General features: G+C 32.8%; 2 protein-coding genes across 4 annotated transcripts; both read left to right on the top strand.

Moving 5' to 3' along the window:
* The first annotated feature begins 17,041 nt into the window (after window positions 1-17,041).
* Window positions 17,042-25,775, top strand: LOC132741787 (uncharacterized). Its single transcript, XM_060730057.1, has 2 exons — window positions 17,042-17,170; window positions 23,071-25,775. The coding sequence occupies exon 2, from the start codon at window positions 23,074-23,076 to the stop codon at window positions 24,922-24,924; it is 1,851 nt and encodes a 616-aa protein (XP_060586040.1). The 5' UTR covers window positions 17,042-17,170; window positions 23,071-23,073; the 3' UTR covers window positions 24,925-25,775.
* A 152-nt stretch (window positions 25,776-25,927) lies between these two features.
* LOC132741786 (protein stoned-B-like) lies at window positions 25,928-92,126 on the top strand. Of its 3 annotated transcripts, XM_060730055.1 has the most exons (6): window positions 25,928-26,457; window positions 30,058-30,231; window positions 47,404-47,709; window positions 76,604-80,528; window positions 87,944-88,081; window positions 89,521-92,126. In XM_060730055.1, exons 4-6 carry the CDS (start codon window positions 76,625-76,627, stop codon window positions 89,889-89,891), a joined length of 4,413 nt encoding a protein of 1,470 aa, XP_060586038.1. In that variant the 5' UTR covers window positions 25,928-26,457; window positions 30,058-30,231; window positions 47,404-47,709; window positions 76,604-76,624; the 3' UTR covers window positions 89,892-92,126. The 3 variants fall into 3 exon arrangements, with proteins under 3 accessions (XP_060586038.1, XP_060586037.1, XP_060586039.1); XM_060730054.1 differs by lacking the exon at window positions 30,058-30,231; XM_060730056.1 differs by lacking the exons at window positions 25,928-26,457; window positions 30,058-30,231; window positions 47,404-47,709 and adding an exon at window positions 64,176-64,323.
* The last annotated feature ends 15,424 nt before the right edge of the window (window positions 92,127-107,550 follow it).

Below are 107,550 nucleotides of genomic sequence, written 5' to 3'. Positions count from 1 at the left end.
CAACTATTTTTTTAAATTCTATGTATTTTAAGAACTCAAGTTAAAAAGAATATTTTAAGACTATGCTCCTTACAAATACCAACCCTTTACACAATATGATTTAACTCTCTGCTATATTTGCGAAGAAAAAAATGAAATTCTATGTGTATATAAAGCATGCACTTGAAATGAACCGTATAAGTCTATACTAAAATATTGTCTTCGCATAAGACAGCAACGAACAAATTTTGTGAAGGTTTGCTTTGGTTTGATCTACTACCCCATACCCCCTATTCACCAGCTTAAGCTTCGTTTAATTTTGCCTTCTTTCGCGAAAGGATAGCTTGAAGGGGTCAACGTTCTCACAGTTGAAAGAACTTGGGGTGCTCAAGGGGGCAGAAAGTGTTATTTGCCAAACGAGAAAAACCCTGGTTGGAGGGTGTCACATTTTGGGAAAAGCTGAATTGATTCAAGTATGCAGGCGCTTACTTTGAAAAAAAATAAGAAAATTAGCAATATCCGGCTATGTTCTTGTTTTTTTTTTTTTTTTTTTTTTTTGGGGGGGGGGGGGTTTACGTCACATCGACACAGTAATGGTCATATCGCGAGGGTTCAGCTTTACTGGTGAAGGACGACCTCAGGTGCCCGTCCGTGCATTATTTCAGGCACGAACGGGCGACCCTGAGTAGAAACACCGACTTGCCGTAAGCTAGTGGATAGCTTCCTCACATGAAAGAAATCCAAAAGTCCTCTGTCGGGGTGAAGGGCAAGTCGAACCCACAGCCCCTGCGGTGAGGGGAATATGGTGATATTGTAAACAAGTGAAAAAACGACAACCCTTTATAATAAATGAAGTCAAACGACCTTAACCTTGCACTCGGCCATAAATAGTCTTTACTGCGTCAGTAACGCAGTAGAATAGAGTTGTAAATACGGAAAATCAGTCAAAAATCGCTCATAATATGTAAAATATTACTTGAATCTTGAACCTTTTTACTTTTCCTTACATCTTAGTACATTTTTCTTAATAAAATAGTTGAAATCATCTGGAGGGATGTCAAACTATGAGACATGCCTTAAAAATGCTTCCCGCGTACATGTGGGAAAAAAAAATGAAAAACAAAATAATTAACCATTATAAGCATTATTTACCGGTAAGTTGTGATGTCTGAATTGCTCAAAATATACAGACTTAAACACATTGCGGTAAATGCAAGAAAGCTGGAAGTAGCTTTCAGTTTCATACATTTCTTCAAGCTAGATCAACAATATATTGCTAGCACCAACAAGTTCCCAAAGTTCATGTTTAAACAAATTTATGAAACAAGTCAAATGGGAAGAACAAAAATTGTATGTGTCCACATGCTTTTGACATTGAGTTGTCACATTGATTAAATGTAACACAAGTTTCAATATGGATTTTTTCATATTTCAGGGCGGAGAGTTGTGATTGCATCTCAAACATATAACCCCAAACAATGTTATTTTCATGATTTTAACTTTTTTAATTTTATAATCAACCTTCAACTGTAAATCTTAAATTACTGGGGGTATTTAAAGGGCATATCGTTTTGTGCTTCGCATGCCCTTTGCATTTTGAAATTTTATTGGTGATGCAACGGTGTTTTGATTAATGTATCATGATTTTTATCATGTATCTACCTATTTGCAACAATTTTATTAGGGGAAGTTTTATAGAACACAGTTCAGAAAAATAACAAGCAGTCCCGACACTTTTCAGTCTCCTGAGTTTCTTATGAAAAAAAACTCAAACGAGAAAGAAACTAAAAAAAATTACTAAACTGCAATAGGGTAGGCAAAAGGGCTAGCATGTTTCCACCGTGAAACGAATGACTAATATAATCTGGAAAAATAATATTCCGCCAGAGTTAAAGGAATAAGAAGGATCGATTGAGTCTGCCCCTAAAAAAAATATTCATTTTTAAAAAGAGAACCATGACAGTTTCCCTATTGACATAAACCCTATAAGAGAAAATTCGGTTTAAAGACACATTTTTTACTTGAGAAATAAGTTCATGGGCGCTGCCTTTTTGGGCGTTTGTCCATTCCGCGAGACAGACGAGACCGAAAATTGTGACGTGAAAACCCCGATTTCCCGGGTATATTGTACACGCTGGAAAACGAAATATATCTTGATGAAGAATTTTATTAAATTTAATTCGTACATTATATATTTTTTTATAAAAAACACATAGGAACTAAAATTGCTTTAATTAAATTAACGAAACGGCCGCACATTAATTATCATTTGCCCAACTCAAGTTTGCTGATGACCCCCCCACATGCTTTAAGCATGCTGCTTAATTTTCAAAAGAAAAACCACAATTTACTTTGGGAAACCATGAGAAAATTTTTTCAATTGACGTATATCCTTTTTTTTTGTACTTAATTTTGCTAAAGACAAGCTGTCCAAATAGGGTACATCGCCGGTCATATATCTTTTTTCAAGTAAAATATCAACAAAAATCCAAAGCTGGGGACGCGATTTTCCGCCATTGACGCAAAAAATGAGAAAGGGCGGGAAAATGGGCGCCAGACTTTTTGTATGAAAACAAAACTGTCCGTAAAGTTATTGGGCACCCAGTCAAACTGGTCCCAACAGCAACAGGTTGCCCTTTTCCCCTATAATTACGCATATTCTCGGTTTACCCCAGTTCCCCAAAAGCTTTTTCCACTTATCTACTTACCAAAATCCCTTTTCCCCGAAGATACGCATTTCTTCTACGTAATTTAATCCAATAAAACAAAAAATCATAAACTACTTAATTTTTAAAAATGATTATTGGGGAAACTAAAAAAAAAATGTGTTGCATTTATGACGTGCTGTAATTTACTACAGAAATTTTGGGACGGGTTGGAACCGAATTCCCCCCTAAAGGTCATTCAGTTCACTGATGAAGCGTAAAAAAAAATGTCTATTTTCATTAGAATTTTTGACAAGGGTGATTAAACCAATTAGGGCAACATTGTGCATGATAAAAGGTCTGTGGGACAGAGGCATCAAGGAGCAAAAAAATCGTCAGTACACAGTGTGACGGGGAGCTTTTGGGGAAATTAGGAAAAAATTAAAAATGGAAAATGCCAGTATTAGACATAAGTAGAAAGAACCAGCAATTGTGTGAATAAATTATGAAATTAATTTTGAGCAGCCAAAAAAAAATATTTGCCTGCATTAAATTATGCTACGATACGAGCGACATCATACGTTGACAGCATTTAACAATTTATTTTTAAAAAACATTTTGCTGATTTTTTTTAAAAAATGTTACATCAATTATCATATTTAAACCCCTTTTAAAATTTAAAAAGTCAAACAAACGAAAAAATTAATTATATGTATATTAAGAAAAACGTTTTAGTAGGGTTTTTATAAGGGAATGGCTAGCGTAGGGCCCGTAGGGCTAGCCAAAATTTTTTTAGGCCGTACGTGAGTCATACGACAGCAAGGACACCTGTATTGGCTGCCGTACGGCACTTTTCAAAATTTAAGGGAAGTCGAAAAATGCATATGTTATTTTATACTTTAAGCGGGATTTTAACCAAGAAACAGCATTAATTGTTTTTGGATTTTCTTTTTAGGATTAATCCCCTTTAAAAGCTAATATAATCACTTTGTCATCGCAAGATGTCGAGAAAAAATACCTTTTGTTTGCATTTACACCAATTAAAATAGTTTAAAAAATTTTTGATAAATAACCTTTTTTTTTCATTAATTTTAAATTTTTCAAACACTTTTATATGGAAAAAAAAAAAACAACAACAAACACTGAAAATGATTGTTGTTAGGCTCTTGATAAGCGACAATTACCGACGGATGTATCAAAGGAAAGTTTTCATGTTCCGTAAAGGGATTCTAAAATTCTATTTCAGTCCCTGGATAGGTTTAAATTAAGGCTAATTAAATTTATTGACTGTCTTTTATGTTCGATATTTATCTACTGTTTTGAAATATATAATTATTTTTTTGCATTTCACCGTTTTTTCCCTTCAAATGTTCTTTTTATTTTTTTATTTCCCCTCCGATCATTTTTTTTTGATCCATGTGTTAAAATTAACAAAAATGATTTAATAAAATTTTACAAATTAAACAACAATGATAAGATGAAAATCAACAATTTTTTTAACGTTTGACTTTTATATAATTTTGAAAAAATTTCCGTACGGCTAGACAATACATGCGTCCTGGGAGTCGTTCGTGACCACTACGGTAGAACTTTTGGGTAGCCGTACTTCTTTATTTTTTATTATTTTTTTTTGATATTGTTTTGTTTTTGAAACCCTAAAAAATCTCCTCTACACCCCCTTGAAATTAAAAATTTTCTGATAATACTTTTTATATTAATATTTTCCTTACGATCCAACTAGATTTATCATGAAACTAAAAAAGTGGGAAATGACATCACGCACCTGTTTTTAACGGCAAACACAAACAGCGGTTAAGAGTAAAATCGGTGATTTAGCGATTTTTAAATTTTATCATGTTTTAAAATTATTTTTTGGGGGCGAAAATTTGCAGACTATTTTTTTATAAGTATTCTTTTTTTGAAACAAGTTTTTTATTTTTAACCCTTGTCTTTCCTTTAGTTATTTCTCTTTATCTTCGGAAAATTCTATGATAATTGTCACACATTTTTCACAAAAAAAAACCAATATTTTTTTAATGTATGTTATACATATATTTCTGATTTTTCAACCGTGAACACCATTTTAGTGATTTTTTTGCGGGAATGATAATTATTTTTATTTCTTTGCGGAATATAAATTGGTAAACATTTTGGGGCTTTTTCTTAACAGCAAAATAAGGCACAAAGTTTTAGCCCAAGGGAAAATCGCCTTAGATTTTGCGAGTCATGGGTTTTGTTGTTTTTGTTTTATTTGGCCGACGATTTGTTCTTTCCCTATTGTAAAAAAAAATTGTTCGCAGAAAACATATTTTCGGTGCCAACCGTGGAAACACCCTTTGAGTGATTTCGTTTCTGATTGGAAATTTTATCAGTTTGGGGTTCTTCTTTACAGAAAACAAGACAAAAAACTCTAGCCCAAAAGGATATGGCCCCGAGATTTTAGCGTTTTTATGGTCGATTTTTTTTACCGGCGATTTTTTTCTTTTTCCCCATAATTTTGGAAACGCGCACGCGTATACGTAACTTCTTTGCATACGCTAAAAAGGTTTTGGGAAAAAACGTTTTTTTCCATTTCTAAATTTTTTTTGTGTTGACAATTGGACATCACGAGGCGGGTTCTATAAAAACACAAACACTAGCTTGAAGGTAAATGGTCGCTTGACGAAAAGATTGATCTCAAGTAACTTAAATAAATTAGCGGGCGTTTGTCGCGTTGAGCAAAAAGTCGCTTTACAGATAAAGATGTATGGGGGAAAATTTCAGTGGGCGCTAAAAAAAGTCGCTTAATACACGTGGCGTTGGTACCTTTTTTAAATAGAACTATTAACATCAGAACAAGATATTCATGTAGTCTTTATATCGCCCCTACGTCATTGAATGAAGAGATGCAAATTTTTAAAGACGAATGTGATTGACTGTTTCCTTGTTTTATAATATCCCTTCAGTTCATCAAAACCACTTAGCGGGTACTTTTTAAAAGAATTTTTTTCTTTAAAAAGATCGCGGCGCAGAGTAATTCAAAACTGCTATTGAACGCTTTTTGGGATCTGAAATAACATATTAATAAGAGAGCTGTTTATGTTTAAATCAAGTCAAAAAAATTTTCACTTATTTTAATGGGGATAATGAACATGACAAGGTATTTTCATTTTTTATGTTAAATACTAGTATTTAGTGACATAAATGTTGGGGTGGCTTTTAACTTGTTTTACAATTAGATGGAAAAAATCAATTTTTTTATATTATGATTTTTCAAAAATATCTCGCTTTTTATCCCAATTTAGGGCCCAAAAATATTAAGCAGTGTTGTGTTGCTCCGTAAACTTTATTAACTTCAATAAATTTTCGCGGGACAAACCAGAATATCTGGCTCGATTGTTACTCTCGTGGATTGTCTCAGGCTGATTTAAAAAAAAAAAAACAAAAGAAATGCATCATTTAAATGTTTTATCAAAAATTTCTTGAAAAAAATGTTTATAAGATTTGTTAGTAATTTATTATGAACATTTTAATTTAATAATAATTCTATTTTTTTTGTGATATTTCATGATATTTAGCCTATTTGTTGCTCAGAACAACTATGTACAACCGGAATGTAAGTAAATAGATAATAGGTTCAAATTTTTGATTAATTGAAAGTATTAAATATATGGAAATTGTTCAAACACTGTATTAATTGTCACAAAGCCATTATGATTAGTCCATTAAGATTTTTATTAGAAAGGCTGATATTTATTACCCAAATCACTTCCCAAAGTTGTGTTAGTATCTAGATAAACCATATTTTACACGCAGTACTGTTAGAGAGGGAAAGCATAGAAAGTAGTTTGATATATGTGTGATTGAATTGTCTCCCGTAGGCAAGCAGTGAATAAAAAAAGGTCAATTTAAGCTCGCCGAGATCTTATATCTTAAAAAAAAATATAAATTAAAAACTTACATAGCTCAATTGATGTCGCTTGTACTCAATTAACGCCTTTCATTTTGTTGCCTTATAGATATAGGATATTTGCGACTAGTGTTGCATTGACGAGTCAGCTTCCTAGATCTTAATTGAGTGTTGCTTGTTAGACAATCTTATTTTATTACTTGGAGCCATCCCTGACGCGTTGAATAGACGCAAGCAGTGTTGACTTAGACACTGCTTCCCTTGGCATTTTAGTTTAATACACATTTTTTTAGTTTGATTTGTGTTGGAAGCTATAAGCTTATTGAAGCACTCAGTCTACAGTATTGTAAAGTTTCTTGCTGGAAGGAAACAACGGCTTGCACTATGGCAGGCCTTGAAACGCAGAGCGGTCAGCACATCTAAGGATTACTAGTCCGCACGCGTTAACCACACTAGACGCCTTGCATTTTCTTTTGTATGGTGGGCACTTTAGATTAGTATTTCTCTTCCAATTGATGATAGTTTGTCAATTCATGAAGTCACTCTGCCTTAATATAAAATATTAGTTTTCTTTTCTTCATCTTTTCTTTAAAATGTATTTCTTTCCAAAATATTATGTTACATGCAAGAACAAGGGTCATTCAACGACTGTCATAACAGACGTAAATATCCGGCTCTCGGACAACTGTTTTGCAAAATCTTTGAAGGTCCTCGTTAGGGCTGTAAACAGTTTTCCTCGGGCCAGGATTTTCTGAACAGCAATCAGTATTAGGTTCCAAGTCAATGAAAAGTGTTGAAAAAAATATAAAGATACATACCAAAAATAACTTTAAAAAAGGACATTTTTGTTCATGTGCTTGCAAAAAATGCATGTCATTTCCGTTGACAAAATGATGTAAATAAATGTGAGATCTGGTAAATTTCTACGAAAGCAACAATTTACGGTTAAAATATTGATATTACCCGATTGATAGATAGTTCATAAAGAGAGCATTTACAAATCAAATTCAGCAGTTTAACTTTTTTCTTGCAGCCCATCACGTAAACTTTTCTGTTACAATTAGGATAAGTCGAATATAGACATTAAATGCGTAGTCTGGCAAAAATCCACTCTAGGTTAATAGTTGCAAATAAGGTGTGAAATACATCTCCCATATTCAGTGCATACAAAACGTTTTTGAAACGTTCTTGTTTTACACCAACAAATTTTTTTTTACGTAGAATAAAAAGTAGAAAAAAATTGTAAACTAAAAATTTTCCAGAAAAATAAATATGATTTTTTTAAATGTCATAGCGAATTTAAAAGGACGAAAACTGGTCCCCCGCTTGGTTTGCGTAACTATTTTTGGATATACACCAATTCAAGACACATTTGTGTTACTTAGCCTCCTAATAAATAACAATAACGGAATGGTTAGATTTTTTGAGATATTAATTAAATATTCATAGGTGACTGACTTCCAATATTACGGAGTGAAGATATTTTTCGCATTACATATTACCGAATAAAACTTATAAACCCTCTCCGGACAATGTTTAGGGTTGTGAAAATACCTTTAAATAATTACATGTGAGGGAAAAAATTTTTTTTATCCCAAATACCCATGCAAAATTTCATAAATTTCTAATTATATTTAAAACAACTACAGCTTGGACAAACATGGCATATTCCAATCAAATATTCTATCGAAGACCATGGAACAATAAAATAAAATGTTTATCAGAAAATTACACATTTTCAAGACAATCCTGGATTTTGTATACTATGGTGACTGATTTGGTACACTTTGCGCGTTGCGATGTCGATAGCGACAACACAACCTATATCGTTAACGCCTTTTTGTCTTGTCTCTAGCGAAGCACGCCAAACGGCACGTTGTCGCTTGCCTTATAAGCCAATCTTTTGATTTGAGCTGAGCAATGTACCAAATTAGCCACCATACCAATGCGACATCGCGACAACACGCCGCATGACAACGCGCCGTTTGGCGTGCATATTTAGCGACCGGACGACAAGACGAAAGTCCGACAACGCGCCGTTTGGCGCTTTGTCGTGCTTTTGCTAGCGACAACACAACGCACAAAGGCGTCCCAAATCAGCCACCATAGTATACCCAATGGGAGTTTCTTTGTTTTTTAAATTGATCGAAAATCATTTGCATATAAAACCTAATAATGATGTTAATTTGCAGGGAAATAATTCAAAGTGTATTCATTTTCTTGATTAATCAGAGCTACTTCCCGTAGAAAAAAAAAGAATAAATAAGAACTATTTATTACTATAAAGACTATAAAACTTCGGAAATTTAGCACATTCAGGGTAATTATTCTGTTTGTTATTATTTTTAGTTTCATGTATATTAGTCAGTAATGCATAACCAATTATTATAACCAAGTATTTTTGCAAATTGTTCATCATTTTATTATTGTGAAAATTGTCTTTATATGAATATATATATCACTTGACACCCACTAAGTAAAAATCAAACATGGCCGACAATGCAGAATCACGTTCAACGAATGGTTAAAGGCACATTTTGCCTTAGAAACAAATACTTTTTTACTTCTCTAGAAAGGGTAAATGTTTAAATAATGGTTTTAGAGAATGTTAAATGCGTGTTACCTGAAGAAAGTCGCGATAAATGTGGAAAAAAATGTCGTAAAAGAAGCAAAATGTAAACAAAGTAGTATTTTGACTTACAACAAATGCACTATAACTATACTTATTGCCAAAAAGCAACCAATGATAAAGATGGTTCAAGTAATTGGCCAATGAGTATCTTTTTGGATACTATAAAAGTCCAAAAAGAATGCTTTTGATAAATAAAAATGAAAGCATTTCTGAGGCATAATGGGCATTTAAAATAAACTCTGTTTATGACATTTATCAAAATTTGACTGTTCGAAATTTTTTAATTTATATAGGCATTATCAATGGACGAATAAGAAGGGGAAAGACTATATATAGCGAGTGAAATGTTAAATTTTCGGGAAACGTACACTCAAAATAATCCAATGCGATATTTTGAATAAACCCATCTATAAATGGCTAATTTATAATGGCCACTTATGTAACTTCTGATTATATGCCTTGATGAGTCAATAAAGCGCAATTTAAATTCGATATCAAAAATTGTTGCGGCATAGGACAGATCGAAAAATGTGTTGCGGTATAGGACATCTGGAAAATGTGTTGTGGCATAGGAGAGCGCGGCATAGGGCAGCTGGAAAAATGTGTTGCGATATAGAGCAGCTAGAAAAAAGTTTCGGTTTAGGACAGCTGAAAAAATGTTTTGCGGCATAGGACAGCTGCATCAAGCTCACTCGTTAGTTTGTAAAACTGTAGTGGAAAATTGTTTAATTTTGAGGGAATTTGCTATTTAATTATCACATACACGTGCCTCATTGGCGACGCCGGTGAGCGGCGTCGTCTATTATGGAACGCTTTTCTAAAGTTTTTGCCTATTGGAATGAAAATGTTTATTATTAAAGCAGTTAATTTCATGTTTTGGGGTAAGATGTTTTATTTTGAATTGAAGAGAAGTGAAAAAGGTATTGTTATTTTGTAATTTTAATAACTTTAAATGTAAAGGGTGCAATTGTGATTTATTTGTCACCGAAATTGCGGGGTTTAAGTTTAAACGCGCTTGAGTCCTATTAGATTTAATGACATATAAACCCGAGGTATTCTATCGTTGTGGTCTGATTGGAGGACCGTTCATTTTATCATTTTCAAAATTTTCTCTGGCAATTGAGTATAAGGATAGGTAATGAGAACTTTTGTAAACGATTATCCTATTGATTATCCTTATTACATTTATCTGTTGCGCAGAATGGTTGTTTTTACAAAGTGTAACCAGTATCCGGATGTTGAAAGCTATCCGATTTTCTGCAATTACTGCTGACACATGGCCATCTAATTTTTTTATGAATACTTTACCATTAATTTGCATGGCTTGATAAAATTGAAACCTGCAACATTTCATAATTTTTGCTGTTTTTCGTGTTCTTTTGGGTTTCAGGTTTTCTTTATTTTAAGGGGAAGTAAACTTATGTTTACTAAATTATTGTTCTTTTCTGTCTATCTTAGGTATTACTTATAATACTATTTTTGTTGTATATAATTCACCAATTGTAAGGTCATCAAAAGCATGTTAATGTTTAATGTTTAGGATTTCATATTTATTTAATATAAACTGGGAATTATTAATGTTATGTGCATGTACATGTATATCTTAGACAGTAGTATATTGATATGTTGAGACTTATAATTTTTTCTGCATTTAAAAGAGATACAGTTATGTCAATTATTATTAAAGGAGGGATGAGACTTTCATTTAAAGTTATAAATGATATAAAACATGTATTGATTGAAAATGTCCTTAAACTTGGATCAAGCAATATAATTAATAAAGTCTCAAAAAAATCATATTCTGAATAGTTATTCTATTTTTTTCTAACATGTGCATAGTTTGAAAAGGACAGCTTCTGTCTTATCTATTTGTAATGAAGAGACACCGGTCTCAACCTCCCGGTCTCCTGAGTCAACGCGACAACAGACGTACATAGAGTAGATTGTTACTTGCCCTTGAATAAATTTGTGCACATAAATTTATAGTGGGTGATTTGTGCCACATGAAAACCAACATAGTACAAAAAGTAACTGGGCGCCAGATGAAAACATGAAAATACAATCTACCACAAAGTGGTTTGTTTGTTTTGCATTTTCATGTTTTTGCCCGGTGCCCTTGATGCAAAATACAAATCAGCCTTCATAAAATTTTTCTTCTTATGTTGGTCACAGGTTAATGAGTTCTGGTCAAGCTCAAAGTTTTTCTCATCCTATGACTGCATATAAGCATGAGTTCAATTTTCCTATGCTCTGTAACATAAGAAATTCACGAACACAAATCGATATAGTGGGGAAATATGTTGTGGTTTAGAAACTGTTTTCATTATTAAAGAGAAAATGTGTAGCAGGACGGATAGCTCAGTTGGTCTTCTGAAAGTCATGGGTTTTGAGTCATGGTCAGGCAGTTTCAGTCAGGGTTTAGAAGTGGTTTTTCAATTGACAACATGTTTGATTCATTTAACAGATTGCATTATTTGAAATGGACAAAGGCAGTATTGCATGATACTTTTAGATCTAACAAAGGGCATTTGATACAGTTGAACACACTATCCTGCACATGAAAGAAGTTGTTTTTCTTCTTCTTCATGAAACTTCAAGCATCTGCCATATATAATGACATTCTTACATGGTTTAAGTCTTATTCTCTGATAGTAGCTGGTTGATGTGGCTGGTACTTATTCTACTACTGCTCTGAGTACCTATGCTGTCCCCCTGATGTTCATTTTAGGTCCTCTTTTTATGTCTAATATATGTCAATTACATGTCTTCAACCCTAAAGCAATAAGCTTTTATTATAATGCACACAGGCACGAGTATCAGACCTTGGATGAAAAATATGGGTCAGATTGATAAAAAAACCTGTGTTCATCTTAAAAAGTGTCAACAACCAAAATAAAAATGTAAATAATGACCCCCTTTAAAAATATACTTCAAGTTGAAAGTATATTTTTAAAGGGGAATCATTATTTACATTTTTTCTGTTTTGGTTTTTATAAACACAGTTTTTTTTTATCAATCTGGTCATCTGGTCATATTTTTTTTCCCAGGTCCGATACTCGTGCCAGTGATTATATGCTGATGACTCAGGAATCCTTGTGTCTCATAAATTAAATCTGAAGAAATTCTTTCTTATAACATGAGTCTTTATAAGATTGCTTAATTGACTATAAATTGCCTTTGCATCTTGGCAAGACAGAGTCTATTCTCTTTTGGTTTTAAGTTTCAACTTAAACCTGGCCCTAGCCTCCAGGTCACATGTAATGGTACTGCTATAAACGTACACATCTTTTTGTTAAGTATTTAGGTGCAAATCTGTTTTGGGTTCCCAAAAAAAATTCCTTTTTGGGGTTTTTTTCTTTTTTATTTTTTTCTTTTGATTTAAAATTGGCTTTTTTTTTCTTTTTTTAAAGAATTTTTGTTAAAGGGAAATTAGGAAAAAGGGCCACAAAAGGCCCCCTTGTTTTTTTATTTTAAAAAATTTTTTAAAATAATTTTTTTTTTCCCAAAAAAACCCCGGGTTTAAAAAATATGTAAAATAAAGATTTTCTTTTAAATTAAAAATTTTTTATAAAGGCCCCCAAAAAAAACTTTTAAAAAAGTTTGGGTTTTTAAGCAAACCTGTTTACACCGGCCTAATTAAAAAGTTTATTTTTTCCCTTTAATTGTTTAAAAATTTTTTTAAAAGCTTAAAAGGTTTGGGGGGCAAGTTTCATCAACTTTTTTGGGTTCAAAATTAATTTTAAACTTAACCAAAACAAGCACAGACACTTGGGGTTTGGAGCTCAAAACGCCTTTAAAATCCAAATAAAATGCATATTTGTCAATCCCAGGACATGTACTGATCATATATATCAAAAAATCTTAATATATGCCGTTTTGAAAAAAAAATCATATTTCAACAACTATAATAATACACAATTATTATAGTTGTTGAAATATGATTTTTTTTTCAAAACGGCATATATTAAGATTTTTTGATATATATGATCAGTACATGTCCTGGGATTGACAAATATGCATTTTATTTGGATTTTAAAGGCGTTTTGAGCTCCAAACCCCAAGTGTCTGTGAAAACAAGTACAAAAATGTAAATGTTTTCCTTTTTACAAAATTTTTTTCTTTTTTTTAAAACAGGCTCAGAAAAAATATTTTTTTAATTTGTTTTTATGGGTTTCAAAGTTTTATACTTTTTAAAACTTAAGGTTTTTTTTAAAATTATTAACCGGGAAACAAAATACAGTATAATATTTTTATAAAGGTTATTATTAAACATGGATTTAAATTTTAAAAATAGGGGAAATTTTACGGTTGGGAAAAAGGCAAAAAGCCCTTCAATTTTGAACGTTTTAAAAACATTTTTCCCCCCTTCCCAAACCGTAAGGGCATGCATTGCATGGCGACCCACTTAGGGAAAAGTTTTTTTTTGGGTTTAAACCCCTTGTGTTTCTGGGGTTTTATGTCCTTGTGGGCTTCGGAAAGTGCTTTTTTTTGGGAAAATTTTTGCAGTGTTATATCTTTTTAGGTGAGAAAATCCCTATTTTTGGAAAAGCCTGCCGGCGGAATTTGATGCCTGTTTTTTTGCACAAGACTTATCATTGCCGTTAAAATAAGCCTTGTAACACCGCAAAAACGTCCGTACCGCAAAACGTACGCGTGTGAACGTTTTGCGTCGCATATCGTACACATGTGGACGTTTTGCGGTGCATATCGTACTTGGTACGTTTTTGCGGCGGGAGTGTGAATTTGCGTCGCATATCGTCCATATTTTTTCTGTATTAAAATATATTCATTATAAACGTTACTTTTATTGGTTCTGTCACTTTCATATTGTTTCAGGTAAAGATATTACGAAATAAACATTAAAGTACAATATTTTTTGTGATCCTATATAATTCTGACTTTTTTTTTTTAAAAAAAGAGAAATATGCTTAAGCTGAGGATGTTTTTCGAATAGATTTTTTTATGGAATGGAACCAAGCAGAAGCAGCAGAAGCAGCAGAGATATAAAAACGATGATATTGAAATAAATGAAATCTTATAGACATACAGAAAAGGACAGCTATACGGACGGACGAACCGGGGATTGGACTGAGTGAATGACAAAAAATTTAAAAATTAAGCTTTGCTTTTGACAATTGCTTTTCATATATTTGCATCAAGAAGTGGGGATGATTTTTTGTGTTCTTGTTGACTATGGAGGTTTGGTTCTACCGTTCATTTTTACGGGGGATAGATGGGGACTTTTGACAGCGTAGTCATATTTGAGCGAGAGAGCTATATTATCATGGAGAGGGCCTTTAAGTCGCCTAGTCATTATTGAGCAAGAGAGCTTTTGTCGCGGGGAGCGGGGATGGGAATCCTCTTAGCTCATAAATGAACTTGATCGAGACTTTATTGTTATACATATTCCGTATAAAAAAATTAAGAATGGAGAAGAAACGAAAGCACTTACAAGGTGAAATATAGCGCGTTTTTGTTTTTGTTTATTTTTGTTAGATTTAACCTATAATCTAACTTTGTTTAGATTTTATGGTCATAGATATTCTCTTGAAAATCGTCAAGATTGAAGAAGAAATGAAAGCGTTGGAGTGGTAACAATGTGAAATATAACAGATATTGTAATTCAAGGGCAAATAACTGGCCATATTGCTTAGGGTATGTGGATGCTAGAGTGGTAACAAGCTAAATTTGGACGGACAGACAGGCGCATACTCAGGTAAACTTAACACACAATAACACCTGATAATAACTGGTCAAAATTTACAAAAATTATATAAACTTTAAAATATGGACGTTATGCGGCAGGACCATGCCTTTTTGCCGCAAAATGTACGTCAGAAAAATGTGGACGATATGCGCCGCAAAACGTCCGTATACGTACGTTTTGCGGTACGGACGTTTTGCGGTGTTACAAAGCCTCTATTGCACTGGCTGCTGTGATGGAATCGGAACATTTCTCTCCCATAAAAGTATACATTTATATTTGTAGTTTGAGAAGATCATCGTATACATTGTATCATTATTTTAAATATTCCAATGTTTTAGATTCCCTCCTTCTTTGCTCCGCGACACAATTTCTCTTTCTCCAAGGGCGCCACCAATATCTATCTAGAAGTAAAAAAAAGCAAATTCAACATTTTAGAAAAGACAACATTTAATTCAAAAATTCAAACCTCGGACAAAGACCGATCGGAACATCTAGAGGAATATTCATAAGATTGGTGGTAAAGGACAAACTCACCGTTTACATTCTTTCTCAGGTAGCATGTAGGATGAATATTGCCGAAGTTATGCATTACAGTGCAACTCAGTTTAGCGAATAGTCGGCACCATGGCTTTCTGTAAGCTATATAACCGAGGTTTCTTTTAACCAATAAGAGGAATAAGTATCTTTAATACAAATAAACTTTTTTTTATAACGAACACAACTGTATAGGTGCACGAATGGTGAATGGAGAAGATAGAATTGTGAAATACATGTATGTGTATTACTTACCTAGTAAGTATTACGTATTTCTAAAAAAAATCGCTTTCAAATGAAAAAAATGAAAGTGGAAATTCTTTCGGTAACTTCGACCGAATTACTCTTATAATTCAAATATGTGACCACTCTTGTTATTTATCTTCAAAGAACGATTCTAGGACATTAGCCCCCGGACAGTTGCCCTCCCCCGGGCTTTGCCTCCCGTTTTGCAGGTGGGAACATTTTCCCCTCGTATGTTTTGAAAGGGTGGATATTTGCTCCTTTCCATCCACTAGCCCCTATCTCACCCAACAATAAAAAAACTGCTTTTATATAGTTTTAAATAAATTCTTAAGGATTTAGTTTAAACACGCATAGATGGCATTAACACCCTTTTTTACAAATCTCTGTTTTCTACCCCTTTTTATATCCCACAAAAAACGTTCATCCATTGTACATTTTCTGTGTAAATATATGGTTCTGCAAACTCAAAATTGAAAAAAAAAAGAAAGAAAAAAACCCAAACAAATAGGGTTTGATTTAATTATTTAACTGTTAACTTTTAATAACAGATAAGACACATGACTTTGAAGCGGCTATATCAAAACAGAATTTATTGTTTTACAAATTTTGATAAATGTTGTCATGTTGTATGTAAATTGGAAGCGATTTTTTAGTATCTGTTTAGAAGGACAATCATAAGCTAACGGATTGTAGAATTTGTTATATAAAAAACTTCTTCTCTTCACGGTGTCACAGGTATATTTAAAATAGCGCCATGACAGTGTAGACAATGCTGGTTTTATTCCATCGCATACAATGTATGTCAGATAAGAAATTTATATTGACATTTGCTAATTTTTTTCAAATGCTGTGAACAAAGTTCTCCACCCCATTATTGAGAGAATATGGAATAGCATAGTTTGTTTTTATATTTTAATGCAAATTTAACGAGCCTCTTTAAAATCATTAAGTTTATACAGTCAACGATAGCTTGAATAATTCGAACTAAATCCAGAGCTCTATCTAAAAATGTTCAAGAAATTTTCAGAACGCTGCTTGCACACGATGATCAACTGGAAAGTTTTCAACAAATGTTTAGTAACCTTATATCCGGTTTGCGATGGCAAATAATTATTTCATAAACTAACACAACTTATATCTTGGCGTGCACTGCATTGTAAGGTAGGCTGGGATGCTCCGGACCCCGACCTTTTATACATAGTTATGTCGGGGAATTTATATTAATTTACAGATCCGTGATAAAAGTAATGTGTAATTATATGTTTTAAAAATTCATTATTCTAAATTAAAAACATTTCAAATCAGTACACAACCACAAAACTACTGCATTCATAGAGCTATTTTATGTGTGCTGCATAAAACTTTCCCGCGTAAATGTCAAGTGAAACCGAGGCTTTGGGAATTCCGTTACGTCATTTCCGTAAACACAAAATGGTGGCAAGGAAGCTGAGTTGAGGTCATTTTGGATCAATAATTCTACCGTTATTGTACTATGTTTAGTAACAATAATGTAAAGCATAGTGCATTACACTCAACAGGTCAGTATTTATTGAATGCTTTTGATGTTTAACACGAGAGAGGATTGTTTTTCATAATAAGATAGATTGTTTTTGACAGGAGACGTCTTTTTCACAACTCGAGTTGTTAAAATCCCAGTTTGACACTTGTTGATTAGTTTCTGTAACGGAATTTTCATTGATTCAAATATGGATAGAATAGGAGGTATGCATTTCTTAATGTTTCTTTTGTTTATATCAATGGAAAGGAAGGCTTGTCAAGTTTCACTTTCTATTTTCATGTAATGTTTACTTCAACAGTTCAACTAAACTTGGTGACTAGTCGACGTTAAATTATCTGCAGACGCTATTTTTAGCATTCTGTTATCCCACCCAAATTGTAATATATGAGTTTAATATTTATCTGGAGTTTAATCTTTAGAGCTGCGTGTCACTGTATAGATTCTACATAAACTGTTAATTCTATTTGCCAGTTGTTAGTATTTGAAAATGCATTACATTATCTATGTTTTTCATTCCATAAACAGAATATAAACCTCTAAAAAAGTTTAGAAATGAGATTTTTTATATTCCATTACAGTCAAACCCTACACGAGGACACAGACAATTTTATCCAGTACTTATTGCAAGTTAAGAAATCCATTTCAACAAGGAAAATTTATTTGCAGAATATCAGTAATTGTATAGAAAAGATAATATTAGTAAATAAACTTGAATTGTAATATATGTGTGTTGCTAAAGAAACTGATATTTATAAACCAAAGTTTTATATATTTAGGGCCTGGGGTATTTAATATTTTGTTAAGAAAATTTTTACTGTATAAATATGAAAGTACATGTAGGCAAAGTCCTATGAACAAGAAAGTCAAATTAAATTGAACTTGAAAGTGAAGTGCTGGGTAAACAGCTTTATTACATTCATAATTAATTTTTAACCTTCATTTATTAAGTATCTTTTGGTATTTCCATGCACTGTTTCCATTTTATGATTCAATCATTCTTTGAAACATCCCACAGCGTGTCAATATGTTGTACTGGAAGGACAAGAAATTGCCATTCATTATACATATATAAATTATATTTGATGTGTGTACAGGTACTTTTACTAAATTTATGAAATGAGTGAAATAAAATTATATTATACGAGCATCTGGTATGCATGATATTGTTTATTCAACATGTTCAATTCATTTTAATTTAACATTTTATCTACACAAATATAATATTCTATTTATCACATGCATTGTATCTAATTTTTAAAAATAAGAATATTTTACAGCTAAAAGAGTAATTTTTCATTTACACTCCTATTGTGTAACGCAAATATGTACATAAGACAGCACACTTCGATGCTATGTTTCTATATGTTTGCAAATAACGCTATGTCAAAGAGTTACTATAGTGTAATAATGGGTTTGTTACACTCCTGCACTTTAAGGCTTATGTGTTAAATCTTATTGACATAACAATTGTTTCATTAACAAAACATATGGAGGATATTTTTACATTTGGGTGACTGTATTTTTCTAAAAATAAGATACCATGCACAAATTAAGGAAATAGTTACAGAAAAGAATTAAGAAAATGGTTACAGAAAATTGTTTGACTTTGTGTCTTAAATTTTTATTAAAAAATGGTGGCACTCATAAGCAACAAATAACACTCATAATTTTATTGATTGGTAATCTGTATATATTTTATTATTTTTCATTTGAATGTTGTTTCTCTTAAATACTTGTATACAAATATAGTCTATAGCTGGGCAGGCGAAAGCCCTTTGACTTTAGCATATTGACTGGCATGCCCTTTAAGTAAATTTCAGTGTCCATAGAATTTGAGTTTTCGGGCCCAATTCATATACATAACTACAAAACATGTATGTGTAAAACAAATGCCTTTGGTTATATGCATAATCATTTAACTAAATCATGAACGTGAATAAAAACATAAAACAACAAATAAGTTTGCAGTACATTATCGATTTGCTGTTCATCATTCAGATGGGATGGTATATAACATTTAAAGATCTTAACTTACTTAGTGATTGTTATAGTGTTGTAAGTGAAGTAAGTATTTTAGGAAATAATATTTACCTCCGGATAATAATGTGGTGAACTAGTGATCATGATTTTAATTTTCTGAAGAAATATTTGCTATTTATATCCATGTAATTTATCATTAGGCCACACCAAGTAAAACTTTATTTTTAGATTTTTGCAATCCATTTTGATCATAAATGCTCACTAAGTCACTGCTGAGATTTAATAAAAAAATCTGTAAAATGTTAATGAATTAGAAACTGATGCAATAGCTGAGAGGTTAACAAATTGAATTAGTAATCTAAGGATTGCTGGCTGCGTGGGTTCAAACCTTGTCAGGGGCAAACTGTTGTTTCCTTGAGCAAGACATTTTGCACTTATTGATTTATAATATTTGTTAGTTCCGGGAATGTACCTAAGAGTGTTTCAACAAGCTTTCAATACAATCAAACTAAAATAAATTCTGTATAAACTACTCAAAAAATGATTCTTTTCCCATTTCTTTGCTCACTTGTATTTCAACGAAAAAAGCAACAACATACATTTGAATATTTGTTCTGATGACACCAAACAACCTCCCACCCCAAGCGTTTGGTGTGAAATCCCTTAAACTTTGAATGGACTGTTCCAAATTCAAAGTAGGGCAAATATATTTCACAAATTCAGCAGTTTTGTGTGGCCTAAGGCCATTAAGTCATTATCCTGGGATTGATAATATCATTAATTAATACAATCATGTACATTTGTATGTTCCCCATGATTTTGATGTCCATCTGTATCAAACACTTTATAGTACTAAGTACTATTTTTGATACATTATATAGTGAATATTTGTATATTTTGGGTGATTTTATGTTACATGTACAATCATGTATTATTACATTGAAAAGTGAGAAATTTACAAATATTTTCATGAGCGCCTTAGCCCTAGTGAAGATATGGATAATTTCTCACATTGATGTGTGAGATATATATGTAGCATACATGTATATAATTCTGAAAAGCAAACAAATTCTTTTTCTCTTTTATAAATGCCTGAAATTGCTAAAGAAAAACAATAAATTTTCACTGTTTTCATCGAAGCGCAGGAAATAGCGTATGTAAATAAGATGATGGATTGTACAAACAATTAAGTATAAATTCAAGTATTTCATTTCTCAGTAACTTTTTTCTATTTTAGTGAAGTAATGATATTTGAATACAGGGCCAAAAAACTCTTCTTTGTAGAGGCCGAATATAGGCTGCTTCCCCAACCAAACTAGCCTCTTTTTCCCCCAGTTTGTCCTCAAAATTCCCCAGTCTTTTGAAATTTCCCATAGAATTTAGAACAAAATTAAATGATGGTGTTGAATTAAGGTCTTTTACTGCCTTATTAGCTCACCTGTCACAAAGTGACAGGGTGAGCTTTTGTGATCGCTTTTCGTCCGGCGTGCGTCCATCCGTCCGTCGTCCGTCCGTCCGTAAACTTTTACTTAAAAAGACATCTCCTCATAAACCATTAGGCCAATTTCATCCAAACTTCACAGGAATGTTCCTTTGGTGGTCTCATGGCAACCGAAAGAAAAAACTTAAAATATCTTCTTTTAAAAAACCCAAAGAGGTAGAGCTTAGATATTTGGCATGAAACATCTTCTAGTCAGTGTCTACCAAGTTTGTTCAAATAAAAGCCCTGGGGTCAAAATTGGCCCCGCCCCAGGGGGTCATTGATTTTCCCTATATGCATATAGTAAAACCTTAAAAAATCTTCTTTTAAAGAACCCAAAGAGCTAGAGCTAAGATATTTAGCATGAAACATCCTCTAGTGGGTGTCTACCAAGTTTGTTCAAATAAAAGCCCTGGGGTCAAAATTGGCCCCGCCCCAGGGGGTCATTGATTTACCCTATATGCATATTGTAAAACCTTAAAAAATCTTCTTTAAAAAACCCAAAGAGGTAGAGCTTAGATATTTGGCATGAAACATCTTCTAGTCAGTGTCTACCAAGTTTGTTCAAATAAAAGCCCTGGGGTCAAAATTGGCCCCACCCCAGGGGGTCATTGATTTTCCCTATATGCATATAGTAAAACCTTAAAAAATCTTCTTTTAAAGAACCCAAAGAGCTAGAGCTAAGATATTTAGCATGAAACATCCTCTAATGGGTGTCTACCAAGTTTGTTCAAATAAAAGCCCTGGGGTCAAAATTGGCCCCGCCCCAGGGGGTCATTGATTTACCCTATATGCATTTATTAAAAACTTGAAAAATCTTCTTTTAAAAAACCCAAAGAGCTAGAGCTTAGCTATTAAGCATGAAACCTCTTCTAGTGGATGTCTAACAAGTTTGTTCAAATAAAAGCCCTGGGGTCAAAATTGGCCCCGCCCCAGGGGGTCATTGTTTTTCCTTTTATGTATATAGTTAAAACATAAAAAATCTTCTTTTAAAAAATCTTAAGAGCTAGAGCTAAGATATTTAGCATGAAACATCTTCTAATGGGTGTCTACCATTTTTGTTAAATTAAGGGCCCTGGGGTTAAAAAATTGGCCCCGCCCCGGGATCATTGATTTTCCTTTTATGTATATAGTAAAAACTTAAAAAATGTTCTGTTAAAAAGCCCAAAGAGCTAGAGTTTAGATATTAAGCATGAATTATCTTCTAGTGAGTGTTTACCAAGTTTGTTCAAATAAAAGCCCTGGGGACAAAATTGGCCCGCACAGAGGGGGGGGGGGTCATTGTTTTTCACTATATGTGTATAGTAAAAACTTAAAAATTTTCTTAGAGCTAGAGCTTAGATATTTATCATGAAACATCTTCAAATGGGGATCTACCAAGTTTGTTCAAATAAAAGCCCCTGGGTTAAAATTAGCCCCGCCCCGGGGGCCTATATACAGGTGAGCGATTTCAGGGCCATCATGGCCCTCTTGTTAGTATTTCCCAGTGCTTTTTGCTTTTCTATTTTGAAGAACTTGTTAAAAGTTTGTGTTAAATTTGATACCCCTTTTCCCAAAGTATGCCAAAATCACGCATATTTTCCCAAGAAAACGGCTGAGGCCCCTTCCCCAAAAATGGTGTTTTGGCCCTGGAATATATAAAAATGCGTTAAAAATTGAAAACGTAACAGCTGATTTTCATTTATGTTAATTTGCAAATTAAGTGATTTTTGTTTTTGTTGGGTTTTACGTCACACCCAACAGTATAGGTCGTATGGCGACTTTCCAGCTTTAATACATTGTAGTTCTTTATATGTGTATATACTTTCATACTGTATTTTCCAGAAAAATTGATGATCTTACTATTATGAATGTTTATGGTCATTTAATTGTACCTTCATGAATATTATATTTGGTTTTCAAGTAAATGAAAGCCACTGGCAGACAAATTTAGTTTCAGTTTTTTGTATATTATTATCCATTTATGGTAGCGATGTACCAGTTTGATGTTTGATGTATACACAAATAATAAATTCATGATTTTCAGCAAAAAAACTGGGACTGCAATTTTGTTACTTATTCACAGATGATTTGCCTGATAAGTTTTTTCCTTCTTTAAACTTGTCCAATCAACCCTAAAAAAAAATTATCAGGGGACGCATGTTATCACTGATTGCTCAAATGTTTAAAGTACCTGAATAATGAGTTTGAAACTCAATGGCAACCATTATACAGGCGACCGACAACGTGAGCCCTGAGTTTCAATAGTGTTACCTAAAATTGATATAATTACAGTCAATGAATTTAAGATTTTGAATTTACTAGCCCGAATTCCAGTTTTGAATTTATTCTACTATATATTTAACTACATTTTTTTAAAATTTTCACTGGCCCGAACTATTTTTCACTGGCCATGGGCCACCGGGCTATTGCTAAATTTGATGACTGTAACTATATATTGTGTCATTCTTAAATTTCAGACTATGATGGCACACCTGTATCTGGCCGATGTTTCAAGTAACACCAAAAGGTCCACTGAAACAATTTATGAAATTAAAGCACCATTAGCAACATTTGATACAATAGATTTAGATGATTGGGAAGATGACTCTGTCAAGAACACTCTCACTAAAGATGAAATAAAGAATAATAACAGTGCAGTATGTGATAAGCCTGAAAAAGGAATAGAGGAGCTGAAAGAACAGAAGAGTATTGAAAGTGGTAAAACATTAAAGGCTGAAAATGCTAGTTCAAATAAAATTGAGGATAACAAGCTTAACATAACAGATAACAAATGTACTGAGGAATTGAAGAACGGTATTGATTCTTCTGTTGATCTGGAACAGAAAACGCCAACACCAACTAAAGACTTTGCACAGTTTGATAATGACTCCCTATCAACATTGAACAGTGAATCAGAAAACTGTGTTCCAAAACCAGAAGCAGCACAAAGTGATTTAATGGACCCCAATAGTAGTGAGAACAATGCTAGTGCAGAGGAAATTCAAACAAAACTTAAACAAAAGGGTAGAAAGCATAAAGAGAAAGCTAGTAATGTAAAGTATGAAAAGATTGATAGCCTTTCAGATATCTCTGATCATGAAAAGTCAGGGAACCAGTCACCTCTTCCAGCTATTAAACTAAGAAGTAAAGCTTTTGACAGTGATAGTGACAGTTCTGATTCTGACAGCGGTTATATAAGAACTGGGTTTGCCTCAGCAAAGGGTGCTAGTGCAAGACATATTAGAGCTTCTATTTCAAATTCAGCAATTGGCTTAGACTTTGTGGACTCTGATTCAACACCATGCAGTTCACCAAAGGTAAAACGGCCGGTTATTCCACCACCACTCAGCAAAGAAGATGCCGCTAAACGTTCTAAGAAAAAAGCTTATGAAAAACGGCTTCAGCGATTGCAAGTTACCAATACTCCCATTGAACGCCCAAGGAGCACAACACCTATAAATATCGTAGCTTTAGAAGAATATGTTAATATTAGTTCACCAGAGAAATCACCAGCTAAAGGTAGTCTTGAAAAATTGAAAATTAAATTACCATTAGAGGAGGCTGGACGAACCAAGAGTCCAAGACGCACTGTCAAATCAACATGCAGTGAATCAGGAGATTATCAGGTATTTAGTTTTAATGAGGATTTGCTTTTTACACATACAAAATCAGCTATTATTCTTGAAGAAGATGGTAACAAGTACCAGTCCCCAAAGCGTATTTTAATTCCTCCAACATTATCACCTAAATTGTCACCAGCACGTTCACCAAGAAGCCCAAGACGATTTTGCCAAGACCCACACAGCCTTCCTAAGTACGTGTTCAGTCCCAATTCGCCAAATCTAAATAGAAAAGAAGATGAGTCTAAGTTGATTGGTAAAGATTCAGTACCTGAGCAAGGGAACTGGGCAAAGTTTGATGAAGTGCCAAAGGAAACAGATGATTTTGATGGGAAAGAATTGAATTGTTATAATTCTCAAACTGTAACTGAAGAAGATAAACAGAGTAAAGAATCAGATTCTAAAGGCAGTTATGGTATTCCTGAAGATAAATCAAAAGTCTTGATGAAGGATGAAAGTGTAAAAGATGATGAATTTGATAATGAAACTGAAAATGAAGAAATACTGACTATAAAAATTGATAAAAGTGGTGAATTTACTAAATGTGATATTGAATGCCATACTTTGGAGAGTTTGAAAATTGAGGAAGATCGGGGTAAGAAAAATGAATTAAATAATTTTGAAAAAAGAAATGAAAGTAGTCCTACTAATAATAGAAATGGAACCTGTATTTTGAGTGATGATACCAATGAAAACAATAAAGATTCATAATTTGAAGAGAAACACTAAAACCATCGTTTTTACCTAAATGGTTATTCCATCCATGTTGTTTGCTGCTGAATAAGAAATAAGCAATTTAAAGATGGTAATACTTTTTATTTATATAAAGAGAGATGGACTAAACATCATGCAGTTGAGTACCAGTGAGTGCCATTAATCTAATAACTGAATAAAAAAGGATTTTATACTTAATTTGTGAAAAGCATCTTGTTTAAGTTATTGAGTTAATTTGAATTTTATATGTCTGTACCATTGTATAGCAATATTTGAGTGGCATTCCATATGACAATGATGGAAAATGGTGCTTGGTAATACCAACAGCATAGCTCTTGTCATGCTCTTAGATCGTAAACTTTATTATCTTCTCTAAATCAACTTGAAGTTATATCCTCGTTAAGGCATGATGAGTTGAATTTTGGATCATAAAGTAAAAACATTTGCATGCTAATGATTATGTGGACATGGTTCATAAAAAAAAGTACATTCCTAAACCTGCTGTTAAAGATATGTAACTTGTAAAAACCATTTTAGAAGATTATAAAAAGTCTTTCATTGTGTACATGTGCAGAAAAATACCCACGGTTAAATGTAAGAAAATGACAAATGTTTCGATTGTTGTTACAGAATGTGTTATATGATGGTTGAAAGTGCAATATCATTTTTATGTTTTTAATGAATATGTGCCATTGTGATTTGTTTTTACCTCAGAATTACCGTTGAAAGATTTTTACGTCTATCGTTAAACTGTGAAAGTGGGGATGAGTTTTAATTTAATTCATATGATAGTGCATTTTGAAATACGATTGTGAATTGTTGAAAAAATAAAAAACACAAAAAAACAACATATTCTTAGCTGTGTGCATATGAAAAAGTGTTTACCCACAAGTTTTGATGTTAAGTGTTATTATTTAGTCACCTGTGTTGATGGAAGCCTCCAGTGCACTCCTATATTCCTGTTGTTTATCTGTTGTGGATGTAACCTTGACCTTTTAGTGAACAAGCAGACACAGTTTACACCTTACAGAGTACAGAAATTTATGATTTATTATTACAGAACTTGCAAACATTTAACATTATATTTGTACTTGAAATCAGATTAAAAAATATAATCCATTTTGCGATTTTCCCGCTAAATATGACAATATATTTTACTTGCCAGTTGAATATTCAAGTTGACTAGTGGCAAGTGACACAAATAGGGTTTTGATGATCTAAAATTTGAAATAAAGGAAGGACTTGAAATTGACGCAAAAGTCTATTTATAGAACAAAAGAAATACATATGTACAAGCTGACTTGTTATTTAAAAAACATATTTCCCGCTCAGAAAAAAGGAAATTTTTTTACATGAAATACCAGTTATTCCTTTGGATAGCTTAAATCAGACAGCATTGAAGGCATAGCTCTGTGCTATTGGTTCCCAAGAAGAGAAAATAAGCTTTGAAGCCAACATACTATTTGTTCCCCAGAGGAAAATATAAAACTGATGACATTGCAGACAGAGATTTCAAATAGCTTTGCTGTGGTAAGTTGTGTTATTTTATCCAAACAATTGTATATATTTGAAGAGATTACATTTATGAATAAAAATTTTACAGATTCTACCTATGTGACCAGTTCAGTCCAAGAATAATAGCGTTAGGTATCACTACTGAAAATGTACATGTATCCTGGTATTGTCGGGACATCTTGGTTGTATCACAATACAGTATCATGATACATTTATACAATATGAATACAGTTATATTCAAGTCTTCTTTGAGTTAATAATTTGATATTCCCAATACCATTATACAGTAAACTTCACATATAGCGAACACGGTTATAGCGAACTTCCGGTTATAAGGAACAATATTTTTTGGCCCGAATTTTGCCCTTCTTTATTTAATGTAAAAAATTACGGTTACAGCGAACACGGTTATAAGGAATTGTCGCTTATAAGGAACTCATTTTTAGTCCCAATGCCATAAAAAGTACAGAAAATTACACTTTTATAACGAACTCCAAAATATCGGCTATCCGTAAACAGATCACGCATTTTCTACTTTCGTTTTCATCGGCACAGATTAAAACTTGGCCGAATGTAGCGGATATATTAGGAACAAATAATGATGATGACAGTCAATCTTCCGAAGACGAGATCTATTTAGATGCTGTGCCAGTTGTGTCAAAAAATTAAGCTATTGATTGTTTGCACAAGATTAGGTCATACTTCGTGTCTAATGCACCTGTTGAAGAAACAGTTTTTAAAAGTTTATTGGAAATTGAATTTAACTTGAATAGTTGTAAACATTCCTAAACTAAAATTAGCGACTTCTTCAAAGCAAAAGCAAAGTGATTATTTCTGTGCATGATACTGTATTGTTAATAGATAACAATATTGCATATATGGTACACATTATATAATTATCTTATAGATATATTCATACATAAAAATTATATTAAAAAGAAACATCATCGCAATTATTCTTTTTTTCTTTATTGAATCGATATAAGGGAGACAACAATTAGTTCGTTATATGTAAAACTGTTCCCTATAAAAACTTCTGATACAAGGAACTTATTCGCTATATGCTTACAAGGAACTCCGGATATAAGGAACAGATTTCGAATGTCCCAATGAGTTCGTTACAAGCGGAGTTTACTGTAGTTATCTTTTCTATTTATGCTGTTCTACCACTACATGTAAATGAAAATGATTAGATCTTGTATAGATATCCATAAGGGGTGTTTGTAAATGAAAATGATTAGATCTTGTATAGATATCCATAAGGGGTGTTTGTAGCAGATAGAATAAGGTTGTTGACTTCAAACCACTTGCCCCTCACCACTGTGGGTTCGAATCCCGACAGGGACTTTGGATTCTTTCATGCTTAAGAAAAATGGGTGGCTCTACTCCTGTACCTGAAATAATAAGGAAGGGCACCTAAGATCTTCATCCACCAATAAAGCTGGAGAGTCGCTATATGATCTATACTGTGTTGGTGCAACATAAAACCCAACAAAAAAAAAAAAAAACTCTTGAAAAAACAAACTGATGGTTTTAGGTTGTTTTTTAAGCCAAGAATTTGAATGCCAAATAATTAATAATAATTAATTAATGCAATCTGAATGAAAGATGCATTACAGAACATGATACCATTGTTTTCGCATTATGAATCTTTGTTATTCAGGTTATTCTAATACATGTATTGTTTTATATGTTTTCCTTATTAAATAAATACTTAAAGCTTTCAAGTGTGGACATGTACAAAATAATGCTTGGTGTTTGTTAAGACAAGGATAATGGCCAACAAATGTTGTGTGGCTTTAGATTATTATGACCATAATAAACCAAATTTATGACAAAAAGAAAATTATGTCTACACTGAATATTGTTCAAGAATTCTCAATAATTCTTGTACAGTATAACATTTTATGGCAATTATGCAATCTTTTCCTATATTTTGATTCCTTGAAATACTTTATAAGGATGCTTAAGGTACATGTAGTTTAAAGAAAAATACTCAGAAATATTGATAATCATATTTTATGCTATTTTTAGTCTGATGTAAGTGAATGTAAGTGAAATTAAAAAAATTATTCTGGAAAATGTGAGCAAATGATTTTAAATTTTGCATACAATTTGTGTGAAATTGTACTGAGTTTCAAAATACATGTTCAATTTTGAATTAAGGTGATGTGATTTTCAGCTGTTTATTTTATCTTATTGTATCGAGGCATAATCTTTTTCTTTTACTTAACAGTACTGTATGTTTTGCTGATGCTAATGTACATGTAATTTCAGTTAGTCAAGTATTTTATGATGTCATTAAATAGTATTTATGAGGTCATGTTTCTTTAAGCTTAAACTTGTACTATATAATTGTATGTTCAATATGTTCTTTCTTTTTATATGCCCAAAAGAATTTCGGGCATATTATGTTATACCCCCTGGCGTCCGTCCGTCCGCATTCACAGGACAGTAATTATGTGGCTAGAGAGACAATAGGTAACTCTTCTTTCTCTTTTATGTCATTCATTTCGTAATGCTTTTATGTGGCTATTTTCTTTTGTGTGGCTTAAAAGAACAATAGAGAGAACAATAGAGTAGCCACATAATTACTGTCCTGTGAGAACTTCCGTCTGTCCGTCCGTTAGCAATTTGGTTTCCGGAGCATAACACAAGTTCCATTTGGCCCACAGTATTCAAACTTCATAGGATGATTGTCCATATTAGTAAGAAGACCCCTATTGATTTTGAGGTCACAAAGTCAAAGGTCAAGGTCACTATTACCTTAAAACTGAAAATGGTTTCCGGAGCATTACTTAAGTTCTGTTTGGCCCACAGTATTCAAACTTCATAGGATGATTTTCCATATTGGGTAGAAGACTCCTATTAATTTTGGTGTCACAAGGTCAAAGGTCAAGGTCACTATTACCTTAAAACTGAAAATGGTTTCCAGAGCATAACTTAAGTTCCATTTGGCCCACAGTATTCAAACTTCATAGGATGATTGTCCATATTGGGTAGAAGATTCCTATAGATTTTGGGGTCACAAGGTCAAAGGTCAAGGTCACTATTACCTTAAAACTGAAAACAGTTTCCGCTCAATAACTTAAGTATTAATCAACCTACAGCTGTAAAATTTTATAGGATGAACAGCCATGTCCAATACATGACCCCTATTGATTATGGGGTCATAAGGTCAAAGGTCAGGGTTACAATGATCTTTACACTGAAAGTTGAGGTTTCTGGAGCATAACTACAACTTGATGGTGGTGCTTTGAAAACAGCAACTGTATATATATGAAGGTTCTTCAGCTATAAAGGAGGGTTGCTTTTTGAAGGAGGTAATACTGTATTTAATTCCCATGTCTTACAAATTATTTCATCCTTACTAACAAAAATAAAACACTTTCGGGCATATAATGCTCCGCCTAGCGGTGCTCTTGTTTCAATTTTGTACTTGTTGAATTCTATATAGTGACATATAATCTATACGTTTGAGTGAGATGGAATCTTTTATATAATGGAAACATAAGTTTCTCAACCTTATATAACTAATAGCTTGCTGGATAATTGTCTATAAATCAAGGTGGATTAAGTAGATGTCAGAATTTCATATTGTATCCTTGCTTTCAGAAGAGATATCATATTCCTGGTTTCAGAAGAGATATATTCCTTTTACAAAGAGTGTCTTGAAGACAAGATTATGATTGGCTATTGATTCAAGCATCAAGATAAAGAGTGGAACTTAGACTGGATACACTTTGTTTCTTGCATTTCTGAGCTAGAAAACCCGATTGATTTTCTACTGTAAGACATTTTGTTTAATACATCTATAACATCTAGGGGAATATGCTAGGAAATTAGCATCAAATTGTTCGCACTATTAGTTCTTTGACTTCCCATGATGATTACGCTATATGTGCCAGAAATGCCCATGTGTATCGATGTGGATCTGCTTATTTTAAAAGAGACGTGCTCGTTTTAACACATTTCATACCACTTAAGAGTTTACAATGAAGAATGATTTTATTTCCTTTCACTTTTCTTTTTTTCCCAGGGTATATTTATACTTGACATATAAGTCAACAGGTGGTGCTTTGTGGTTTACATGTAGATGTATTGGTGTTGAAATGCTTAAGTTTGTTTGTTTGTTTGGTTTTATGGCACAACTACCACAGTTCAGGTCAATTATGGCACCAAAACAGGAAAGATGATTTGGGTTAAACTAAATTGGCTGTTAAAATCTTCAAAGCAACAGCAGGGGTGAAAACTAACTCACCTGCTTGAGCTACTTGAGATGCATACTCTCCAGTTATTTCAACCCATTTAGTGGCGTCTTATGATCATGCCAGGATAAACGGTGGCAACAATTCTGAAACTTTAAAGGCAACCCCTCAGCCACAAGGGGTAAAACTTGTGCTGTTTTGAGGTTTTTGTCAAACACAAAATACCCAATACCATATTAATTTCTTTATTTGATTAAATTTTAGTGAAGTTATTTCTATGCAGTTTAAACAAAATTTAATGTTGATTTCATATACTTTAAATTAGTAAAATAACAATATGACCATGCAAGCTAGGGTTTTATGTTAACGTTTTGTCAATTTTCTAAGGGTCAGTCTGTACTACTTTGCTGACAAAAATGAATTCTAATTGCTGTTACTTGCTTAATTTTATCCTTTCGATACTGAAATCTTTTAAAGGAACAACATTTTGAACAATTCATATAGTAAAACTTGAGGTATGAAAACGACAACAACAACAAAATTTAATAAGGTAATGTTTATAAACTGCTTATAAAACTTTGCATTTTATAGCATGAAAGTTTAGATTGAGGGACTTGTATGGCAGAACATTGCATGACAAGCAACAAGTAACCATTGTGCACTAACATTGTAAAAGAATCCATTGTGTAGCTCAGTATTCATGTGGCTGCAAATTCTTATATACGATTATTACTGTATAAAATGTTCCAGGAAATAATGTCTCTTATATTGCATACGGCTTCCTTAACAATTTCATACAAAAGATTGTCACGAGATGGCTTTTGAATTGTGGACATTATTAATTTTGTGATTATCTCCGATCAGACATTTTCTCATAGAAATAATATGTTTATCCTGTTTCAATTCTCCGAAACAGCATGATCCTGGCTCTTACAAACAAATTGGCAAGATGTTGTACACAAGATATTGTTAGCAACTAGTGATGGTAAAATAAGTAAAACTTACGTTATGTTACATTTTAAATGGTGCTTTTGGACACAATTAGACATTCTTAGTATGTTCTTGTGCAACTCTATTTGTTACTGCAACCATCCCCCCTCCCCCATTTCTGCTGCCCAACTCCCTCTTGCCCCACCCGTCTTAGAGGAAATGAGTGAATCGTCAACGATGGTACTGTTGTCCTAAAAAAAGCAAGGAATTTTCCATTTTAGTGGCAAGACTTGGTAAATGGGCAAGGATAACGTCCAGTCAGGAATATTAAAAGGGAAATAGAGGATATTGAATGAGTGTACTAAGGTTTAATACTAAATTTATTGAACGAGTTGAATAAAATCATATTATGCGAGACTCTGGCGAGCATAATATTGTTTTATTCAATGATTTCAATAAATTTAGTTTTGAATCTACACAAATTTAATATTCTATTGATCACATAATTATATTAAACAAGAATGGTAAACTGTTAACAAGAGTCATTTTTATTTGACGCGCCTATTACTGTATTAGTGTAACGCTTACATTAGCACGGAAAAAAGCTATGTTTACAGCACTAATGACGTCACATCAAAGTGTTATTACACTAGTGTAATATCGTCTAGTGGAATATCATTTTTAACCAGGTTTTCCGAAGGAAAAAACTGGTTATTAGATTGAGGTATGTCGGCGGGCTGGCGTAAACAATTTCTTCTGTGCGCAACTCCTCCTACATTTCTCAACGGATTTTGACCAAACTTTCACAGAAGCTTTGTCACCAAGTGCCCTGATGCATATTGACAGGGTTTTGTGATTGGATAATATTTGACCTAATTATGGCCCTTTGGTTTTTTCCTTATATAGATTATATAGTGAACAATTTCTTCTGTGCGCAACTCCTACATTTCTCAATGGATTTTGACCAAACTTTCACAAACTAGCTTTGTCTTCAAGTGCCCTGATGCATATTGTCTGGGTTTTGTGATTGGATAAGTTTTTACCTAATTATCGCCCTTTGTTTTTTCCATAAAATTTAATTATTAGTGTAATATATCCTTTTAATCACAACAAACTTTATTTAGTTATAAAACTGAAACTATCTAGGTTGTTGCAAGCTGCCAGCTCATCTGGCTGCTTTTGGGTCCTGTAGAGTCAAGGTCAAGGTCATTGTTGCTTAAAATAGGAAATCTGTTTCCAATCAGGTCACTGTTACTAAAAATAGAAAATAGGTTTCAATAACTACTTTTGGAATAAGATATTTTATGAAATTTGGTGTATAACAAGTTTTTATAAAGACCTCACTTGGGATGGCTTTTGGGCTCCCTAGAGTCAAGGTTACAATTATTAAAAATAGAAAATTTATTATTCATGATTTACATGGCACATAGTTACATTGTTTGTTGCTTGTATTTGTATTTCAACTACAACATATATTTATCTACAATGGTGATAATTGAAAACCTGGTTATGTGGCATTGCCATGTTTCTTGTTATTAAATGGCTTTATTACACTCCTGCACAGCGGTTTATGTGATAAATCCTGGTCTCATTAATGTCCCTGCAATACCCTACATGAATATAGGGTTAAGGGGATGGAAACTAGCTAAAAATTCTTTAATTGTGTTTAAGCCAATCAGAATTCAGAGAAATTTATTTGCATTATTATAATACAATACATAATAGCATTTACATCTGAATATGTGCTGTTTTAAAAGACTAAAATTGGTAAAAAAAATTGAAGATTCAAGTTGCTTGAGAAAAATTATTCTCATCCCAACATGCAAGTTTTTATTTCAAGTCAGTTATAAATGCCAGATGAATTGCTTCCCTTATAAAGATTCTTGTTAAACCTAAATCTCTTGAGAGAAAAATATCATCTTAAAGAAATTAGAATGGTAAAATAGTTTGAATGAAGTGTAAATGTTCACTTTAAATTGTTTGAAAACTTCAGTTTCACAGAAACACTTGAATAATGTTTTAGTATTTTTAATGATCAAAGTCAATACATGTATGATGTATTTAACACCTGCTCAAGTGTTTTCTAACCCCTTATATAAAATACAGAAAAAATATATTTGTTTTACTAAATGTGTAATATTTTTGTGCCCCCACTTTAGTGGCGGGCATTTAGATTTACCCTTGTCCGTCCGTCCATCCGTCCGTCCATCCTTCTGTCTGCCCGTCCGTTCTCTTTTGTGTTGCACATAACTCAAAAAGTATTTGACCTAGAGTCATGAAACTTTACAGGAATGTTGATCAGCATGTGTAGTTGGGCACCTGGGTATTTTCTTCTGGATATTTTTAGTATTTTCAGAGTTATTGCCCTTGACTTAGTAAAATTTTGCAATGTTTAACTTGTGTCGCATGTAACTTAAAAAGTATTTGACCTAGAGTCATGAAACTTTACAGGAATGTTGATCAGCATGTGTAGTTGTGCACCTGGGTATTTTCATCTGGATATTTTTAGTATTTTTAGAGTTATTGCCCTTGACTTAGTGAAATTTTGCAATTTTTTAACTTGTGTCGCATGTTACTCAAAAAGTATTTGACCTAGAGTCATGAAACTTGACAGGAATGTTTATCAGCATGTGTAGTTGTGCACCTGGGTATTTTCATCTGGATATTTTTAGTATTTTTAGAGTTATTGCCCTTGACTTAGTAAAATTTTGCAATTTTCAACTTGTGTCGCATGTAACTCAAAAAGTATTTGACCTAGAGTCATGAAACTTTACAGGAATGTTGATCAGCATGTGTAGTTGTGCACTTGGGTATTTTCGTGTGGATTAATTTAGTATTTTTAGAGTTATTGCCCTTGACTTAGTAAAATTTTGCAATTTTCAACTTATGTCCTTGTAATTCAATAAGGATTTGACCTAGAGTCATTAAACCTTACAGGAAGGTTGCTCAGCATATTTAGTTTTGCACCTGGGGTTTTGCTTGTGGATTTATCCAGTATTTGTAGAGTTATTTCCCTTGACTTAGTAAAACCCGTTTCATTATGTTGTTATTTGTTCCTTGTGTGCTTGAGTTAGAATAAACAAACTTTACAGGAATAATGATCAACATCACTAAATTACAGGAATAATGATTCACATCACTGTGAAGCTATGCACCTGGGACTTTGCATGTGGATTTTTTTCAGTTTTGTTAGAGTTATTGCCCTTGACTTACAGTAGTATAAATTTGCAATTTTCAACTTGTTCATGCATAGCTCAAAAAGTATTTGACTTGTAGGCCTGAAAGTTTACAAGAATGTTGGTCAGCATGTGTACCTATGCACTTTGGGGTTTGCTTGTGGATTTATTCAGTATTTGTAAAGTTCTTGCCCAGTTTACTTAGTAAAAGATTTTTAGTTTTCAAAAAATATTTGACCTAGAGTCATAAGATTGACAGAACTGTGGCCCCATGGGGGCACCCGTGTCCTATGGACACATTTCTAGTTTGTATTATATTGTTCAAGCTTATAGAAATACCAACTAGCATAAATCCATTAACATTTTTTTGTTAATATTTACCACTAAATTGAGTTAAATTCTTAATGACCACCATATTTGTGTCATTCCTTTGGACTTGGATTAGGGATTTTATTAGTTTTACCATAATTGTACAAAAAGTTAAAATAGATAGAAATCAATTCATTGGGGAATAAATTTTTTTTTTCATTTACTGTATTTTCATTAAATATTATTTTCCCTAGCTGTCTGAAACATCAACACGTAACCATGGCAACAAATACTCATATAACTTCAATAATAGGCAATAGCTGTTGACCACAGACTTTCCAGAACTTCAAAGAAATATATATAACTAATTGACTGTAAATAAGTAGCCTTTTATTCCTGCTAGTGATGAAAATCTATATAAAATTTTTGGTAGCTTTAAATTGCCATTTGTGAAGCTAAAAAATTCCTGGTTAAAGTTCTGCATGCAACATATTCTTCAAAACTTCTTAAGTTATTCACTTGAACTGTAAGATCATTATTTGAGGTCACTGTCAAAGGCCCATAACTATGGCATGAAATTTGACTTAATTATGGCACATGGTGAACGTAGAAACTTCTTTGATAATAATTTTGCATGCAACATGAATCTTTTAAACTATTGAAGGTGAATTAACACTTTAAAACTTAACACTATGTCTTAGCAATTATAATTTAAGGTCACTTTCTTATAATTATCGATAACTTTGCCAGGTAATGATTGGAGCTCAAATACGGACTTTAATTCAGGGTCACTAATAATGATTCAAGACTCTATAACTAAAATAGAATGTCATGTTTTTTTGTATTCAATCTTTGTTAATTCCTACATTTTCATGTCTGTAGTTTTTACAATAGTTGAGCATGTGCAGCACTTACCTGATTACTGTTTTGATTTGTTATGCATGTTCTAGCAGATATGGCATCACTTGGTCGCTGCTTCTTGGGTTGTCTCGTCAGTCTCCTCTTAAAGATGCTGGTACATGTAATACAATATCATCTGTTTATGTGCATTAAACTAGACATATTATTGTAATCAGATCAGTTTTCTAGCGATCACTTAAGTCACACATCCTTGACGTCACTTGAGTGTAAAATAGCTCATTAATGACTAAATCTTATCTCAAATGTTTGTGATATTCCTCTAATGATCCTAATAGGTGATAACTTGAGGCAATGTTTTCATATTCCCATCCCCACCTTTTGCATTGATCTATCAGGTTTGATTGAAAGAAGTGGAAAGTTATTAACTGGGTATTATTGTTTGCATTTCAACTCGGATTCTGCGCAGTTTCTTTGACTGAGCCTTTAGCAAGGCGTTTCAAAATCCATAAGATTGATAATATATAAATATATTTATATCATCATACATGTGTTGAATTGCGGATCAGAATATTTGTCTGGAGGGTATCCATCCATAGTCTTATGAACCAGGTTCTATGTAATATATATGGACTGTTTGCCTACAAACTTTAAATTTTCATCTTAATATCCTAAAATTGATAATGGTCAGTCTCAAATATGATCCATTTAAGAAGCTCAGCAGGTTGAATAAATTAAACAGTATTTCAATGACATACTTAAAGTCAATATCAGACCAAAATGTAAATTTTCTGCTACAGAAACTACATATTCTGGTGTCTGCAGAAAGCTATGAGAAAATTTCAATACCTTAACTTGACATTTGAACTTTGATTGACTGGAATCGGATGATTCTCCTTTAAAGGAACAGGAATGGATGGATTGATGTCTGTCTAATATAAATATTCATCATTCAAAAAGAGGTAACATGACAGTTTTTCTGTTGACATCAACCCTATAAGTGAGAAATTCGTGTTTTAAGACACTATTTTTTACTTAATAAATAAGTTCATGGGCGCCGCCATTTTGGCGTTCTGTCATTCTCGCGAGACAGACGAGACCGAGATTGTGACGTGTTACACCCACTTCCGGTATAGGTGTACACGCTGGTACAACTGAAATATATCTTGATGAAGAACTTATTAATGTTATTGCGTACATTATATATTATTTATGAAAACATCATATGGAACTGAATTGCTTTAATTAATTAATTGAAGACGCCGCGACATTAATTATCATTTGTCCAATTTTCAAGCTTGCTGATGATCCCACCACATGATTTAAGCAATGACTGCTTAATTTTCAAAGATAAACCATCAATTTAATTTGGGTATTATGAGAAACTTCTTCAAATTGACGATATATCCTTTTATTTTGTACTTAATTTTCGCTAGACAAGCTGTCCGAATAAGGTACATCGCCGGTCATGTATCTTTTTTTTAAGCGTAAAATATCAACTAAATCCAATATGCAGAGATCTGCTGAGGACGCGATTTTCCGCCATTGACGCTAAAAATGAGAATGGCGCAGGAAAATCGGCAGCCAGATTAATATCGTATAAAAACAAAACTGTCCGTTAGGAAACTTAGGTTATTTAGGCACCCAGTCAAAACTGGTACCAACAACAGCAACAGGTTGCCCATTCCCCTGTAATTACGCATATTGTTCCCTATAGCTTTTTTCCACGTTATCTACTTACCCAATCCCTTTCCCACACAGATACTACCGTAAATTTAATCCAATAAAACAAAAAATCATAATTCTACTTAATATTTAAAATCATTATTGGTAACTGAAAAAAAATGTGTTGCTATTTTATGAAATGCTGTAATTTACAGTATAACTTGACAGGTGCGGAACTTAATTTCCCCTAAGGTCATTCAGTTCACTGATGAAGCGTAAAAAAATAGATGTCTATTTCGTCATTAGAATATTTGACAAGGGTGATTAACCAATCAGGGCAACATTGTGCATGATCAAAAGGTCTGTCGGCACAGAGGCATACAAGGAGCAATAAAAATCGTCAGTACACAGTGTGACAGGAACATTTGGTGCAAATTAGGAACAATTAAAATGGATAATGCACAGTATTAGACATAAGTAGTAAGAACCAGCAATTGTGTGAATAAATTATGCAAATTAGATTTTTGAGCAGCCAATAAAAATGTTTTGCCTGCAGTTAATATTAGGCTACGATTACAAAGTAAATAAATACCACGCAGCATCATACGTTGACAGACATGTTAACAATTTACTTTTCAAAATAGTTGCTTATATTTTTGAAATGTGTACATCAATTATAACATATGTTCACACCTTTTAATTTGAAAGTCAGAATCAAACTGCAAAAATTTAATTACATGTACTATTAAGAACACGTTTTAGTAGGATTTTTATAATAATGATAATTATCGCCGTTCAATAATTAACAGCCAATTATTCGTTGGTGCGTTTGTTTATTTAATTGCATTATTTGATTGTGAAACTTTGTTAAATAATAACATGTGTATTTATCAAATATGTGAAATATTGTTTAATTACATTAAGATGAGACTTTAATGAACATAGCATTGTTTGGAGTAACGGGCATCACTGGCCTGAAGTGGTGCGACCGGTAGACGTTGATTTTTTATTTGTTTCTTTATTATTTTATTATTTTTGGGATATTGTTACGTATTTTGAACCATAAAAAAATCTCCTCTGCTCCTCCTGTGAAAATTAAATTGTCTGGTCAATACTTTATTATATTAATATTTCTCTACGATTCAACTAGATTTATCATAAACCTACAGATGTGGGGAAATGACATCACGCGCACCTGTTTTTATACGGCCAATACACAAACATGGACGCGCCTACTGATTTGTAGAAATCGGTGATTTAGCGATTTAAATTTTGTTATCATTCGTTTAATATTATTATTTGGCGGCAGAAAATTTGCAGATTTATTATTTATAGTATTCTTTTTCTGAAATCAAGTTTTTATTCTAACCTTGTCTTTCCCTTTAAGAACTATCATTGTGACTTGTTATCGGAAATACAAATACATGTTACAATTGGGGAGATTGAATATTTATAGGAAAAGCTATTTACTGGAGAATTTGCACAATGTTTTTTTAGTCTATTAATAAATTTGAATTCCACAATAATACTATTTTAGTTAGTGAATACAGAATTTATTTTAGTTTAATTCTGGAGGAAGCTTAAAATAAGCTTATTATAGACACATGCCGGCTCGAATATGTTTCTGGGTCAGCAATGAGTGCATTGAAACAACAGCTTGCCCTTGACCACTAAATTTTCATAAAAGATACTTGTAAATTAATCAAAATATGCAAAAATTGCCATTTATTTCATTACAAAATAAATTTGGTGATTAAATAGTAAATATATAGTCATAACCTTGCATAAATACATGCATGTGATTTAGATGTAAATGTAGTTTTACTACTTATATATATATTTAAATATTGTTTACTGGTCTTTTTATTTTAAAAAAAGCTTGTGTATTTAGTGTGCATGGTAATTTGGAGTTAAATGAAGTACTGTTTGCACGTTCATCATTGACATTCCCCAATGGCATAGTGAGGTGTTAGTATGAATGACGTCCTCATTGAGATGTCTTGATGTGCTTTACTGTTGATGTGTATGAACAGTTCATATTTAGTGAAGTGAAATTTCACGATCTTGATTAGTTAGTTATGACAGATTATAGGTGAGTTATGGTATATTATATTCTGGTGAAATTCAAGATTAAACTAAAGGTGGGAACTTGTAGGTGTATATTAGGTTCATATTTATTCTAGTGAAATTCAAGATTAAACATAAAAGGTGAGAACTTGTTATTCTAGTGAAATTCAAGATGAAATGTTAAAGGTGACAACTTGTAGGTGTCTATTATGTTCATATTTATTCTCGTTTGTCTTTTCTATAGGCATTATCATAAATAGGCTCAAATTTATAATAAATGGCAGTTTTTATTTACAAACTTGATAATATTAAAATGTATTGAGGCAATATGAGACTCAGGGTGTGGAAATTCAATTTGTTGAAATCATATTGAGGGTGAGGACCTTCAGAATTCATCAGAAGGTAGTTCTCAGATTATAGTAACTCATAACAACGGGAAAAAATCCTTGCTAAGGCAGCTAGTAATATATTATAAGTTACCTAGCTCTGTTATTGCCAGACTAGAATAATGAATATCTCTGCCATTAAACTGAATTTAATTATTTGTTCCATTTTAAGGTTTTGATATTGAAATTGAGACCTTTTACAAAAAATAAGAATTTTCATGTTCATGTCTATTAGTGAAATTTGTCAGGTCAAAGAATAATTGACATAATTATCATCATATTAGTGCAGTAACTGGTTAACTTCTATGAAAATTAAATAGGAGTTAACACGTTACTACACTAAGGTGACAATATTCATATGGCTTTGACTAATGTGTGAGGTTTACTTTGTTTTAAGCATTGAAATTTATTTATGTGACTGGAATTACAGTGTTTTAGCAATGTTTTACTTACATGTAAATTCCATCAATGAATGAATTTAAAAACCAGGGTAAAATCTTACTAAAAGATACAAAAAAATAGTTTAGATTTAAGGTTCACTTAAAAACCATAAGACTGAAGAAGGAAGAAGTTATTTCCAAGTTAAAAATACACAATTTGCCATGTGGCATTTTGCAAGTTGACACAAAATGACAAAAGTTTCCTGTCTCCGATTTAAGATAGATAATTGTAACCCTTTTCACTGATGTGAACAAATGGATATTGATATTTAACCTAGAGGGGAGCGAAAATTGATTAATAGCCTGGAACTTTGTTTGCCAATTTTTGGTATAAATTGGTGTGTCTGCCTCGTAAGATTTTCTAGGAATTAGTGCCAGGCCTTAAAGGATAATGAATAACTTATGACCTTGCAGTTAATGTTTATGCGCTCTTAATACATGTCTATAGGCCAAGTCAGAGTATTGAGTGTAGGACAAAAGCCCCCCGGACAAAAGCCCCCCTATCTAAAAAGGACAAGGTGGACAAAAGCCCCCCATGAAATTTTCACATAGGACAAAATTTAAGCCCTCCCCCCCCCACCCCCCATCAAAAATACAGGTAGGACAAAAGCCCCCATGTTTTTTCACACGCACAGGTGCTCAAATTCATCAAATTTCACACAAACTTTTAAATAAAAATGAAGAGAATTTGTTTTAATGTTTATTTATAATGTATATATTGAAGTGATAACAAAGTTTATGATAACAGATTAAATAATGCATTCATGCGATACCCAATTCATAGCTTTTCATATACACAGCAAGGGTCAGAAGAGTAGTAATGTTTATTACATGCTTTTCAGTGGATTATAGAAATATATCAGTGATATAAAACTGGTAATTTCACTGCTTGAAACAGTGAAATTACCACTTTGATAATTTCACTGTTTTGAATTTAAGCCCCTTACGTTGTTTCAGTGAAATACCAGCGTGCACAGAACTGGGTACCAACTTAATGACGTGACGTCGCAAATGACGTCACGTTGTATTATTATTTGGCGCGCTTTTCATTCAGTATTAGGTTTAATGTCTTTTTAAAACGTTTCTTTGCATATAATAAAAAGAAAATTTGTTTAGTTCAGTGTAAGATCGGAACATATTTTACCTTGTGAACACCAAAAGTTCATATTTCACTCGTGGCTTCGCCACTCGTGAAATATACCTTTTGGTGCTCACTCGGTGAAATATATTCCGATCTTACACTGAACTAAACATATATCCTCTATTTAATCACTTTTGTAAAGGGATCAAATTAATATCCTTAGCACTAATTGTCACCTACATGTGATGTCCATACCTATCTTCTAAACACATAAAAAACACAACTTTAATACACTATAAGTAAATTTGATTGACTATGGGGGTGGGGGCTTTTGTCCTAAACCTTTACTTTTTTAGGGGGGGGGGGGGGTTTTGTCCTATGGTGTAAATTTTCATGGGGGGCTTTTGTCCACCTTGTCATTTTTAGATTGGGGGGGCTTTCGTCCGGGGGGGCTTTTGTCCGTATCCCCAGAGTATTTCCCTCAAAGAAACTTAAAAAAAAAAGATAGTGGCGGCAAAAAAAGTAAAGTCATAAATGCTTTCACTTTTAAGGGAAAAAAAACCCTACTAACAGTAAACATAATTGCATTTCATGAATTTTGTTGCCAAAATTCAGCACCATTCCCCTGTAATATTGATTTTGGCCACCAAAGTCCAAAATCCTAAAAACATAAAATTTGAATTTCTTATGTAACCTTTAAACAGAAAGATATATATTCATATATGCAAAAGATAATAAAAAAAGATAATCAGAATCAAATTGAAAATCTTATTTTGTGCTATTCTTAGTTGGATTTGAGTGATTAAGGCATTGCAATGTTTTCAATTTTGGGTCAATAATATCACATAAGAATTCTTATTCTGGAAAAATAAAGTAACAGAAACTGTATGATCTGAAATTTTGCACACAAGTTATTAGTCTAGACCTACATTAAATAAATTATTGGAACGTTAATCTCGAAACATTATTTCCAGTTCTGTCTTGTCCAAAAATGGCAGTCATATAAGAAGGTCACAAGTTTGAGTACAAGGTCAATGTGATGCATGTTTTCAAGGTCATCCATCAGTATACATGTATCTCACTTTAGATCTTGAAAGTCTTCAGTGTTAAACATCTTATGGTTCAGTGAAAAACAATTAAAATTGATGTAATTCCATGAAAATTAATGGAATTGTTCTGTTGTATGTTTGAAATAGGGGGAAGCTGCATTGTAACTGGATAAAAAAACATGCATTCTGATAAAAGGGAAAGGCTGATAAATTTTATCAATGCAGTGTTTTGAATTTTTCTCAGAGCAATATGTTTGTGTATCATTGGGGAAAATGAAAATATGGCTCAATAATATTGACTTCCAGACATTTTATTTAGTCGCCCCATCCCTGTTTTATTAGGATAAATTGTCTTTTGTCTTGATGTTTGAACCATTATAAGATTTGTTTAGTTCTATAAGTAGACAGCCTGTAATGGTGATATTTCAAAGGCAGATTTTGAATAGAAATTTGTCATTTTGATCAAATCGATGACGACAATTTGTAGGAGGAATATCAATAAGATAAATGAAAAGAGCCAAGCGTTTGTTTTTAAATAAACGACTTGGAGAAAAAATTGCAATGCCTGAGTAATATTAAGGCTTAATGGAGTAATGGTATTAGATGTTTCTTTATTCAGTTTTGTTGAATTAGGTATGGATTTTTTAGCAAGCTTATAGTAATTATAATATAGGGATGGAGGAGGTTTATTGACCTCACACTGTACATATCTGACTGCCTTTGGCTTGAACTCAGTCCAGATTCTTATATAGGGGTACCTCAATTATGAAGCCATTTACAGTATACATGTATTGGAGATCCTTGAACCTTTTCAATACAATAGCCATATGATAAAGTTCATTATTCGTTTTATTTAACCCTTTCCCCCATGAGCATATTGTGAAAAATGGCCATTTTCACTGAAAAGCCTCCTCTTACAAGTTCAAACTGCTATGAAACTATGAAAAAATGCTTCAATACTAATCAAACTTGGCACAAATGTTGACTGGACCATTGCCTTTGTAACGACATGCTCAGTCTTAAATTTCCTGTTACCATGGCAACGAGGGGACATCTCAAAATTGCCAAAAATCACTATTTTGCCTCGATTTTTTCCATCAAAATTTATTTCAAAGTGCTGCAACTTCTCAAGGGATTGAGATAGAGTCAAAGGCTTTTCAGCGTTGGTTACACATTACCTTATGACCAACCTGGGGTCATTTTAAGCCTCTCACAAGTCCAAAATTTTCTTGGCGATGAGGGGGACTCCGCCCCCCTTCAAACCCCCCAAACAGAAGGGGGCACATCCCCCTTCTGGCAACCCCCTGATGTATTATTTGGATGGGGGACGGCGCCGAAAAAATGGTCACTTTTTTAACAACATTTCTCAAACGAAATACAGTGTTTGGGGTCTAAATAGGACATTTTTTCACTGTTTTGAGGCCTCAAAAAGGGGGGGGGCAAAAAGCCGTCGAAACACGCTTATATAAGGGAAAAGGTTAAGAAGACATAATTAATAAATTATATACATGTATTGTTTTAAATTTCTTGTTAGTTGAACAAGACTGACAACAAAGATCTTAAGATCATAACTTTTTGACATTGGCACATTTTAACAAAAAATTTTCAGAGAGATTATTAACCTTGTTGTTATATTGCTAGCTTTTCATAGATTTTCCTCCTGTTTGTTGCATGAAATCTACATGTAAGAATCAATTGATGTTTTGATGTAATTTAATCCAAATACCTTGAGATCCAATATTTTGAATCATTTATAATAACAGTTCTAAAAATAAACAGACTGATGCCTTGAGAGAGAAAAATATCTTCCACTAATGGAAGTAATTAAACTGGCTTATGGGATAAAATGTCTTTTACTCAAGTGCCTACTGGTGTTTGAGGATTTCCAATTCCTATTATTGATGTGTTGACATTTTAAACCATGTGACTCAGGCAGAAGCTTTAATCTTGACATTTTCTGCATTTGGCTTTTAAATGAATATTTGGTATTTATTTGTGTTAGGTTCTTGAATGTATAATGTTTTAATTAGATCACAAATGTATTAATCATTATCATTCACCAACACCACTAAAGTTATTGAAAAAAAAAGTCTTACACAGTTATTTCCCTTTGCATGTATTGTTTTTTGTAAATATAAGGGAGACTATTGCAGTCATCTTATTTTTCATGATAAATACAGTTGTCTCCTTTACTATAATGTATTGATATTGTACGCTTTTCTATGCCTTAATTTTTCAATTTTTAACTGAAATAATGTAAAATTTCAAATCATTTGCAATGTGTAAAATAAAACTTTTACATAATTTGAGCATCATTGTTTCTGTTAATTGTCTGTCTTGTACAAAAAAAAAAGAGTTAAGCATTGAAGTGCCAAAAAAAAAGGACAAGATTTGCAATTCAAAACCTGCTAATAGAAATTATGTAAATCAGATTGGTTATCTTGGGGCAGTTTCAAGATGCATAAATATAACACATTTCCTCATTACTTAACATTACTGTTCAATTAACATGAGGGTTCATTTTTTAGAGGAATCTCAGGGATATAGTTAAAAAAAAACCCAGTAGGTTATATTCAAGTTTATGTTTTAGCATATTTTGCCTCAGAAAAAAATAAGTTGTTTATTCTACAGAAAGGGCAAACATGTGTTAAATAATGTATGTAATAATGAATTTCAAACAGTTGCCATATCACTGGTAGAGAGAACTTCTGAATGTAGTAATATATAATTATAATAAAGGTAGCATTTAAATGACTAACAGAATGGTATTTTGACTTCCATGCAAAATCACTATAATATAACAATACTACTTGCCAAAGAACAGCAAAAGCAGAAGGTGGTTCAGCTTATGACTTGAATTTTATAATTTTTTGGAAACCACCGGAGCATTACATATATTATTGGACTTTTGGTTAAAGTTTTCTCACTTAGTAATAAAATAATTGCTCTGAAACTAAAATGGAATACTGGTTTATGACTTCCATAAATTGGCATTTCTTGAAAAAAAGATGATTCTTATGAGATAAAAAGCACCCATTTTATTTTAAAAAGTACTTACTGAGGTGTTTTACTGGAAATATTTTTTTTTAAATTAAATGTTCCATTTGATGTATACATAAGTCTATAAAATGATAACTTGTGATCAAAATTTTAGATCATTCGCTCATACAGTTTTTGCAGAATATTTTACACATACAAAATGCAAAAAAGCGTTGCAGTCAGACTATGAAAAGCGTAAAAAATAAACAAATTTAATATATTTCTGGGGATATTTCTGAATTATCTTTTGCATATCTCTGTTATCAGTGTCCCAGTTGATCATATGTGATAAATTTAAATTTTCTATTTTTAGGCATTTGGACCTCAGACTAAAATTTTGATACTTGGAAGTGCTGGAGGATTTTGACATATTTTTTCAGCGTAAAATTTTCCAAAAACAAATGCAATTACTGTCTTTAGCAGTAGATCATCAAGTCAAAGGTTTCGCAATTTGCATGATCTAAAAAGTGTATTAATTTTGAAAAAAACTCAGGGTTACCCTGCTATGTTACATAATTCAGAAACATAGTCCACTGATGACTAAATCAAATCATTACATAGTAATTAAAGTCATACATTATTAAACATCATGATACGATTTTTATATAACTTTGAAATAGAAATTGATCTTTCAATTTGGGTAACACTGTTCATCATTTTTAGGGAATTGCAAAATAAGTTACTGGATGAATAGTGCAGTGGGTTACAATCAGTTGCCATCAGCAGACTAAGGGTTATTTGTGGCATGCTAAAGGCCACCCATTGGTTACAGGTCATAGTGTATGTGTCTATAGATAGATAGCACATAATTACTCTTAGATATTTTAACATCTGACCTTATAAATATTTCAATAGACCTATAATTATATTATTACCTTTTAAGGTGACATATGGCAGGTAGTGAACTTAAGGGTTGAAGGTCTTGGTAGCCATACTAATTAGTTCTGACCATGTTTTCCTATAAATTATCTGTATTTGTTTTAGTTATAGGAAGTGGAGAAGTGTTCAAATGAGGTCTTGTTGTCTTATAGTCATTATCAGGCTTAAAATATATAAATATGTTAATTTTAAGCCATATATATACAAGTATAGATGGTGTGGTAACTGTAAAAGAGACATGTAGTCAACTTGATTTTGTTACTTTGATTGAGAGCTAAATCATTGTATTTGTTTTGTTTCTGTATTAATTTATTCAACTTTGAATTAAATGTTTTGATGATTAATGATAATGAATATAAATCGTCACCGTGTCCAAAATATTTTTAATCTGATCATCAAAGCTTTCTATTACTGCTGGCATAAATGATAAAAACTCACTTGAAAATGTATATTATATAATTATTATACTATGTAATATTGAAATCTGCATTTTACAAAAGAGGGGAGATAAAAAAATGTATAACAGTTCAGGGAAATATGTTAACATTATGTATAAAATTTTCACTTTCTGAATATGGCATACTATTGTATAGATTATTATCATTTTAGGTGATTTCCATTCAGATCCATATCTATTGATTCAATTACATATTCTCCAATACTGTCAATCAGGTACCATTGCTACTTCCTATAAATAATTGATCTGCTTCGTCTAATGTATAATTGGTCGCTGGTCGTATAGAAGATGAAAATCTATCACCGATTCCGATAGCTCTGTAAGTTTCCAAAAATCTATGATCAAGTTAAACCTGCAATACTTGCTTGTTCAATCAATTAATTGATTTTTTCTCTTTTCTCCTTTTTTTTTATCTAGGAAACTGTTTACCAAAGAGTTTTCTCATGACGTCGGGAGAATCGTGCTTTCAGAGAGAGTTTGTTTTCCCTAGCATTGATCTATTGAAAGCACCAATGATACAAGCATGGAAAATATCCATATATAGATTTTGGCAGCGGCTTTTGTTACCCCTTCTGTGAAAATACGGAGCTAGATGCATTAAGAAAACATTAGCGAGGCTGGATGTTGTTGTTGTTGTTGGTTTTTGTGCCGGTATAAGAAGGAAATCTTTGATACGTTGGAAAAAAGGAGGTCATTGGTTCAGAAGCTATGAAGGTCATAAAGGTTAGTAATGTTTCTTACTACTTTTTTATGTAAAAGGCCACAATTTTGATAAAGATCATGGATTTTTATATATGTTTAATATTCACATAATATGAATTGAAGGATAAAAAGCTTCGCCTTGTAACGTATTGATTTCTTTGTAATATCATACTTTTCCATGGTTTTTTTTTTTCTGTGGCTCTTTTGGAATTATTTGGAAAGAGGTGGGTTTTATTTGATCCTTAATTAAGTTTTATGACTGTACTGTTTGACATGTCATGGTTTTTTCTTGGAAGAAATGGTTTTTATTTGAAGTTGGTAATTTGCTGTAGTTGATTCTCATTGTTTCTGCTGCTGAAAGGAAAAATGTAACTTAGGGAGATGGCAGAAGGAAATAATATATCAAAGTGACATGGTAAATAATGACAAATAAATCATAGGAATATGTATGTATTTGCTTTGAATTGATTGCAATAAGATATTTCATTATTTCTTAACAGGTTGTTTTTTGTGTGGTTTTTTTTTTTGGGGGGGGGGGTGGAGGGGGGGGGGGGCAAATTAACATATTTTAGTTCCTTACCAAGTTACTTGAGATGAAATATGTGGAAAAAAAAACCCAAGCAGGTAGATTATAGATATGATACTATACTGTGAAAGCCTAACGATTAAAGACTAAAGTCTTCAATGTCAACTTCTCTACTTTACTGATAACATATAGGTCTGCCATTATTCAGTGTAGATTGACTTTACTGGTGGTATATAGGTCTGCCATTATTCAGTGTAGATTGACTTTACTGGTGGTATATAGGTCTGCCATTATTCAGTGTAGATTGACTTTACTGGTGGTATATAGGTCTGCCATTATTCAGTGTAGATTGACATTACTGATGGTATATAGGTCTGCCATTATTTAGTGTAGATTGACTTTACTAGTGGTATATAGGTCTGCCATTATTTAGTGTAGATTGACTTTACTGATGGTATATAGGTCTGCCATTATTTAGTGTAGATTGACTTTACTGGTGGTATAAAGGTCTGCCATTATTTAGTGTAGATTGACTTTACTGATGGTATATAGGTCTGCCATTATTTAGTGTAGATTGACTTTACTGGTGGTATATAGGTCTGCCATTATTTAGTGTAGATTGACTTTACTGATGGTATATAGGTCTGCCATTATTTCAGTGTAGATTGACTTTACTGGTGGTATATAGGTCTGCCATTATTTAGTGTAGATTGACTTTACTAGTGGTATATAGGTCTGCCATTATTTTAGTGTAGATTGACTTTACTGATGGTATATAGGTCTGCCATTATTTAGTGTAGATTGACTTTACTGGTGGTATATAGGTCTGCCATTATTTAGTGTAGATTGACTTTACTGGTGGTATATAGGTCTGCCATTATTTAGTGTAGATTGACTTTACTAGTGGTATATAGGTCTGCCATTATTCAGTGTAGATTGACTTTACTGGTGGTATATAGGTCTGCCATTATTTAGTGTAGATTGACTTTACTGGTGGTATATAGGTCTGCCATTATTTAGTGTAGATTGACTTTACTAGTGGTATATAGGTCTGCCATTATTCAGTGTAGATTGACTTTACTGATGGTATATAGGTCTGCCATTATTTAGTGTAGATTGACTTTACTGATGGCATAATTTGGTCTGCCATTATTCAGTGTAGATTGACTTTACTGATGGCATAATTTGGTCTGCCATTATTCAGTGTAGATTGACTTTACTGATGGCATAATTTGGTCTGCCATTATTCAGTGTAGATTGACTTTACTGATGGCATAATTTGGTCTGCCATTATTCAGTGTAGATTGACTTTACTGATGGCATAATTTGGTCTGCCATTATTCAGTGTAGATTGACTTTACTGATGATATCAGATCTGCCATTATTCAGTGAAGTATGGCTTAACTGGTGGCATATAGGTCAGCTATTGTTGAGTGTAGATTGACTTAATTGATGGCATGAAGATCTGCCATTATTCAGTGTAGATTGATTTTACTGATGGCATATAGGTCTGCCATTATTTAGTGCAGATTGACATTACTGATGGCATATAGATCTGCCATTATTCAGTGTAGATTGACTTTACTGATGGCATATAGGTCTGCCATTATTTAGTGTAGATTGACTTTACTGATGATATAGATCTGCTATTATTCAGTGTAGATTGACTTTACTGATGATATAGATCTGCCATTATTCAGTGTAGATTGACTTTACTGATGGCACATAGGTCTGCCATTATTCAGTGTAGATTGATTTTATTGGTGGTATATAGGTCTGCCATTATTTAGTGTAGATTGACTTTAGTGATGGCATAATTTGGTCTGCGTTATTCAGTGTAGATTGACTTTACCGATGATATAGGTCTGCCATTATTCAGTGTAGATTGACTTTACTGGTGGTATATAGGTCTGCCATTATTCAGTGTAGATTGATTTTACTGGTGGTATATAGGTCTGCCATTATTTAGTGTAGATTGACTTTACTGGTGGTATATAGGTCTGCCATTATTTAGTGTAGATTGACTTTACTGATGGCATATAGGTCTGCCATTTTCAGTGCAGATTGACATTACTGATGGCATATAGGTCTGCCATTATTCAGTGTAGATTGACTTTACTGATGGCATAATTTGGTCTGCCATTATTCAGTGTAGATTGACTTTACTGATGGCATATAGGTCTGCCATTTTCAGTGTAGATTGACTTTACTGATGGCATATAGGTCTGCCATTATTTAGTGTAGATTGACATTACTGATGGCATATAGGTCTGCCATTTTCAGTGTAGATTGACTTTACTGATGGCATATAGGTCTGCCATTATTTAGTGTAGATTGACATTACTGATGGCATATAGGTCTGCCATTATTCAGTGTAGATTGATTTTACTGGTGGCATATAGGTCTGCCATTATTCAGTGTAGATTGACTTTACTGATGATATAGGTCTGCCATTATTCAGTGTAGATTGACTTTACTCAGATGGCATAATTTGGTCTGCCATTATTCAGTGTAGATTGACTTTACTGATGGTGTATAGGTCTGCCATTATTCAGTGTAGATTGACTTTACTGATGGCATATAGGTCTGCCATTATTCAGTGTAGATTGACATTACTGATGGCATATAGGTCTGCCATTATTCAGTGTAGATTGACTTTACTGATGGCATATAGGTCTGCCATTATTTAGTGTAGATTGACATTACTGATGGCATATAGGTCTGCCATTATTCAGTGTAGATTGACTTTACTGATGGCATATAGGTCTGCCATTATTCAGTGTAGATTGACTTTACTGATGGTGTTTAGGTCTGTCATTATTCAGTGTAGATTGACTTTATTGTATATGTCGCCATACAGGAACTGTGACAGTTATTACAAAAAATTGTTTGATACTTTATACTTTATTGTCACTTTGCGACAACAGTGTGGTTAATTAGAAACTATATAAAAGTTCTAGGAAAGAAAACTTTTATCAAGAATTGACAGAAATGTTAGCTAATAGAGGCTTATGCATGTCAACAGTTTTCATTACGTCATTGGAATAAAGGACAGAATCCTAATTTTCAGATTGTGTACAGATATAATACTATGTTTAATTTATTCTTAACCTTAATTCTAGGATTCAGCTCTAGATTATCTTATTCCCTGCATAATATACTAAGATGCATCTTAAATTGATTATCCTCAGACTGAAATAAAAGTTGCTGTTGGACAGGTCTGGTGTAACAATATATCCCTAGATAATGATCACCATGTCAAAATGATTTGACATTACTGTCATTTGACTTAGAGAGATCAAAGTATAGATCATGTATAGATGATTTCACTGGATAAAATTCAAGGTTGTTACAGAAGTAAATAGTCCTTAAAAAAATCATTGCTGGCCCTTTAGTAACATTAAATTTATTCTGGCTTTGACAAAGACCTTTAAATGTCTGTAATTCCTGTCTGTGGCTTTAACTTTGATTTTAAAAAAATGTATTAAAACTCATTTTCAGACTGAATAATAATTATTTTGTTACGATATGATAGATTACAGATGCAGTTAAAAGAAGCAGATTCATAATATATGCATCTATCAATGCATCAATAATTGTAGTCAGTGACGTCTTTACTGAACATGTAAATGTAAACAAAAAACAGTGTAGATTCATTTTCAGCACACTGAAAGATGGACAAGTTTCATGAAGATATTTAGCAATGTAATGTTTATAGCCTAAGAGCCAATGCCATAATTTAATCAAATTTTTGTCGAAATCTAAAACTTACACCACTTTGCTGAACTGTACAATTTATTTAGAAGACCAGGCTGCAACTGTGCTTATTTAAAGATACAATCAAAAGATACATTGACTGTCAGCTTCAACTTTCTGTTGTCTTTCCTGGTTTTTCAGTGAAAGTTATTATCTAAAGGCCCCCTTTTTAATACACTTTTACTGTACTCAACAAAAGCTAGAAAAGTTTTGCAATTTGTAATTGAGTTGAAAATCAATAAAAGCAATTTCAAAGAATTGATTTGTTTCTCAGAAGAGTTTTCATTATTACCATTAAAACAAGCATCTAATTCTTTTCCAAAATGAGATTATCACAACAACAAAAAATCCTCCACAAAACCTTAAGCTGAAAACATTTTGTCATAACAGATTCTGTTACCTGTTTTTGCAGAAACGGCAATGTTACCATGACAATTTCCAAACAGTTTGAAACTTGCACATGTGTCTAAAACTAAAGAAACTACAAAGAATAATTTTTGCAAAATTATTTTCATCAATTTAATGAAGAATAATTTGATATTTTAAAGTACTTCAATATGTACATGTTACCAAATAGTGCAATGTTTCTATAAGCATCTTGTGTTACCATCAGTATATCATGTAAGTTTATATTTTTCTTTGGAAGGAAAGAAGCATCAAGATGTCATGAGTAATTTTGCTTAGGAGAAAAATTGAAGAAAGTAGCATCAAGATGTCATGAGTAATTTTGCTTAGGAGAAAAATTGAAGAAAGTAGCATCAAGATGTCATGAGTAATTTTGCTTAGGAGAAAAATTGAAGAAAGTAGCATCAAGATGGGCTTATGAGAAACATGCAAGAAAGTGGCATCAAGGTGTAGAGTTACTTTGTGTGGGAGAAATATGGAAGAAAGTTAGCATTTAGGTGTGAAATATTGAAGAAATGTAGCATGAAGATGTTGTGAGCCACTTTGTTTGGGAGAAATGTGGACGGAAGTGGCTTCAAGATGTGGTGAGCTACTTTGTTTGGGAGAAATGTGGACGGAAGTAGCGTCAAGATGTTGTGAGCTACTTTGTTTGGGAGAAATATGGAAGAAAGTGGCAGCAAGATGTGGTGAGCTACTTTGTTTGGGAGAAATGTGGAAGAAAGTGGCAGCAAGATGTGGTGAGCTACTTTGTTTGGGAGAAATATGGATGTAAGTAGTGTCAAGATGTGGTGAGCTACTTTGTTTGGGAGAAATGTGGAAGAAAGTTGCAGCAAGATGTGGTGAGCTACTTTGTTTGGGAGAAATATGGATGTAAGTAGTGTCAAGATGTGGTGAGCTACATTGTTTGGGAGAAATGTGGAAGATAGAAGTGTCAAGATGTGGTGAGCTACTTTGTTTGGGAGAAATGTTGAAGAAAGTGGCGTCAAGATGTGGTGAGCTAGTTTGTTTGGGAGAAATATTGAAGAAAGTTACATTAAAATGTGGTGACCTTCTTTGTTTGGAAGAAATGTTGAAGAAAGTAGCATTAAGATGTGGTGAGCTACTTTGTTTGGAAGAAATGTGGAAGGAAGTAGTGCCAAGATGTGGTGAGCTACTTCGTTTGGGAGAAATGTGAAAGAAAGTAGCATCAAGATGTGGTGAGCTACTTTGTTTGGAAGAAATATTAAAGAAAGTAGCGTTAAGATGTGGTGAGCTACTTTGTTTGGAAGAAATATTGAAGAAAGTAGCATTAAGATGTAGTGAACTACTTTGTTTAGGAGAAATGTGGAAGAAAGTAGCATCTAGATGTGGTGAGTTACCTTGTTTGGGAGAAAATAAGGAAGAAGGTAGTGTCAAGATGTGGTGAGCTTCTTTGTTTGGGAGAAATAAGGAAGAAAGTAGCATTAAGATGTGGTGAGCTACTTTGTTTGGGAGAAATGTGGAAGAAAGTGGCATCTAGATGTGGTGAGCTACTTTGTTTGGGAGAAATGTTGAAGAAAGTAGCATCAAGATGTGTTGAGCTACTTTGTTTTGGAGAAAATAAGGAAGAAGGTAGTGTCAAGATGTGGTGAGCTACTTTGTTTGGGAGAAATGTGGAAGTAAGTAGCACCAAGAAGAGGTGAGCTACTTTGTTTGGGAGAAATGTGGAAGAAAGTAGCATCAGGATGTGCATGGTGCCTCATTTATTTGGTTTGGGAGAAATATTGAAGAAAGCAGCATCAAGATGACTAAACTTGCTAAACTTAACTAAAAATATTTTTCTTGTTAGAAATATAGACAAAATTTATGGATTGATATGTGGTGAGTTATTTTTCTAGGAAAACAATTGTGAGGAGAAATGTGTCTGAAGGGCGTTTTTTATATTTCAGAACCTATCATTATAGGTCTTCAAGAGGTTTTTACCATCTGTCATTATTCTACTCCATTACTGGTCAGGTTATATTCTCTCTGTTAATCAATTTTGATCATTCTGCCAGAGTTGCTGTAAAACAAGTAAAAAAATACGGCCCTATTTTTTGAGGAAAAGGTTGACATATTAGTGTTAATGCAGTTTAAGAGGATTTCCCTGAACAGCGAAAAAAAATTAATGAAAATTAATAGTCTTGCTTGGTAGCTTGTAGGATAAATTAACTTTTGTGGGGAAGAAAAGTGAAAATCACGAAATTCTCCTACTTCTGTTTTCTGGTATATTGACAGCCATTGCCTTTAATCCTCTAGGGACGTAGTATCAATTAAGGATATATTTGATATATTCTATACCAATATATGTAGACTCATAAAAAAAGTATATAAATGTTACTGATCTGCTGGAACATAATTCTTGGTTTATATTTATTGTAATTGATTTTTTTCCTCCATATTTCTATCAGTTCTCGAGGGTGCCCTCTAATCAGCGTTATTCATCACTCCCTCAACCAATTCACAGTCTGGCTTCAATGAAATCATATTAAGATTATTGAATTCATAACTTATACTTTGCTAAATGAGTCCGATATGATGTTGTAAATTTGGTCATACTTTTTGCTTTTTCAGATGAAACTTCAGAGAAAACCGATATGGTTTATTGTATGACTTGATATGTGAAAGCATTATTTTGAGTAACTGGATTATTGTAATTTCTCCAAGCTTTTTGGTCAAAAGAGAATACTGAAAATTGTTTTGCATGTCTAAAAGGTCGGTTTTGTTATGGTTCGTAATATTATTTTAAATGCTCTTTACATGTACTTGAAATTTGCTAGTAAATATTAATAAGGGAGGTAAACATATTTTAAGTAGCATGATTTGACATTCTTAACATTATTTTAAATATATATATATTTCACAATTTTTTCTCTATACTTGTACAGTCCTCCATATTAAAGAGATTTTCCTGGCTCATAGACTTATATTACTCACTCACAGTCTCCTGAAACGAATGGCATTAAATGTTGTTCTTGCTGAGTTAATGGATACAATATACTTTAAGCTATGTGAATATTCTAATACGTAAAGATTTTGTTGTATTTTTGTATGTGTGTGAAAAAAAAATATAGAAGTAACGTGATACATCAAATGTGAAGGTCTTTTGCGAGAATAAAAAGCCTTCCAAAGAAGTTTGTGATCTTTAAGAAAAAATGAAGTAATTGTTTGTATTGTATTTCTTGAAGAAGGATGGAAAAAACGAGCAATTAAGAGTTTAGTTGCTTGTAGCAAAAATATAAAATAATTACCACAAATCATACGGGCGCCGTCATGACATTTTGTACCTTCGAACAAGTTTTTCAAACACCGGTTAAAAGTCCGCGAAATTGTTCGCAGTTTATGACGGCTTTTCAAGTACCTTGTTGTCGCTAGATCATGATTTTCCGTGTTTTGTAGGCGAATTTAGACACCATGTCTGAGAAGAATGATTTTCAGGTATTTTTGTATCTTTTTATGATTTAAAAAACAAAAAATACAAAGATTTAAAGTGCAAAACTAGATTTTTAATTTTTTTTTAAGATGTTGCGTCTGCTGTCAAATTTGACAGATGATTTGAGCGCTTCAGTTAAAAAATGAGTTTATTTATGGTGAAATCATGTTTTTATTCGTCAACTTGCATCCTGCATGTAATATATAGGACAAAGTATTTAGCAGTTTAAGTTTAAGATGCAAATTTTATCGAATAATCCCGATTTTCAGTGGTTTTACTTCATAGCAACAGTATATACAAAGGAATTGCCTCCCTTCATAACATAGTTACACCAAGAGTAATCGTTCATGTTATCGATCGATTTACTGTACCATTGAATTATAATTATACAATTAATACTAATGTCTCTGTGGCGCAGTCAGGAGAGTGAAGGACTGACGACTTAGAGGACCGAAGTTCGAAACCTCGTACCTCCTTTTTTTTTTCTTTTTTAAATTTTCTTTATGGTATGCATAGAGTAAATAAATTGTACATGTAACAGTGCTTCATAGATATTTTGTAAGAAGGGAAGAAATATTTTTTAAGGAATAGATATATTACCTCATTTACTATCTTACCTGAGTTATTTTAACTGGATAACTGGGACAACATATAATATCATTTTATATTTTATTCTAGATTATATCGATTATAACTATCATCGGTCATACAATTTTATCAAAAGATTATTATTATTATTTTTTACTTTATTTTAACGCAGGAATTAGATGAGTTATATGAGGAATTTGGTATTGTTAATGAGACAGTCGAGGAGGGGCCACATGCACATGTAACAGAGGACAAGTTAAATGATGATTGGGGAGACGATGATGACGACCAACATGCAGAGTCAATCATAGGGCGTGTCCATGAGTTTGTCTACAGTGCTGCAGAGAACATGCCGGAAGGATCAGATGGGGAGAGGGGCGAGGGCGGTTTAGAATCAGAGTTGGACGATAATGATGTCACAAGTGTACAATGTAAGTGTAAAACCAATTGTTTGACGCAGTTTGATGCTGAACACATTAAGGGCATATTTTGTCTCTCAGGGAAATGGAGAAAGACCAAAAGGAGATGTTTGTTATGGGAAGTCTGTTGAAAATAGGTGCACAGGAATTATAGTTTGATACATGTGATACCAAATTTGCTATCAACAACTTAACATTTATTATGATAATATTTTTGTTAACTAGCATTACATGTTTATAGATATTTTATTGTAAGGTTAATAATTATAGAGTTGGAGTGATTTGTTTATATTTTTGTTTATTTACACAAACTATGTAGGATGCACAGAGAGAGCGACAGGTTTATAGAAAGACAATAGAAGAGGCTCGTGAGGAAATGAGGCACACATCAGTCACAGTCAATCGACCTGCCCAGCCATGCACTAGTGATTTATCAAAAGTGCACTATACTTTCGACTATTCTCAAAATGTGACTATACCACACCATAGTCAACAAATGGGCCCTTTGTATTTTGTTACTGGCAGGAAAATACAAATTTTTGGCGTCCGTGTTGATTCTGTGTCACAACAATATAATTACCTTATAGACGAGGATGAATCAATTGGTATGTTAAGAATAAATAAATAAATAAATAAATTAATAAATAAATAAATAATAATAAATATAATTAAATAAATAAGTAAATAAATAGATAGATAAATAAATAAATAAATAAGTAAATAAATTTAGCTTTTTTTCTATCATTGTCTATAATAGAGATATTTTGCTTTTCAGTATTGTAAAATATTAATTTCATATAAACATATAATAAATAAAATGTCATTTTAAATGTGTGTTGTCGAAATATGAAATATACTTAGAATTAATGTAAATTAACAGGTGCTGATGGTACAGGAACTCACGGGCCAAACTCAGTTATAAGTATGCTACATCATTGCCTCGAAAACCAGGGATTTGGAGAGAAAGCTTGCGTCATGCACGCCGACAACTGTGGTTGTGAGTATTTTTCCGTATTTGTGTTTTTAATTAAATAATAGTATAGCATTGAACATTCCGTTTTATATTCAAAATGCTACATTTTACAAAGCATAATTTTTAATTTATAAGTTTTAGTTCAAATGGTGAAATAAAAATATATTTTTATTACAGCGCAGAATAAAAATCGCTTTATGTTAGCGTATCTGGCATGGCGAATTCATATGGGGCTCCATGATGAGATAACACTCCTGATGGGAATTCCTGGTCATACAAAGTAATTTATATTTTTAAGTTTTATTTTATTTTATACTCGTATAATGCGAACTTATGTATTTTAGTTTATGACAGTCCTCTACAATAATTCTGGTCGGCACAAAACGAGCATTTGCTATTTTTTATGTGTTTAAATATGTATGTGCTTGCACACCAGCGGGCATGTTTTAGACAATCTGGCCATTAGATTAAAATTAAACACTGTCGAACAAATCGATTATTCCAGAACAAATCTACTTGCAATCATTATGTTCCTATATAAATAAAAATAAAATCAACATAAACTATAAATAAGCAATTTTTGATATAGTTTTTTATTCGATTTCAGGTGTCTTGTGGATGGAGGATTTGGACATATCAAGAAGCTGTATAGGCGCAACGGACTGCGACAGTATTTCGCAGGTGGCATCTGTCGTGAGAAAGTCTGCTATAAGCAATTTTCCCCGTGCTCTTCCGCAAGGAGGATGGATTGTCAGAATTGGACTTGGTATTCTATTACAAATATTTGAATTTCTAAAATTTACACCCATTTAAATAAGTTTGTACAATAAAACAGCAAAAAAAATTAATAGATAGCTTAATTCGGCCTCGGCATAAATGCTGGCATATTACTTGTACGTGTATTAATACCTGCTTGTCATTGTAAAATATCAAGTAATTTATGACTGACATATTATTAACTACGTAATACATATATTACAGGTATGACTGGAAGACATTTCTGCCGCGTTTTTTTTTTACCATTACGGGTATACAGCGCTATCACGCTTTCCGTATTACGAAGGATGCTATATACGTGAAAGAACGCTCAACTGACGTAGAGCAGCGGGTCACAATCCTGAAGAGAAATGCTTCAGTACCAGCAGATATTCTCCCTGCAGTTTTGCTACCGGGTGGACTTTCCCGCGCAAGGCAGCAATATCTGTACAAGAATGTACGACCTTTTGTACGTCAGGCGTACCGTGATGTGACGTGCCCACCGTTACGGGAAGAATGACAATTTAGATTTGAATGTACAAATGTATACATGCATTATCTTTGACTGTGTGTTTAGTCCTTATATGTGTTATCAATAAACTAGATATTATTTGAAATAAGAATGATGTATATATTGCAAATTTTAAAATTTCGTTAGTAATAAATTAACCAATATACTGGGCACATTAGTGCTGATCCGTTTATGTGATTTCTTCTGTTATCTTTTAATATTTATGAATTTGAAGTTTGTAACTTCATAGGACTGTAAAATAAATTCACGTGGAGTTACTGTCTTTATTGATTCTTACAAAATCCATTCTTAAAACAAAGCAATTCAGCAATAAACAACGACGTTCTTAAAAACGTTCAACGTTTAAACAAACGTCGTCGTCGTCGTCGAAGCAACACATTGGTCTATGTACATAAAAATATATATCTTTGATATTTTTCAAGATTTTTTCGTCAAATAAAAAGTAAAATCATCTGTAATAATTGGTTTCTATGAAAATTATGAAACCAAAAAATCGAAGAAAATTGCCCGAAGGGTCATTTTGTCGTGACGGCGCTCATACCATGTGTCAGTTAATTGCATAATTCCATAACCCAACAACAATAAATGTGGGTGAGGCTTGACTGGAAATCATTTCCCTTTGTTGATTTGGTCAGTTCAGCTGTCATTTGGTTAGTCGGTCTCCAAATTTTTTATCGGCATTATGAGCTCTATATCCTTAGAAGGATTCTCTTCAAATTTCACTCAGATGTCCCTCATAGAACCAATGCAACCCTTAGTGTGCCAGATCAGTTGAAGGTCATATGCCAGACAATTTTGTGTTTGCTGTATGATAAATTTATGGAGAATTTCCTGGGCTCTTATATTCATGCACAGTACCCACGCTAAATTAACAGTAGCTCCACTGTGGATCCAGTAAAAAATATTGTGTCATATAGATAGTCCGGTTATTCGTCGCTCCTGTGACAGCACTAAGGTTTCTCCAAAGATTATTTTCTGAGAGCAGTTAAGTGCAAAACTTGGCATGTCAGGTAAAAAACAATTCTCTGAACAAGAACTTTACTTGATTTTTTTAATAAACTCTTATCAAAAAAAGAAGCCTTTTTCTCGATAAGTGCAATATTAGGTTTACATTGTATGCATACACAATTGTTCTGATTTAAATTAATTGCAATTCACCTATGTTTTATGACTGATTTGTCCATAAGAGTTATCTGAAAGACAAATGAATGCATTCGCACAAATTAAATGCATTTTTTTTCTGAAGACAATAGTTATTTTTTTATTTAAGACTTCAATGGCCATTAAATTTTCTAAGACTACTAGTAATTTTAAATACATACACTGTAATTCAATATATTATATATGTAATAAACAATATTTAAGTGACAATATAATTATATAATAGGCTACAATTAATACATTATAGGCTGCAATACTCAGGCAGCAATACAAAGTTACATCGCAAAGGCTATGCTATGTAGGCTGCAATACATAGGCTTCATTGACTACGATACATAGGCTACAATACAAAGGTTACAATATAAAGGCTACATTATATAATACATTGGCTTCAAGACATAAGCTACAATACATTGCTGCAATACATAGGCTACAATACATATAGACTGCAATACATAGGCTGCAGTACAAAGGGTACAATACAAAGGCTGTAATACAGTTAGGCTGCAATTATGCTGCAATACATAGGCTACAATACATATAGACTGCAATATATAGGCTGCAGTAAAAAGGGTATAATACAAAGGCTGCAATACATAGACTGCAATTATGCTGCAATACATAGGCTACAATACATAAAGACTGCAATATATAGGCTGCAGTACAAAGGATACAATACAAAGGCTGCAATACATAGGCTACAATACATAAAGACAGTACAAAGGATACAATACAAAGGCTGCAATACATAGGCTGCAGTAAAAAGGGTATAATACAAAGGCTGCAACACATAGACTGCAATTATGCTGCAATACATAGGCTACAATACATAAAGACTGCAATATATAGGCTGCAGTACAAAGGGTACAATACAAAGGCTGCAATACATAAGCTGCAATTATGATGCAATACATAGACTACAATACATATAGACTGCAATATATAGGCTGCAGTACAAAGGGTACAATACAAAGGCTGCAATACATAAGCTGCAATTATGATGCAATACATAGGCTACAATACATATAGACTGCAATACATAGGCTGCAGTACAAAGGGTACAATACAAAGGCTGCAATACATAAGCTGCAATTATGCTACAATACATAGGCTACAATACATATAGACTGCAATATATAGGCTGCAGTACAAAGGGTACAATACAAAGGCTGCAATACATAAGCTGCAATTATGATGCAATACATAGACTACAATACATATAGACTGCAATACATAGGCTGCAGTACAAAAGTACTATACAAAGGCTGCAATACATAGGCTGCAATTATGCTACAATACATAGGCTACAATGCATAGGCTACAATACATAGGCTACTTAATTGATAGTAATATTAATGACAAAGAACTGAAAAGGCATTGAACTGATAGAAATAGGTAGCAAAGAAACTATACACTTTACTCATAATTTTCATAGAAAAATTACAAGAAAAATATCACACCTACATTCAAATTGTGTGAAGGTGAATGGCCAGAAGTTGTTCATATGTTCAAATCACATGTTAGCATTAATGTTGTACTTTGAAAGTCTTTGGTTCATTTTGTCATGAAGACAATTTATTAAGAAATAGTGACCTTGTTTTTAGGAGTTTCTTTAAAATATCTGAGTAAGTATTATGTTACAGGTGCATGACCTATGGCACTTTAAGCTCACTTTAAAATATCATGTCATTATGTTTACATGATGTACTGCTTCCAGTCACATTGACTCATATGACTATGACCAAAAAACATACAAACAAACAAACAAACAAACAAACAAAACAGTTGTTCTGACATTGTACTAAAGGATGGTATCTGTGTCAGAGTAGGTCATTTATGTCACATCAATCACATGTCCGTCACTGTGATTGGTAGATTCAGATTGGGCCTAATTTTTATGACTCAGAGCTATTCTGTAATCTAGTCTACAGAAAGCCAGTTGTACTCAAATGCCTGATCAAGCTTGAAGTAATGCTACACAGGCAAATAATTTCCACACCCGTAAAGCTAGAAATTACAAGTCACCAAATGACCTTGACTTAACAGGTATGTAAGTTCCCCCACCAGTAAAGCTAGAAATTACAAGTCACCAAATGACCTTGACTTAACAGGTATGTAAGTTCCCCCGCCAGTAAAGCTAGAAATTACAAGTCACCAAATGACCTTGACTTAACAGGTATGTAAGTTCCCCGCCAGTAAAGCTAGAAATTACAAGTCACCAAATGACCTTGACTTAACAGGTATGTAAGTTCCCCCGCCAGTAAAGCTAGAAATTACAAGTCACCAAATGACCTTGACTTAACAGGTATGTAAGTTCCCCCGCCAGTAAAGCTAGAAATTACAAGTCACCAAATGACCTTGACTTAACAGGTATGTAAGTTCCCCCGCCAGTAAAGCTAGAAATTACAAGTCACCAAATGACCTTGACTTAACAGGTATGTAAGTTCCCCCGCCAGTAAAGCTAGAAATTACAAGTCACCAAATGACCTTGACTTAACAGGTATGTAAGTTCCCCCGCCAGTTAATAAAGCTAGAAATTACAAGTCACCAAATGACCTTGACTTAACAGGTATGTAAGTTCCCCCGCCAGTAAAGCTAGAAATTACTAGTCACAAATGACCTTGACTTAACAGGTATGTAAGTTCCCCCACCAGTAAAGCTAGAAATTACTAGTCACCAAATGACCTTGACTTAACAGGTATGTAAGTTCCCCGCCAGTAAAGCTAGAAATTACAAGTCACCAAATGACCTTGACTTAACAGGTATGTAAGTTCCCCCGCCAGTAAAGCTAGAAATTACAAGTCACCAAATGACCTTGACTTAACAGGTATGTAAGTTCCCCCGCCAGTAAAGCTAGAAATTACAAGTCACCAAATGACCTTGACTTAACAGGTATGTAAGTTCCCCCGCCAGTAAAGCTAGAAATTACTAGTCACCAAATGACCTTGACTTAACAGGTATGTAAGTTCCCCCGCCAGTAAAGCTAGAAATTACAAGTCACCAAATGACCTTGACTTAACAGGTATGTAAGTTCCCCCACCAGTAAAGCTAGAAATTACTAGTCACCAAATGACCTTGACTTAACAGGTATGTAAGTTCCCCCGCCAGTAAAGCTAGAAATTACAAGTCACCAAATGACCTTGACTTAACAGGTATGTAAGTTCCCCGCCAGTAAAGCTAGAAATTACAAGTCACCAAATGACCTTGACTTAACAGGTATGTAAGTTCCCCCGCCAGTAAAGCTAGAAATTACTAGTCACCAAATGACCTTGACTTTACAGGTACGTTATTTCCCCTGCCAGTATAGCTAGAAATTGCATTTAAGTCACCACTTGACCTTGACCGTGTTGGCGTGCCTTAAAACGTTACAAAATAAAAAGCAAAAACATTACAACATTATTAAAACTGTCATTGTTTATGTCAATTCCTTTCATAATAATATGCCAATTGCAGTGATAGAAAAAAGAAAGTGTTTTTTTCATAAATAAGAATTCATCAGTTGTACTTATTTCTTGAAAGGCTACAATCATGATGGTCGAAATTATACAATGTGTTTATGAACTCTTAAAAAACAATACTATATCATGCCTGTGATGAATCACATATCTTCACTGAAAGTTAACATTTAAATTATTCATTACTATTACGACAACTAAACTGCCTTTTTTTCCAGTTTTTCTAGTCAAATTTCCAATAATGGCCACCTTCGTTAAAACCGATGCCTTTTAACAATGTTTACTTTGCTTTTATTCGGTTAAAAAAAGGAAGGAAGCCTCTTAATTGATACATCAATTGAATGGAGGAGCTAGAAAATGAGTATAGAAATTCTATAGATATATTTAGAATTGCTGCAGAGTCCACTGTGAACTGAGATTCATGGGGAAACTATTGATATGGAACTATTGATCCCATTCCCATAGACGGCTTGTATCATTGTGAATCAATACAATATTTAAGCCAGTACGACATTGAAGTAAATTGGTGTATAGTTTTCCTTTCAGTTTATGTTTAATGATCCAGATTTGAATTATATTGATACAGAGGATTTGTTTTTTTGCTGATTATATGGTTGTGGCGGAGATAAAAGAGGTATTTTAAGAAATTATTATGGTTATCATTATTCATCCAGCCTTTTTATGCAGTTTCTCATTTTGGGTTTCATAGTTATGGGCTTGTTTGTAATTGTTTTCTTGTTTATAAAATGTTGTTTTGCTATTTTGGCATTGGTCATGCAAGCTATGGAAGAGTTAAATTGGAAGTGTGCTTGTCAAGCAGTTGTAGGACTGAAGAATTGATAAATTTAGTTCATTAAAATGATTTTTATAAGCAACAAAATATTGTATTTTTGTCATAATGACACTGGTCATGACATCAGGTGACTTTATTTGCAGCTTCATTTAAGGAGCAAAATGTTTCACATGTTTCACAGACTAAAGCTGCGGTCTCACTTAGAAAAGCCCCGGTTGACCCAGGCAGAGCCCCGGTCGATCCAGACAGAGCCCAGGACGATCCAGGCAGAGCCCCGGTAGAACCCAGGTAGATTGAAAACGCCCAAAAATGATATCATTGATACATAATTTTTATTTAATATAATATCTATTGTTCCAGAATAGTAATTCATGATGATTTTCTGAAAAATCCTTATGCCATTCTGGATAGAAGGGAAATGGGAAGGGTTTTTATACAAACAAGTGCAATCATCGCAAATTGTCGTTATTCTTTTGAAATGATCCGTGCTTTGCCGGGGCTTTACCGGATCAACAGTAGCTCTACCTTTATCCTCCGGGGCTCTGCTTGTAGTTACCGGGGCTCTGTCGGCATATACCGGGGCTCTACCGTAGCTCTACCGGCTAATTATCTCATACCCTGGATCATTCCCGTTTTGTGCCGGCAGAGCTACGATGCTTCCCCGTATAACCTTGGTCGTTCCCGACAGAGCTAAGGATGAAGCCAGCAAAGCTATACCTTCCCGGATCATCCCGGACCACCCCAGTGATATTAAATATTTTATTCCATCCGTGGTCGAATGCTGGATGTTCCCGGTTCATCCCGGATGTTGCGGGCAGAGTTACGTATGTACTCCGGTTGTTCCCGTCGTACCCCGGTCGTTCCCGGATCACCTCGGACGTCTACCGGGCTCTGCCGGGATGTAAGTGAGACTGTATCTTTATATTTTGATTAAATTTTTGACTCCAGGGACAAAATTAGTGAAGATTATTTTATATTGGCTTGAATCAATTACTCCTGACACAACAATGAGGTTTGGATTTAGTCAGGGGCTTTCGTTTTTTCTCAAGTGTAGAAAAAATCAAGAAAGTGTAATGTAATGTTGATGGTTCTTCTCAACAGAAATGCAACTGAGCTTACTTGAAAGTCTTCTTATTATGACCTAATTACAATATCATGCATGGTGACTTAAATGAAACTAAAAGCGGGGTCAAAGTTCAATCCTTATCATAATTATGCAGGAATAGACCTGAAGAGTTTAGAAAAATCACAATAAGTACATGGACACTGCTGGCTTGCTCAAGGTGATCATTATTGTTGCCATCTTAAATGAAAATGTGACTTTCCTCTAATTTGCAAAAAAAATGCTGTCATATTTTATGAGAAAGAAGTTTCTTAAATGTGGTTGTTTTGAACAAGGAATGATTATTAAGCTGCCTGGGGACATGGCTGTTTTTCTTTTGACTTGTAAATTAAATCGTGTTTCTTTCATGACTTAAACATAAACCTGGATGCCATTTATAATGATCATTCTCTGACAGAGAAATATTGTAATAAGTACAAATAATTTTACCTGTATGGTTTGTAGCATTATTCTTAAACATTTAGCTGCCAAATTTGTTCAATGGAATTTAAATCAGCCTTGAATTTGAAATTATCAGAGTGCCATTGGAGATTTTGGGAATTTCAATAACATAATAGAAAGATACGTACCAACTGTGAGTTTTGAGTCTCGGGTCAGACTGCCAGAAACTGCAAAGGCTAATCGCTTCCAGTTCCGGCAGGGTAAAGGTTAAAATGTGGTCTGCTGTTTTCATTTTATGAGGGCATGTTCCATATAGCATAATTATTTATAATAACCCGGCCTGTATTATTATGATGTTCAACTTAATGTTTACTCTATGTCTGCATTAAATTTCGTTGATGATCTCATTATTAAAATTCATATTTTGTGGAAAACAAACAAATGTTAAATAAATATTGCATATTTTGTTTAATTAGATCAAAGATTTTTAACTGCACATTACAAATTATTAAGAATACATCAGTAAAAGAGTTGCTTCGAAAATACAGTGTTCCAAATATTTCGTTGTGCCTTTTTTCAGAAGCATTATTTTAATTAATAATTGGAAAATATACATTAGTTATATAATATACACCTCTGCGTTTATTCTGCATTCAATAATTGAAAAGCGAAATATTGTGGAATTAATAAATGTTAATTTGCTGGCAACCAGGTGCTTTGAAAGTTGCCATAATATATTATGTGAAAGTAATATAACAGAGAAATGCTACTGCAAAATATTGACAATATTCTATCATAACTGGCACTTTAAATGTTTAGCGATAGCAATATGACAGTGTGTATTGATCAGTTAAACACCAATAAGGTGCAGAATTTATGGACGCCCAATAATTATGTATTTAATAATCTGCTCAGAATTCATCTCTAAGGAAGGCAAATTATGCCATGCTGATTGTCAGAGTTTATAGCAGAAGAATAATTATCATTCATTTCTTGAAGGAAAGTTTTAATGGTTATATGATGAGGGTATTTAATATGGAATTTGCCACCTGGGTGCTTCTAAATGTGCTGAAAATTCATAATTTGTCAACTCTTCTGAGCTTTTATAATATTTAGTCATTTAACTTTATATATAAATATATCTTTTTTTAGTCATCTTCTACGTAATACTGACTTGTGATATAGATGAGGTCCTCTAAACCACTCATGCTTCGAATAAAAAATGTATACATTGTATGAAGTTGGCATTGTACTTGTTGAGAAAATAGGATCATGAGTACAGTGGCCCTGAGACTGCTCCGAGGAACCTTACTATTGGAATCTATTCGCCCTATTGGAGGCTTGATTGTGGTTACGTTTTAGGGGTTGTGTTCATTGAACGCTGCCTGTTTCCTTGTTGATCTTGTATATCATATTTTGTGATTGTCTTTACCTCTGAGGACACTTAAGCTGGTCTATAAATTAATTGTCAGGCAGAAAAATCTTGCTACATTGTCACACAGTAATATACTTATTTTGAATTTAGAAGAACAATCAGTTGATTTTAGTGCTTAATGTATTTTAAATTCGGGGATCAAAAAATATTTTCACGCCCCCTCATCACCTTGCAGGCTTGACAAATTCTAGAAGCAAGTTTCATTTTTTTACTAGTTCAGCTCCTGAATGTCTCTCAAATTTTATTTGTAAATGTAACCAGCAGAGTCATTAGCGAAATTTTCAATCTCTGCCAATTCCAAGTTGAGTTTTTTCTGCCTGTTTAAAGTAGGAACTGGAAACTTCCTGTCACAAAACTGTCAACTTTGTCAAATTTTTAATGGCTTCTTTACAAGAACAATATTAGACGGACTATACCACTTGGAAATAAAAATCCTACATTTTTATTTTTGTGTGAAGAAGAACATACTGTAGGTGTTGGTGGTGAAATGGTGTTTACCGTCTGTCAAGTTTTTAGTGAAAACTTGTTTATTCTCTCTCTGGATGATTAAAAAGAATTCTCTCAAATTAAAAGAAAATAACACAGAATAAAGAACGAATTAAGTCTTGGAAAATGGAGATAATATGGTAAAAGACAATTGTTTTCTGTAATAGAATGAGCAATCAATTGATTTTGTTATTGATCTGGTATTGTTAATGCTGTGAGGTATAGATTCTTGAAAGTAGAGAACACCCTATCACACTGATGTAAGTTTTTTATTGATCTGATATAGGAAACAATTGCTTGATAATTTGGACTTTAGTTTGACAACAGGAGGTAATTTACATATAAATTTCCGTTGCATAGTTTGAGGGAGCACTAAGATCAGAGTTATTCCAAAAAACAGCTGTCAGACTATTAATGTGATTATATGTCTTGAGTGTGAGAGTTATGCCAAATTTATACTAGTATTTTATTAAAGTGACATTATGTCCTGATAAACAGGTATAAATAGTGAGTGAACTAAGGTTAAAGCTAAAGTTAGTTTACATTTTGCTCTAATTCCTTTCAATGTAACAATTTGTACAATTTACTAAAATTTCACAAGAACAATGAATAATGTACATTGCCCCCAAGGAAACTTCTGTTATTATCCATTGGAATTTATACTTGTAATGTTCATTTAAGCCCAACTTGACAATAAGTAAGTGAACATACTGTCACTTTAAATACTTGGTTTTCTGAGAGTGTGTTTTACGGGAACCCAGCTGTGCTTTACTCATTGAGTGAAAAGTTTTCTGAGAGTGACTATAGAAAATTATATCCTTGACCTTTTATGATGATGACTTTTGCCATAGCAATATTTCTAAGTCTGTTTTTATGAATATCATGTTGCATAATTACAGCAACAACATTCTGTATTAGAATTAAATATCCATGTTGCATAGATAAAGACAGGGGACATAACTCATGAAATAGTTAATAAAGAGTTGCCGGCCTTGCATGTGGCAATTATATGACTACAGGAAGAGGAGAGAGCCATCTAGGGGCTTTGGTTTTAGGTAAAGATCATTAAAAATATTGAAAATTATTAAAGTCTTAAAATAGAATTAATTCACATTTTATTCTTATAATTTAGATTTCATTAGTTTAATTAAGCATATGCCTCATATTCAAAGGATTTTGTCTCTAATCTAAAGTCCGATAATAGGCAAGATTAAAAATTGTTCATTTGTTCTTAAACATTATAGAAGAGAATCTGTGGTGGAATTTTCTTTAAAGATGACTAAATATTCCTTCCAAATATTTGATTCAATGGAATGAAAGGTTTTATGTTCATCAAAGCTTTTTAGCTCACCTGTCACAAAGTGACAGGGTGAGCTTTTGTGATCGCTTTTCGTCCGGCGTCCGTCCGGCGTCCGTCCGTAAACTTTTACTTTAAATGAAATCTCCTCATAAACCACTAAGCCAATTTCATCCAAACTTCACAGGAATGTTCCTTTGGTGGTCACCTTTAAAAATTGTTCAAAGAATTTAATTCGGCAACCGAAAGAAAAAACTTTAAATATCTTCTTTTAAAAAACCATAAGAGCTAGAGCTTAGATATTTGGCATGAAACATCTTCTAGTGAGTGTCTACCAAGTTTGTTCAAATAAAAGCCCTGGGGTCAAAATTGGCCCCGCCCCGGGGGGTCATTGATTTTCCCTATATGCATATAGTAAAAACTTAAAAAATCTTCTTTTAAAGAACCCAAAGAGCTAGAGCTAAGATATTTAGCATGAAACATGTTCTAATGGGTGTCTACCAAGTTTGTTCAAATAAAAGCCCTGGGGTGAAAATTGGCCCCGCCCCGGGGGTCATTGATTTTCCCTATATGCATATAGTAAAAACTTAAAAAATCTTCTTTTAAAGAACTCAAAGAGCTAGAGCTTAGATATTTGGCATGAAACATCTTCTAGTGAGTGTCTACCAAGTTTGTTCAAATAAAAGCCCTGGGGTCAAAATTGGCCCCGCCCCGGGGGGTCATTGATTTTCCCTATATGCATATAGTAAAAACTTAAAAAATCTTCTTTTAAAGAACCCAAAGAGCTAGAGCTAAGATATTTAGCATGAAACATGTTCTAATGGGTGTCTACCAATTTTGTTCAAATAAAAGCCCTTGGGTGAAAATTGGCCCCGCCCCAGGGGGTCATTGATTTTCCCTATATGCATATAGTAAAAACTTAAAAAAATCTTCTTTTAAAGAACTCAAAGAGCTATGGCTAAGATATTGAGCATCAAAACATGTTCTAATAGGTGTCTACCAAGTTTGTTCAAATACAAGCCCAGGGGTCAAAATTGGCCCCGCTCCGGGGTCATTGATTTTCTTTATATGTGTTTAGCAAAAACTTTAAATCTTCTTTGAAAAAACCCAAATAGCTAGAGTTTAGATATTAAGCATGAAACATCTTCTAGTAAGTGTCTACAAAGTTTGTTCAAATAAAAGCCCTGGGGTCAAAACTGGCCCGGCCCCAGGGGTGTCATTGTTTTTAACTATATGTGTATAGTAAAAACTTAAAAAAAATCTTCTTTTAAAAAGCCCAATGAGCTAGAGCTTAAATGTTTAGCATGAAACATCTTCTTATGGGTGTCTACCAAGTTTGTGCAAATAAAAGCCCTTGGGTTAAATTGGCTCTGCAACGTTGGGGGGGGTGGGGGTTGGGGGGGGCCTATATACAGGTGAGCGACCTTAGGGCCATCATGGCCCTCTTGTTTATTTGATCTTAATGTCATATTACAACTTATTATGTCAAAGCAACTTCATATAGCCTTCTTTTCTTTGATATGTTGACCTTAAGTTATGCCAGATTAATTCAGGTTCATTTCTATAAGCTTATTAAGTTTTCCAGAAAGCAATATGTCAAAAGTATCATTGTGATGCATTAGAGAACACCAGGTCCTACTCATATAGTAAACCTTGACACTTAATTCAGTTAATATTGTAAAAAAAATTGTCATGCTCAATTCTATGGGAAATTCAAGTCATGAAGTAAGGTAAGTTGGAAAAAGAAGTCAGCTCGGTAAGATTTGGAAGTTTTATTGTGTTTTTGTGACTTAAATGAAAGACAACTGAATTAGATATGAAATAATGAAATGTGACAGATTAAAACAAAGTACTTGCTTTAATAGTTTCCAGCCACTTTGTAATTGGCAATTGCCTTGTGCCGATTGAGTCTCCAGTCTCCAAAGAGAACAAAGTATAGAGAGATGTGAATGGCATGATGATGCAAACTTTCCAGGTACCAGTTGTTACAACCACAAACATGTCTAGCATATAGTTCATACATTTTTATATTTCCAGACTTAATGCATACAACATTAGAACTTGTCTATGAAAACATGCTTATCGGGAAACATCAGATTCTTGTAATGACAAAATTCTGTTATGTTGCGATGAACAAACAAATCTATTATTAATATATTCTTGATTTCTATACAGATAAAAACCCATACCTCTCTCTAAATATCCAAAATGGACTTCTCCATCTTTCAATCTGGACAAAACCAAGAATCATTTTAGGGGGTAGTAAATCATTTTTAGGAAAAATATCAAAATGAGTAGTAGCTAATTGAATCAAAGCACAGAAGGCGCTGAATTTGTTTGGGTCTCAGAATGTCAGAAAGGTGAAGGTTGTGAGATTATAAAACAATTTGTTTTTGTATAGTGCCACCAATGCTTTCCAGCGTTTTAATTGTAGTAGATTGGCTATAAGACTATTTGCAACACTGATATTCAATCCAATGTTTATTTGACTTAAACAATTTGAAAAAAAAATAAGTTGCCTTAACTGGGATTTGAACTCCAGACCTCTCGCTTCCAAAGCGAGCGCGCAAACCCCTCGGCCACGGTGGATTTACATGTAAACGGCCTGAAAAAGACCATATTATTCTAGTTAGGGTTTGTAACGACGCTAACTGTTGTTTAACACCTGTGTAAATAATCATGGCGCTTTCTATACATCTTTATTGCCTCCGAATGTTTGAAGATATACATATTACATAACACAGTCAATGAAAAGAAACAACATTAAGCAAAGAAAAGCATCATAATTATACAAAAAAGAACAATTTCAAAGATGTAAAATTATATATATTACATAAGACAATATTTGAAGAGAAGTGACGTTAATCATATCAGCACATCATATTAGTGATTAATCCGCCTGTCATTTGACAATCTTTACGCAGTGATCTCCCCTAAATTTTTCGGCCTAAGTGTTACATATAAAGGGAAGTAACCGCTTCAAAAAAGCGGACTACTTTCGGCACTTGCAATTAACAGCATTAGAGTCTGAAATTTCGCTACCATTATTTGTTTGGTCTGACGACCCAAACAAATAAAAATGAACAATGCAGACGGCATAATCAGTCACATCTGATCTTGGTCTTCCCTGGTTGCATGGATATATTCAGTTACCACTCTTGCAGGCCAAGGGTTACCATATATGACATAAAATGCTTGCTGTTGATACCAGAATCTTATAGGTTGTCAGTTAATTATTTTTTTAATCTTTCACAATATCACAAACACACTTTAATCCTGTGACACACAGGGCACTGTTTTAAGTATGAATAATATCTCATCAATGTGTCTGTCTAGCAAAATCCTATTGTCATATTCATCTTCACTATTGAAATGTCAGCTCCTGAAATTACGGTTTTAATTTGTCTGAGTGGCAGTATTGTTTTTTGTATGAGAATTGTCAGGTGTTATAAGGGCTTTCCAGTGGAACTGTGTCTGACGTACATACTCAAAGATATGTCTGTAAATTAACAACATCTTTCGTGACTGTGCGATATTATGGACTTCGATCTTAGGAATTTATTTTGGTTAAATGTTGTGTGTTTGATGGTAATATTATTTGGTAACACATGTTGAATCTGCAGATATTGTGACATTGTTTTTGGATTAAGAGAATCAGAACTGGAACCTTCCCTTTTGTAAATTTAAACTAAATGTGGAATTACTGTCATTGGACCTTAGGCACTTCTTAGATGCAATGTCTGCATTGTGGGACCTAAGTTAGAAAATAACAGTGTTAAGTGCTTGACTGGGACCTGAATATGTACTAGTATCTGATAAGGGAGTTTACAATTCTATAAACACAGATTTTTACATAAAATCAGGACCTAATGGAAGTGTTCTTTTAATATAACCAACTAGAACACAGTTTGCTATAAGTGAGGACCACTGTGCTTCTATATTTAATCTGATAATAATGTAAAAAATCAAGACAACACTTTTCCACTTTTAATTCATCATCTACAGAAATGAAAATCAAAAACCTTTGATTTAAACAAATTATTAAATCTGAGACAATTTACATAATTATGGTACGAAGGCATAGCACAGATGCCCATTATTTGCTGAAAATTTAAAAAGGGTACAAAACCTAACAGAAACTCCGTCTGAAACACAATGAATAGTATTGAAATAAACTTATTGGAACGATTGTTTATTATATTAGGCAAGGGGAAAATAGCCAAATATATAACTGCAACTTATAAATGGTTAAAAGACTCCTGACATGTCTGAAGGATTAATTCCCATTGAGACTTACCAGCTTAGTAGTTAGTGTCAGATACAGGGCTACTGTTCAATACTTCTATATAAATTCATGCCTCTAGGTATGGCTGTTTTGTTGTTTTTGGCTTTTGTAGGTTCACATAAAAGTTTACTAGAATTTGAGAGATGACCTCTATAATTATATATTGTTTTACAATGAAGGTCCACACTCAGTGTTGTTTGAAGTGTTAACTTCTAAGATTGTCTTCCAGCATTGTCTAACCTATTGCATTGTCTAGCACTATGTTGCCTGATTATGTAATAGCCTTGTCTTACAGCCTTGTCTAATTAGTTTTCTGTACACAATTACTCATTGCTTACAGCTCGTGTTAGAAATGACTCTCATTAAATATTCAATACTTTCTCCGCTGGAAGATAGATTGCGGTACTAGTGATGGAAGTCATTATTGTACTTCAGCTTGCAACTGTTATATTGCTAAGTTTTTGATGAGCCTGTCCTTTAAGTCCATTTTGTTAGTTTAAAAGACTGATTTCATTACCATTAGTTACGAAAACTTCAGCCGCCAAGGAAATAGACACTTAATCAGAAAATGTCATATTCATTAATCTTAATTGGTAAATAATTGTTTTGTCTTGAATTAGCAAGCTAAACGTTCTGCCAATTAGAGCGATTTAATTGTATAATTATTATTGATAAAGCAATGTTATTGTTCAATTTATGGATTACTAAATTTAGTTCTATTATAAGACAGCAGAAATACAATTTTTTTGGAACATGGTTTACGTGCAGTTCCTAGCATGACAAATACTCCCAGGAGAGCCTAAGTGTGTGATTAATGGTACCAATATATATAACAAAATCTAGTCATGGGAAATCTAATGGAAAATAACAGCTTTCTTTTGTTTGCTAGTTTCTCAATATTATATCTTTGTTTCTTTTTGCCTTTAATGGATTTTTGTGTTATTTTGAGGCCATGTCATAAAATTGAAGACCCAATATTCAAACTGTTATTTAATTGCTCCCTTGTAATTTTTTAAGTGGAGCTTATCTTTTGGCATTTAGATCAACTGTCCTTTTTAAGATCCTTCCTTTAGTTAATTAAATCATATTTAAGCTTGATTGAGAAACCTATTTATACAACTTATATTAAATCACTTCCTGGAACCTGAACCAACTGGTGACATATAAAGAAACATGGTTGTGTTCCTAGTAGCGCTGGCACCCATGATCCCCAGGTTGAGAGGCAGACTCCTTAACCACTTAGGCCACCACTCCATCCTTCCTCATCACACTTACTATACCATTTTCCATAGCAGCTTACTTGCTGGTATTAACTTGCTGGTATCTTTAACTATCTTAGATATTTAGTGTGTTGGTATTTCAGATCTATGGACCTCTTACCTTTGGTATGGTTCTCAGGTCAATTAGGTCAAGGTCTAAAAAAAGTCCTATTTTTCCTTACACTATACTGTAAAGACATGACTGTGAGCTTGCCAGAGCAACAACATCAGGAACCTGGCATCCTTCCTTGTAATGGATTTTCTTGTTATTGTGAGATAAGTGCTAAATCAATCATATGGGTTATTCAGAGTTTATATGTAGTACATTATGTTTTTCTGTCTTTTATGGAACTTCAAAGTAGTATTGACAATCATCAATATTTCATACAAATAGTGGGATGTGATGTATGCATATTTTATAATGTTTGCTTGGCAATAATTATATAGATTTAGATAGGTCATGCATACTGCCTAGGACATTCTATGATTTGCCTGTTTCAGCTTTTTTTCCTTGTATTGAATTGGCATTTTATTTATTCATGATAAAACAATTTAATTTAATATTAATTAATAGAAACTCTTCACCTTTTTCAAATAAAATAATATTTTTGCCGTGTTTTCAAAGTTACTTATAAACCTGAGAAGGGTGATCAACCTCAGTAATTTTATCAGGAATTATTAGGTTTATGAGTATAGAAGCACCAACCTGACAAATAAGATAGCCAATAAGTTTCCTGAAAGAATTGTACCCATGTATGTAATTGAAAGTTATAATGCGGAGTTCCAAATAATTTCATATCTGAGCAACTTATAAAATATATGAAGACTCAAATAAAATATCATATAATTTTTGAGCATACACTGTATACTCATAAAACACTCACCAAGCAAAAGGGTAAGCACTTAGTCTATGTCATACTAATACTAGTAGTTTATTTATATTTCAAGACTTTCTTTGGTGAATATTGGCCAGTGATTTTTCTTTTCAATATTTTACAGCCTTATTAAAGTTATTTCCCCTTGCCAAAAAGTGCTACATATTCCCCTGAAAATGGAGCTAAAGAATGTTGTTTTGTTCACTACTTTATTGAGTTATTTTTATAAAAGGTTGCAATATAACAGACTGGGTTTATTATTGTAATATCAAAACCACATTTAAAGATGTTCAGCTGTTTCTAAATGCATTGCAACATTCTAATGTCTTTGCCTGTTTGTTTTTTTTTTAGTAATGGCTATTTTTTATTAAAGAGGAATTACTGGAAACATTTTGTGATAGTTTTAAGCCTTTTGTGTTCTGGAAAGTGGCTTATATTCACAGTCCCTGACAGTCTGTGAAACATATTGATCTGCTAAATCCTTATATTAAGTAGAAATTAGAAACCTAGGCAGAGAGAGGAGGGATAAAAACGGTTTTTATTAGCCTTAAGTAGTTTTCCTGGCTAGAGATATACACTGTCTGAGCACCAGGGATGTGAAATGATTCAGTACTGAAAAAACAATGTTAGCTTTCCAATTAAGGTCTGGATTTTGTAAATGAATGTTGCAGTGACTTTTTTTCTATACAAATTTATGATAGACTCAAGAATTGCTTTGTTTAGAGATTGCACATTTAGAGCAAAATTAGGAATTATAATAATATGATTTCAGTGGAAAATAATGTAACCATGTAGGCCAAAAGTAGATAAGTATGTGTATGGCAAATCCTGCTGAATATGGTTTATGTTTTAAATGATTTGTTGCATGGAAAAAGCTTTTTAAAGAAAATAAAAGACTGGACTTTTTTTCTGAAAGGCTTGAATTTTGTAAATTTTTGTCAAAACTTTTATAATGATAATTTCAAATTCTGTATTTTCAGGTCCTAGTTGTACTCTAGACGATGTCAAAAGGAGCATCATTTGATGACTCATCTAACCTCGTGGAGATAGCAGCACCTACGAATGGTGAACAAAAAGAAAGTGCAGGCGAAATATCTGACAACCAACCAGATCTTTTGTCCTTTGATGAGCCAGATGACATAAAGGAAGATACTAAGAGCCACGATTCAAAGTCTAAATCAAAGAAAAGTAAAGCCAAAAGATTATTCAAAAGAGCTAAATCTCCTATAAGTGGAGCAATTAATAAAACTACAAAGGAATTCAAAAAGTTAAGTAGCCTACCAAAGCATCATCATTCATCTTCGCCCAAATCACCTCAACGGTCTCCATCAAGGGAAAAACTTACAGAGGAATATTCTCATCTTGAACAAAAGCTAAATGAAAAAACTTCTGAAGAATGGCTTGTCTTTCAACAAATGCAGGAAAGAGTGAAAGAGACAGTGGCTAAATCTCAGCAAAAATTGAAACAATACACATCTCAAAGTGAAGACGAAGAACCAAAGCAAAACATATCAACCAAATGGACAGGCTTTGAAACTGATTCCGGACTTGAACCTGAAGTCATAGACACATCCTTGCATCCTTCTATTAGTATAACTTGTCCTGTAAATGATTCAGATACAGCAGATCTTTTAGATTCAGGAACAGATATACCAAACATAGACACTGATTTAGGGCTTTCCCCTCCTGTAACTCCTGCCCCACCTGTTAACAGCAGAATTGCAAGCATGGATAGCATAGCACAAGAAACTGAAAAAACTAAAGAGGGTTTATCGGGGAAAGAAGATGAATTAGACTTCTTTGGTTTCACTGGCTCAGGTAGTACAAGTCAAGCTGAAAACCAAGCCAGTAGCATGATTTCTCAAGATCTTTTAGGCCTGGAAAGTTTTGTTTCATCAGATACCTCATCAGGTACACAGCAGGATAATCAAGTCCCACCAACTTCGGACATTCTGAGTGGCTATGCATTTACCTCTTCAATATCTGCTGATACATCATCAGCTGTCAGTACAGAATCTAAAACTGTGAACAGTGATATTTTAATGTTTGAACAACCATTAGAAACATTTAACAAAACTATTGAAAACACTAAAACATCTAAAGTTGAAACTGAAGCAAGGCAGGAAGATCTGTTTGTAATTGATGACATTAATGAACCCAGTTCTGAAGAACCAACGAAAAGTAATGAAGTAAAACAAGGAAAATCACCATTAGATATTTTTGGTGAACCATTACAACCTTCTGTTGTTGAATCCTCAAAAGATAAAGTCAATACTGATATGTTTGATGGTGTAAAAAAAGATAAGCCAGATGTCATTGTTTCAGCCACATCAGTTTCTGATGAATTCGCAAGTTTTGATCCTATGAAATCTGAAAGTTTTAATGTAAATTTTTCACAAGCAGTAAATATTCGAAGAGCACCTAGTCCAATGGCAACAAATGAGCAACAGTATGGAACTTCTCCAAGCCAAGGTATGACATATGGGTCAGTTCCAGTATCAAATATTCAGGTAGATTTATTGTCTAAAATCAAGCAAATGTCATCTTCAAGTCAACCTGTGTCTCCTGCAAGAAGGGCAGCTCCCAAGCCAAAAGATGTATTTGGATTTGTTAAGAAAGAATTGAAGAAACCGGAGGATGAGGATGATTATAAACCACTTGCTGCATTATCATCTAAGAAAATGAACACTAATGAAGAGGAAGTAGTTGAAGAAATTATAGCAGACCAGACTGATACAGTCAATAATCCATTTTTGACCTCAAGTTTTACAGAGGAAATGCAGACACAAGAAGGGTTTATGGCAGTTAGTGCTAATGCAGCTCAGCTATTTGGTATTGAACCAGAGTCATTGGAAATAGAGAATGGTTTTAATGAATTAGGTAAACAAGCTGTACATAAAGTTCCTGAAAATGTAAAAACTTCCTGGGTAACTCCTGGAGCTTTTGATGACACAGATTTTGGCACAGACTTTGAATCAGGTGAAACATGGGATGAAGGAGAAAAAATAGAGAAAAAGCAAGCTGGAGATGTATGGGGAGCAGATGAAGAGGGGCCTACAGCTGAGACTGAAACAAAGGCCAGTGATAGTGACAATCCATTTGTGGATGATTTTTCCAAACTTGAAGACATTCCGATACAACAACAAACAGTGGATACAAATGCAAATCCATTCTTGGTTGGTGATTTTACTGATGCCCCATTAATTGCAACATCAGTCCCTTCAGTTTCAGCATCTGCTCCAAGTAATCCATTCCTTGATACAACAGTAGGTTCTTCAGAGTTACTTGGAGGAGGGAACTCTGCTGTGCTTTCAGACAGTGAAAGTTTTTTCTTTGATTCTGTCGCAAACAATAAACAAGACTCTGAGGTGGCAGATACAGATGACATATTTGATCCATTCAAAGTAAATGCAAAATCACCAGAAACTAATACAGATACAGCTGATACAGCTTCTGATCCATTAGATATATTCTCTAGTGTGGCTGCTTCGGGTGATAAACAGCTTGCAAAACCATCTGATGATGATCATGGCTTTATGCTTGACATAAAACCAGTAGCAGAAAGACCAAAAGACAGTTCACTACCTATAGCACCAGCTATAGCTCCACCGCCTAAAGCACCAAAATCTCCCCAACCACCTCGAGAAAATCCTTTTGATAGGGATTCTCCTCCTGAAGAAAACTTTGCTCAGTTTGAAGTCATGGATGCAAGCAACAATGAAATGCCTAAAGAACCTCCTCCAAAGAGTTTCTCAACAGATAGTGCTACAACAGAAGAGGAGGTGGTGGAAGAAAACCTTGAACCTCTAGAACCATTCTTACCCGAGTGTGAAAGGGACTCATTTAAGTTAATGTTAAGGTATCCAACAAAGAAGAAAATAGCAGGCAATCGCTATTGGAAAAATGTAATTGTTAAATTAGAAACACAGAAAGAGGGATTGATGATTAGGGTATTAAATGATGCAAGAGATCAGCTTCCTATTCAAGAACTTCCATTACAGCCATGTTATTCTCTGTCAGACTTGTGTCTGCAGCAATATGATCAGTATGGTAAAATACACACAGTTAAACTGCAGTATGTTTTCTATAAAGAAAGAGTAGGAATTAAAACTGAAAGAATTACACCGTCTTTAGTGAAGTTAAAGAAAAGGTCAGACAAACCAAAAGCCACAATGATTCTTGATCATTCACCTCAAGTGTCCGAACTTTTGAAGTTTGGAAGTCTTGATAAAGCTGAAATAAAATTGTTCATACAAAAAGTAGAGGATGAATTCATGAAAATGGAGGCAAAACGTGAGAAAACTTTGACATATACTAAAGATGAAATAACTGCAGAAGTACGTGATGAATATTATGCAGAACTAGACTGTAATGGTAGGGTTATTTCTCAAAAGGCGAGATGTCGAGTATTTTGTTTAGCATTTCTTACTGGTATGCCTGTTGTTGAGATGGGAATGAATGATAGACGTAGAAAAGGAAAGGAAGTTGTTGGTAGGTGCGATATCATTCCAATAAAAACAGAAGAATGGATAAAACTTGAAAACGTTGAGTTTCATAACTGTGTGAATAGAGAAGAATTTGAAAATACAAACAATATTAAATTTCAACCATTGGATGCGTGTCAATTTGAATTGATGAGATACCGTGTTAGGTTACGAGAAAACAAGGAACTTCCCCTTCAGTTGACTATACAGCAAATATTAAAGCAAAGAAAATGTGAAATCCGATGTGATTTGTTAGTGACTGGGTATCATTCGTACAGCAAGAAACATGGACAGTTTCCATGTGAGGATATTGAAGTGTTGTTCCCCATTCCAGAGGTCTGGATTTACATGTTCCGGTATGAGAGACGGTTTGGTTACGGCTCCGTGCATTCAGCAGCCAGAAAACCAGGCAGAATAAAAGGTAGATAGTTAAAGATACATGTATGATTCTTGAAAAGCTAGTATTAACCAACCGTAAAGATTTATCAGAATTCTGCACATGTTTTCTATGAGAAAATGTAGAATGGCTTAAATTTTCTAATTATTCGGGTTCTTTTTTTGATATATCAAGTACAGACATCTTTAAGTAAATTACTGTTTAGTTAATGTTTAGGTCAATGGGCAAAATGGTAGACATAATAATGTCATACAACTGTTTTTGTCTTAAGGTATGACCACTCTTAATGGGCACTCTATAAGGAACTGAAAATATGACAAACAACATGGGATATTTATATGTCTTAAAGGAAACATGTATTCAAAATTTAAATATATTTACCGTTTGGTTTACGAGTTAAGGACACTTTTCTGAACTAAAGCTTGGATGTTTGGAGGGCTCTTTTTCAGAATAAAGGAAACACTAAATAATCTATATCATCCTTATGAAAAACGTTTTCATATTAATAGTTGTTTCTAAACAAATCAGAACATTTAGTTAACAAATCACACAAGCAAAATGATTGTTTCTTCTCAAAAATGTTTGAAATACATGTATGTATAAAAATGTTACCCTACCCCACCCATTTTATACACTTCTTTGACCATTTTCTTACGGGTCTGTTTTCAAAGTTGACCTAAATTTTGTCATAGATATATTTGTTGATCTTGTCAAATACGAAATATTTTTACCATGTAGTTTTAATTTGATAAGAGTACCAAATTTGTTAATGAATTTAGCATTATTTTGCTAATAAATACCTTTAATAATAATATAATTAAAACTACACTTTGTTTCTTTTAAAAGGGGATCAGAATGATACATAAATAAAGTTAAAAGAAATAAAGAAAAAAAGCAAAAAAGGTAACATTTCACTTAGGTTTGAAGCCACTTGTTACCCTCAGTGTCAATGCAGTTTACCTTATTTGTAGCCTATTTAAATACTCTTCAAAGCAGAGGTAATGCTTTTAAGGAGGGTTATACCTTGAGGAATAATTGCTCGAATAATATATGATGTATTGGCTTTCATTGTAAACTACTTCTAAGATCAATTAGCACATCATCTATGTCATAAACTGTATCTTTAAATGATTGATCAGATCATAGCACATCATCTAGGTCATAAACTGTATCTTCTTAAGATTGATCAGATCAATTAATATCATTCAGCCTCACAATGATTGCTGCCTACACAAACATATTATTTTATACAAAAATAACATATCTGAAATAAGACAGTATCCCCAGTGCCCACAAAGAAGAGATTTGTGTTGTTTATGCCTATGTTATTACCGTCTTACTTAATGTGATCTATGGAAGATTTTCTGGAACTGTCAATATGTCAAACTTTATGAAGGAAGTAATGGACAGATCTTAATGGATCCAATATAATGCCAGCTTTGTGTGCGACATTTGGTAAAGGAAAAATGTAATAAAATGCAAATTTTATAACAAGTTTTGATGTTAAAGTATTGCTAATGTTTTTTTTACATGATAATTATTTAGATTTATTTTTCTAAATTTCACAAGTTATAGTAATTACTTTGGTTTACAAAAAAGATGTAATATTTAAGCTGTAAATTTTATATCAAAACTACATTGTATAGCTAAATAATAATTAAGTTTAAGAAGATCAAAGTGTGTAAAGTGATATATATTATCTGCTGCCTGTAGTTTACAAAATTAAAATGTTTGAATTTTGAAAAATAATTCTGAAATACCTGTATTTGTTTATTTCCTGAAGATCAATGCCAGGTGCCTGCATGACATCATAGGAAAATATAAGGTGAAAACTCTTAATAACTTAACACAGCACTGTAACATTATTTTCTGTTTATGTACACATGTATAATACTCAGTTGTGTAAAATTATAAAGAGAGACATTTCTATATAACCTCTTGATTTTAAAATCAAGATTATTTCACTCTTTATGAATTTTAAAAAAAAATTTCATTACATATAGCTTTTTACCCTTTAAAGATCCCATGGAACTTTTGACCATGACGTTTTATATGGTATTTTCCTTCGTGAAATTTGAATTTATTTATAATTTTCTTTTATGTCAAATTTTCATTGACTTTTTGTCGCTTTTGCTAAATATTAAAAATCGATAGCCTTTGCAATGTGTTAAGCAAGCAATGTGTTTTTGCTTAACCATGATTGGTTCTTTAATTTAATAGCTTCATGGGATAAGAAAACCAGTCTTACCTATGTCATAAGCAGGATTTTCATTATAAACAGATTGACGATTCATTTCTTCAGTTAAATTGCTGTTTAAATCGGTTGTTTCAGCCTGTAGAATAAAATGTCCCCTTTGACCAAATTGGTTGTTTTCATTGGCCCATTCTGTTGCCTCAGATAAAAATGAAAACCCTTATAGGGACTTCTACTTTTCCTTAGCAAACAGGTTGGAACTGGTTGAAAAAACTTCCGTTTATTTAATGAAATCAAAGTTTTAAAATGAAACATTAACTAACATCCATTCATCTTTTAAATTTTTTGAAGTATGATAGACGAATCAGTGATTCAGTAGATTTTATTCTTCTTTTGATTTTCAAGATTGCAAAGATTTCTCCTAACTTTTATTTCCTGTTTGGTGACCAGTAATTGCGGTGAAATTAATTTGTCTAGAATCAGTAAAAGGAAATGATGTTTTGTAATTTTCAATATTTATTTGATCCGATATGTGATTGCATCGTATTGAATTAATTTTGTAAGCTTATTTTCTTTGATATTGAAAGACAAGGCTCTAAGCGAAAGACAATAATTGCTGGAAATTTATGAATTATGACTGGTACAAGGTTATAATTCTCGTAAACATAAAAAACAATTTTCACCGCAGCTGCAAGCTTAGATGTTAAAATACACTTCTATAAGTGGGAAGATAATAAATTTTCTTAAAAAGGAATTTCACATCCAGTGTTGAAATTATATGGTGATAATGATATAAGCCTATTTAAATTAAGGTTCTGTCAAGGTTTAATTAACCATGGATGAAGTCATTGATATGATGAACTCCAGCATACAAAACCAAGTTTTTTTTTTTGGTGATGTGTATATTTATAACATTAAAGGAGCTGACCACCGGGGTCAAAAAGCCTAAAAGCATGAAATTTGATGTTTTTACATAGCATTGATTATGAAGCAAATAAAATGGAAAAGTTTATAAAGGATAAGAAATATACTCAGAATTAAATTGAATATCAATTTTTTTGAGGGATTAATTCTTACCTTGATTTGAGTGAAAAGGGTTGCAACACTTTTCAGTTTTGTGCCATTTTGCACAATAAAATTGATAATTCTGGAAAAGCGATGTGAGGGAATAGACATATCTGATAATTTGCACATAAGTTTCAGGCATACACCTGATAATATACAAATCTTGTAAATTTAAAATATTTCTTGTCCTGTCATGTCAAAAAACCTCAATGGAGTATGAATGTCCCTTTTATTAAACAACAAAGATGCATTTTGACACTTAAATTAATACATGTAACTTTAAAACATGAAAACTGCAAACTTCATGAAAATATGTGTGACAGCATTGCTGAGTGGTTAAGACATCAAACTAGTAAACTTAATTAATAGGATTGATGACGGCGTGGCCCGGGTTCAAACCCAATCCATGCAACCATTGGAATGTCGTTTTTTCCTTGACCATAAGAAACTTTACACTCATTGCTAAGTACTGGTTAGTTCCAGAACGGATTCGAGAATGTTTCAATTAGCTTATATTAATCTTCTAACACAGTCAAACTAAAATAAATTCATATAAACTAAATCTAGATGTTTTAATTTAAAATTTATGTACAGATTGTAACTGCTGAATAATTATTGTGCTTGCAGTAAAAAAAAAATGATTTAAAATTTTCTGTTTAAATGAGGAAAAATGCTTTTTTTTAATTGACACAGAATGTTGTTCAATTTTTATTTCTTGGAAAGGGAATCCCAAGGGAACAATTCTGCTAATGTGAACTTGAGAACATGATCTGGCTTCAATAACTGTGTGAAGGTTTACAGGCAACACTTTATGATAAATTTATAAATGGAAGCTCTGTTTTTAGAAGAATATAACTAACGTGGGTGGAGAATAATAAAATTTTAATGACATTCACCAGTTTGTTACCTGCTGGGTATATATATATACATAAGTTCAAAGTTCATAAGTTCAGCAAATGAAGAGTGAATGATCTGAAATTTTGCACACAAGTTAAATTAAATGATCTTGACCTACATAAAATTGAACATTATTTTCTAAAAGATTATTTCCAGTCCCCTAATGTTAAATAACCTCATTTTTTTAATGATACAATTTTTTTACGTTTGTATTTAGTATAAAAAGTATCTTAATTGTATAAATATGAGGTCGCTTTCAATGCACATGTTCCATGGGTTACGATTAAAGCTATTTCATGTAAAGCCTTGTCCAGCAATTTACTGAGAATTCAAATCATTGAGTAACACTGAAACTTATTAGAAGCCAGTTGTTTGTTCATATAAGTAACAAGTGTTCTAATGTGTGAACAACAGACAATCTTCTGAAAAATTGTGAACACTTTCTAGTTACAAATTATCACATTCTGTTACTTTTAAGCTTTAAGCTTTCTTCAAATATAAAAATGTAGCAAGATTTAAGCATGGATTTTCAATTTGTTTGTGAGATATTTGCATCGTTTTTACTGCAGATTTCCAATCTTGTTGCTTTATTAATGACAACAGGGGTGTTTTGTCCCTGGCTTTAAGCATTATTCTTCGAGATATTTCATACGTTTTTTGTGGCAGAATGATTTTGTCTTGAAAATGATGCCCACAGGGGACCGTTGTTAATCAGAATAAGAGAGGTCTGAGAGGGATGAGGGGGCTAAATGAAGGAAAGGCAGCACTGTAATGATGTGTTGAACTGAGTTATTATATAATCTGTTTAGTCATATGATATTACAGTCAAAACTACCCGATTGGCCACCTTTATAAAAACGCCACCTGTCTAAGTGCGCCTTCTCTGGACATCCCCAATGTAAATTACTAATATTTGTCTCTTATAAGACGGCCACCTGCTCAACGCCGCCAACGGCCACCCATTTTCATCCCCAAATAGCCAAAATTACCAGATCAAACGGCCAGTACAAGAACGTTTGTCGCCATTTTGGATCCAATATTTTTACTGACGTACCATACCGTTTTCGTACCATTTTACATTAATTTTTACCAGTAGTCGGTAAATTTGTTTGTAAGTTTGAAAAATAACTTGTTTAAAATGTGTTTCTTTTGAGTAAAATGTTTTTGATATACATGTATTTTCGAAAGTAAACGAAAGTAAAGTGAAATTATAATTGTGCGTAGAAATTTCTTTTAAACCACATTAACAAAATCTAACTGCAAAGCAAAATTTAAGCTGTCCAATTTATTAAGTTGAATCTATACCTTTCAATGTATAATAATCACTAATCCGATTGTTTTGAAGACGTGTTTGAAGACATGTGTAATATGTACACGGTATCAATCTAATACACGCGGCGGGGCATGACCTTTCTTTGTTTGCATAATCATCGTCACATAAATCGTATAGTGGTAGCTATTTATTGTCGTAAATCAAAGCGTTACTCGGCAAATTTCTTTGTTTGTATTGAGAACTCATTATCAATTACATGATTGTATATGTTCCTCTTAACATTTGATTTAAACATTACATATTAAATTCTATGTTTTAAATGTTTTATCTAAAAATAAAAACTGAAATCATTGCAAATCATGGTGTTGTACTTCATATCTAAAAAATAGTTAAAAATATAGTCACTTTTCCTCCTGGATAAGAGAGCCACCTGTATAAGAGAGTCACTTTTACAAATTCCCAGTACTGTCTCTCTTATACAGGTTTGACTGTATATTCTAAATTGGTGGTTGTTTTCTTCAATTACAAGAGGGAAGTAATTTTAAAAATGTTTTTTAATTTAAAACATTGAAGAAAGAATTTTGAAAGAAAATGTTCTCTGAAACAAAGAAGACAATTTCTTGAAGAGAAAGATCACCTCTATACAAATTTCATTGAGGTAACACCAAAAAACATGAGCAAATGCCTCAATGTTGATATACCTCATTTGAACAACAATGTCAGATGCCTGGTATGTGGTACTGGTATATTTTATATCATTCACATGTCTGACATTCTTAAAGTAAAAGATCACCAAATTACAAATTACATTGAAGTAACACCAAAAACACTTGCAAATGCCTTATTAGGTTGATAACTCACTAACATGTGTGAAGAATCAAATGCTATAATCCACAGAGAAAAAGGAAAATGAAAGTTAAAAGGCAGAAAGAAAATGCATTAATACAGTAACAAGGACATAATATTTCTAAACATTAAGATATTATATGGGTTGCTATATATCAGTTGGTGAGGAGTTTAAATAAATTTCCATGATAAAACAAATAGATTTATTCATGCATTTTATCAGAGATTAACAAAACAGCACTTGTTTAGATTAAAATTGGAATATTTAATGACAGTTTCCTTAAATAATTGATAAAGCTGTTGAATTAAAGTATAAATAACAATAGTCTCTATAGCATTGTTGATATTGCACGAATTAATAAATTTGTTTTAATAATTGTGTTTGTTTGGTTAGGTTCTAATTGTCATATTGGCACTGTAAAGGTCATATGGGTACTTTCCAGCGTTACTTGTTGGGGAAGACAATAGGTGATAGTCAGTGCATTAATACATCATCATTATTTTATGTTTGAGTGGGCATGTGAATTGAACCATTATTTAAGACCTTTCACATTGAGGTAGCTCGATCATGAATCGCTTTTTCCATGTCTCTTGAAAGAATCCAATGTCCCGTGCGTGATGTGTACCCACACAGTTTGTGGTTCCAGGTTAACATCTCTTTTAATCAATCTGCCATTTAGTATTCCTTCCTCTATTTGAATCTTATTTTGAATTGGAATTAATTAAGTGTTGATGTAATTGTCTTATTGACATATTAACAAGTTTGCTAAACTTTTCATTATGCTGTTGACTATGATTATGATGGACATTTTTCATTTGTCCTTGGGAATAACCATATCTACACGATGTTTCTCACTTTTTGGTTTTTACACTTTTCATAAGAGAAACTGTCAGTCAAACCTTATAGATGGGTTGTTATATTGTTCACAAGTAGAATAATATGCCTGTATGCAGGAAGGGGCTGTACAACTTAACACACCATTTTCCAGCCACCTGATCTGAGGACTGTACACCCTGCCCTCATTCTGAAAAAACAAACTTCCCAGAACATAATCATAAATTTAATTGCATGCATCCATATTTAACACAATGTCAAATAAAATTACATGTGTGAGATTTTAGCAATTGTTTATTGTTTTTAATTCCAAATTATTATTATTACAGGATTGGAAAGGCTGACAATGATGGCACAAGGTAACTTGAACCAGGCTCTCATGGAAGCTGATGTAGGTACTGCCAAATATGAACATATATATAGATCCATAGTATGGAGAATTCCCAGACTGCCAATCAGAAACCAAGGTAATTGTTAATATTTCATAACCATTTGATAAGCCCGAAAATGAGACCAGAGATATGAATAAGGCCCGATTGATGCATATAAATAAGACCAGATATAGAAATAAAACCAGAGATATAAATTAAGACCACAAATATAGATAAGACCACAAATATTTATAAAACCAAAGAATAAATCTCTTTTTAATCTCAAGGCTTCCTCAACTTGGGAAATATTATAATAGCTAGGTGAACTAGCTGAAATTGGCTCTTTCTAATTTTATGACCATCCTTAATTGTAGAATTAATAACATGGAAAACTTTTGTCTGGGTGAAATGGGACAGAAATTATCTTCTCCAGAGATCTTATGTGAAAATGTCAAAATGTCTTTTTAAAATTGAGATCAGTTTTTATTCCTGAAAATTTAAGGATTGGTCGAAAAGTGATCAAGGCTTGTTTTCAAGATTTATCCACATATTCATAAAATAAGATATTATTTATGAGAGGTAAACATCATTCATATTATGAAATGGGATTGGTCTGTCTTGGTCTGTCAATGAACAATATAATATTGTCCTTGGAGACTAGTGCCTTTTATAGTGTTTGTACAGTCTGGTTAATAACTAAATTCTCCTACAGCCAGTGTTGCAGCTATTGAACATTTTAGCTAGCTGTCTATCACATTGTAAATATGGATAAAGCTTTTAAAGGATACTTCATGTGATTAGTGACCTAAGTAATGTCCATTTCCAGTATGAAATATCAAAAAAAAGTAGGAAGGGAACTGCTGTAATATTATTATGAAATCAATACCTCATTTTGTATAACAACCAGTCAAACCAGTCCTGTAAACATTTAAGGCCATTCAAGGAGATACAAACATTTTCTTTATAGACAATTTGTCTTTTTTTGGAGGTCACTTCATACAATTTCATCAAATTAAGGGTTATCAAAAAATGGTGTTTGTTTGCAGGGTTTTGTCTTTATTTAGAAGTGGACTTTAACACAGGTTTGACGGTACTGGGAAAGGTGTTGTCATACTTTATAGCATGGTACTCTCAGGTCTGTCTTGTGTGAGAAACAATGCTTGTATGTTACTGTACTCATACACTATTGACAGTTGTCAAAAACTTTTTTTCAGACCAATTTTATATGATATTCATTTTGTTTCCCTCAGATGCAACAATGTAACAGGGCTATAAAGGTCTTTAAGCATTTACTGCTTAAGGCTTAAGACTCTATAGCAACAAATAATTTTCTGTCGCATGTTGGTGGCTGAATGGCTTTCATAATGATATTAGTAAGCTTCCTACTGTTTTATAACTCAAAATAGAAATTATTTAGTTATAATATTTATCAATATATTAATAATAATAGTTCATAATAAAATATCCACAAAAAAGCTTTAAATGATTTATGTGGAAAAATTGTCAATTAAAAAAAATTATTTAATTGTTTTCAGGTGCTTACACAAGTCATCTGTTCCGACTCAAGCTAGAGTTGGGCCCACATGATGAAATTCCAGATTCATTTGAAACCCACACAAGTGTTTCCTTCAGTATGCCCTGCAGTACCACTTCACAGTCTCAGATCCGCAGTATAGCTGTCACAAATCCGAACCCTCCAGAAAAATGGGTGCGGTCCTCGGCACGATATGAATATCAAATAGAAATTGAGCATTTAGACGAATACCCAGAACTACTGGCCATAGGAACGGTTTATCAGGAAGCTGCCCGTCTGTCTGTCTCTGAGAAGCCAGAAACTGAGGAAGTTGAAGAGGAGAGAGATCCTAGACTGGCACAGTCTGATACAGATTCTAGTGACAGTGATTAGATAATCAAAAGAGAATCAGTCCGAAATTGTGGCACAGTCTGGTTTTAAATGAAAGAGATGGTGTACAGACTGGTTCAGTCATAACATGACTCAAAAGATATGATTTAAAGTAAAGCTATGGTACCAGACTGCTATATAGTCTGATATGATAGACTGATTTCCTGAAGGAGAATGTTTCTGACTGGTACAGTCTTATTTTAGAAAATTTTATATAGGGAATGGTTAACCAGACTTGATTTTAGATATACTTGAAGAAAATAATTTCTGTGTTCAGATTTGATTAGAAAATTGACTTTGTCTAGGTTTTACAGTCTTAGTGTTTAAAAAATAGGGTTCAGTGTTTGGTCTTGAAAAGGACAAATTTACAGAATTACAATGTTTGTTAAAAGTCAAATATGGTATGTAGAGATGTTAAGTGTTTGTTTATGACATAGGTATGATTCTGTTTAAGTTGTATGAACTGAAATGAATGCAAGAGAACTATGTTAACTTGTAGGCATGCTCACAACTTGTTATATTTACAGCTTTCAGTATCAGAATTTGTTGATGTCAGAGTGTTATCCTTGTAGATGTCATATTGTTACCCTATAGCTAAATATAGAACAGATATTACATAAAATATGTACTTGTATCAACTTATAGTATAATATACTTACATAGTCATGTACTTTTGGGCATTAGATATAGATATATTATGAATATTATATTCAATCAGTTACACTAAGTTGAAATGCTGATAAATTTCAACTTTGTTTGAAAATTAGAATGTCCGTAGGCATTTTGAAAGGATAGCTTATTGATGAGTACAAAATTTTCTTTTTTTGTACATCTGAATTTATTCAGTTAAACAGTATTTCCATCATGCATTTAAGAAAATTGAAACCTGTGAGCTACTTCAAACATATAAGCAGGTGTGAAATATCCGATCTGTAAGTTACTCTTAATTACTTATTGAAATTATCCCTTCCCAAGCTGATCTTCTATAACAGGCTATCTTAAAATTTGCTTATAATTTGGTACAGTCCATTCAATATATAAGGGGTTTCAGTTTTTTAATGATAAAATTGAGTTCTAAGTTATTAAAATTGAGTAGCAAGGTCAGATTGCAAACAAAAAAAAGCAACATAAAGGCTTACCTGACACAGGTGGCACTCTCGTGTTATAAATGCAGCATAATTATTCAGAATGTATTAGATGGAATTAAAATGCTTGCATGTTAAAGTTATATTATGCTCATCTTTTAGTAAAATCCTTTTTTTGCAAATCTATTAAATTCTTACTTAGTATGTCTAATTTGAATAGGAGAATGTGGGAAGCTGTATTTCCCTTTTACTGGTCAAGTGAATTTGGTCTGTTCTAATAACACTGACATATTGCATTACCTTTAAGTGTATAGAGTTTACAACGTAACATATCTTGATTGCATTTACTCCAAAGTTGTTTATTTTAATTACATGTATGAAAAGAAACTGTATGGCAATTAGAAATGTTTTCAAATATCAAATTTGAGCATTATATAATATCTTTAGCATTTGTAGTATTACATTTTTGTGAGGTTTTGCATTAAACAGCATTTTTGTGACAAAAATCAAATCATCGTTAACTTTAGTTACTAGAGTCTTTCCAGTCTTAACCAGAAATTTTAATATTATCCTTGTGTTATAAACTGTACATTTATTTAGAATAATCTAATATTATGCATTTAATAGAATTAGTATTTATATTCAAACAGAATTAGTTAATATGTTGAAATTAAAATGTCTGTGTTAGAAAAACGAGCAATACTCATGTCTAACATCACTTCATGTTATATTATTGAAAAAAGTAGGGTAAATAATAGATATGTGATATGTCAGGCAGAATTTAGAGCTTGAAAGAATATATAATTTATATTGAGTGTATAATATAAGATCTAGTAGAATTTTCTATTGTCATATTTCCTGAGATACAAATATGTATTTAACCCTTAAAGGGACTCCACTGAGGTTTTTTGACATAATGGGAATGGAAATAATGTTTTTTAAGATTAATATTCCATTTGATGTAGGCATAGACCAATAACATTGGTGCAAAATTTCAGATCATTTGCTTACTCTGTTTTTCCAGAATAATTATTTGTTATTGTTAAAAATGAACCAAAACTGAAAAGTGTTGAAAGATGGGTACTTATTTATAGAAGCGGTACAAAATTTACATATTATCATCAAAACTTTCAGTGTCATACAAGTCAAACATTTTATTATATATTTATAAATGAAATATTGAGAAATATTGATGAAATAAAATGCGTATTTTCATTTTCCGTATTTTCACTGTAAAAATTTATTTTTCACTGCAGTGAAACATATTTTCCATATTTTCACTGGTGTCTTGCCGGACTACTTTCTTTTAAATTCTGCCTGTACACAAAATTTAAGGGAAAGACTTTCAAATTTTAATGTCAAAAAAGAGAAAAATGTATATAATAAACAGAAAATTCAAGTTTTTTCTATAAATACATGATTTATTTTCATCTTGTGGCATGAAAATTACCATATTTCACTCGTGCCTACCGCCACTCATGAAATATTTATTTTCATACCACTCGATGAAAATAAATCATGTATTTATAGAAAAAACTTGAATATCCTCTATATATTTGTCTTATACGGTCATTCACCAAGTTATCATCTTTTCTTCTTTCAGGTTTTATATCTTTCTTTGTTTACTATTATAAATTATTGTTCAAATGATTTGTAATAAGTTACTCTGGCCTAAAATGGCCTTTGTGATTATATTACTGCTCATTTAAACTTGAACTGTACATTATTCTCCAACAGTGCACTCAACATTAATATCTGATTCCTAAATTCTTTTTGAAATTTTATGTAAAAATAGAAGCGACATTTAAATAAATTATGTTATTAAGAACCCTCTCCATGTTGAATATCTTTTTATAACATGAAAATATTTACTTGTTAGTTAATTTATTTAAAGTGGCGTTATAAAATAAAAAATAATTCTACGCATAATTATGTACTTTATAATTATGAAAAAAATATTTATTGAATGCATTTTTCTGTGACGAAGATGTAAAAGAACTTTATACTCTTAAAAAACATGTCAGTGGTATCATAATGTGAGAAATGAAAAAGCAATGTTTGACATGTTAAAATTTATTTGTATTAATGCAATGTTATAGTATTTAAATCCTTTAGTCAAAATTTTACAGGTCAGTATAAACTGTACATTTTGTATTATATGATGGAAGTAATATTGTGTGCTTTTGGGGTTTTTTTTGTGAGCATGTTTTTTTTAAAAAAAAAAAAATCTCTCTAAGTACCTCATAATCAGTTTAATCCAAAGTTGTTTTTTTTCCTCTGCTTTTTTAATTGTTACAGTTCATTGTATTTTGAAACTGTTATTTGTGGCTTCTGCTTTAAGAATAATTAAAGAGGCTTGTTCACAGATTGATGGTACATTTTGCTACCTTTTTAAAGTAGCATGCCTCCAGATTCATAATATTTTTATATGAAAAATGAAGAAGAAAGTGTTTGAATAGTCAAACTATTGTCATTTGCACAATTAAAGTTATTTCAGGCCAAGAAAGGCAGGTAAAACCAACAATGATTCATTGTAATGTCTAAAGATTTGTAAAAAATATCAAAATATATCTCCAGGGTAGGTGAAAAAAAAGCCAGTCATAGTTTGCATAATTATGGTTTCAGAATATTTATATATTTTTGAATGTCTTGATATATTTTTCATAAGTTTAATTTTTTTTCTTCAAATTTTACCCATCTGGAGGTGTGCACCTTTATAAAGGCATCTCTATCATTGTGTTGCATTATGGTACAATGTTAATGCTTAATTTGCCATAAAATTCATTAAAGTGAATTATGAAAGACAATTAAGAAAATTTTTTAAGACTGCTGTTAAGCTGTGTTTGATCTAATTTAATGCTTAATTTATTTGATGATCATAAAATTGCAGGGTATTGTATTTTTTGTTTACTTTTTGAACTTTAAACAGATCTGTTTTATTACCTCTTTTTGTGGTTTTTTTGGTATACATTTATTTTATTTATCTATCCAAGATCTGACAGGCTGATATTTTGTAATTTGTTTTGTATTTTATTTGTATATTTTAAGTCCAAATGTTATTTGTTTTGTTACTATTAACTTATTTTTTAAAGCTGTTTTCTGTTGCCATATCTTCATGAAGTGTCATAATTTAAGTATAATTTTAACATCATTATTTTATTGCTATGTTTACTAACAAATCAAAATGTATTTTTGAGGGCAAAAATTTTGTGAAATCAACATTGCAAACTTATTTGATTTTAAAATTTAATGTTTTAACCGAAAAAAAAAGATAAATTAAATAAAAACAACAAAAAAACAAAACAAATAAAACAACAACAACAAAAAAACCTCCAAGACAGCAGACATAGTTATGATTTACATTTTACAATGATTATATTTTAAATTTTGTTCCTTCTTGAAACTGGCTCATCAGAAAAGACAATATGTATCAATTGCAAGGTAAAACAATAAATTATTGATTTGTACATCAATAAGAAAAAATTCCTTTCTTCATTAAATACAGAGTCGGGATGCTATGAAATTAAATCAAAGGGAAAGAACTCCTCCCAACAAGCATGTCAAAGGGGAAGAACTCTTATTACGACTGAAAATATCATCCAATAATAACAAAAGGGAGGCAACTTTTTTTTTGTGTAATCATATCTGTTCTTATACTCAAGTACATTATAAAGGTTTGTTGCTAACAGAGCTGCATCAGTACTAAGGGTGTAGTACTTAAGTACCAGTACCAGTACTTGGCAAATTATGCAGTACCATTACCAGTACCAGTACTAGATTTTAGCTCGGTACTGCAGTACCATTACTTTTTTTGGTGAAGTAATTAAGTATCAGTACCATTACTTTTATATATTCATCAAAGTTTAAATAAATACAGTGTCAAACAAATAATTGCAAATATTATTCAGCAAAGAAATAAAATCATAATTTACTTTAAAGCTGCATGCCTCCAGATGACCCAAAATATTTCAAGAAAATTAAACTTGGAAAAAAAATACTAAAACTTTGAGAAAAGTAAATAAATTAAAGATTCAAGTGATAATTTATATCTTATGTGCAATTAATGACTGTATTTTGTAGTATTTATCACTACATTTCTACTGCGTTACTAACACAGTAGGGGCTATTTATGCATGTTTTGACCTCTTTTTGGTAATTTACGTGGATTTTAAGTGCCGATTGTAATGTGTCAAGTACTTTCTTTGTTCATTTAACAATGTTTTACCTTTAATACATTTTCAAAATTTTCATGAAAATTAGGATGAATCTGGAGGCATGCTGCTTTAAAGTTAACATAACATATTTACAACTTTATAGTTTTAACATACTTTTTACAAACAATATTTTCAACAGATATTCATGTCATATCTAATTGTTTAGTAACCAGTCAACTGTATAAATACAATGCAAACATCTTTCATTTAAAACACAACAGTCTTTTGTTGCCTTTCACACCTTCACACCTCTGTTCAATTTATACCAAAGTAAATAACAACTTTTTATGGTGCTAAAAATATCACTTTTTCACTTGAAATGGAATTTTTTAGAATAGAAGAAATTAATTACATGTAGTGTTTATTTTGCTCTTTATTAAACTAGTAAATACAAAGTAATAAAAAAATTTAATATATTTTAGGGTAAAGAGTTATTGAGTCTGTTTATTTTAATGTAATTTTTACTTAAAGTCTTTGGTGCTTTTTATGATGAATACTATGTTAACATTTGAAGGAATATTGCAGCAAATTATCTTTAGATTTGATAACTTACTTTTTCACAAAAATAAAATATAGTTAATGTAATTTACAGCTTTATTTTATGAGCAAAATTGATGTTATTTTTAATTTTATCAAAACCCAAAGTACTGGGTAATGCAGTAGCAGTACCACTTTTTAAGACAGTAATGCAGTACCAGTACCAGTAGTAGCAAAATTTTGTAAGAGTAATTCAGTATCAGTACCAGTACTTGCAAAATCGCTGCAGTACATACTGCAGTACCAGTACCAGTACCAGTAATGCAGCTCTGGTTGCTAATGTACTTTCTGTACCTGTTTTTATCAATATTTTTCATGCTCAGTTTAGACAGGTGAAGATTATTTATCAGTATATATACATGTACCTACATATTATATACTCCTGAAAATGTATTAGACAGTTTTACCATTGTCATAGATAACATTTTTTCATAGCATGTGTAACAGTAAATGATTGTACAAGTAAGAAAGTATTGAGAAGTTCCAGATATAGCTAGTTTAAAATTTATAGAAACTGTTCAGATTATAATCATATTTTATGCCTGTCTTTTTAATATTATTCTTTTTTAATTAATATGTCTAAAAAATAGGAATTTTCCTACTTAGTTTTAATCACTAACAAAATTTTATATAGATTTTGCATTAATCAAAATAAAGGTATAGTTTGTATGACAAAACAAGTTTAAATAAACAAAACTTTACATAAACAAAACTGTTTGGCAGATTTTATATTTATGAAATACTCAGAAATTTTGAACCAACGTTTAACATTATGTACATTGTATTCGAGATGTTTAATATATGTATTATTAAAATATCTTGGTAAAGATTTTAGCGCGTAATATATAATAATATATAATAATCATATACATAGTGTATTTACAGTAATATTTAAATTTTGTAGAAACATTGAATTGTTCAATGGGAATTTACTCACTCTAGTACATACATCAGTTTGTTACAGTTATTCATTAGTAAACTTTAAGCAGCATGCCTCCAGATTTATGCTAATTTTCATGAAAATTTTGAAAATGCATTTAAAAGTAAAATATTGTGAAGTGAACAAAGAAAGTAATTTATACATTGCAAACGGCACTTACAATCCACGTATTTATAATCAAAAAGAGGTCAAAATATACATAAATACCTCTCACTGCGTTAGTAACACAGTACATAGAATTATAGTGATTGATAGTGGAAAATCAGTCATTAATTGCACATAACATGTAAATAATTAATTAAATAATGAATCTTTTTACTTTTCTTAAGATCTTTATACATTTTTCTAAAGATTGAATTTCTAGAAATATTTTGGCTCATCTGGAGGCATGCAGCTTTAATGATTATATACATATATATGTGACATTGATGATTATTTGTATCTTCTCTGTTTTGAAGAAAAAGTTGGGCTATATTATGTGTGAATATACATTTATGTATATTATATACATTACAATCAAGTGTGTGACCTTTACTTGGAAAAGGTCAAAATGAAACGCACCATAAAGCTAGATATATGAGATACATTTGAATTTGATGGTAGCTATAGGTACATGTATAATAGGTAATGCTGTCATGACATTTGTGTTATACATGTTATAATGTGCACAAAAATTCAACGCATCCCTGCCGTAGGAAAAATTATTTTTATCAATATGTGTATCTAATAATATTTCAATTAATAATCAAAAAATTTTGTCTTTTTTTATGCCAGTGGCAATTATGATACTTGTTCAGTGAGTCTTATCTCCTACTTTACCATTCATTTTTTAAGTCGGGTATTTGAAATACAGAAGTTTGTTTAATACATTAATTTATATAACTAAATATTTCTGGAAAATATGAAACTCTACTTTAATATTTTAAAGATTTTTCTGTTTGCTATAATGAAAAATGATTTTTATGAAAAAAAAATTTTCTTTATTTTTTTTATTTTCTTAAATAACACAAGACTGAAGTTTTCGCCAAATAAAATTGATATAAGAAACTCATAACATAATATTTTGTAAGCTTACAGTGATTTCCCAGGTATAATTTAGATTTATTATATGAGTGATGTAGAAGCACCTAGTATTATTGTATGATGTATTGTCCGCACATGCAATCAAATTGATTTTTTTTCAAAATATAGAATGGCTTAGTCTTTCCTTGTATCGAGTAAAATTATTATTATTGTTTTAAATGTGTTTGTATGTATTACTGGCGTTTACAATTATACTTTGATATTGTTTTTATTAGGTAAGTTTAATAAAAATGTTACATAGAGATGTCTTGTGTTATTTTTATCACAGGGGTTGCTGGATTGATCCTTTTTGTGGGAAATTTTCCAGTGACAATCTTGGGAATTACATCTTATGGTCCTCTCATCATAGATTCAGAAATAATGTTGTCACTTGCGAAGAAATTGGCAATTACTGAGTATTGCACCAACATACATGTAGTATAGATCATGTGGCAACTTTTCAGCATAATTGGTGAAGGAAGACCATGGGTGCATTATTTCTGGTACAAACAGGAACCTGAAATTACTGGTTAAGTATCGAGGTCCTGTTTGAGATTGACTAAAAGAGCACCGGACTACTGAGAAAATTGGACATTTAAACCCTAATGGTCCATCTGATTTTCTCAGCCTGTTCTGTACATTGTATATATAAATATGCATAACTGTTAGAATACCTTAACAATACCCTTACAATTATCAAAATACGAATGTACCATCTGATTTTGTTTAATCGTCAAATGAGGTACACTTAATTCTATGGTTTAAGTGTATGCCAGCATCTCAACAAAGAGATGCTAAGTTAGTGTGATACTACGTGTCACAGCCATTTTTCCTCATTCAAAACTAGAACTGCAAGGTTTGAAAGAAGACTTAAATCTGATTGTTTTGTTTTACAGTGCATCAACACAGTATAGGTCATAAATAATGGCAACTTTCCGGCTTCAACTGGTGGAGGAAGACCTCTGGTGCCCATCTATGCATTATTTCACAATGCACAACCAGGTCCCCGAGTAGAACCACCAAAGTTATGTAACCTATCTTCTGGTGCAAATCTATGCATAATTTAGGCACAACCAGGTACCCGAGTAGAACCACCAAAGTTATGTAAGCTATCTTCTGGTGCCAATCTATGCATAATTTAGGCACAACCAGGTACCTGAGTAGAACCACAAAGTTATGTAAGCTATCTTCTGGTGCTCATCTATGCATTATTTCAGGCACAACCAGGTACCAGAGTAGAACCATAAAATTATGTAAGCTATCTTCTGGTGCTCATCTATGCATTATTTCAGGCACAACCAGGTACCTCAGTAGAACCACCAGTTACGTAACCTATCTTCTGGTGCAAATCTATGCATTATTTCAGGCACAACCAGGTACCCAAGTAGAACCACCAAAGTTATGTAACCTATCTTCTTGTGCCCATCTATGCATTATTTCAGGCACAACCAGGTACCCAAGTAGAACCACCAAAGTTATGTAACCTATCTTCTTGTGCCCATCTATGCATTATTTCAGGCACAACCAGGTACCAGAGTAGAACCACCAGTTACGTAACCTATCTTCTGGTGCAAATCTATGCATTATTTCAGGCACAACCAGGTACCCAAGTAGAACCACCAAAGTTATGTAAGCTATCCTCTGGTGCTCATCTATGCATTATTTCAGGCACAACCAGGTACCTGAGAAGAACCACCAAAGTTACGTAAGCTATCTTCTGGTGCTCATCTATGCATTATTTCAGGCACAACCAGGTAGGTACATGAGTAGAACCACAAAGTTATGTAACCTATCTTCTGGTGCAAATCTATGCATTATTTCAGGCACAACCAGGTACCCGCGTAGAAACACCAAATTTACGTAACTTATCTTCTGGTGCTCATCTATGCATTATTTCAGGCACAACCAGGTAGGTACCTGAGAAGAACACAAAGTTATGTAAGCTATCTTCTGGTGCTCATCTATGCATTATTTCAGGCACAACCAGGTACCCCGAGTAGAACCACCAGTTACGTAACCTATCTTCTGGTGCAAATCTATGCATTATTTCAGGCACAACCAGGTACCTGAGTAGAACCACAAAGTTATGTAAGCTATCTTCTGGTGCTCATCTATGCATTATTTCAGGCACAACCAGGTACCCGAGTAGAACCACCAAAGTTACGTAACCTATCTTCTGGTGCAAATCTATGCATTATTTCAGGCACAACCAGGTACCTGAGTAGAACCACCAAAGTTATGTAACCTATCTTCTGGTGCTCATCTATGCATTATTTCAGGCACAACCAGGTATCCGAGAAGAACCACCAAAGTTACTTAACCTATCTTCTGGTGCTCATCTATGCATTATTTCAGGCACAACCAGGTACCAGAGTAGAACCACCAAAGTTATGTAAGCTATCCTCTGGTGCTCATCTATGCATTATTTCAGGCACAACCAGGTACCTGAGAAGAACCACAAAGTTACGTAACCTATCTTCTGGTGCTCATCTATGCATTATTTCAGGCACAACCAGGTACCAGAGTAGAACCATAAAATTATGTAAGCTATCTTCTGGTGCTCATCTATGCATTATTTCAGGCACAACCAGGTACCCGAGTAGAACCACCAGTTACGTAACCTATCTTCTGGTGCAAATCTATGCATTATTTCAGGCACAACCAGGTACCTGAGTAGAACCACCAAAGTTATGTAACCTATCTTCTGGTGCTCATCTATGCATTATTTCAGGCACAACTAGGTACCCGAGTAGAACCACCAAAGTTACATAAGATATCATAATAGCTTCTCATATGAAAGAATAAAAAACCACAGTGGTGAGGGGCAAGTGTTTTGAAGTCATTCACCTTGAATTCTCGACCACGCATACCCACCCCCCCTTGAATGTGATTATCACACACGTTTGTTGCAAGAACTTGTTTTTTATGTAGCATAATAAATAAGTTTAAAATTAAACATTCATACTTTAAGTATTCCTCAATCACAAATAAAACAAAGCATGTAAAACTACTTTGAAATATATATATCTTTTTATTTGCTTCTGATTAAAATAGTACATTTAACATATTGACTATAACTCATTTATAAGAACAATCGAAGAAAATATGCAGTTGAGTAGTTATTACTTCCTCTTGACTAAAATAGTACATAAACTTATTTCAATATGGATCATTTAAAAGAACATTATGAAATTGAAAAATGGTACAAAAATTGTATAATCACAAACATATCTTATATCAAAGGTGTGTAATACGATACAGAAATATGACTGTAATACCCAGGGTTTTCATTTTTATCTAAGGCAACAGACGTGCCCACGAAAACAACCAATTTGACTAAGGGTCAAGGGGGATATTTCAACCTGAAAATACAACTGATTTTAACTGCATTTCCATCCATGATATAGATTGCCCATCTATTAATAATGAAAACTCTGAATACCATAAAAATTATTATTATACTTTGATTGAATATCAAACGTTCACATGAACTGTATAAATACAAGAGCATATTCTAAAGTATGCAAAAACAATTTCTGGAAAATGATGTATAATATATATTGGCACAAAAATGGATTACCCTTTCAATAAAATAAAAATAAACCTACTTAAATTACAGGAAATATATGATCAGATATGTTCACCATCATAAACAGATATGTTTACAATCTATAAAATATTCATTTCAGTGACCTTTCATCCGCTTGTTTTGTTGGATTTCAAGTCACAGTGCCATTGTAAAGGTCATAAGGCAACTTTCGAGCTTTACAGGTGAGTCGGGTCAAAACTTTATATTTTATTCCTGATACACCCACAGAACTTAAAAATGAAGATATACAAGTCAATTTAAAATGAAGATGGACAAGTCCATTCTGCAAAAAATGGTTATTTTTTTGCTTTAAAATAAACAATAATATGAAAACAATAACAATGCCCCTAAAACAATATAACAATCTTGGTATATTGATACAAATGCAGATATGTTTTCTATCATGGAGCTATATAACACGGAGAGGAGGCTCTGATGTAAAATACACATAAAATCTGTATCAGCAATAACATTATCAGGCAAGTTCAAATTTTCAATGTTGGCATTACTTCAAAAAGTCAACTAAATAGACATTCCACAGACAAACCAAACAGTTTTCGATGAAAGCGTATTGATACAATACTTCTATTAACATCAAATCAGCAAAGTCAAAATACAAAAAATCTTGAAACAAAAGTAATTTCAAGAAAGATATGTTCATAAAAACAATAATGCCTTGTCCTAAATCTATCTATAAAAGCAAAATTACATTATTTTTTTAACATTTTGACATGCCAATCAATGTATTAAAGGTATCATGGTCATATTTCAGTAATTTAAAATGAAGCATCAATCATGAGGTATGTTATGTCAAAATATAACTTCAAAGATATTGCTACTCCATTAAAACATTATGAACAATATTCAAAAACAAAAATTTAAGAAAATTTAAGTCACAAAAAAACACTTTTAAAAGGTCATATGGCAACTTTCCAGCTTTCGTTGGTGAAGGAAGCCCTCCGGTATCCCTCCATTCATTATTTCAGGCACAAGATTAGAGCCACTGACCTTCCAAAAGCTGGCTGGACATCTTCCTCACATGAAAACAAGAACCGGTTGAACCGGGTGATGCTCCCCGAGAAGGTTCTGGACACAGGAAAGTATAAAAAAAATGAACAAAGGGCAAAAACTCAAAATTTAGGCAAAGCAGAGTTATGTTTTTTTGCACTGCACTTCTATTCAATGAGATCTATATAATCTATCTAAAAAGTTTCCTGATGATATCAGAGTTATGTCCAGGGTAAAAGTCAAAGTGTAAAAATGAAACAAAAGGGCAATAACTCCAAAATTAGACCAGGCTTTGTTTAGGTTCTTTAAGCATTGCAGTTCTAATCAAAAATATATCTAGCTACCTACAAAGTTTCATGTTGACATCTCTAATAGTTTTAAAAGTAATGTCCAGGTCAAAAGTCAAAAAGTAAAAATAAACAAAGGGCAATTACTTCAAAATAAGGCAAGGCAGAGTAATGATTCTTAACACTGCACTTTCACCCCAATGAGACCTATCTATCTACAAAGATTCATGTTGATATCTCTTATAATTTTAGAGTAATGTTCCCAGACAAAGTTCAAAGTTTTCAAAATGAACAAAGGGCAATAACTCCAAAAGTAGGCAAGACAGTGTTACAGTTCTTGTGCACTGCAACTTACTCAATGAGATCTATCTACCTACAAAGTTTCATGTTGATATCTCTTATACATTAAGAGTTATGTCCTGGAACAAGTTCAAAGTGTAAAAATAAACAAAGGGGGATAATTCAAAATTAGGCAGGCAGAGTTAAGGTTCTTGTTCACTGCACACCTACTCAATGAGATCTATCTACCTACAAAGTTTTCATGTTGATACCTCTTTTACTTTTAGAGTTATGTCCCGGACAAAGTTTCAAAGTGTAAAATAAACAAAGGGGGATAAAAAATTCAAAAATAAGACAAGGCAGAGTTACGGTTCTTGGTTGCACTGCACACCTACTCAATGAGATCTATCTACCTACAAAGTTTCATGTTGATACCTCTATATACTTTTGAGAGTTATGTCCCGGACAAAGTTCAAAGTGTAAAATAAACAAAGGGGGAATATTCAAAAATTTAGGCAAGGCAGAGTTACGGTTTCTTGTGCACTGCACACCTACTCAATGAGATCTATCTACCTACAAAGTTTCATGTTGATACCTCTTATACTTTTAGAGTAATGTCCCGGACAAAGTTCAAAGTGTAAAATAAACAAAGGGGATAATTCAAAAATCAGGCAAGGCAGAGTTACGGTTCTTGTGCACTGCACACACTACTCAATGAGATCTATCTACCTACAAAAGTTTCATGTTGATACCTCTTATGCTTTTAGAGTTATGTCCAGGACAAAGTTCAAAGTGTAAAAATAAACAAAAGGGAGATAATTCAAAAATTAGGCAAGGCAGAGTTACGGTTCTTGTACACTGCACACCTACTCAATGAGATCTATCTACCTACAAAGTTTCATGTTGATACCCTCTATACTTTTAGAGTAATGTCCCGGACAAAGTTCAAAGTGTAAAAAAAACAAAGGGGGATAATTCACAAATTAGGCAAGGCAGAGTTACGGTTCTTGTGCACTGACACACCTACTCAATGAGATCTATCTACCTACAAAGTTTCATGTTGATACCCTCTTATACTTTTTAGAGTTATGTCCCGGACAAATTTCAAAGTGTAAAATAAACAAAGGGGGGTAATTCAAAAATTAGGCAAGACAGAGTTACGGTTCTTGTGCACTGACACACTACTCAATGAGATCTATCTACCTACAAAGTTTCATGTTGATACCTCTTGTTTTTTCAAAGTTATGTCCCGGACAAGAAAAGGGACGGAACAAGGCGGCGACTATATGCTCCCCGAAATTTTTTCGGGGAGCATAAAAATCCCTAGCAGGATTCAAAACCCACAGCAGTAAGGGGAAAGTGGCTTGAAGTCAGTGACCTTAACCATGTTGCCAAACATAATGTTGAAGAAAAAAAACAAAAAAAAACAAGATTTGCATTTGTGAAAACTATTTGCCCCGCATTAATACAACATTTAAATAGTAGTGTAGAACAATTTTTTTTTTTGTTTCCTAATACAATTTTGAAGATTCATAATGCATAGATCCCTAACCCTATCTAATTTCTTATTATCAGATAAGTGGTTAAATCGTGTTAACTCAATAAAAGATAAGAGAAATTATCAAGCACTCTACAGGATTTGGTGCGAAGTCATATTTCACACAGCCTAAAAATTCATACACATCAAAGACAACAAAAAGAAACACTTTGTCAAAATCTAGGTCAGCGAAATCAAAGTTCACTTTAAAATCTTAACCTGTCCATGGTTCAAATTTCAAAACTGTACATCAAAAGACAAAAAAGTAGGTCACACTCATCACAAAAATCTAAGGTCACCTGATATCACAGTTCAATTTTACAAACTAAAACTGTGCACATGGTCAAAATTTCATTGCTGTACATTAAAAGACAAGAAAGTAGGTCAGTTTCCCCTTGGGCAAGGCAAAATTTTGGACCCAAGGGTTTAATTCAAAACCAATCTTGATACAGGTCCACCAAAATAACATTTCAAGTCAAAATATCTAAGCTGTAGCTTTCTCCCATTCAGAAAACATTTGTTTTATTTTTACTATGTGTACATAATCACTGACCCGTCGGCAGGGCCAATTTTGAAAACCAGGGGAAAATTTGAAACAACTTTGGAATAGGACCTATAGATGATATTATATAGCAAACATCAAAGCTGTTTGCCTTGTACCTTCAGGCAAAAAATATTTTTTTATTTTTTTTACTATATGTACATAATGAAAATCAATGACCCCCTGGGCAGAACCAATTTTGACCCAAGGGCTATAATTTGAACAATCTTGGTAAAGGTTCACTTCGCAAAGTCTCATGCCATATATTTAACCTCTTAGCCTTTGTCAATTTAGAGAAGAAGATTTTTCAATTCAGAGAAGAAGATTTTTCAAGTCTTTACTTTATACATATAAGGAAAACTATCGCCTCTGGGGCAGCTGGGCAAATTTAACACTAGGGCATAATTAAAACAACTTTAGTAGAGAAAACCCATAGATGATATTATATACCAAATATCAAAGCTCTAAGCCTTGTACCTTCAGACAATAAGATTTTAAAATTTTTTACTATAATGTACATACTGAAAATCAATGACCCTGGGGTGGGGCCAATTTTTGACCCCAGGGCTATAATTTGAACAATCTTGCTAGAGGTTCACTACAGAATGTTTCATTCAAAATAAATCTTAACTCTAGCTTTTTGTAAATTTAGAGAAGATGATTTTTTTAAGTTTTTTACTACATATAAGGAAAACTATCGCCTCTGGAGCAGCTGGGCTAATTTTGACACTAGAGGCAAAATTTGAACAACTTTGGTAGAGTACCTATAGATGTTATCATTAAACAAAAAATTAAAGCTCTAAGCCTTGTACCTTCAGACAATTAGATTTTTTAACTATATGTATATATTGAAAATCAATGACCCCCGGGGGGGGGCATTTTTAACCCCCACGGCTATAATTTGAACAATCTTGCTAGAAGTTCACTTCACAATTTTTTATGCAAAATATCAAACCTGTAGCATTTGTCAATTGCTACAAGAATTTTTTTTTAAGTTTTTTACTATAAGTTTTTACTATATACATTATAACGAAAACCAATGACCCGGGCGGGGCCGATTTTGGCCCCAGGGCTATAATTTTATCAATCTTGGTAGAGGTGTTCAGACAATGCTTATGCAAAATATCTAAGCTCTAGGCCTTTTGGGTCTTTACAAGAAGGTATTTTAAGTTTTACTATATGTACATATATAGTGAAAACCAATGACCCCCCGGGTGTGGGGCCGATTTTTGCCCCAGGGCTATAATTTGATCAATCTTGGTAGAGGTGTTCCAGACAATGCCTTATGCAAAATATCTAAGCTCTAGGCCTTTTGGGTCTTTACAAGAAGGTATTATATGTACATATATAGTAAAAAACCAATGACCCCCGGGGCGGGGCCGATTTTGACCCAAGGGCTATAATTTGAACAATCTTGGTAAGGGTCTACCAGACAATGCCTTATGCAAAATATCTAAGCTCTAGGCCTTTTGGGTCTTTACAAGAAGGTATTTTTAAGTTTTTACTATATGTATATATAGTGAAAATCAATGGACCCCCGGGCGGGGCCAATTTTGACCCCAGGGCTATAATTTGAACAATCTTGGTAGAGGTCTACCATACAATGCCTTATGCAAAATATCTAAGAGTCTCTAGGCCTTTTGGGTCTTTACAAGAAGATTTTTTAAATTATTCTTATAATTCCTTTTGGTTGCCATGGCAACCAGATTTCTGCATGGAATTAAATTCTTTGAACAACTTTTGGAAGCCCTCACCCAAGGATCAATCCTGCCAAGTTTGGTTGAAATTGGACTGGTGGTTTTTCATAAGAAGATTTTTTAAGTTCACTATATAATCTATATAACACACACACACACAAACAAACACACACACAGGTGAATCGCTATATGCCACCGCATCGCAAAATGTTTCCCGGTTGGAAAAAAAAAAAGATGTAGTTTAAGTTTGCAAAAATAAAAAATCTTTGTTTTTTGGGGTTGGGGACTAACAAAAAAAACCTTTCCCAAAGGGAAAAAGGGGGTTTAAAAAAATTTTGCCAAATTTCCAAACCCAGAGTATTTTTTGAAGAAATTTTTTAAAAAAAATACTAACTTCCCTTCTACTAAACCCAAAACAACATCCCCCTTTTGAAAGCTGAAATTTTTGATACTCAGCTTTTTATGTTTTTTTATAGGTCTGTTGAAAACAAAAAAACCCCAAATATTTTAAAATTGCACTGAAAGGGACAATGGTTTTCCCCCTAAAATTTAATGATTTTCCTTTGCTGGGGGGAGAAGACAAAAAAATTTTTTAACAACCAACTCTAAATGCCAAATACATTTAATAATAATGAGGGAAAATTCTTTTTCCCATTTATTTAAAATTTTTGTGATATGACAATAAAATATAAAGGATACCAGAAAAAAAACAAATAAATCCCTGCAACAATTTTAAAATCTAAGAGTTGGATGGATTCCAAATCTCACAAAATAATGAGATTTTTCTATTCTATAAGGCAAAGACAGCTTCTGGTGTAATGGTAACCTCCCTATACAAGTAATAAATCTCCCTTGACAAGTAATGTCTAATATCTTGTAAAAATAA

This window comes from Ruditapes philippinarum, unplaced genomic scaffold, assembly GCF_026571515.1.
Source record: "Ruditapes philippinarum isolate M1 unplaced genomic scaffold, ASM2657151v2 ctg267_1_1_1_1, whole genome shotgun sequence".
Lineage (NCBI taxonomy): Eukaryota > Metazoa > Mollusca > Bivalvia > Venerida > Veneridae > Ruditapes > Ruditapes philippinarum.
Note: the sequence above shows the minus strand (reverse complement) of the source record. Positions and strands in the feature narration are given on the sequence as shown.

What these genes read in the sequence shown, in the direction of transcription:
- LOC132741787 (XM_060730057.1), top strand. Translation starts at nt 23,074, where the DNA reads ATGATGGCACACCTGTATCTGGCCGATGTTTCAAGTAACACCAAAAGG.
- LOC132741786 (XM_060730054.1), top strand. Translation starts at nt 76,625, where the DNA reads ATGTCAAAAGGAGCATCATTTGATGACTCATCTAACCTCGTGGAGATA. An exon ending in AAAACCAGGCAGAATAAAAG is followed by an intron (nt 80,529 to 87,943) that starts GTAGATAGTTAA and finishes TTATTATTACAG; the next exon opens with GATTGGAAAGGCTGACAATG. An exon ending in ACTGCCAATCAGAAACCAAG is followed by an intron (nt 88,082 to 89,520) that starts GTAATTGTTAAT and finishes AATTGTTTTCAG; the next exon opens with GTGCTTACACAAGTCATCTG.